This window comes from Mixophyes fleayi, chromosome 7, assembly GCF_038048845.1.
Source record: "Mixophyes fleayi isolate aMixFle1 chromosome 7, aMixFle1.hap1, whole genome shotgun sequence".
In the NCBI taxonomy this organism is placed as follows: Eukaryota; Metazoa; Chordata; class Amphibia; order Anura; family Limnodynastidae; genus Mixophyes; species Mixophyes fleayi.
Genome location: NC_134408.1, coordinates 37,154,756 through 37,298,934, shown reverse-complemented (window position 1 = coordinate 37,298,934; position 144,179 = coordinate 37,154,756). Strand labels below are relative to the sequence as shown.

Below are 144,179 nucleotides of genomic sequence, written 5' to 3'. Positions count from 1 at the left end.
GTGGAGGCTGTCACATGTGGAGAGGGAGGCAGAGGGTGAGGTTGTCACACACAGCAGGGGAAGACACAGGTGGAGGCTGTCACATGTGGAGGCAGAGGGTGAGGTTGTCATACACAGCAGGGGAAGACACAGGTGGAGGCTGTCACATGTGGAGGGAGAGGCAGAGGATGAGGTTGTCACACACAGCAGGGGAAGACACAGGTGGAGGCTGTCACATGTGGAGGGAGGCAGAGGGTGAGGTTGTCATACACAGCAGGGGAAGACACAGGTGGAGGCTGTCACATATGGAGGGAGGCAGAGGATGAGGTTGTCACACACAGCAGGGGAAGACACAGGTGGAGGCTGTCACATGTGGAGGGAGAGGCAGAGGATGAGGTTGTCATACACAGCAGGGGAAGACACAGGTGGAGGTTGTCACATGTGGAGGGAGAGGCAGAGGGTGAGGTTGTCATACACAGCAGGGGAAGACACAGGTGGAGGCTGTCACATGTGGAGGGAGAGGCAGAGGATGAGGTTGTCACACACAGCAGGAGAAGACACAGGTGGAGGGAGAGGGAGGCAGAGGGTGAGGTTGTCATACACAGCAGGGGAAGACACAGGTGGAGGCTGTCACATGTGGAGAGGGAGGCAGAGGGTGAGGTTGTCACACACAGCAGGGGAAGACACAGGTGGAGGCTGTCACATGTGGAGGCAGAGGGTGAGGTTGTCATACACAGCAGGGGAAGACACAGGTGGAGGCTGTCACATGTGGAGAGGGAGGCAGAGGGTGAGGTTGTCACACACAGCAGGGGAAGACACAGGTGGAGGCTGTCACATGTGGAGGCAGAGGGTGAGGTTGTCATACACAGCAGGGGAAGACACAGGTGGAGGCTGTCACATGTGGAGGGAGAGGCAGAGGATGAGGTTGTCACACACAGCAGGGGAAGACACAGGTGGAGGCTGTCACATGTGGAGGGAGGCAGAGGGTGAGGTTGTCATACACAGCAGGGGAAGACACAGGTGGAGGCTGTCACATGTGGAGGGAGAGGCAGAGGATGAGGTTGTCACACACAGCAGGGGAAGACACAGGTGGAGGCTGTCACATGTGGAGGCAGAGGGTGAGGTTGTCATACACAGCAGGGGAAGACACAGGTGGAGGCTGTCACATGTGGAGGGAGAGGCAGAGGATGAGGTTGTCACACACAGCAGGAGAAGACACAGGTGGAGGGAGAGGGAGGCAGAGGGTGAGGTTGTCATACACAGCAGGGGAAGACACAGGTGGAGGCTGTCACATGTGGAGAGGGAGGCAGAGGGTGAGGTTGTCACACACAGCAGGGGAAGACACAGGTGGAGGCTGTCACATGTGGAGGCAGAGGGTGAGGTTGTCATACACAGCAGGGGAAGACACAGGTGGAGGCTGTCACATGTGGAGAGGGAGGCAGAGGGTGAGGTTGTCACACACAGCAGGGGAAGACACAGGTGGAGGCTGTCACATGTGGAGGCAGAGGGTGAGGTTGTCATACACAGCAGGGGAAGACACAGGTGGAGGCTGTCACATGTGGAGGGAGAGGCAGAGGATGAGGTTGTCACACACAGCAGGGGAAGACACAGGTGGAGGCTGTCACATGTGGAGGGAGGCAGAGGGTGAGGTTGTCATACACAGCAGGGGAAGACACAGGTGGAGGCTGTCACATGTGGAGGGAGAGGCAGAGGATGAGGTTGTCACACACAGCAGGGGAAGACACAGGTGGAGGCTGTCACATGTGGAGGGAGAGGCAGAGGATGAGGTTGTCATACACAGCAGGGGAAGACACAGGTGGAGGCTGTCACATGTGGAGGGAGAGGCAGAGGATGAGGTTGTCATACACAGCAGGGGAAGACACAGGTGGAGGCTGTCACATGTGGAGGGAGGCAGAGGATGAGGTTGTCACACACAGCAGGGGAAGACACAGGTGGAGGCTGTCACATATGGAGGGAGGCAGAGGATGAGGTTGTCATACACAGCAGGGGAAGACACAGGTGGAGGCTGTCACATGTGGAGGGAGGCAGAGGATGAGGTTGTCATACACTGCAGGGGAAGACACAGGTGGAGGCTGTCACATGTGGAGGCAGAGGGTGAGGTTGTCATACACAGCAGGGGAAGACACAGGTGGAGGCTGTCACATGTGGAGGGAGAGGCAGAGGATGAGGTTGTCACACACAGCAGGAGAAGACACAGGTGGAGGGAGAGGGAGGCAGAGGGTGAGGTTGTCATACACAGCAGGGGAAGACACAGGTGGAGGCTGTCACATGTGGAGAGGGAGGCAGAGGGTGAGGTTGTCACACACAGCAGGGGAAGACACAGGTGGAGGCTGTCACATGTGGAGGCAGAGGGTGAGGTTGTCATACACAGCAGGGGAAGACACAGGTGGAGGCTGTCACATGTGGAGAGGGAGGCAGAGGGTGAGGTTGTCACACACAGCAGGGGAAGACACAGGTGGAGGCTGTCACATGTGGAGGCAGAGGGTGAGGTTGTCATACACAGCAGGGGAAGACACAGGTGGAGGCTGTCACATGTGGAGGGAGAGGCAGAGGATGAGGTTGTCACACACAGCAGGGGAAGACACAGGTGGAGGCTGTCACATGTGGAGGGAGGCAGAGGGTGAGGTTGTCATACACAGCAGGGGAAGACACAGGTGGAGGCTGTCACATGTGGAGGGAGAGGCAGAGGATGAGGTTGTCACACACAGCAGGGGAAGACACAGGTGGAGGCTGTCACATGTGGAGGGAGAGGCAGAGGATGAGGTTGTCATACACAGCAGGGGAAGACACAGGTGGAGGCTGTCACATGTGGAGGGAGGCAGAGGATGAGGTTGTCACACACAGCAGGAGAAGACACAGGTGGAGGGAGAGGGAGGCAGAGGGTGAGGTTGTCATACACAGCAGGGGAAGACACAGGTGGAGGCTGTCACATGTGGAGAGGGAGGCAGAGGGTGAGGTTGTCACACACAGCAGGGGAAGACACAGGTGGAGGCTGTCACATGTGGAGGCAGAGGGTGAGGTTGTCATACACAGCAGGGGAAGACACAGGTGGAGGCTGTCACATGTGGAGAGGGAGGCAGAGGGTGAGGTTGTCACACACAGCAGGGGAAGACACAGGTGGAGGCTGTCACATGTGGAGGCAGAGGGTGAGGTTGTCATACACAGCAGGGCAAGACACAGGTGGAGGCTGTCACATGTGGAGGGAGAGGCAGAGGATGAGGTTGTCACACACAGCAGGGGAAGACACAGGTGGAGGCTGTCACATGTGGAGGGAGGCAGAGGGTGAGGTTGTCATACACAGCAGGGGAAGACACAGGTGGAGGCTGTCACATGTGGAGGGAGAGGCAGAGGATGAGGTTGTCACACACAGCAGGGGAAGACACAGGTGGAGGCTGTCACATGTGGAGGGAGAGGCAGAGGATGAGGTTGTCATACACAGCAGGGGAAGACACAGGTGGAGGCTGTCACATGTGGAGGGAGGCAGAGGGTGAGGTTGTCATACACAGCAGGGGAAGACAGGTGGAGGCTGTCGCATGCAGAGGACAGGAGGCAGAGATAGGAAGAGACTGTTACAAGTGGAGGCTAGACAAAGTGTGAAGCTGTCACACACTGAGAGGCAGAGGTTATCACCTCAATATATAACTTTGTCAATCGCTCCCTGCATGGCCCTTTTCATACAAATCAGTATTACTACTCAAAAAAGTTATTAGCATCTGAAAACAAGGTGTTCTATTGGACAGCTCAGTTACACCTTAATTACACTGATGGATATAGAACATACTGACCCAGTTAGGGCACCAAGCATTTATTAGTACCTATATAAAATATTGTATGAGCATAAAAGTATTTCTGTCTGTTTGTTGGCTTCTATTCTTCTTCTTCAGTATGTATATATTACATTGTATTCATTTCAGTTAATGTGTAATGGCAACATCAATGAACAAAACCCATTGCCAGTCTCATCCATATAAAATTGTACATCAGCCACAGTCATCTTAGCTAGCCCTGGGCTGCAGATGCTTGGTTTCTAGGGCATACCACCAATCCTCAAGTTGAGTTGTTGTAATTACATACTTGGCCACAAGGGGTACCTTTCATTTCATGTCCTCACAATTGCATGTATAAGTAACCTGATGACCCTTATACAAAAACCCAAGCATAAAACCATTCGGAATCCAAAGGTGTTCCTCAAGCGGATGCTGATTCTCAATGTTTTGACGAGGTGACCAAAGCCACTCTGCTATTCCTTAATAGTAACCAAGGGTTTGCATAGTGCTGTAGCTCTCTCTGACCTGTTTCATTGAAGACTTTTCTGTGCACAAATCTGTACCAGAATTATCTAAATGGTATCACAGGGCTCAGATATTTACACGCTTGTTGGTGGAAACACTCACCTTCGTTTTACTGGGTAGGTAGCATTTTAATAAAGTCCATAATATGTATATATTTTATGCTGCAATAAACACAATGAACCACCATGGTCAACTGTAAACTGCCGTTTTTGTGTGTTCGTTATATCACGTGCACAAATAAATACATCACTGGTGTGTTCTAAGAGCATCACTACACCTTGAGTAATGTCAGTTATTATTCTCTAACTAATTACACTACTATGATCTGCATTATTTACCATAGTTACTTGCCATCTAATGCATAGTCATTGCCACTTTATCACCTGGGGTATAGTGTAAGGATCCAGCCAAACACACAGGGCCTATGTAAACAGTGTAAGTTTTTGTATAATTCCTTACAACATGTTGTACCGGTATGGTAGAAGCCTGGGTACATGATCAACCAAATGCCCACTTTATCCAAAATCTCACTGAAAAGGAGAAAAAGTAAAATTTTACCGTTAAATATATCTATAACAAACTATTGCACTGCCTGCCAGTTTGGTGATTTTAAAGTTATTAACCTAAAACTCTTAAAATGCAAGTTTTAAACATGCCACCTAAGATAAATCAAAATATTACATAGTTTTAGTTGTGCTGTCCTTTCCAGTTTCAGCAAACTATAATTGCCTTATGCAACTTCTGCTTTAAAACAGAAAAAAAAAGCTAAAAGAGGAAGTCTGAAAGATAACGCAAACAGACAGGGTTGATTATTTATATCACCCTGAGTTACTGACCAAGGCTGGCCTCTGGATAAAAGTGTATCCCATGCACAGACCGCAGCAAGGTAGCGTCATGTACCAGGGTGATGAAAATAAACAATACTGTCTGTTGTCATTAATACAAGACTGAAAAATAAAATCAAGTATATAGCAACATCTTAAAGAGGGTAGATGCAAGCTAATAATGCGAATGTGGGAAATCTTACAAGTTTCAGCACCAAAAGGTTTCAGTGGATGTACTCACTCAAAGTCAGGCTGATTTTCAGAAGTTAGTTCTGCATCAGTGTCGCCCAGAATAACTTATTTCCCAAAAAATATTGTTTTGTTGGCAGACTTTTTTTTTTTTTAACCCATGAGCATTGTGTAGGGGTGGAACCAAAATAAATACACTTTTCCATGACTATCCTCTTGGCAACGTCCCACAAAATATATCCTATATTTTATTTTGCAACTTGATTATAGGAATATCAAACTAGTGTTTTCTCCATTGTCTCCTACATGGAAATCACTATTATTTGTATTTACAATAGAGTTAATACGATATACACAGCACTGGGTATCAAAACAGCCAACCTCTGCTGGTTAGTATCATTCTCCAACACTAGGGGAGCTGTGGGAGAGCTGATTTGGGACTTAGAAGGCCTTCCCTATCCTTTCTGCAGGGAACAAAACAGTGATGACATCGGCAGGGTTTCCAGACATCCCTCAGAATTGCTTTCAGCGATAAGTCACTTTGTGAAAAGAAAATTATTTTGCTTCTTGTATCCGAGTCCTCCCAAATCACCACCACAATCACAGAGCGTGCTCCGAGGAGGCTGCAAGGAAGTAAAATCCACTCTTGTGGCTATCTGCAAGCCGAGGGAAATATTACGTTTATGGTGCTCAGAGCATTAGGCATCAGTACAGGTGGCGATTTGCCAGTTTGCATGTAGCCAGAGTGGCAGTGAACCCAGCAGTTTGTAAAAACAGTTGCGGATACAGTAAAACACAGTTCTAGGGTAATCTACAACACACAGAGGCCACAAGTACATATTTTTATCTGCTTTTTCCTGATAACCAAGAAAAATATTGTGCACACAGTGCTTATAGCAGTTCTGTCAAGGTATGGAAATTACTACATGAATCTTTGTAAATACTATTAGATCTTAGGCAACCTGCATTTTAGGATTAATTCTCTTTTCCTGTGGGCAAAACACATTTGAAAAGAGCCTCAACTCAGGCTAACCTTAATATTTGCAGGCTATAGGGAGGGAAAACTGTAAAAATTGGGTTGGGGGCAGTGAAGGATGGGGGTTTAACATATTTTGTGAATTAACACTTTGTTTCCCTCTCCCCTCAGTTTCGTTGCCTACCGCACATTTTTCCACCACAACATTTACCTAGACACTACAATTTGTACTACCCCAATACTGTGACGTCAGTCAACTGGCAGCTCTCTCTGATAACAGTATGTTCCATCCAGAGTACTCCCCCCACCAAGCAAGGTAGGTCATGTAGCCTGATTGGGGAGGAGGGGGTGGTTTGGGAAGCTACAAGTGGAGTGCGAGAACCCACATATTGGCAGAGACCAATTGTAAACCACATGACGTTAGTTTGGAATATACAATATCTCCCTTTGGAAGAGCTGTATGTCAGGACGAGTGAATCTAGCTGGTTGCTTGCCACAGGTATATGCAGTATCTCTAACTTATTGAAATCTTGTGCCACTCCAGCCAATAAGGAGACAAAAAAAAATAGTCACAGGTACAATTAGGTCTTACACCGAATGATTTAGATGCAGATGACACTTTATAGCAAACATAAGCTCAATATTTTTTATTTTCCCTACTGTTACATGTGCAACTATCATTTGACCTGCAAACATCTCAAAAGGATTTGTAATGTGTAAGACTGAGGACATGTGACTTCCGGCTCCTGATCGGACCACAGTAGGTTTCCTGAAGCCGCCATAAACAGAGATGGGCAAAGCCGCACGTGCAACCGGATGTAGTGCAGAGGTGCGAAGTTCTCGGTGTTCCGCAAAAGGCAAAGATTCTGCTGAACAGGTTTGATCATTTTCACACTTCCCTAACTGTAAGGTGTGTTTAATAACACCAAGATATACCCAACCCCTACACACTGTAGAAGCCAATTTGTCAACTGAACCAATTTTATCAACTCAATGGGAACCGAACATATTACATTGTGTGTTTGTCAGCAACAGATACAAGCTTTCATCGGCCCAACTGAAGATAAACCAATGACAACAAAAAGCTCTGACTAGCTGCTATAGTTTACATTGTTTGTTCTGTACTATTAAATTAAGCCTCTAGGTCTTCCGTCGCAGAATGACAACATAAACTTTAGTATTTTCACAGTGCTGTTTTGTTTTTACTATAAAAAATTTCCAAATACATCTTACAGATCTGTGACACAAATGTACATACAAATAAGTGAACACAAGCAACAGGTTCTTACAGGACATGAAGACAGGGCAGAGCTGGGAATATTGTACAGTCTCTGAAGGCACTGCTGTTTGGAAGCTGTACACTTCCATGTGTGTCTATAGCACAGCTCTCCCCTCCCACCCTATACAGAACAAAAAGAGAAACTTATCAAACACCCAGAGAGAAAGGCGCTAGGTCATCGAAGAGAAGGATTGTGTACTTAAAATTAGATTGGGAAGTGGTTTGATAACGTGTTCGATCCTATTAACCAAATGTGGCCCCACAGTTGGGGCATCTCCTTTGCCTCAAAGCGAGACAGAACAGAATTCCAATCGGGAAGAAGAAGATAGCACAGAAGATACCCAGGCAGGTAAAGGCATCCTCCAGAACACCAACTCTGGCAAGACAAAAAGGAAATGAGATCAACATTAGATTGAAGCAGAAAAAGTCCTTCTGTACAAGTATGAATTTACTTTAGGGGTTAATACATATGTTAAGAGATCACTTATACAGAAAGTTAAATTATTGCTTCTGTTTGGCGATTGTCACAAACATAATTACCAAGAGATTCTACCTCCAGTTACTGTGAGGAGCACTGCTAGACAATTTAAATGAGAAGATCAATACCAGTGTGTGGAAAGACTGCGATGATAAACTTGTACTTGCTCTATTTCAGACATACAAATTATGGAGGAAAAAAACAAAAAACAAACACCTTATCGGAAAACTCCAGACATTTTGGATAATGGATCACATCTCTGTAGTAATATTATCTATATAGTATGATCGTATTGATAATAACCATAACTAAACAAACTACAGTGTCTAATAGCAACATAAATAATTAGTATTGTTTTTTTTTGTTGTTTTTTTAAATAATTGTACACAGGATTTAACATTTGAAAACTATCACTATTTTGTTTTAAAACAACCACAGCCCAATAATTCCAATTGCTTTAGTCTGAGACTGGAAAGTGTTGCTGGTAAACAGAGGCACATAGTCTGATCTCAAGCAGCAAGTAATTCGTATTAGAGACAGATTTGAATCTCCTGAATGCTGATTACACACAGCAGCCTGTGCATGTGATATACGTACAGCAATAGTCACATGATCAAGAGGGAACACTGACCACGTCTCATTTTATCAAAGCCACATCCTGATTATTTCTATTTGTTCAACGTCATTTACACAAGGTTGTGACAACAGTACAAGAACTTAAAACTTCATATTACAGAAGATTACAAAGAAAAAAAAAAAAACACCCACCACATATTATAACAAACATATATACACATGCCCCCACCACAAAAACTGGAAAATAAGCCGATAGGGATAGGCACAAGCTTAACTGGCCCTATCCCCCAAAGGATTTTCTTTGGACATCTTATAGTGTGCTAAACAAAAAACTGTAGCTAACAGGGTGTCTCATACATGTAATAATTGGGGACTCCCTACTTGCTATAGTGGCGAGTTACATGTGGTATACAGTTATTAATCATGTTTCCCCAAAAGAGCCACCATATCCATGCCAGGTTGCCAGCCTATTTTGTTTAAATGATTAATGGACATGTAGTCACTTGGAGGACTGTCAACAATTAGTCCACCTTTGTAAACAGAAGTCATAGCCATGTTGAAAAGGCATTTTCACAAACACCCTTCATGTAGGAACAAAGTAGTTTTATACTTTGACATTGCAGTAAGTGTTCCGTATTCCAGAAAAAGTATGTTTCAACTTGCTGAAAGGCTTCCTGCATGATCTGACCTATGAGATCTTCCAATGTCCGAGACATTTTCTTCATGCCACTTAAACAGTAGGCACCGGTGATGTACATTGTGCATTCTACTAACAAGGTATGTTCTGTTGAAACATGCCTTGAGTACGAGCACAATGAGTTTACAATGCCATTGGCAGAATATTGATCTAGGCATGTTTCCCTATATACCACCGTATACCAGTTTAAGTCTATATGGAGAACTGTAAGAGATCCATTTACATTCTACAGGTTGCCCAAATACCACAGACTAATGGTTCTCAAACCTGTCTTTAAGCGTCACCAACAGGGATTGTTTTTAGATCACCAGCCAGGTGCCCATGAACGTACCAAGTTTTAGTGAAATGGTGATTAACCCACCTGTGTTTATGGAAAGAGAACCAACGACTTCAATTACAACCTGTTTGGGCAACGACTAGCTGCAACACTTTCATTTTCTCATTAAAAAAACACCATTGCTGGCAGATATTGTAATCTGAAGTAATAAAAGACAAGTTACCTGCATGCCGGGCACCCTCCGACCACTACCACAGAAGTAACTGTGGCTGGCTGTTGGATAATAGTGTAAGGGTTCGGGTAGGAAGTCTGTGGAGATGAGATGTACCCTGGAGTGGAGGGGAAGTAAATAAATCAAGTTAAAAAATGAACAAACATCTGTTTTTAAAAGACAAACATGTGAATCTGAAGTAACAGGTTCACCTTACAATGTACCCGGCAATACACATCAACCTTCTAATACACATCAACCTTCTAATACACATTCAACCTTCTAATTCACTAGGAGCCAGTGTCTGAGAACGGAGGCACAAAGCTCCTTATGTAGCTGCAAAGCAATGAAGAGAACAGCAGCCTGTCCCAGAAACAACCTCAATATGTACATGGGGATAAGGCTCTCGGGCTAAGGGTACTGTGAGCCCCCGATAGATATATATATATAATAGAACATAATATAAAGCTGCGAGCCCCCCCCCCCCTCCCCCAAGCGCTTACCTACTATTCTTGATCCATCCTTCCTTCACTGTCTGCAGGCGTTCTTCAGTCACTCCCTGTAGTGCTTCCGCAGCGCGCAGTAAGTTCGTTACTGAGGAGATCTCATGAGAGTGAGACTATGACTCAGTCTCACAAGGTTCCCTCAGTAAGGAGATTACTGCGCGCCGCGGAAGCACTAGTGACAGCAGGCAGCCAACAGCATAACATTTGCCGTTAGCTGCCTGCCATTCTCCTTGACCAGCTGACAGTCAGAGCCATGGGCGGGGACGCCCCTGACCCGATGAATGCCGACGGAACCCCCAGATGTCCGAGGCCCCTGGGCTCTAGCCCAGTTAGACCTCAGGTTAATCCGGCTGCGACAGCAACATAAACCAGTTTTGTTTTTCTTTCTAGCAAATAACTAATATTTGAAAACCAAGTACTGTTGTAAATATTTCCATGAGTGAACACAGTTAGGAAGTTAAATATTAACATTACAAACATTTTGCATGCAATATTGTTAAAACAGTAGCATTTTATGCAAGACTACAGTAAATTTTACCATTGGAAAACACCACACTATAAACATTTAGCATTTCTAACTCTGATATGCTGCTGAAAGTACACCACTGTCAGAGAGGAATACATTAGGATCTATATTATCTGATCAGTCTTCTAGAACAGAAAGTGGTATTTATGAAATCCATTTCCTGCTACAAACGCAGATAGGATTTCACAGCCAAGAGACATATTTGTTCCTTGTACAAAAACAAGATTTTCACACTATTGTTTAAACAAACAAAAAAAACTATTTCTAACACCTGGTTCCAAATGTCATTTGTGTGCCCATTTTGCAACTAAACATTTACTTGTATTTGAAAACCAAATACTAAAGGCAAATGTGTACAGATAGGGTAGACAATTATACAATATTGTTCTGAAAAGAATTCTAGTGGTCAATAAACAAAAAATTCTGTGTTAGCTTTATGCAAACTACCGATTATAAAACCTAATTGATGTAGATAAATATATACATCCAATATACAGGATGCCTTCACTAGAAGCTCAGGCACAAAAGACTGCTGTGCAGAAAGTGAAGGGACCGTATTGTAAATGTATGGGGGCAATAAATAAGAATTGTGATTACAAACCACCCTGGTACTTTGTTAAGAGACCCAGTAAAGGAATACTGCCTGAAATGCAGACTTCCTCCAACTGGCTTTTGATGGAATGCACTTGTGTTAGCCAAATGCATGCTAAAAGAATGGCTTGGTTAACTTATCATATGTTCAAAGAGGATCTGTTCAGTTAGCCTCAATAAGTGATAATGACAAAGCAAGCACTATTACAGCATACACTTGTATTCTGCACAAGAAAAGTAAAAATACATACAACACACAATTACACCCCCACACAACTGTCCGGTATCTAGGATTTTTGCCCACCCTCGTCTTGTTTATATTAGTTTGAAAAAAAAAAAAGGTGGTGTTGATTTCTCTTTTGGAAGCAATAAACCTTGTTTATCTGACCGACAGGCAAAATGCTCTCAGGGCAATACACCACTAAACATGTCCTTCCTCAATGATACTACATGATATAATGATCATGTGATGAAAATCAAAGTTCACATTGCATAAAAGCTCATAGTCTGTAAACGAAAGGTTTTAAAAGGCACAAATTATATCTAACAAATGACTCATTGGAGCGCTCAGGCTGGAATACCCCGTAGAGGTAATTTCAGTCCAATTAAAGTCCACTTGTCACCTACACAGCACAGAGGCAGTCATTTTGTAGGATGAATCAATGTTTCAGAGAATAAAAAGCACAAACAGTAACTGTATGGAATACTTCATAATCCAAGTGAATGAAGACAGATACTGTAACAGAATTAACATTTTAGTTACATTAACACAGGGAGCAGTGGAGTATTTAATAGGCAAGTACTTAATTGGTGTTAGGTAATCGTTTAGCTAATAGAATCACATGGGTCTTAAGCCACAGACCACTGAAGTGCAGGAGATACCCACCCTCTCTGGCACCTATAATGGATAATTCTTCAGCCAGGTAACAGGGAAAAAACAAACAGAACTGGTCTGCTGGGTTGTCAGACAAAAGCTGATGGAACAACCTACAGCTGTGTTCAATCAGCATCTACCTGACAACCATTACAGGCACAGAGAGGTCACATGCAGTCTGGATACTCAGAACCTGCGTATATTGGCACCTTAAAACAAACACTGATTGCAGTCCAGTTGCCATGGGTTAAAAAGTTTTATTAATAAAAGTGAATACATTTTAGAACAGAATCAGGGCAAGCTCCACAACCTTGTTATTCAGGCCAGTATAGGAACACAGGGCCAGATTAACAAGCGAGTCAATGTACCTTAAGGTCCCTTGAATACATTAAGCCCACCAAAACATTGCTGTGAACAGGTGTTGTATTTGTTTTTCCTGGTAAGAGTTAAGTGAACACTCAATCTAATATTAAATTAAACATATTCTGCAACTAGCAACATGGACCCAATAAATGATGAGATTAACTGTTCAGGGGGATAAAAAACTAAAGTTAATAAATAATGGCCAGAGAGAGAAGTATATTTACCAGTCACTGTAAATATATTATTTCCTGTTGTATATCTATGTACACATTCAACAATGTGACAAACCTTTCACTGCCATAACCCAACATTTAGAACTGTCAGTGTGTACTGGTTTATGTTTGACAGGCCATGGAATATTTGCCAACAATTCAAATACTTATGTATACAATCTACAACATCAAGACAAACACATAAAAAGTAATATATAATTTCTATATACATACTCTCACTCCTATTATTTGCTTATAACGTGATCTATACAGCAACTAACACAGGTTTCTATTGGTATAGATGGCATAGATACACACCCGTGCCCGTGGGGTAAGGGTATGCAGGAGGTGGGAGAGCTGCAGACTGGGGGGCTCCCGGTATAGTCCCGTAATCCTGCGCTTGTCTGTATTCATACCCCCCCTGAGCCATGGGGGAGTAGGCTGGGGGTCGGTCCTGCAGTAGGGGCTTGTTATCCATGCTGAGTGTCAGTAAGTGGAGAAAGAGCAGGGGGCTTCCTACAACCCCTCCGTATAACAGCCGGGGCAGACGGCAGCAGGGCTCCCGACGGGTGTGCGCACAAGTTTCCAGGAATACACAGCACACTGCCAGGTATTCCCTCCTAATGTGCTCAGTGCTGTGTGCGGCCAGTCACAAGACTCGGGTCATGTGACCGCTCCCAACTGCATGACTCTCCCCCGGCAGGAAGCGCCTCTTAAAGCGACAGCAGCGCGGACAGCGCACGTCCACCTGTTGTGTGGGGGGTGGCGGCGCGCGAGGGGTTAATGCCTGTGAGCTCAGCTGGGCTCATAGTGAAAGTGGAGGGGACATTTGTGTCTATACATAGAGGAAATGGAGGTGACCTCGTCTAAAACACCTCTTGTTGTTGGACTTGTTATAAATAACACTTCCTATTGACAAATAGGTCCTAGGATTGTTGGAGCTGCCATTTAATATTGACTGTGGTGGGTTAGGTTGCATGGAAATCCATTTTCTTCGCGTAAAATAAGCATTTCCATATAAAAAATGTGTAAGCGTACGTCCTTATGCAGGCTTACAGTTACTACTGAGTACGCATAAAGAAGCGTAAGGAGCGGGCTAGTACAGTAATGGTGTGTTGACGCAATTACGGTACATTCAGAGATTGGATCACCCATAGATACGCCTGTCAGGTGGCGTATCTGTAACGGGTGATCGACCCCTAGTGCAAGATACGTGCTGATGATGATCATAAGCATGGATCTTGCTAGTGCTTAAAAATTGTCACTACCAGACTTGGCTATGGGTGCTAGCACGGGTAGTGGCAATTTTGTCGGTACTAACATTGTGGGGTACCCCGAAAAACCCCATCACCAGCATTGGACTAGGACAAGTTGGGCTGCTGACACAACAGGGAACCCCCCCACCCCCCTCATAATGTCATTCAGCCCTGCCCAGCGTGTGTCTGAATTCCCTAAGGTAACTGGGCCCGCAAAAAGACAAAAGTGACCCCCTCCCCAGGAGACAATAGCCCCATGCTGAAAGCACAAGGCTCTTCCCAAACAACACTGGGGTGGGGGGTGTGATGTAATATTAAATAGATAAATCAGTCAGTTTTTTGCTGGTGGACTACATGAAGCCCTGGCATGCCTAAAGTGTTTGGATATGGCGGTGCTTGTAGAACTAAAAGGGTCAGCATGCCAATGGTTACCAGAGCATGTTGGTACTTACAGAACTACAGGTGCCAGCAAGCCCTGCACCCAGGAATCATTAAACTACCATGGAAAAGTACACTGTATTTATAAATATCTCTTGTTGGATCATGACCACTGTCATGGAATTGCAGAGATGGCCACTAACCAGTATTAGCGCAACTGAACAGGGAGGCACCATGGACCCCCACAAGGGAGTTTGGGCTTCGCTGCAGAGCGTACGCAGGTCGCAGTTCTCCAAGACAGTCACCGGTGTAGCGGCAGTAGTAGACAGGCATAGTCAGCTGGTCCAGGTCAATCCAAACGAGTAGTGCGGTACATAGGGAAGATCCCTAGAGAAGTCAGGTCAAGCCAAATAGTCAAGCCAGCTGAGCAATGAAGTACCAAAATGTAACACAGGAGAATAGTAGCAGACAAGTCGAGTCAGGACCTAAGAACACTGGATCAGAAGTTCAGGAAGTCAAACAAGGGTGAGAGAAAATGGCGCCATAGGTAAGTAATACAGATACTAATAAACATATAATCAAATGTCCATATAATTCAAGTCCTTGATAAATTCCATACAATTCAAATACTGGATGTGTTCACTCTTTTCTGTAACATTGAATCCTCTGTATTGGCTCGTCAGATGGATGCACATAAAACAAAATAAAAAACAAACATAGTGCAACCTGTAGGTGATAATGGAGGAACAATACTATCCTCTTAAACCCGTGTGGGAATAATATAATATAAACACCCGTGAGAAGAAAAAATTCCTAAACCCCTTAGGGGTATACACTTACTGGAACTAGCCTTAAATAGAGCATGTAAAAAAGACTCGTTCTCCTTTTGAGCCCATGTGATCAGGGATAAATGTATATATAAACACCTCGTGCAAAGGAAAAGTCTTCTTAACCCCTTAAGGGTATACACTCACTAGAACCATCTGTCAATCAAGCGTGTCACGAAGTATATCTTCTTTTCCAATCTCGATACGGAACACCAGATTCCATTCCACCGTTATAGAAATAGGACGAAAAAACAATGCTCCATGGTGTAAAATCCTTTAACCATTTATTATAAACATAAAAGAAAAAGCCAACATATACAGAAAGCTCCCCGCGTATAATTCTAATATTGAAGAGACTTCTACACCGAGGATGGGTGGCCTCTTACCCCTTTCCGGGAAACAGTTAGCGTGATAGTAAAACTTTAGCACGGAGTGTCCCGGGTAGCACTCCCGCAACAGCCGCCTTCCGAAATCCATGCCTCGAAACGCGTTGGCAGTGAGTGACGTCAGACGCTCCATCGAGGATTCCATTGGTGTGAGGACTCTGCTCTTTCGGAAGGCGGCTGTGCGTGTGTGTGTGTGCGCGCGCAGTATTTTAATATAATATGTGAGGGAAGGGAGGATCTTAGTATAGTGTGGGAGGTAGGCTATTTAATGGTGGAGTGTAGATGGGGGCTAATTATTTAAGGTGAGGTATAAGAACCTTTAATTTAATGCTGGGGCGGTTTAGGGGTATCAATTGAATATGGGGCTGATTTTGGGGAGGAGGGCTATTTATTAAATATGAATATGAATTATTTGTTGTCGGGATGGTTGTGGAAAATGGCTATATTTATTCAACTTTAATGCTATTTAATTTATTGCTGGGACTCTTTGGAGGGAGGGAAATATGTTTTGAGTAAATGGGTATACTGTTAATTTAATGTTGGGGCTGGTTGGAGGGAAATAGGTCTACTTATTAAATGTGAATATTATTATTTTTGTGGGGACTGGAGGGAGGCCTAATTATAAAACGTGAGTGCTATTGTTTTAACACCGGGGCTGGTTGGAGTTTTCTAAATCTCATGTACCCCATTTTTTTCAAAATAGGGCATCCAATATTCCAGGATCAAGACAAGAAAGAACTGAGCTAAAGAAACCAGCTGCTACAAGTGGTGAAAGTGAGCAAGACAGGTAGGAGAGAGCAGGACAGTCTGCCAACTGTCCTGAATCTGGTGGGGAAGTCCTGAATTTGGGTGACTGTCTCACTTAGTCAGGATTTGGTTTGACTGCAAGGACAGTTGGGAGGTATGTCCCGCTTCACAACGTACTGCTTGTGAAGACAAAGCTGTGTGCTTCTAACAGTAGTGCACACAGTATTGCCTGTGTATTTGTCTAAAATGAAAACCATGTTACATAATAGGGGCCCTGCTGTCTTAAATACCCCGGGCCACCTGCGCCTTAATCCAGCTCTGGTTAGGGGAAGGGAACTGATAGCTGCTCTCAGTTCCCGGACAGGACACAGCCTGCAGAGGAAGCCGAGGAGCTTTAAGTATCACAAGATTTGGTAATCTCGTGAGAAAAAGAGCTTCCTTGCTCACTCTGCAGGAAGTTCCCACCCTTATGGATGTCAGCAGCAACAGAAGCATAGATAAGTACAGTGGGCTGGGGATGGCGTGATAAATGTAATGTTTTATTATAATGTATGTATCAATGCCCCATGTTGGCCACACCCACAACACAATGCGGCCACGCCTTTTCGGCACCGCCGCCCAGCGGCGGCACACAGTTTCTTTCATGCTTGAACTGAGGTGGGCCTGTGTATTTTAAATGCCAGGGCTGATTTTTAGTCCCAGTCCGTCCCTGCACTCAGCATTGTACAGTATTTTGCCAGTGCTATACAAATTTTGCTACCCCCCTCCCCAGCAAAAACTTTAAAAGTCAGGATAAGGGTATTTAGGTAGGGGCCCCGTGTCCATGGCACAGATTGCACCCCTTCAAAAGCTTTCTGTTTTTGTGTTGTCTATCAATACAGATTAGCCTCAACAATGATTCTCTGCACCAATTAGATAACTATCATCATCTAAATTAGGAATTAATGCCACTCTGTGTATGAAAAAGAATCAGCCCTAGAAATGTTCAAATATTTTTACCCTGAGATGCTTTACAATATGAAAACATCAACAGCAATTCATATTGATCTAAGCCGCTTGGTGTATGACGTCGGTATATAATTTTTCTGCAGTGTATTACACTGGCTGATTGATGGGAGTGTACCAGTGAGTATAAATACATCCAGTATAAAATCATATAAGGACCACATTATGAAGAGTGCAGCCATTGTTATATTTCACTATAGGAATGCAGGGAAAGAATGATTTTTAACTCATTAATTTTCTAATCATCATCATCATTTATATAGTGCCAGCAAATTCCGTAGCGCTTTACAATTGGGAACAAACATTAATAAAACGATACTGGGTAATACAGAGAGGTAAGAGGGCCCTGCTCGCAAGCTTACAATCTATGGGACAATGGGAGTTTGAAACACAAGGGCACGTGCTACATCATATTGCACATTGGAACAGCTAGAATGCAAAGGCAAAAAGTATTGAGTGGACTGTGTGATCAGTCACACAGCAATGTTGGTGTCAGGTCTAGTTGTAGACTGAGTGTAGAGAGCCACTAACCGGTATTAGCGCTACTGAACTAGCAGGTGCTGAGTCTAATGAACCCCTGGTTCACCAGGGACCCCCGCAAGCAGGTTTGGACTTCGTTGCACAGGGCACGCAGGTTGCGGTCCTACTAGCCAGTTCCCTGTGTAGCGATAATGAGGTCAGACGGTCCGGGTCAGATGCCAATCGGGAAAACACGGTACAAAAGGAGGATCCAAACGGGTAGTCAAAACAGGCCAAGGTCGCAGGAACAATATGGGTCAGGAGACAAGAGAATGGTCAGCAAGCAGGGTCACAACGGTAATACACTATCCAGGAGAATGGTCAGGAGCGCCGGGTCAGTATCCAATAATAGCCACAAGGAATGCTGGAGACAGAACCCTGTTACTCTGGCACCCTAATGGCGCCAGAACCAGGTTTAAATAGGAGCAGGGATTGGAGGAAGCTGGAGGAGGCAGGATCAGGCACGCAACGTACAGATAATAGCATCCCGTTGCCTAGCAATGGGACGGACCAGGGTGCATGCGCCCGATGGAGGAACAGCTGGGGGTGCGACACACCTGTTCCTAGGCAACAGGGCGCCCCGACCGAGGCTCCACAGGCGTCCGTCCCCGCAAAGCGGAAGAACAGCGGGGATGGCACCTGACAGTTGGTCAGAGGGTTGTTGTCTTGTGTTAGCTGTGTAGAGGGTGGTCATAGGGTAACCTAGGGAGATTAAGATGCTGGTTGAGGAATATCAAAAGCTTGTCTGAAGAGGTGGGTTTTCAGAGAACGCTTGAAGGTTTGAAGACTAGAAGAAAGTCTCACTGTGCGAGGGAGGAAATTCCACAAAGTGGGTGCAGCCCGAAAAAAAGTCCTGTAACCGGGAATGGGAGGATGTGATGAGAGTGGAAGAGAGACGCAGATCTTGTGCAGAACGGAGGTGTCGAGTTGAGAGATATTTTGAGACAAGTGAGGAGATGTATGTTGGTGCAATTTTGTTGACGGCCTTGTATGTTAGTAGAAGAATTTTATATTGGATTAGTTGAAAAAAGGCAACCAATGTAAAGACTGACAGTGTGGCTCTGCAGAAGAAGAACGGTTTGCAAGGAAAATCAATCTAGCTGCTGCATGCAAAATAGATTGTAGGGGTTCAAGTCTGATTTTGGGAAGACCAGTAAGGAAGGAATTGCAATAGTCGATGCGGGAGCTGATGAGTGCATGAATTAAGGTTTTTGCAGTGTCTTGTGTGAGATATGTGCATATTCTGGAAATGTTCTTTAGCTGTATGTAACATGATTTAGATATAGAGTTGATGTGAGGAATAAACGGTAGTTGTGAGTCAAGGATTACACCTAGGCAGCGAGCTTGCGGGGTGGGATTTATGGTCATGTTATCAACAGAAATAGAAATGTCAGGCAGGAAACTTCTGTTTTTGGGTGGGAATATTATTAATTCAGTTTTTGAAAGATTGAGTTTGAGTTGGTGAGAAGACATCCAAGATGAAATGGCAGAAAGACAGTCAGTAACGCAAGACAACACAGATGGTGAAAGATCAGGAGAGGATAGATAGATTTCTGTATCATCCGCATAGAGATAATTCTGAAATCCAAAGGAGTTTATTAGTTTTCCAGTTAGAAGTGGTGTAAATAGAGAATAGCAGAGGACCTAGACCTGAGCCTTGCGGTACTCCAACTGATAAAGGAAGAGGAGCAGAGGTGGATCCAGAGAAATTAACACTGAAAGAGCAATTAGATAGGTAGGATGAGAACCAGTATTGGACAGTGCCTTCCAGACTTAGCATTTGTATGAGGAGAGAGTGGTCAACAGTGTCAAATGCAACAGCGAGATCCAGGAGAATTAGAAGAGAGTAGTGGCCTTCAGTTTTTGCTGTGATGAAATCAGTGACAGCCTTGGTCAGTGCAGTCTCTGTGGAGTGTTGAGAGCGAAAGCCAGACTGAAGAGAATCCAATAGGTTAATAAATAAAAAAATCCAGTAGGTTGTTTGCTGTAAGAAAGTGAGTGAGGCAAGTGTAGGCAATTCTCTCGAGAAGCTTGGAGGGGTTGGGAGCTGAGAGAGTTTGGGTCTGAATTTTGTTTTTTCAAAAGAGGAGTAATCATCGAATGCTTGAATAGTGATGGAAAAATATCAGTAGAGGGGAGAACTGGTGTTGAAGAGAGGTGGAAAACTGTTGAAGATCCATAGAGCTGGTATTCCTGCGGTTGTGAGGAGGCTTGGAAGAGTTTGACACTGGGAGGTAAAAGAACTGGGGGTGAGCGAGTAGCTAATAAGGTGATGAGCCAAGAGTGGGAAAGGAGTGTTAAGGAAATCAGAAACTGAGCATAGTCTACAGAAAACAAGATCAGTGGCCATCCTGACGAGTGGTGGATTCAATCCACTGGGAGAGGTCAAGTGAGGATGTTAGAGAGAGTAGTTTGGAAGCAGCATTGGAACGTGGTTGCAACAGGGATGTTGAAATCACCCATGATGATGGTGGGGATGTCAGAGGATAAGAAGTGAGGGAGCCATGCAGAGAAGTGTTCAAGAAATTGTTGGTGTGGTACAGGGGGGGCGATAGATGACAGCAACACACATAGAGAATGGGTTAAAAATCCTAACAGTATGTACTTCAAACGATGTGAACGTGAGTGATGGGTCATTTGGTAGAACTGTGAACTTGCACTGTGGGGAGAGAAGTAGTCCAACCCCACATCCTTGTCTGCCTCCAATGTCTGGGAATGTGGATGAAATGGAGACCACCATGTGAAAGGGCTGCAGGTGAGGCAGTGTCTGATTGCGTGAGCCATGTTTCTGTTATTGTTAGAAGGTTGAGGTAGTTTGAGAGGAAGAGATTGTGTACGGAGGTAAGTTTGTTACAAACAGAGCGTGCATTCCAAAGGGCACATTTAAAGGACTTTGGAAGAGAGAGGAGACAGGTGATGTGTTTGAGGTTTGCTGGATTTCTGTAGCGTTCAGAGGGGGACCTGAATTAGGTGATATATCACCAGCTAATAGAAGCAGGGAGGAAGAAAGGTAGGAAAAATGATTGTAAGATGTGTGTGTTACGAGCCTCGGTGGTGCCCAGCCGCCGCGACTCCCCTACCTCCGTCCCGGCCGTCGCTATGACGACCGGGACATCACTTCCAGGGGCTCGTCTCGGTCGTTGCCTAGGCAAGGGTCGGGACGCTGAGTGAGAAAACGCCGCGTCCCAGCAAGGGGAACTGCTGGGCGCGTGCGCAACTAGGTAGCCTGTGGGCTAATTAATGTAGGGGGCTGTATTCTTGCAGAGCTAGGCTCTGATTGGTTGGGGTCAGTATTTAAGGCAATGAGGTCTGCTACCTCATTGCCGGTTATAGCTTCTGCTTCCCAGTCTGCTGACCTGCTCTGTTCCTATCTATTTGAACTTCTGCTGACCTCCCGTGTATGACCCCTGGCTTGGATTTGGACTTCGCTTGTGTATCCCGTGACCCTGACCTCTGGCCTGTTTACCGTTTCTCCTGTCTGCCTGTGACCCTTGACCCTGGCTTGTTAACTGGAATTGCGACCTGCTGCCGGCCCTAGACCTCTGCGTGGACCTCACTTCGCTTGCCTGGGTTCTCCCCAGTCGGTACACACTTCACGACCCTCTGCCAGTCTGCAGCCCAGTCTGTCCCCACCACCAGGGGCTCCAGTGAACACCTGATTGGCAGAGTAGACTCCGGGTTGTGTTATGCCGGCTGGAGGGGTTCCTAACAGTGTGTCCTTTTAGTTTCTGGCGACACGGTGAGGCTGTTAAAGTTATTGAATTTAAATAGGAAAAGAAGAAGTGCAGAGTGAGGCTGCAGTAAATGTAGTTTAATCCTGGATGTCTGGATAGCATGGAGTAATGATGTGGGGAGCCATGTAGGGGAGTGAGTGGAAGTGTTGAATGGAGAGTGATAAAGAACAGGTGATGGAGTAGCTGAGTTATTGCAGAGAGGAGAGTGGTTCAAACTCAGTTTCATTTCTTCCTACTTGTGATGGCAGAGAAAGCTTCGAGTAAAATTGAAAGTACAATGATGAGATAGGGGACTGAAATAGCTGTAACATGGGTAGGGAGTGGCTGAGCAAGTAGTACAGCAGGCTGATTAGACAGAGGGGATTTTGCAGGGAAAATAAACTGACAGATAAAACAATCTTTCATGAGCTGAGTAGAAAATAAAAGCAGAGTCCAAAACAGTGTTCTTGTGGTGTGAAGCTTGTAGCCAGGGAGAGATGGAAACATCAGGAGTAGAATATGGAGTTTCAGGTGAATACTGACTGTTGTCCTTGTGTAGCTGTGGTAATAGGCAGAATGTTCTTCTCCTGTTTCCTCCTATTTAACTACGGTATAACTCCAAATTATGTTATTTAATTTTTTTACACTTGTAACTATAAACTTAGAACTATACACACTAGCTATGCAGCCATTCATTTTCTAATATATTATTCTAATATTAGAGACTTGCCAGAATGATGTGGAACCTTAGCAAGATTGGTGAGTCGGCTTAAATATGGCACTAATTGTGTTATGTTGGCTTTTTATAACGTGATTAAAAAGCACTACATACCAATGAGTATGTATCTACTTTTACTGTGTAAGCCTTATTGTGCCGGAACTATTTCCAAATCATAAATATACATCTGAATAGTAGATTAATATCAAAACATCTTCCTTTATTCTTTAAAAATGTTAAAAAAATACAAAACAAACATGTATACAATAACCAGTCTTATAAAATTACTGTTCAGTAAATCTTTGTGTCTTCCTACCATTCCTCCACTTGTCATATCAGGAGCTGTGTAAGGCCTCACCACACTGCTGCTTCTCCTAGGTGTGTCAATAACTGTGTCATGTTCCTCTGTGGTAAAACCTGCTTTCTGAGTCATTTTCTGACTCGTTTTGCTATTTTGGCCATTATTTTGTTCATTAACCTCTCTTTACTTGGTTTTCATCTGGAACCTCCTATTCTATATTTATCTCTGTCCTTTAGGTGTTTGCATAACATAGGACTTGGCTGTTTAGCAAGTGCTGTGACCTTAGCTGTAGAACTCCGTTACACCATATTCTCACATTATGCCAACTTTTGAAGGTTTATCTCTGTGGTCAAAGTATTTTTATGTTTCCTGTGCCTTTCCTATTGGACTGGGCTAACAGTTATCTTTGAGTATAATAGCTGTGGTGATGATGTCAATCTTGTTCTCACACAAGTTGCCCAGTAACTGGGCTGGATATGCATCAATATGTTCACTTGGGGTGTTTCTCTAGTTTAACAGACACGTATGGGTCTTTCCTGCCTATTTTGGCTATAAACAAATTAACAGTCTCTGCCCTCTTCATCCTGTTAAACTGAGCATAATGGGTGCTTGATGTGGTATTGCAAAACTCCCATTCCTTAGCAAAAGCTTCACATTCTTTTGAAGTAAGTTGTGGAGTATTGTCTGAAATGAGAAATTCTGAAATTCCATACCTATCAAAATGTGATTGGAAGTGAGTAATTATCATTAAACTTCTAGGGGTATATTTACTAAACTGCGGGTTTGAAAAAGTGAAGATGTTGCCTATAGCAACCAATCTGATTCTAGTTATCATTTTTTTTGTACATTCTACAAAATGACAGCTAGAATCTGATTGGTTGCTATAGACAACATCTCCACTTTTTCAAACTCGCAGTTTAGTGAATATATTCCCTATTGTGCTTTCTTACCCGTAAGATTTCTGTGAATTTTGAATACCTGGCATTTATTTATCATACTCACAATAGAAATAAATAACCAAGTCAAATACAGGCGCTCCACTTAAGAACCGCTGATAGCTACCTCTGGGCAAAACACCTAAATAAGCCCAAAATACATGCAATAAAAAATTTCAATGAGGAACTGACAAGCACTCTTGTAACCACCAAAAAGGGTAATGAAATAGTGAGTCAATATCCACAATAAATCACATAATATACATATATATCTCGAAAGACCTCAACATGCCACTTATAAGGAATTATGTATCAGCCACTTATAATCAGACCCAGAAAGTCTTTGGGCTAGATTTACTAAGCTGCGGGTTTGAAAAAGTGGGGATGTTGCCTATAGCAACCAATCAGATTCTAGCTGTCATTTTGTAGAAAGCACTAAATGAATGAAAGCTAGAAACTGATTGGATGCTATAGGCAACATCCCCACTTTTTCAAACCCGCAGCTTAGTAAATCTAGCCCTCTATCACAATACTTTATGGAAGTAGTTAAGGGCCGATGGGGCTAGTTAAACCTTTATGGAAGTAGTTTATGGATGTTGCAAGATACTCCAAGGATAAATCCCTTGCTGCATTCCTACAGTTTTCGGTTCCTCAGTGACCTGCTTGAAGCCAATCCAGAATATCCTTTCTCATTTTTGAAGGGACATTGATTCTATCCCATTGAAATAATTTACACTTACAAAACAGGTCCAGCAGTTAGCACCTCTTGTGGAATCTGATTCCCTCTCTCTGGCCAGCCATTCTATATGGTAGACGTAAGTTTTTTTTAGAGATTAGTTAACAGCGGTCTCTTTTTAAAGATTGTTAGTTTTTCCCTTGACAGGGTAGATTTGCCGATAACGTGCTGTTCTCGGTTGGAAACTGGATTCGGGGTGCAATGGATTAATAACGTGACACTCAGGTTGTCTAACTGGTATATAGTTTATGTAATGTAAAGAATTAATATAAAAGAGTAATAATAATGCAAAGCGTAACATGATACAAAAGTTAGTATATAATACAAAGAGTAAATAAGTGTTAAGCTTGGTACACACTGAAGAATTTTTCCGACCAACGTGCTATCTCAAACGGTTGTACCTACGACTGAAGGTTCGATCAGTCTGGCGATTCATGCATACACACGGACACAATTTACCTTCAGATCTGTGCTCTTCATCTGGTCCTTTATCTGGTCTTCTAGTCCAGAGAATGACAGCTAGTTCATAATTGCATGGTGCAGAAAGTCCAAATTCAGAGTAACAAGAATAAGATACTGCTGCTGATAGTTCGCGCGGGTGCGCTACGCAATGGATGTCGGGTGTGATGACGTCACCTGCGACATTCACTGCGAGTGCCGCACGGAGGAGGAGACCAGGGAGGGAGCCGGAGCGCGAGCTGACGTGACCGCAAGGTAAGTATTTTTTTAATTTTTTTTGCAGGATTTTTTTTTTCATTAACAGCGCTGCCCCCTTGCCATAACCAAAACTCCTGCTGGGCCACATTTACAGGCCTGCTGGGCCGCATGCGGCCCGCGGGTTGGACAACCCTGCACTACATGATCGTTAGGTGATTGAACGGAAAATATTGAACGGTACGACCAACCAAATGAGACGACAATCGTCTATTTGGGCAGACTTTCGACCATCGTGTCACTACACACACTGACCCGACTTTTGAACGAGCAGTCGTATGTCGGCTGGTTGAGCGGATTATTGGACAAAAACCCTGTAGTGTGTACCCAGCTTGACTTAGCTGCAAATAGATTGTCCAGTAGATATGTTTAATCACAGATTATCCTAGGACCCCACCTTTCTCCATTCAGCAAACGGCACGTAAACTCGAAATCTAGGAAAACAAACTGGAAACAACTGATCTGCTTGTGTGCAGTGACCCAAGCTGAGGCGATGTTATATAGCAGCAAGTTTGCTTTTATTGATGAGGACCCTAAAAATCATTTGCATATAATTTATAAACATGATCTCGGACTTTCTTTTGGTTTAATACTGATAAGAAAGTTTGAGCATGTCCAAAAGGACCAAAGACTACTCTCTAAGAAAATATGTGAAGAAATTTATAGAAAGACTTTGATAACATGGGTTCGTTAAGTTTTTCCTGCTTTCAGAAGTCCAACATAAGTTTAAGTGACGTAAAAAATTGTGAATACTGTAAGAGCGATAAGCTGTAAATACAGACTTACTATATAAGTGACCTCTAACATTCCCCCCATGCTCGAATGGCACCAGTAGTAAAATGCGACTTTCTAAAATGTCTCTGACAACAAATGACGTCACTTACAATGACCACGTGAGATTGCTGGTTTTAAAGGGCGGCCCTGCCTCCTGTATACTGTAATCCAGCCGAATTAATGGCTACCACCGGATTATATAACCATTGCAAAATCACTTGGTTAGGAAAGCCTTAAAGTAATACACACATGAAAGTACAAACAACAAAATGGAGTTTCAGCAGGCATTATGAAGCATCCACATAAATCGTCACTGGTGAATTTACATCACGGTGTTTGAAGACAGCAAACACCATTTTAGGCTTATTTAGTGCTTGATGATTTTGTTCCTCCCATTCTCATATAATCATCTCATTACAGTTTACAAAGTGGTTCAGTAGGTTCTGTACATTTTGAATACTTTTTGCTAAAAATGTGTCCATTCTTAAGAATCTTTCAACATTCAGGAATCGTCATTTTAAAAATAAAAAAAAAAGACATGGCAAGGCAGGGTATAGGAATAATAATAACACATCTTGAGTATATCACATTTCAAGTACAAATTACAGGTTTAAGAAAAGCAGTGTACTCCAGTCTTAGCAGTGTGTTAGCAATATATCTTAGGTTATCCATAATTTTGTTTGTTAGAGAATGTATTAGGGAAGGGGTGAACTTGGTGTGTATATCAGTCGGGAACGGGAGAGGGGAGGTATGGAGAGCCGGTGGTGGAAGCTGCAAGGCCGTGAGCCTCAGGTTATCATTAGGTGCAGAGTTGCTGAAAGCAGAGATTTAAAGGAATATATTTTTTTTATTGCTTCAATTTTGCTGGGATGAGGCTTTAATCCATCCTTATATAAGATAGTGGCCCAGGTATGTTACTTCTTATAAGCCAAATTTTGATTTGCTCGTTTTGAAATTTTTAAGTCTAGCCTTTCACAGGATATCTTCAGTGTGGATTTCTACTCGTTCAGTGCTGTCAAATAACTACGGCACTGTTTTATCAAAAATGGGACTTCAAGAACCTATAGCTGCCAATTTGGTCGTTACAAGTTATTAGAAAAAAACAAAAAAAGAGAGCGCTAAATTTAAAGACAACGGTATGTATTTATTAAAACATTGGGTACACTATCCCCTTAAATAAATATGCAATAAATATGAAGATAATATTCACAATACATAAATAAAAAATAAATCTGAGTTGGTGGAATAAGGTAGATTAGATAGCAATGTAGGTCATATTATTAGAGTCCAGCTCCATACAAATGATGGTAAACAATCAGGAACCACTTGCAAATAATTGGCACAGTTCGTGAGAGTACTGTGATTCCACTATAGTAACAGGGTCAGAAAAAAACAAGGAAATAGAACTGAGGCTGGAACACCCAAACAGCACAGCTGTGTGTGCATCCGATCTTGAATTATAGCATAAAAGCAGGGTGTTAATGAGAAACACTTTCCAATCAAAAGAGATGGTACTTATCCGTTTCTCCAGGCTCCAGATTCAATTATAATGAAGGTCCGTCCCCCGGATAACACAGATTCACTCCAGGGGTTATGCAAGATGTGCTCCTCACCAACAAAGATTGCTGACAACCTGACGCATTTCTCGGCTCTTAACAAGCCGTTTCATCAGAGGTATGGCTGAATTACAAAGCAGAATACTTTAAATAGCAATCTATCGTGGTCATGTGGTCAAAATACACCAATAGTCAGACCAATAGTCATATGATGTCTGACCACCAATCGCATAAATTTCCCATTCATGCTTACTAGAAGCGTGATTACGTTGCAAAAAGAAGAATCCGTCATCACTATTAAAGTAATTCTATCGTTTTCAAATAAGCATTTCCAACGTACAAAGTAATTTATTTTAGCAGATGTAAAATTTAACACTTCAATACATGATTATAATACAGTAAAGCCAATACCAAAAGATAAATACGTTCGCTTGTGCTAGCTGCGCTTCCACGGGTACCAGTGAACAGTATTTCACTCCAGAATACTGTGGTCAGAGAATGACTGAAGCCAGTGGGAGCACAGCTATATTATATACACTCAGTGTTACAGAGACAACAATGCAGATGACGTGGCTTGCTTCTATAGGTCCAGACTTCAGGTGGGTCCAGTGTAAACAGGTCATAGGCTAGTTCAAACAACCCCCTCCAAGGCTGAGGGTCAACATTCCAGATGATTCTCCCGCCCAGAAACCAGTTACAACTAGTCCATTAGCATTTTATAGTCGGTATCACTTTAAGTGTTTTATTCCCTAACATCACTAACTAGAGTATGCAATGTGCAATCTCTTCGGAGAAAGAACCGGACAACTGCTGATGAACAGGGGATTAAAATAATACCAGACATGACACATTTCCTATAACCTGAACCTTAAATAACACTAAAGTGTATATATAATCATAATATATAAACTAATAATAAACTAAATACTATCTGCTCATAAATCACTGTGGAGAATCAATATAAAATATGAAATATTTAAATAACTAAATGTTGTAGTGCGAGTGTGTGCATGCGTATTTTACCGTGTGATCGCGGTATGCCACGTGTAGCGTGGCATACTGAGTTCAATCGCACGACAAAACAATATTAACCAATATACTTTTGTTCATCCAATTATACGACTTCGACAGTTCCACCCTTTGATAGTGTAATAAACTATCACCTTAAAGATCTTATATGCAGGATCTCAGTACCACGTTTCATTGCTCTGTAATGCAAGTCCCCCTTGGTGTCTGACCATGCTGTCTGTAGATCTAAACAAGTTATCATAAGAGAGAGTCTTAATCCTCAAAACAATTTCTTCTTTTACTATAGACCGTATACCTCCGGAGCTTGGAGATAACCCTTTTTTTTTTCTTTTATGCCCTTCAAGAGTACAATAGAACATGTAATACATTATTTGGAATGGTACAGAGTGCAATAGAACATATATCATCAATACAGAATACTCTACTACAGTTGTTTTATGTCTAACAGTTTCGTCCGACCAACGCATGTCTTTAAGCTTAGACAACATTTAAACATTTCATGTTTACCAATAACATCATGAACCTGAGTTACAATATACATTCCAATAATATCAACATTTCCTTTCTTCAACACTTGTGGGCAGGCTATTGTATGCTCGTTCTTTCCAGTCTCCCAATACTCAAGTTTCTTTGTACGTGAAACAGTGGTCGGCTTGCCAAATATTGGGAGACTCCAGACTAAGGGACGTAGGTGTCGTATTTTTCGCCTAGCGACCTCCCACCCATAATTCGAGTACCTCAGGAATATTTAGTGGAAAGAGAACTAGTCCTACTTGGTATGATCACGGAGGCACATGAGAGCACCCCCAGAACTTTTTGGTCTACAACCTTACCCACCCAAGAATCTTCAACTATGGGGTCAACGTACTTACGGACGTAATACTACTCAGACAATAGCCCCTCACACTTTCTCCAAGGTTTCAAAATTTTCCTCTACCCCTGAATTGAATAGAGTAATTGGCTGGACCGATTGTGCTACCAACTTCTCCTTCATCCCCAACTCCTCAATATCATTACCTGAACCAGCCTCTTTAACCTGTCAATAATTAAAAGAATTGACCGTCCTGAAAAGAAAATGAGATGAAAGAAACACAGAACAGGAAAACTACAACTTCATGCTGGACAACTGTCTTAGCCTTTGGCTCAGGTGCTACTAACTGCATTCGAGGCCTTCCAGAACAGATTCATGAGTGCACTTGGACCCTTCTCTTGGTGTTGACTCCTCTGCAGTGGGTGAAATGGGCACCAGTGTGTCTCTGCTACCCTTGAAGTCGTGATGCTGGTAGCCTACACCTGGTACCTGTCTGTCAAATAACCTGAGCCTAGGAAATTACTGTTCCACAACTTACTCTCCCAGTCCAACATCCTGACAGTTAGTGTAACTTTTCAGGAAACAGTGTTTTGAACGTTCTCGGTTGCTGTCTCGCTGTTTACCTTCCCTCTCAATGTCTAAACTAGTCTCTCAGTTACAAACTCACCCCAAGAGAAGTCAAAAACATTTCAAAAGTCAACAGGTTAAGAGGCAGCCTAGGAGTGATCTTGATAGCGGGGAAGGACTAGTGGCCAAAGCTATCAGCCCCTTCAATCAAGTTTCAACCCTCATTCTATACAATTCGTTCTAACTAGTACCGTTACTTTATGTTCACACTGGTTTGTGGCTAATCAAAAAGTATGTAATTTGTTACCATTACTCATACATTATACATTTATTATCAATAACATGACTACCCCTATCACCTATTATAACTCTAGGGCTATCAAATTAAATAACAAAAGCTTTGAGTACGACACAGTAGTACATTAGACACATTTCAATACACCTTTACCTAGACATATTTCATTGGTATACTTGAGAATCCTGCAAGGTGGTAATTGGATGACGTGGATTTGTTTTACCTGGAGAAAAACCCATCTGCAGGAGGGATATGGGATGGCTCTATTGGTATCATCTTCCTGACATTCTCTCAATGAAGACAGGACGTTGCCGTCCTATTAGCTTGAGAAGAAACGTCTGGTACACCCCAATATACTCTTACCAGCATGCACATACCTTCTGTACCCAGCTGAGCCAGACCATGTGCTGCCTCCGCTGGGTCTGGAAGATACACTCTGGGAGCTACTGGTCTACCTTGTCCATCTCTCCAGGGTCCGCCAGACTCCTAGCCACATCTCTTCACCTTCCAGTTTATTCTTCAGTTTATTCTTCAGGTAACACAAATCTTCATATATTAACTAATATGTGTGTGCGTGCATGTGTGGGTGTGTGTGTTCATATTTTAAAACAATACAACGAAAAACCAAACAAACATAGATTTGTCAGCTGTCACATACAACCCTGCTGTCTATTTGACAGCTATGTTCGCCCTGGTGTGACAGCAGTGGCGGGCTGGCCCGGGGGGCAGGGGGGCATCGGCCCCCCAGGCCGCTCGGTCAGGCCGCTATTAGGGCCGGGGGGTAGGCCGACCCACGGCTGCAAAATACAATTCTTTCCCCCGCGGCCGCATCTGATGACATCCCTTGACCCTACTCTGTGTCTCTGTCTGTGTGTGTATTAAGAAATTTAGACTGTAAGCCCCAATTGGGCAGGGACTGATGTGAATGAGTTCTCTGTACAGTGCTGCGGGATTAGTGGCGCTATATAAATAAATAATGATGATGATATGTTGTATGTGTACATAACATTTTTCATTATGTGCATTTCTGTAAAGGTTATTTATGCATATATATGTTTTTGGTTACATTATTTATTTTCATTATTCATAATTTATAATAATAATAATAAAGTACCGCAGATTAAGTAACACTTAAATAGCCTCTTTTTATCTTACGAAATATATATTGTACCGAAAAACACCCTTTAAGGCTGGGCCGCTACTGGGGGGCCAGTGCTGTGTGCTTGCCCCCTTGGCTAAAGTCTGCCAGCCCTCCCCTGACTGGGAACCCACCCCCCCCCCCCATGGGTTTGCCTATGGGTTTATTTTCCTTTATATCTTGTGTTTCTTTTCCGTTTGACGTATGTCTTTATTTTGCTGATGCTTTTGATTATTCTTCAGATCTTTGAATCTTATTCAGTGTGGGTTTCTTGCTGCCGATTTGGATAAGGTCCATTTTGGCCTCTTCTAAATCCCTATGGATTTTATGAGTTTTCTTCATATGATGTCTTTATCTAATATTTCTATTTCGTTATTTGTTAAAGTGAGTAATTTCCTATATTCCTCCATGTGGTTAATGGCTTCAAATTTGGATTCCATCTGTTCAATCAGTGCATTGGTTTCTGAAAACATGGCCTGTTGGTAGCTCTTGAAATTATGTTTGAGCACCTCTGGCCTAAAGGAGAGTCTAAAAAATACAGGTTTCTGTGCACAGACAGCCTTATATGGGTTGCTGTTCATGTATGAACGCTAATTCTTTCCCATTGCACACATGCAGTTTTATTATTAGTTGTTCTGTGTGCATATGTTCCTCTTCCTTGTTTTGCTGCATGCTAGTACTAACAGAGGTACATAATGGCCTGTCCTATGAAGGGCTACTGGGTCTGGCTTATACGCCCGCTCTAACATTTCACTATAGTAGGCAGGGATACAACAAATTCATAGGGCCCCCCTTATAGTTGAGTAAGCAAAAAAATGTTGCAAAATTTTTCAGGGGTGTGGTCACACGATTGGGGGCGTGGCAATGCGCCATGTGGGTCGTGGCTAGCACATCAAAATCACTAGGACCTGATTTTTTTTAATCAGTGATTCTCTGCCCCTTTTTTTTTTTAATTAGTGCTTCTCTCCCCCTTTTTTTAATCAGTGCTTCTCTCCCCCTTTTTTTTAATCAGTGCTTCTCTTCCCCTTTTTTTTAATCAGTGCTTCTCTCCCCCCTTTTTTTTAATCAGTGCTTCTATCCCCCTTTTTTTTTTAATCAGTGCTTCTCTCCCCTTTTTTTTTTTAATCAGTGCTTCCATCCCCGACAGTCAGTGTGAATGGAGCAGAGAGGAAGGAGGGACGAGGCGCCCCGATCACGTGAGTATTAATTTTTTTTTGCTTTGTTTTTTTTTCCAGCTCCCCCCACCAACAATCTAAAAAAAAAATTAAACATGAAAAAACGCAAGATTAAAAAAAAAAAATGTTTTTATTTTATTTTACTTATTCTTATGTCTAAACACATGACAAAGGTTGCCTGTTTCATGTGCTAAATGCAGGACAGTAGCTTGTTTCTGTATTCAACAGAGAGATTCCTGTGTCCTGTGGGGGGTCCAAATATTTTCTACCCTGCAGATGGCACAGAGAGAGTGTGGATCTAATAATAGCTGGCATGTTGGCATCTTGTTGACCCAATTAACATTGAGTCTTTTAGTGCTGTCAATAAGTTATACCCATGAAATTCTTCTCTGAATAATCAGGGTATCCACTAACTAGAAAAAATTTGCAATGAATAAAATGTATAGTATGTAACTGTTGTATGACATGTTACAATTGGGGGGATGGCCACACCTCTGTGGAATACCTATCGCTTTTAAAGTGCAAGGCTGCCCCGTACTGTCCTCACCTCTCCTCCAAACATCTTCATTGCCATGTGCACTAGTGTGTACTACACCAGTTCAGTGCTGCTCTGCCATGTAGAGCAGCCGTGAATGAGACATAATGACCAAGTTTCCCACCCGCGGGACAAAGCTGTCCTGATCGGGATGGTTGGCTGGACAGAATCCTCAAATCGGGACTGTCCTGACTAAATCGGGACTGTGCTGCCTAAATCGGGACAGCTGAGAAGTATTGTGATCTCTACCACCCTTTTCTACAACAATGAAAGGTGTAAAAAGGGGCGGTAGAGACCTCTAATTTTTAATTTTACTGTCAGCAGAATTAGTTTTTTTGAGCGTGCAAATATTGTGCCAATGATAAGTTATGGGTGAAGTATGAGCCATACAAAAAGTACTCCTAGTTGGGCATGGTTATACAAAATAGCGGGTGTGGGTTAGTTTGAGATGTGCTATCTGTGCTATCGTGTCAAAGGACGGGACAGCATAACATAGTACATCATACCTAACAATCATCCTCTGTTTTAAATAATGCAAATGCCTACCAATCTCTTACACAGCAAATCACCACCAATCTCTTACACAGCAAATCACCACCAATCTCTTACACAGCAAATCATCACCGTTCTCCTACACAGCAAATCACCACCAATCTCTTACACAGCAAATCACCACCGTTCTCCTACACAGCAAATCACCACCAATCTCTTACACAGCAAATCACCACCAATCTCTTACACAGCAAATCACCACCGTTCTCCTACGCTGCAAATCACCACCAATCTCTTACACAGCAAATCACCACCGTTCTCCTACACAGCAAATCACCACCAGTCTCTTACACAGCAAATCACCACCAATCTCTTACACAGCAAATCACCACCATTCTCCTACACAGCAAATCACCACCGTTCTCCAACACAGCAAATCACCACCAGTCTCTTACACAGCAAATCACCACCAATCTCTTACACAGCAAATCACCACCAATCTCTTACACAGCAAATCACCACCATTCTCCTACACAGCAAATCACCACCGTTCTCCTACACAGCAAATCACCACCGTTCTCCTACACAGCAAATCACCACCGTTCTCCTACACAGCAAATCACCACCAATCTCTTACACAGCAAATCACCACCAATCTCTTACACAGCAAATCACCACCGTTCTCCAACACAGCAAATCATCACCGTTCTCCTACACAGCAAATCACCACCAGTCTCTTACACAGCAAATCACCACCAATCTCTTACACAGCAAATCACCACCAGTCTCTTACACAGCAAATCACCACCAATCTCTTACACAGCAAATCACCACCAATCTCCTACACAGCAAATCACCACCGTTCTCCTACACAGCAAATCACCACCGTTCTCCAACACAGCAAATCACCACCGTTCTCCAACACAGCAAATCACCACCGTTCTCCTACACAGCAAATCACCACCGTTCTCCTACACAGCAAATCATCACCGTTCTCCTACACAGCAAATCACCACCGTTCTCCTACACAGCAAATCACCACCGTTCTCCTACAGAGCAAATCACCACCGTTCTCCTACACAGCAAATCACCACCGTTCTCCAACACAGCAAATCATCACCGTTCTCCTACACAGCAAATCACCACCGTTCTCCTACACAGCAAATCACCACCGTTCTCCTACACAGCAAATCACCACCGTTCTCCTACACAGCAAATCACCACCGTTCTCCCACAGAGCAAATCACCACCGTTCTCCAACACAGCAAATCACCACCGTTCTCCTACACAGCAAATCATCACCGTTCTCCCACAGAGCAAATCACCACCGTTCTCCAACACAGCAAATCACCACCAGTCTCTTACACAGCAAATCATCACCGTTCTCCTACACAGCAAATCACCACCGTTCTCCAACACAGCAAATCACCACCGTTCTCCTACACAGCAAATCACCACCGTTCTCCTACACAGCAAATCATCACCGTTCTCCTACACAGCAAATCACCACCGTTCTCCAACACAGCAAATCACCACCGTTCTCCTACACAGCAAATCACCACCGTTCTCCTACACAGCAAATCACCACCGTTCTCCTACACAGCAAATCACCACCGTTCTCCTACACAGCAAATCACCACCGTTCTCCTACACAGCAAATCACCATCGTTCTCCAACACAGCAAATCACCACCGTTCTCCTACACAGCAAATCACCATCGTTCTCCTACACAGCAAATCACCACCGTTCTCCTACACAGCAAATCACCACCGTTCTCCTACACAGCAAATCACCACCGTTCTCCTACACAGCAAATCACCACCGTTCTCCTACACAGCAAATCACCACCGTTCTCCTACACAGCAAATCATCACCGTTCTCCTACACAGCAAATCACCACCGTTCTCCTACACAGCAAATCACCACCGTTCTCCTACACAGCAAATCACCACCGTTCTCCTACAGAGCAAATCACCACCAGTCTCCTACACAGCAAATCACCACCGTTCTCCTACACAGCAAATCACCACCGTTCTCCTACACTGCAAATCACCACCGTTCTCCTACACAGCAAATCACCACCGTTCTCCTACAGAGCAAATCACCACCGTTCTCCTACACAGCAAATCACCACCGTTCTCCTACAGAGCAAATCACCACCGTTCTCCTACACAGCAAATCACCACCGTTCTCCTACACTGCAAATCATCACCGTTCTCCTACACAGCAAATCACCACCGTTCTCCAACACAGCAAATCATCACCGTTCTCCTACAGAGCAAATCACCACCAGTCTCCTACACAGCAAATCACCACCGTTCTCCTACACAGCAAATCACCACCGTTCTCCTACACAGCAAATCACCACCGTTCTCCAACACAGCAAATCACCACCGTTCTCCTACACAGCAAATCACCACCGTTCTCCTACACAGCAAATCACCACTGTTCTCCTACACTGCAAATTATCACCGTTCTCCTACACAGCAAATCACCACCGTTCTCCTACACAGCAAATCACCACCGTTCTCCTACAGAGCAAATCACCACCGTTCTCCTACACAGCAAATCACCACCGTTCTCCTACACTGCAAATCATCACCGTTCTCCTACACAGCAAATCACCACCGTTCTCCAACACAGCAAATCACCACCGTTCTCCTACACAGCAAATCACCACCGTTCTCCTACACAGCAAATCACCACCGTTCTCCTACACAGCAAATCACCACCGTTCTCCTACAGAGCAAATCACCACCGTTCTCCTACACAGCAAATCACCACCGTTCTCCTACACTGCAAATCATCACCGTTCTCCTACACAGCAAATCACCACCGTTCTCCAACACAGCAAATCATCACCGTTCTCCTACACAGCAAATCACCACCGTTCCCCTACACAGCAAATCACCACCGTTCTCCCACACAGCAAATCACCACCGTTCTCCCACACAGCAAATCACCACCGTTCTCCTACACAGCAAATCACCACCGTTCTCCTACACAGCAAATCACCACCGTTCTCCTACACTGCAAATCACCACCGTTCTCCTACACAGCAAATCACCACCGTTCTCCTACACAGCAAATCACCACCGTTCTCCTACACAGCAAATCACCACCGTTCTCCAACACAGCAAATCACCACCGTTCTCCTACACAGCAAATCACCACCGTTCTCCAACACAGCAAATCATCACCGTTCTCCTACACAGCAAATCACCACCGTTCTCCTACACAGCAAATCATCACCGTTCTCCTACACAGCAAATCACCACCGTTCTCCAACACAGCAAATCACCACCGTTCTCCTACACAGCAAATCACCACCGTTCTCCTACACAGCAAATCACCACCGTTCTCCTACACAGCAAATCACCACCGTTCTCCTACACAGCAAATCACCACCGTTCTCCTACACAGCAAATCATCACCGTTCTCCTACACAGCAAATCACCACCAGTCTCCTACACAGCAAATCACCACCGTTCTCCTACACAGCAAATCACCACCGTTCTCCTACACAGCAAATCACCACCGTTCTCCTACACAGCAAATCACCACCGTTCTCCTACACTGCAAATCATCACCGTTCTCCTACACTGCAAATCACCACCGTTCTCCTACACAGCAAATCACCACCGTTCTCCTACAGAGCAAATCACCACCGTTCTCCTACACTGCAAATCACCACCAGTCTCCTACACAGCAAATCACCACCGTTCTCCTACACAGCAAATCACCACCGTTCTCCTACACTGCAAATCACCACCGGTCTCCTACACAGCAAATCATCACCGTTCTCCTACACAGCAAATCACCACCAGTCTCCTACACAGCAAATCACCACCGTTCTCCTACACAGCAAATCACCACCGTTCTCCTACACAGCAAATCACCACCGTTCTCCTACACAGCAAATCACCACCGTTCTCCAACACAGCAAATCACCACCGTTCTCCAACACAGCAAATCACCACCGTTCTCCAACACAGCAAATCACCACCGTTCTCCAACACAGCAAATCACCACCGTTCTCCTACACAGCAAATCACCACCGTTCTCCTACACAGCAAATCACCACCGTTCTCCAACACAGCAAATCACCACCGTTCTCCAACACAGCAAATCACCACCGTTCTCCAACACAGCAAATCACCACCGTTCTCCAACACAGCAAATCACCACCGTTCTCCTACACAGCAAATCACCACCGTTCTCCTACACAGCAAATCACCACCAGTCTCCTACACAGCAAATCACCACCGTTCTCCTACACTGCAAATCACCACCGTTCTCCTACACAGCAAATCACCACCGTTCTCCTACACAGCAAATCACCACCGTTCTCCTACACAGCAAATCACCACCGTTCTCCTACACAGCAAATCACCACCGTTCTCCTACACAGCAAATCACCACCGTTCTCCAACACAGCAAATCACCACCGTTCTCCAACACAGCAAATCACCACCGTTCTCCAACACAGCAAATCACCACCGTTCTCCAACACTGCAAATCACCACCGTTCTCCAACACAGCAAATCACCACCGTTCTCCTACACTGCAAATCACCACCGTTCTCCTACACAGCAAATCACCACCGTTCTCCTACACAGCAAATCACCACCGTTCTCCAACACAGCAAATCACCACCGTTCTCCTACACAGCAAATCACCACCGTTCTCCAACACAGCAAATCACCACCGTTCTCCTACACAGCAAATCACCACCGTTCTCCAACACAGCAAATCACCACCGTTCTCCTACACTGCAAATCACCACCAGTCTCCTAGACAGCAAATCACCACCGTTCTCCTACGCTGCAAATCACCACCCGTTCTCCTACACAGCAAATCACCACCAGTCTCCTAGACAGCAAATCACCACCGTTCTCCTACACTGCAAATCACCACCAGTCTCCTAGACAGCAAATCACCACCGTTCTCCTACACAGCAAATCACCACCGTTCTCCTACGCTGCAAATCACCACCGTTCTCCTACACAGCAAATCATCACCGTTCTCCTACGCTGCAAATCACCACCAGTCTCCTACACAGCAAATCATCACCGTTCTCCTACACAGCAAATCACCACCGTTCTCCTAGACAGCAAATCACCACCAGTCTCCTACACAGCAAATCACCACCGTTCTCCTACACAGCAAATCACCACCGTTCTCCTACACAGCAAATCACCACCGTTCTCCTACACTGCAAATCACCACCGTTCTCCTACACAGCAAATCACCACCGTTCTCCTACACAGCAAATCACCACCGTTCTCCTACACAGCAAATCACCACCGTTCTCCTATACAGCAAATCACCACCAGTCTCCTACACAGCAAATCACCACCAGTCTCCTACACAGCAAATCACCACCAGTCTCCTACACAGCAAATCACCACCGTTCTCCTACACAGCAAATCACCACCGTTCTCCTACACAGCAAATCACCACCAGTCTCTTACACAGCAAATCACCACCATTCTCCTACACAGCAAATCACCACCGTTCTCCTACACAGCAAATCACCACCGTTCTCCTACACAGCAAATCACCACCGTTCTCCTACACAGCAAATCACCACCGTTCTCCTACACAGCAAATCACCACCGTTCTCCTACACAGCAAATCACCACCGTTCTCCTACACAGCAAATCATCACCGTTCTCCTACACAGCAAATCACCACCGTTCTCCTACACTGCAAATCACCACCGTTCTCCTACACAGCAAATCACCACCGTTCTCCTACACAGCAAATCACCACCGTTCTCCTACACAGCAAATCACCACCGTTCTCCTACACAGCAAATCACCACCGTTCTCCTACACTGCAAATCACCACCGTTCTCCTAGACAGCAAATCACCACCGTTCTCCTACACAGCAAATCACCACCAGTCTCTTACACAGCAAATCACCACCATTCTCCTACACAGCAAATCACCACCGTTCTCCTACACAGCAAATCACCACCGTTCTCCTACACAGCAAATCACCACCGTTCTCCTACACAGCAAATCACCACCGTTCTCCTACACAGCAAATCATCACCGTTCTCCTACACAGCAAATCACCACCGTTCTCCTACACAGCAAATCACCACCGTTCTCCTACACAGCAAATCACCACACTAATTCTATTTCCTACACAGCAAATCACCACCATTAGGTATGGCATGAGCAGGGCCGGATTAAGGGAAGGGAGGCCCCCGGGCTAAGGGTACTGTAAGGGCCCCCCCATGAGCTTACCTTTTGTTCCACTCCCTGTAGTGCTTAAGTATTACAGTGACAGCAGGCAGGTAACAGCATAACATTTGCTGTTAGCTGCCTGTCATTCTCCTTGAACAGGTGACTGCCGGTGGCCCCCCAGCTGCCTGAGGCCCCTGGGCTGTAGCCCCTTTAGCCCTATTGTTAATCCGGCTCTGGGCATGAGGTCCGCAGTTAAATATGGCTCCACTTTAAATTAGCTTTGTGCCCTACCTAGAGGTGAAAAGTACACCAAAAATAGGGTTGTGTTTAAGATCTGCTGGAATATCATCTCAGGTCAGTTGTTGAACTTTTACTCTCATTGCTGTTGCCATCTCTGATCTTCCTTTGGTTATTCTTGTGGCCTCGGTGGTTACAGTAGCTGTGAACCTGGGACCAAGTGTCCTGGCATGGTGTAAATCAGTGAGCAAGATACCAAACAAATATATAGGGCACACAGCTTCTCAGAGCTAGCGGACAAACACACAAACAAAACGCCTTTTCCAGAACCAGAATAGGAAGGAGGTTTGGTTAATGTAAATGGTAAAGGACAGTCATGGTTGCCAGCAGCAGTTTTAAGATTTCTACATTGATTGATGGTAGTGTATTAAATGTTTAACTTTTATATCTCCCCGACGATGTCACCACTCCCCCTCCTACCCCTTGTCACATGACTTCCGGGGGAGACATTGCACCAACATACATCTCCTCTCTTGTCTCAAAATATCTCCCAACTCGGCAACTCCGTTCTGCAAAAGATCTGCGTCTCTCATCCACCCTCATTACATCCTCCCATTCCCGGTTACAGGACTTTTTTCGGGCTGCACCCACTCTATGGAACTCTCTCCCTCGCACAATAAGACTCTCCTCTGTTCTACAAACTTTCAAGCGTTCTCTGAAAACCTACCTATTCAGACAAGCGTATAATATTCCTCAACCACCATCTTAACCTCACTACCTTTAGCCTGTTACACAATTTCACACAAGACAACTACCCCCGGACCAACATTATTGTGTGACAGGATCATTTAGCTTATGAGTCACCCTACCTTTGCAGTCTGGCTGGGCCAAGATGCAAAATGTATACTTAACCTCATGTGTCAATCTCCCATTGTCCCATAGATTGTAAGCTTGCGAGCAGGGCCTTCTCACCTCTTTGTCTGTTTTACCCAGTTTGTTTATTAGTTTATTACGTTTGTCCCCAATTGTAAAGCGCTACGGAATATGTTGGCGCTATATAAATAACTGATGATGATGATGATGATGTATGCTCTTAATACTGAAAGTTCTATTGGGCAAGTCCATCTTTACCTTCTGTTTCATGTCATTGTGCGGAATTTGTTTGTAAAATGATTAATTCAAAGTACAGCGCTGTGTATTTTGGAGCTTAAAAAATAATAAGAAGAATAAATACAGAAAATGACAATCAATACTATATATACATTGTACATATACCCCCACTGCTAGATCTACATTGTACAGAGGCAACAAACCATTGCAGAGAAATACCCTCACTGCAAACCACAAATTGCTGAGAATATCACAGGCTCCATGCCACATATTCCAGAAACAAATACCCACCTTCTATCACTGCAGATGTTGCAGAGAAATATCCCCCATTACTGCAAACCACATACTGCAGAGAAGTACCCGACATTGCAAGCTATATATTGCAGAGAAGTTGTCCACGGAAAACCATGAACTACTGAGAAATTCCCCCAATTGCCAGCTGTAATTTGCACAGATACTTGCAAATTGCCAGCCATATGCTGTACAGACAGCCACAATTACAAATCAAAATATATACACTTACCTAGCACACAAAAGAATACAACCTGCACACATTCCTAGGCACAGACTGTAATAGACTAGAATACTACACAAAAAATGTTTTTGTGTGGCCTCCAATTACTTGCTGTATGCTGTAAAAATGACCCTTCTTTGCCCATTCCCCAGCAATTTACTGGTTAAGAGATCTTAAAAAAAAAAAAGTAGCATGACATGTTGACAAACTCATCAATCCTTGATAAAGAACATGTATGACCTATGTCAATGCAGTGAGCCACCCTTCTTGTGACATCCTGTATGTAGGTGCCCTTCATGAAATGCTAACTATGCATATTGTGTTACTGTTTTTATTTTTCACATCAGCCACTAAGACCTTTTTTACACTGATGTGAATTATTGATTTGCAGTTAGAACATATAATAACACTGTGGTAGTAGCACTTATACTACCAATAACACATACATATTAGAATGTGTAATAGAGAACTATACTCTAATTTGGGATCCCCTCCATTTACACAGTGATGCCTGGCACTGATAAACCCCAATTCTTTCTACTTCCTACACACTCCAGCAATCTGTCACTTCCAATGTGCAGCCAGACTATGCTGCTGTTTTTGTCACCTAGTCTGACGTGGACGTACGTCGACCAATCATCGCTCATTTACCAGCCATTCACCTGGCGCAGCAGCCAATAGGAGAGCTTGGAGCTTAGTATCGTCCATCCCCTGTGTCTGCCCAAGGGGGGGGGCAGTGTAAAGACATGGCTGCACTGTGTCAACATTACCAATGTGTGTCTGTGTGACCGGGGATCCTGTCCTACGTGTCTCTGTGTCAGGAGTCAGGGGACGGCAAGGTAAGCTGCATTCATATTAATCTGCACTGTCCTTTACCCTTGTCCGCCTGGCACAGTGATGAACCCAAAGTGACCCCATTCAGTGCCTGCTCAGCCTCTCTCTGGTCCAGTTATTTTGTTGACTTGCCAAGAACTGAAGGGGTTAACCAGCATTATTTACTCCAGATGACCCGAATGACCTTAAAGTCCCTTCTCTCTGTACACTGTATGTGTCTGACCACTCCACTCCTTGATGCCTGTGCTTAAATATATATTAATACATCTTGTGGGTTGAAGGGAGGTTGTATATGGGCCCAATGAAAAAATAAATTCTATATTGTGTATAAAATGTGTGTGTGTAAAATCATGGCTTTGCACAGAACAACATGAGAGCCATCTGTTTGGATGCTTTGATCACTTTATAAGAATGCAATAGGCCTTTTTTCATAACATCACATCCCAAAGCCTGTTTTTAGAATTCTTATTTAAAAGAAAAAGGTGTTTATGAGCAATTGTTTTGAATTCTGTTCTGGTGGATGTAGGGTTGTTTTAGGAGTAAATTAGGAGTGTATCTGAAGTCCTTAACATTTATTTACATACTCCCCTCCCACCACACACACACATGTAGAGCTATCAAACATGTTTACTCACTGGCAGATGCAGCTGTGAGGTTCACAAACAATTAAAACATTTTAATTTTTAACCTGTATTTTTTTTTGATCATCTGATGATGCACTGTAATTGCATATGCCGCAGTGGATCGCAAACTTTTTCAGTTCAAGACACCCTTAGACTCTGCATAATTTTTTCAAGACACCCCTAAGCCAAAATAATTACCAAGTAGTCCCCCACCTTGCTTACCACTGGCCCTGGTCGAGACACCCCTGTGAGATCGCTGAGACACCCCAGGGAGCCTAGGTGCACAGTTTGGGAACCACTGGCATATGGGGACAATGCGCCTGCACGTGTAAGGGCTTATTCACACTGGGGGAATAAACACGCTGCAATGTGCACATAGCAATCGACTTGTCTAGATGATGTCTTTCCTTTCCTAAACTGTGATAGAAAGTGACAGCTCTTATCTAATCATCGCTCCATTGTCTGAAAAAATTTAAACCTTCCCTTCCCACCAACAAATTGTACAGCAGCAATCCCTCTATAAGCAGCCCCAGCTTTCCAATAATTCTCACACACACACACACACCATGCTGCTGGTTGTATTCTCCTCCGAGCATGGAAAATAATTAAAATTAGCTGTCTGTCTCTATGTTTCAGATGTGACTGTAGCTAGTCAGCGGAGACCTGATACACACTGACACTATACTTCAGAATGGCTGAGATTTCTCCCCCACAAACCTTGCCATTTGCCGAATTCTGACCCTTGGCTTCCCCTCGGCAAGGTGTGTTCTCTGGGCATCTGAGCCTGGAAAATATGCAAACTGGGGCTGCTTTTATGTCTGATCTTATGCTGACTTGTTCAGTTAGCTGATTCTTGTTATACCCTGATACAATGGGACTGATGCCGAGCATACGCCCATTTGTTTAGTATAAAATGCACTTTTCCTTACAGTGTATGCGCACAAAAGAACTTGTACTCTTATGTGCGTATCCAGATTTGTTCACATCTGACACTTGTGCCTCCATACTTTTGGAGAGGCGGAACAGGAGAGGGAAAGAGCGGTCTAATGTACACCGAGTACAGCAAGACTGTGTTCCCGTAGTCGCGAGTAAGGCAGAAACGCATGTAGACACAGATACGCCTGTCAGCGGCTATATCCTTTGTGGGTGACTGACGGCTGGTACAAATACACACTGATGATCAGCCAGTTCTAGCTATCCGCTTCTGATAGGATGATTGCGAATTCATCTCTGAAGCTGATAGCGCTTTGTTCATTATTAGTGACTATATTACATGATTTTTGTGGGCGTGTTTTAGATTTAATTCTTTTATACTTTCATTCGTACATGAGAATGAATATTATACCTGCTGTATTATATAGGTTTTTTGTTTTTTTAATTTAAATCAAACCTAGTAGCAAAAGTGTTTTTCGCTATCAAAGCAAATGTTTAAAAACTCCTTGTGTTTATGACCTGATTGGGTGTATGCATATGTAGGTGTATCTAAGCCTGCCACATATGCTACAGGCTCAGAGCTGAACTCGCCTTGCGATATGTGCGTCTTAGCATATGGTTGTAACTACACTATTTCTGTTTGGGTTTTTTTGAGCAGTATTTTTAATGCCTATGCCACCAACTCTGCTTCAGGGCCTGTGTCCCATCTGACTCTACAACCGGACAACCTGAGATCCAACACATAGAAGGAACCCCGTTCGCTGAGTATACTCCAGGCTTGTGGGCCAGTAGGACACAAGACTGCAGATACACCAATTATAGTAAACATGTCATTGTTTGAATTTCAGAAGCTTGCAGTTAACATGGTTATTATATACAGTTGTACATATGAAAATTAAAAGTGACCGTGTTCCATCTGATATGCCTTGCATGCAGCTTCCAGCATTATGTCGTCTTTATTCTGTTTTCATATGCTCAGTTAGCATGAAAAAGTTCCCTCAATTACGTATTTTCCACAGAACAACGGTAATTGTGTCAGATGTGTTTTTTGCACTTAGGAGATTACACTTTGTTGATTTTCCTTCTCCCTTTGCTTGTTTTATTTAGTTTACCCTCAATTTAGTTTTTTTTCTTTAAGAACAGTAGCAGGAGAAAATATGTGTTCATGCCTGTGAGCAACAAGACTTTGGGTGCCTTGGTGACCCTGATAGTCCTGGCAGGAGAACAGATTGATGAAGTTTATATGAAGCACCGGCAATAAAGGATACTTAAGATCAGCAGGGTGCCCCAATTTATAAATACACCCTAATGAAATTGGTATCCTGTACTTGATCGTGAAACCACGTCATAGTTGGAAACTACAGCTCTAGGAAATAAGGTCATTTCTAAACAGAAAAATATATACAGTGCATCCGGAAAGTATTCACAGCGCTTCACTTTTTCCACATTTTGTTATGTTACAGCCTTTTTCCAAAATGGAATAAATTCCTTTTTCCCCCCCAAAATTCTACACACAATATTCACAGCCTTTGCTCAATACTTTGTTGATGCACCTTTGGCAGCAATTACAGCCTGAAGTCTTTTTGAATATGATGCCACAAGCTTGGCACACCTATCTTTGGGCAGTTTCGTCCATTCCTCTTTGCAGCACCTCTCAAGCTCCATCAGGTTGGATGGGAAACGTCGTTGCACAGTCATTTTCAGATCTCTCCAGAGATGTTCAATCGGATTCAAGTCTGGGCTCTGGCTGGGCCACTCAAGGACATTCACAGAGTTGTCCTGAAGCCACTCCTTTGAGATCTTGGCTGTGTGCTTAGGGTCGTTGTCCTGCTGAAAGATGAACCGTCACCCCGGTCTAAGGTCAAGCGCTCTGGAGAAGGTTTTCATCCAGGATGTCTCTGTACATTGCTGCATTCATCTTTCCCTCTATCCTGACTAGTCTCCCAGTTCCTACCGCTGAAAAACATCAACACCATATGGTGCTGCTACCACCATGCTTCACTGTAGGGATGGTATTGGCCTGGTGATGAGCAGTGCATGGTTTCCTCCAAACATGAAGCCTGGCATTCACGCCAAAGAGTTCAATCTTTGTCTCATCAGACCAGAGAATATTGTTTCTCATGGTCTGAGAGTCCTTTAGGTGCATTTTGGCGAACTTCAGGTGGCCTGCCATGTCCTTTTTACTAAGAAGTGGTTTCCGTCTGGCCACTCTACCATACAGGCCTGATTAGTAGATTGCTGCAGAGATGGTTGTCCTTCTGGAAGGTTCTCTTCTCTCTACAGAGGAATGCTGTAGCTCTGACAGAGTGACCATTGGGTTCTTGGTCACCTCCCTGACTAGGGCCCTTCTCCCCGATAGCTCAGTTTAGACGGCCGGCCAGCTGCAGGAGGAGTCCTGGTGGTTCCGAACTTCTTCCATTTACAGATGATGGAGGCCACAGTGCTCGTTAGGACCTTCAAAGAAGCAGATATTTTTCTGTACCATTCCCCAGATTTGTGCCTCGAGACAATCCTGTCTCGGAGGTCTACAGATAATTCCTTTGACTTCATGCTTGGTGTGTGCTCTGACATGCACTGTCAAGTGTGGGACCTTATATAGACAGGTGTGTGCCTTTGTAAATCATGTCCAATCAACTGAATTTACCACAGGTGGACTCCAATTAAGCTGTAGGAACGTCTCAAGGATGATCAGTGGAAACAGGATGAACCTGAGTTCAATTTTGAGCTTCATGGCAAAGGCTGTGAATACTTATGTATATGTGATTTCTTAGTTTTTTATTTTTAAGAAATTTGCAAAAATCTCCCAAAAAACTTTTTTTCACCTTGTGTGTAGAATTTTGAGGAAAAAAAAGGAATGTATTCCATTTTGGAATAAGGCTGTAACATAGCAAAATGAGGAAAAAATGAAGCGCTGTGAATACTTTCCGGATGCACTGTATGTTCTCAAATGTCATGCTTACAGGAGTCATGTTTTTTAAGCAAATGAATAGGAACTTATGAGCTGTTGTGTGAAGGTAATATCATCTTTGTAGAACATTCTGGTAGGAAATTAGGCCAGTGTAAATAGACCTGGCTTGAAAGGTTTGAACAGAGGTCATAAACAACTAATTTACATTTACACAAACCTTCTAGTTATAACATCATATGATGGGGGGGCTGTGGATACCTGCAGCATGTTAAAATGTCCTTGTTCACCTTTGGGAGTCAATTTCATGTTGAGAAGTGTCCCCTTCATTCCTGCTTCTCCCAGCAAACGGAAACTATTTCTGTTGTTTTTTTCCTTCTTATTTTAGAAGAAACTATTGTATTATATTGTTGTATGTCCATTTGTTATTTGTTTCTTCATTTTAAGCATTGTGGATTTACTTGATTAAATTACACCTGATAATTTCTTACGAATTCACGTGTCAGACTTTTTTACATAGTTGAAGCAAAGGAGATTATTTGGTTTATGATAGCTCTGATGAAAATAAATTGTGATAGATTAGTTTAAAGGGAGATCCAAAGGCTTCCTGAGCGAGAGGGCCAGCTCTCCACAAAAAACCTTGGTGGTGACATAAGGCAAAGTTATTGCGTGGCATAGATATGGAATGTTTTAGTCATTTTTAAACAGAACAGGTGGTTGTTTTTGATTAACCCTTTGTCACACACAGCACTCAGGCTCAGGTGAGTGCTGGATCGTGACACTCACCTGTTGTTAATAATATAGTCATTAATGACACACCATTAAAATTAAAAAAAAGTTGTTTCTCCTGATTGCAAACACATATTCTAGCTTGCATACGTGACCGTCATCACTAGTAATTGGCACTTACAGCAGACCTGTAGCTGATGCAAGTGTTATGACTGAAGATCACGTACCTTTGAGATGCCCAAAGCTTGAATTTGGTGCTGCAGTGTGCGCTCGAGCTGTGCATGCCTTGACTGTACATTGACTATGTGCATGCTCCTGAAATTATAGGCTTACGTAAGGGTCTTTTGCAGTGAAAGATGAATTGGACAATTTATGTGCCTTAATGAATCAGGCCCATGGTGTTAACTGAATTTATGTAGAATTTTCGTTTGAAAATATTAATCTGGCTCAGATATAATGATAATATTTTTGTTTTTTTATGAGATGAAACTAGAGCAGAATTTGAGGAATTTCTTTTGTTTTCTAATTTGATTCCCATAAATCTAAGACTAACCAGTGACGCACAAGAGATTGAGACTTTTTTTTTTAGGTCTCTAGGCTCAGAAGTCAAAGGAGTTCATTTTATCAGTGTAAGGGAAAGGCCATGAATAATATATTATAATGGCCTATTTACTATTCAGTGCCATTAAAAAGAGGTAATCCCACTGGAAGATATTTAAGATGTAGCAGGAATTGTTTTATCTTGTCTAAGTCTAAAATGAAGGCCAAGGAATTATCTGGTTACTGGCTCTGGGCAGTCGGTAATCACAGGCACTGTGCTAGTTCCTGGCTTCAGGCAGTCGGTAATTACAGGCACTGTTCTGGTTACTGGCTCTGGGCAGTCGGTAATAACAGGCACTGTGCTAGTTCCTGGCTTCAGGCAGTCGGTAATTACAGTCACTGTTCTGGTTACTGGCTCTGGGCAGTCGGTAATAACAGGCACTGTGCTAGTTCCTGGCTTCAGGCAGTCGGTAATTACAGTCACTGTTCTGGTTACTGGCTCTGGGCAGTCGGTAATTACAGGCACTGTGCTAGTTCCTGGCTTCAGGCAGTCGGTAATTACAGGCACTGTTCTGGTTACTGGCTCTGGGCAGTCGGTAATAACAGGCACTGTGCTAGTTCCTGGCTTCAGGCAGTCGGTAATTACAGTCACTGTTCTGGTTACTGGCTCTGGGCAGTCGGTAATTACAGGCACTGTTCTGGCTCCTGACTCTGGGCAGTCAGTGATTACAGGCACTGTTCTGGTTACTGGCTCTGGACAGTCAGTGATTACAGGCACTGTTCTGGTTACTGGATCTGAGCAGGTGGTAATTACAAGCACTGTTCTGGTTCCTGGCTCTGGGCAGTCAGTTATTACAGGCACTGTGCTAGTTCCTGGCTGCAGATATAAGCCTTGGTTTGTACACAGCCTTTTTAAGGAAAAAAAAGCATCCATAGCTTTCTGTAGTTCCATGACTGACACGATTATCGGACTTTATGGGGCGTATTCAATTGTTAGCGTTAACGCTAACAAATGAGCGCTCAAAAAAATATTACCGTTTATATGGTAATATTGCGCGCGAAAACCGTTAATACGGTAGTTTACTTGCGGAATTTCGAGCGGCGAGCTGAAATTCCGCGAGTGATTACCGTATTAACGGTGTCGAAGTCAGCAAATTGGATAAAGTCATTTCAATTAAAGTCTAGCAAACTTGGTTGTCTTTGTCTGAAAAGATGCGTACGGTACGCTATGTCGTACAAGGGCACGCTACGGCGTGAAAGGGCGTACGCATCCACTACACGTGGCAGCAACAGTAATTGGTCTTTTACCATACATTTGCACAAACACGCATACTTATAAAATAGTACACATTATTGGTAGTTGCAACACATAGTCAGTTATGTCGAAATATAGTAGTATTTATATGTTATATCAGAGTTACATGCATATTAGTGAAATACACAGAACGGGTTAAAGGAATAACATCATGAGTGGTATCATAATGAACCTTGTTACATATCCTACTGTTTGGTGCGCTCTGCGAGGGAATCGCAGAGTGCATACGCAAGTTATGAATGATAGGGAATTATGAACTACTTAAGAGTAAGGAATTCTGGCGGGAAGAGCAGAGCATACCCCCTGCAGAGATGACCCCCTCCTTTGGATTCCTTAGGATGAACCAGCCAATGATTGACGACCCCTTGGACATTCCTGAGACCCGGACCAATAGATGCAAGCCATACCATCTTCATTGTATTACTGTACTTGATTGTGTATATAAGCAGCAGCTTGTGATCCAGAGTGCAGACTTCTTGTCCCCAGACTTCAGGATTGAATGACTGCACTGGATCCAGAGCGCCTGCGTTAAGTAACGGCTGTATTTACTATTACATCGCTTGAGCATATTTTTTTCAACTTATTGCGAATAAATCTTTGTGCGTTGGAAACACAAATCGAGGTTCGACAATCGTTATTGGTTAGCGACAATACGCACATTACAATTTGGGGGCTCGTGAGCTTTGGAGGTTTCGTTGCCGATGATACGCAAGACCAACGGATTTCGGTTCCTCAACAAAGGGTGGAGACGCGTCATAAACGGGTAAGAACGCATGGTGTTCAAAACCTGAATTTTACTCTGTGTTGTGAAACCGAATGTCCGTTTTGCATTATCTAGGGCACGCTAACTAGAACCTAGGGACAAAAGAGAAAACTGTTTCTTTTTTCTGTCATTCTGCGTTTTAACTGTATTGCATTGTTTAGCGTATGTGTACTTCCTGCTGTGTGTACGCGAACTTCCGGTAAACTTGCCACGTGGTTAAACAATCGTTTTGATAGTTATTATACATGCATAGTATAATTACTTGTGAAAGCCTCTGAGACATTATTACTATTGTTGGGAACTTTTGATTTTCTGCGCAGAAAAGGTGTATAGTGTGTGATGTTGTAACGTAGATACACTGTTTTATTGTTGAGGTGCTCAGTTGCTGTCTGACGAGGCGGATTGCCCAACTGAAGGACGGTATACAGGGCAGGTATACCGAATGCGAAAACTGGGTTTTCGCAAAGCGCTACCAATAGATCGCAAGGTTTGCTAATAATTAGTATTGGTAGGCAGTGCGATCCGGTCGCACCATTAGTGCGAATTGGTGAAGCAGCTAGGAGGAATTATACTGGAAAGGCAGGTTGATTGTATCGACTTTGCGCTCCCAGCGATAATAAACTCAGCAGATTTTTTGGTTTAGCCAGGGTATCGAGGAGCTGATAGCCCTTGGGGCCCACAGTGATATTTCTGTATTAGGGATCCTCGCCAGGGGCGAGAAAAGCGAGTGAACGCGGCTAAAGGAAATACGTTCACCGAGGATTATAGATCTCTAGCGGTGAGTATAGCAACAGAGTTGAAATTATTAGGTGGAAAGAACAGAGCATTGCGGTGTGTCTGTATTTCACATTTGGCCGGAAGGAACAGAGCATTGCGGTGTGTCTGTGTTCCGGGTAGAAGGTATATTGTTCAACATGGGTGCTAAGCATACGCTAGAGATGGTCAGTGTACTGCCTAAGGAAGGCCCTATTGGTTCAGCGAGGTTTCTCATGTGTAAGAAGTATGGTGCATATGCAACTGTGTATTGTGACACGTGGGTCGGGATGACCAAAGCTTGTGATAGGCCTTTCCCAACAATAGGGAGTTTTAATGCAGAGGTACTGAATACTGTAAAAGATAAAATATGGTTGATCAAGTCAACGAAAAAGAGGAATAGACATAATGATTGTTTAAAATTGTGGCAAATGGAAGGTAACACGTGGCAGAGCAGCGAATACAAACCGGAAATAGGCGTGGCGAAAAGCGCGCGCAAGGCGGATGTAACCATTGAGAAGCGTGGCGAACTCAGCGCAAGCGCGCCCCCGCCACCTTATGTGGCGGGAGGGGTAAGTACAGCCGTTGTTAAAACTGAAAATAGAAAAATTACTAAGTTGTACCCTGTTTTAAATCAGTTTCAATCAAGTGTATCTGAAAACGAAGATGAACCCACTGTGATTTCGGCCATTGCCCATGCTGTTAATGTACTAGAGGCTCAGCGCAAGTATGAGAAAATGGCTGAGATAGGTGAGAGTAGCGTGATCACTAGGAGTGAAAGTGTTCTAAATCTAGGGCCTGTAAATCCTGTAGCGTCCCCTGAAGTTAGTGTACCAGAGGGTGTGTTCCCGGTCCGCACAATATCAGTTCCCAATGGGAAACCAGATAAGGATGGTATAGTTCCTTTAAGAAATGTTACAATGCATTGTCCCTGGACTAGATCAGAATTACGTTCCATTATGACTGAATTCCCAGATCCTAGAAAAGAGTTAGCTAAATGTCAGAAATTTGTTAAAGACTTAGGGAATGCTCATGAACCAACCAGTAAGGATTGGCGGGTAGTGTTGAGGGCGTGTCTTCCTCCCAATACTAACATACAAAAATTTATTGGAGATTGTTTGTTGGAGGAAGATGACACCCTGACTGATGAGATTAACCAACGGAATATAGAACAAATTGTCAAACACTTAGCCATCTGTTTTCCAGTAGTAGTAAATTGGAGTAAGATTTTCACCATTAAACAAAAGGATAGTGAAACTGCCTCAGATTACTTTGCTAGAGCTATAACAGCGATTGCACGATTTACTGGGATATCCAACATAAGTGAGGACCCACATCACAGAGAGGTAGCTGTAGGGGTACTGATGGATGGCCTTAGGGAAAATTTAAAGACGAGAGTACAAACCACATTACCTAATTGGAGAGGCGTCACGGTAGACTTCCTTAGGGAGTCTGCTGTGGAGCATGACAAGAACCTTTTTAGAAAAAGGGAAGAGAAAAGTGATAGGTTAATGACGGTAAGTATACAGGCTCTAGAAGGGGTGCATACACGACCACCAGCATACAACCCATATAACAGGAAACCTAAAGTGATCAGGTGTTTCAACTGTAACGAGGAAGGACATTACGTTAGAGATTGTAATAAAGAAAGACTCAATACACATAAGGGTGGGTCACATAGATATCCTCCAAGAAAGGATTCACATAGACTAGAAGACTCACATCTACCCGCGCATATTACGGCAGCAAATGCTGCGCGGGAAATCACTAGTCAGCGCTAGGGGTCAGGTCATACCTGTAGTCTACAGCCAGTGAGGTTAACTGAGAGTCAGAGTGAAGAACCAACAATGATAGTTGACATAGCTGGCAGGAAACAAACTTTTCTTGTAGATACAGGGGCGGCCCGATCTGTGATAACCTCTCCTTTCAATCTACAGGTGACCAGCAAAACTATTCCAGCTATGGGGGTGACGGGAAAAGTGTTACATTATCCTCTAACTAAACCCGCCGAAGTTACTATCGGGCCTCTGCATACTAAGCATTCGTTTCTCTTGGCTGCAGCGGCTCCTACTAACTTGCTAGGGAGAGACTTGTTATGTAAAATGGGATGTGTCATATACTGTACTTCAGATGGTGTGTTCCTAGATATACCCGAGAAGGTTGCACATGAGGTACAGGACATATTGGACACCCCTCCAAGGTTAATGTTACACTCTCCTGTTATAGAACAAAGTCCATCTCAAGTAAAGGGGATGTTGCTGGAAATACCAGGTTCCCTATGGACCAGAGATGGACAGGACACTGGACTGATGGCAAACGTAGCCCCTGTCATGGTCAATCTAAAAAGTGGTAGGATAGCCCCAAAAATCCCACAGTATCCATTAAAACCGGAGGTGGAACTAGGGGTATATCCTGTTATTGAGAGGCTGTTACAACAAGGGATTTTAATTCGTACAGCCAGTACAGCAAATAGTCCCATTTTCCCTGTGAAGAAGAGTGGGGGGAGGGGCTATAGATTAGTCCAGGACTTAAGGGGAATTAACAAAGTTGTTGAGAGCCAATTCCCCGTAGTGCCGAATCCAGCTGTCATCCTCATGCAGATTCCACCGTCTGCCAGTCATTTTACTGTCATTGATCTATGTTCTGCTTTCTTTTCAGTCCCTCTTCACCCTGACTGCCAATACCTTTTTGCATTCTCCTACAGGGGAGTGCAATACACATGGACCAGACTACCCCAGGGGTTCATTGACAGCCCCAGTATTTTCTCCCAAGCCTTACATGACTGTTTGCAATCCTTTCAACCCCACAATGGGTCTGTTCTAATTCAATATGTGGACGATTTGTTGTTGTGCTCTGATTCTTTTATGTCATGTTTACATGATACTAAATTGTTGTTGCTTCATCTTTCACAAACAGGGCACAAGGTGGCAAAGGATAAATTACAGCCATGTCAGACTAAGGTCAAATACTTAGGACACTGCCTCACTAAGGGGCTAAGACACCTGACAACCGACAGAATTGAGGCCATACAACACATGACCCTGCCGCAGAGCCAGAAGCAGATTCGTACTTTCTTGGGGATGTGTGGATACTGTAGGTCCTGGATCCCAGGTTTTTCTATTCTGGCATTACCATTGCAGGAGCTAGTCTCTTCCTCAAAACCAGAACGTGTCATACACACAGAAGAGTCGGAGCAAGCGTTCTTTAATCTTAAAGATAGTCTGACAAGAGCACCTGCATTGGGAATACCTGATTATGAAAAGCCTTTCGAGCTATTTTGTACAGAAGCTGATGGCTGTGCAGCAGGTGTCCTCACACAGAAACATGGTGACGCTAGCAGACCGGTAGCATACTACAGTGCACAATTAGACAATGTGGCAAGGTCACTCCCAACATGTCTCAGAAGTGTAGCAGCAACGGCCCTTCTAGTAAGTAAGAGCGAGGATGTAGTATTAGGACATAATTCAACCATCTATACACCCCATGCTGTATCAGCTCTGTTAAATTCAGCCCAAACCAGACATGTTTCTTCAGCTAGATTCACAAAGTGGGAACTAGCCCTGATAGCACCCTCAAACATCACCATCAAACGATGTAGCACCCTAAATCCAGCTACATACCTTCCGTATGTGTCTCAAGAGACACAAAGGGTGGGAGGTGAGGAGACCCTGGTTGATGATGAGTTAGGCAAGAATACTGACACGCATGACTGTATGGAACACCTGAATCAGACCTTTACTGCAAGGCCCGACATACGTGACACCCCCTTAGAAAATGTAGATTTTACGTTTTATACAGACGGAAGTTGCCATAGACAGACAGAGACAGGAGAGCTATGTACTGGTTACGCTGTTGTAGACGATCAGGATGTGGTAGAAGCTGAACCCCTTGGTCCACCTCACTCAGCCCAGGTGGCGGAACTAGTAGCACTAAGGAGAGCGTGTGAATTGGCAGAGGGTAAATCAGCCAACATATATACTGACTCTAGGTACGCCTTCGGGGTAGTGCATGATTTTGGGGCCCTTTGGCGTCTTAGAAACTTTACGACAGCAGCAGGTACACCAGTGGCACACTCACAACACATAAAAGGACTTCTGACAGCGATACAGTTACCCAGAACAGTAGCCGTCATAAAGTGCAAAGCCCATACCTTTGAAGAAGACCCAGTGTCATTGGGCAACAACAGGGCAGACGAAGCTGCTAAATGGGCAGCAGGGCAACCTATGACTGTATCGACCGAGACTATGATGGTTTTTCAGACATTAGACACGCAGAAATTAATTGAAATGCAAGATTTGTGTTCCCTGCAGGAGAAGGCGGTCTGGAAGGCGAAGGGATGTGGTCAAGAGTCCTCAGGACTCTGGAGGGATGGACAAGGTAAGCCTGTAGCTCCCCGAACATACTATCCAAGCCTGGCTGAAGCAGCACACGGCCTGACTCACCTGGGTAAAGAAGGTATGTGCAAACTGGTGAGAGCATACTGGTGTGCTCCCGGATTTTCCTCTCAAGCTGGTAAGAAAGCAATGTCATGTCTTACTTGTTTGAGGAAAAATGTTGGGAAAACTATTCCAACTGAGCCATCCCACATCCCTCCTACAGACGGACCTTTTCAGGTAATACAAATTGACTATATCCAACTACCACCGTGCAGAAATCTGAAGTATGTGTTAGTGTGTATTGATGTGTTTTCCGGTTGGGTAGAAGCATATCCGGCAGCCACTAATACTGCTGTGTTCACTGCAAAGAAAATTGTACAAGACTTTGTGTGTAGGTTCGGTATCCCTAGAATCATTGAAAGTGATAGGGGTACCCATTTTACTGGTGATGTCTTCCAAAATATGTGTAAACTCATGGGAATCAGTAGCAGACTTCACACCCCTTACCGACCACAAGCCAGTGGTAAGGTGGAGAGAGTAAACGGTACTATCAAGAACAAACTAGGTAAGATAATGGCTGAAACTGGGTTGGCATGGCCTGAGGCTTTGCCGTTGGTCCTCCACAGCATTCGAACCACTCCTAGACCTCCTCTTAATCTGTCCCCCTTTGAGATACTGTTCGGACGACAACCTCATTTGATCGTGAGTCCACAAGACGACTTAAAGTGTAATAATGAAGTGACTGTACAATATCTTATAAGAATGAGTAGACAGCTGAAACAACAACAACAAAAACTAAAAATGCTGTCACCTGGTATGCCAGAAACAAACTGTCATGATGTTGAACCTGGAGACTATGTTATGATCCGCAATTTCTTACGTTCAGGTTGTTTAACAGACCGTTGGGAAGGCCCGTACCAAGTGCTGCTGACCAGTACTATATCACTGAAGGTTGCAGAGAGAGACACTTGGGTCCATTCCACCCACTGCAGGAGAGTCCATAATCCGGAGAAAGTGCAAGACAAGACTCAGACCGACGACATAGAGCTGTCACTTGTGAGCCTGTTCCGGGAGACCTAAAGCCTGCAGTTAAGACACCTGAACCAGAGACGTTGCCTCAGAACTATCTTTCCAGCGATGGAGTGGCGGTTTTTGTTTTTCTTTTGTTCCAGGATTTTCCTTGTTTTTACTTTTTCTAGGACATTCTATTTTTGTGAAGGAGAATGGAGGATGGAGGAGAGTTCTGGGAGTGATACGGATGAAATGGAGGCCGAAGAAAAGTTAATAGGATATCCTGAGCAGCCCATTATCAAACTTGGTCCAGGGGTTATGAAAAGGTCTGCTAGCTCAGGAACTCGGAGGCAGTGTGAGGGGCTATTGTCTGATGAGTATTGTATCTGCAAGTTCTGCAACTCCCTAGTTGACGAGAGATGCATCCAACGATGCCAGTCCCCCAGTACTCTGAATATAGGCGGGCATCCATTGGAGGATTATCACTCCCTGGTGGGTAAGGTGCTAAACCAAACTGAGTGTTGGGTGTGCTCTCACGTGCCTCAAGGGCAGCATAACATAGGACTAGTGCCATTCCCTCTAAACATATCCGAAGTACTCGAATTAAGGGGTGGGAGGCCCATAGAAGGGAGGTACAATAACACTAGGTCCCCTAGTCTGACGCTTCGACAATACTCCATAGGCAGATCTTTGCTGTGCCTGAACATATCTCATGCAAAGCGCCTGGAGAATTGGGAAGCTGACCCATCAGATCAGACAATGGCCCGCCACACTCATTTTAGAGAGAGACCCACAAGGTCACTACTAGGCAGGAATGCTGATGGAAGTCACAAGTTAGGGCGTATAACCAAACATAAGAAGGTATCTATTGGAAAAGTCTCTACAGATAAATGTGAAAATATCATTAATGCCGACACGTGTCTAGAGCAGATGGAGACACTAGGCATGGGTAGTTTTATCAAAACTCTGTGTGATATAATTCATGGGCATACTGTTCCTTATGTTCTCCCTGATGATGTGTATTTTGTTTGTGGGAGGAAAGCTTATTCCTGGGTGACTCCGAGTTCCAAGGGCTTGTGTTTCTTAGCTAAACTGGTTCCTGAAATCATGACTATTACTCATGAAGAAATGGTAGATATTCACAAGACTACATCACCACCATACATACACACACAGTATGAACACCGTGGCAAGAGAAATATGATTCCTGGTGAGGAACCCATAGCTACAAAATTGATTAGTGAAACTGCTGGTTTCCAAGTTATGGTTGCTCTAGATCTCACCAGGACCGCTCGGGGAACATTAAACTTTAAGTATATCCAAGATCTAGCTAAATTAATAGATAATATCACCGAGATGTATGATGACACTTTCAGGTATACTGGAAGGGAGCTACAAGCGTACAAGAAGGAGTTGGTGCAACATAGACTGGTACTAAATTACTCACCTCTATTACTGGTGGGTACTGTGTGACACTGGCCACCCAGTTCGGTGTCAAATGTTGCACGTACATTACTAATAATACAGAAGACCCTAAAGAGGTTATAGACCGGAAGATGGATGAAATTTTGCAGCTGAAATGGGAATTTCGAAAGAGCCATAATTCTTCGTTATATGAGGTCGGGGAAAAGGTGGCGGGTTGGTTCTCATGGTTGAACCCAGCAAAATGGTTCTCTGGTCTGGGGGAGTGGGTACAGGAAATGATTGCGAGTGTAGGTAAGCTCCTTCTCCTTATACTGGGTGTCATCTTAGCAATTGGTTTAGTTGTCAAATGTGTTCCTACTGTGTTGAAGTGTGGAAAACGGTCTCATAAGAGTAACACTGAGAAAGAGACTGAAAGGGTGGTACCAGATACCGAGATCATGGTCTGTGAAGAAGTATTGTATAATCCTGAACTTGAAACGGTGATTGGGTGATAGTTTATTACACTATCAAAGGGTGGAACTGTCGAAGTCAGCAAATTGGATAAAGTCATTTCAATTAAAGTCTAGCAAACTTGGTTGTCTTTGTCTGAAAAGATGCGTACGGTACGCTATGTCGTACAAGGGCACGCTACGGCGTGAAAGGGCGTACGCATCCACTACACGTGGCAGCAACAGTAATTGGTCTTTTACCATACATTTGCACAAACACGCATACTTATAAAATAGTACACATTATTGGTAGTTGCAACACATAGTCAGTTATGTCGAAATATAGTAGTATTTATATGTTATATCAGAGTTACATGCATATTAGTGAAATACACAGAACGGGTTAAAGGAATAACATCATGAGTGGTATCATAATGAACCTTGTTACATATCCTACTGTTTGGTGCGCTCTGCGAGGGAATCGCAGAGTGCATACGCAAGTTATGAATGATAGGGAATTATGAACTACTTAAGAGTAAGGAATTCTGGCGGGAAGAGCAGAGCATACCCCCTGCAGAGATGACCCCCTCCTTTGGATTCCTTAGGATGAACCAGCCAATGATTGACGACCCCTTGGACATTCCTGAGACCCGGACCAATAGATGCAAGCCATACCATCTTCATTGTATTACTGTACTTGATTGTGTATATAAGCAGCAGCTTGTGATCCAGAGTGCAGACTTCTTGTCCCCAGACTTCAGGATTGAATGACTGCACTGGATCCAGAGCGCCTGCGTTAAGTAACGGCTGTATTTACTATTACATCGCTTGAGCATATTTTTTTCAACTTATTGCGAATAAATCTTTGTGCGTTGGAAACACAAATCGAGGTTCGACAATCGTTATTGGTTAGCGACAATACGCACATTACAACGGTAAGATTTTTTGAGCGCTCGTTTGTTAGCATTAACGCTTTGAATACCCCCCTAAGAATTACCAAACGTCTGGTATAATTTATAGCAGGGGTGTCCAACCTTTTAGCTTCCCTGGTCCACATTGGAAGACGAAGAGTTGGTTTGGGCCGCACATAACATACACTAACAATAACGATAGCTGATCATCCAGTTCAATCGCCCTGTTCAAAAAATCCTCTCTAGTTATTATACTATAATCACTTTTTGTATTGTTTCGATGCAATATCAATAAAGTGCATTTAAGCCAGGCATTGTATATCAGGGTGCCCCGACCAGGCCTGCGGTACCTGACATATACATCACTGTGACCCCAAATTGTGACCTGTTTTGCTAATGACACCACTATGTTAGTTAAGGGATAACAACTTATAATGGGCCAAAGAGAATAATATATAATGCCCCATTAGTATTACAAGTAAAAGTATGTAGCAGGGAGATAAGGTCCATGATGCTCCAGGACCAGGTGACTTTTATTCACTGGTCAGCGTCCCTTGAAATAATAAAAAAAATCGCCCTTAACTTACCTTTTAATCGGCTTGTTCTCCTGTCCTCTTCTCTTCTTATCTCCAATTCTGTGCTGCTGATTGTTCTTCTCGTGCGGGTGACTCCTCTGTGCTGCGCTCCGCAATGGATGTTGGGCGTGATGACATCACACCCGACATTCACTGCGAGCACCGCACAGAGGAAGAGACAAGGGAGGGAGCCGGAATACCAGCTAACGTGACCGCGTGACCGCAAGGTAAGTATTTTCTTTTCTTTGCAGGATTTTTTTTTTCCATTAACAGTGCTGCCCCCTTGCCACAACCAAAACTCCTTCTGGGCCACATTTACAGGCGTGCTGGGCTGCATGCGGCCCACGGGCCGCAGGTTGGATGACTCTGGTTTATAGCATTTTCTGTTTAATGCTACGTACCATGAAACAGTAGATTTTATATGCTCATTGATTTACTTTACTTTACCTTGACAAGTGGACATCACAAAGTGCACAATGTTCGGGGAGGTTCACTAAACATTGTGCAATCACTTTGGGATGTCAACTTGTCCAGTTAAAATAAACTAGATCAGATGAGCATATAAAATATATCTACTGTTTCATGGTATGTAGCCTTAAAAAGAGATAGATTGGGAGTTTGAGTAAACAGATAAGATGAATCCATGTTGTTTCAGCACCATCGTCTCTACTGAGAGAAACGGAGAACTTGAACCATATATATTGTTCTTTGCTACCATTCACTCTCTTTATAAAGGGCAATGATGAATTCATTCAAGTTCAGCAAACGCCCTGATGAAAGCTTAATAACACCTAGCTGAAACTCACATACTTTTGATGCATTTTATCAGTCTTACACTGAGAACTTCAGTGTAGCAATAATTTCTCTTATTGTGTTTATATTTGTACAAGCTACCCGAGTAAAGCTGGGTACACACTACACTGTTTTCGTACAATAATCGGCTCAAGCAGCCGACATACGACCGCTCGTTCAAAAGTCGGGTCAGTGTGTGCAGTGACACCATGGTCGAAAGTCTGCCCAAATGGACGATTGTCGCCTCATTTGGTTGGTCGTACCGTTTAATATTTTCGTTCCAATCTCGTTTCCGCTGTGTAGTGTGTATAAACTTCCGACCGATCCACAACAGTGAGTACGAAATTACAGTCATTGCTCGCGACAACATGGCTGTAAAAAGTCGCTAACGAGACGTCCGCTCTTCCCTTTATCGTCCTAAACAAGGCTAGTGTGTATGCAGTCCATGGACCGAGCGATCGGAACATCGATCGCATGTAAAATCGATCGGCATAAAAAGTTGGTCGAAATTTCTGTAGTGTGTACCCAGCTTTACATTGTTGCAGTTTGGGGTGACATGCACTTATAAATTGTCCCACTCTGCCATTTGAACTTAAGTATTATCTATTACTGTTGTTTCCTATAACGTCTTTATACAGTGTTACATTGTAACAAGAAGGGAATGAATGCTACTTTGAGACTCACTTTGTAGTGTAATAATAACACTTTTATACTAAATAGAATTATACACACATTTATTTAGTTGTATTTATCCTTCTTTTTAAGCAGTACAATGAAAAAAAATATATTTTTGTAGCATAAATCGCTAGTGGGCTATACGAACGAAGCTTGGTAATTACCATTTTTCCTTGGTTTGTTTCCTCAGGCTGCTATTAATGATTCATACTTTTGCTCAGATTCCACAGTGTTGTGAGACTTCTATGGTAAATGATGTAGTGAGCAGAGAGGCTTTGGAATGCCCCTCTGAGCTCCATCTGCACTGTGAATTCTTCTCCCTGCTTCTTCTCCATCACATTGCATGCTGAAAGCTCTGTGTGTGTGTGACTACTCTGTCCTCCAGCAAAAAATTTTAAAGCTAAGAAATGATACATGCTTAAATGGTACTTTAGGTTCTATTTAAAAAATCAATTTTTGTGAGACAGCCGCTTTAAATATTTACAAATACAAATTAAGTGTTATAACATAGAGGCATTCTTAATCCCTAATGATGTGATAGGCTGAATCCCCATCACCATACATAATGGCTGCCTCCATTGTTGTTTATGAAAGGATCCTCTTTAGGACCATGTGATCTACTGAACTTTACTATCCTTAAACTTTATCAACAATCATAAAACATGTTTCTCTAACATTGTTACAGTGGGCCTCATTCATTAAGCAAAAAAAAAAGAGTAACTTTGCACCTGGGCAAAACCATGTTGCAATGAAGGGGGAGGTTAATTTAAAATGTGATGGCAGATTTATAGTTGGGGTAGGGCATGTCCTAGATCAACTTTACATTTCAGTGTGAAAATAAAGCTATTATTTGTATGCTATATGAAAAAACAGCCAGTATTTATAACTTAGGTGCAACATAATAAACTGATTTGCACCCCTTGCATTGTAACATGGTTTGTCCAAGAGAAAACTCATTTTTTTGCCTTACTTTCCTTAATGACACAGGCCCAGTATGTTTATTATTATTTTAAGACTATGTTGGTGTGTAAATGTCAGGCTTTGAAATTGATTGTAGGAACTGAATCCTGGGCACTTCAACAATACATCATATCTAATGCTTTGTATCTGTTTTTGGCAGCAGAATGTTGACTGTGCTGTGGGCAGCAGATACTTGGGGCAAAGTGTACACTCTGTCTACAGAAGGTCAACAGTGGGAACTGTGTAAGGATGAGCATTTGGAGTTCAAACGTATATCTGCTGTACAAGCGTGCTGCTGGGGGATCGCTGGCAACAATGAGATATACATCTACGTACACTCCAGCGACCTTCCAATCCGATATCAAGAAGAGACCTATGAGAACCAGGTGCGCAATCAAAAGGGTCACATGTGTGATCGTTAGATGTACTCCGTGGGATAGAAAACCTATTATTTAAAGTGGATACAAACTTTTTATGGCCTAACCCTAATATTTGTATGGAATGCAGCCTATCAGTTGATTTGGAGCCAATGATATCGCTGAGTCTGAAAGTGCTTAGTTCCAATGACTTGGTTTCCTGTATTCTCTGAGTTATTGGTTCAGGCTTCAAAGTCTGCTTCCACTATGCATCCTTAGAGATATGCACATGGGTATTTGTATAAAAAGTGTTTTACCAGTACCTATATAGAAAAGGAGACGTAGCCAAGCAGATTCCAACTTGCATTTTTCTAGTATAAATTTAGAAATTGAAAGCAAAGATCTGGCTGCTGTGGGCAAAATCACTTTTGTTTTTTTTACCCATGCAATGGTTATAAATGTCACTCTATGGGGCATATTCAATTGTCTGCGGTTTGCGCCGCGGAAAAACTATTACCAGTATTACGGTAATAGTAAGCTGGATTTCAGCTCGCAGCTCTCTGAGTCACGAGCTAAAATCCAGCGAGAAAAGTACCGTAATACTGGTATTTACACGCACTATTACCGTAATGGCGGTAACAGTGCGCACGTGGTGAGAATGTTGGCTATAACGCCAACAATTGAATATGCCCCTATATGTATTAATTTAATGGAATGTTGTAGTGAATTGTTTTTTTTAAAAAATAAAACAAAAAAAACTCCACAATATATGTTTGTTTGAATTCTTACGACTGACTCTCTGAACTCAAAGGAGTTTCTTGCGTAAGCTTTGGCATGTCCATGGCATTACTACTACTTTTATATTTTGCCCAATAGGTAGCACTGTTTTTTTTCCTTTATTGTAATAAACATCATCATCATCATCACCCAGTTCAGGGAAAGAATTTCAGTATAAAACAGCTTCCACTCGTGTTAATGTGGCAATCCCATGAAAACAAAAAGTGTTTTGTTTTGGTTTTTTTAAAACATAAGTCGCTGTGGCAGGCTATAATAAAAATTTGTTATAATTTACCATTTTCTGTTTTGTTTGTTTTTCTTCAGGCTTTTATTAATGAATTATGATTTGGGACTACCATGGCAACAACAGTCAGATGACACATGATGTAGAGAGTTTTTTTCTGCTGGCGCTTACCATTACACAGTTCTAAAAGCTTTTAAAGAGGCAAATCTGCTTGTGTGACATATTATAGGCAAAAACCCTTCAGTTCAGTAGGATAGCCTAATTTTTATTTATTTTTGCTGCTTTTTCCTGGAGGAAGAAACATAAGACATTCTTGTGATACCACACTAACCACAACTGAAACTTGACTTGCACACGTGCATTTTTCCTGACTGATGAAATGGCATTACTCACATAGAGATACATAGAATTGTCATGGATGTTCATTCATTAACAAAATAAGATCATTTTCCTCTTTTGACTGTTGTGTGTTTGCAGCGCTGGAATCCAGTGGACGGATTTTGTGAGAAGCTGCTCCCAAGTGACCGCTGGCAGTGGAGCGATATCACTGGATTGAAACAACAGCAGCTGGACAACTTCGAACTGCCCTCATCGCACTGGGAGTGGGAGTCAGATTGGTACGTTGACGAGAACATTGGAGGCGAACCAACGGAAAAAGGGGTAAGTAATGTCTCTTATCTGCAGACCTGGAATTAGAAGATATTAATGATACATGCAGTGCAGTGAGCAGAACTAACTTATTACATATCAAACACGATTCATGCAACAAATTACCTTTTTATGCTATAGGGATCTACCAGACTCTTGCCATGGAATAATGTAGCCCTGACTAGGGGTGGATTCAGAACACCTACAATATCTAACAAAGAAATGAACATTGACACCATCCCCTCCCCCTCCTTTCTACACCAACATAATACATACAAGACTTCCTTGCTGCACATTATAAATGTCTGTGTGGCTTGAGACAGGGCAAGTAGCAAAGCTTAAAGAAAAAAATCTTTTTGCGTTATACTGGTTTTTGATCCACCAATTGTACCCACTATTACACTAAAGCGGGCCATATGTGTTGTGATCCTGCTGCTCAGAACGAAAGCCGAGTAATAATAATGGTGTTCAGTTTGGCTGCAAATGTAATTGGCAAAATTGGATGAGATCTGGCCGTTTTGTGCTTGGGCTGAGCGCTAGCTTACTTCCAGCATTGTTGTTATCTGTTAGTGTGGTGAGACATATAAGGCCAATTACCCAATATTGGCTTTGATATATCAGTGAGTATGCTGGCAATGATTGGCCTTTGGAAGCAATCACATATAAGTAGTTCACGATGCAGCGATACCACCCCACTTATTTATAATAATATAGACTTGTCTTGGCGAGCATATGGTGAGTAGAGGCTCTCTTAATCAGATGCTTCTTGATAGCCCCTGCCAGGGTGTAACCCATTGGTGTATAGAATACAAGATCTGAATATATAAAGTAAGCTGAGAGTTCTTTATAAGATTTAATAAGACATTTTAATTTCATCCTAACATAGGGCCTGATTCATTAAGGATCTTAACTTGAGAAACTTCTTATTTCAGTCAACTGGACAAAACCATGTTACAATGCAAGGGGTGCAAATTAGTATTCTGTTTTACACAAGTTAAATACTAACTGTTTTTTCATGTAGCATGTTTCATGAGGATATCTTTATACATGCACAGGTGAGTTAAGGTATTTCACTGGGTCCGTAATTATTCTGTCTTTTCCCACAAATGGAAATCCTCAAAATATGAGCTTTTGGGGGTACTGGAGAACTGAAGTTGAGAAACATTGCTCTAGCCAACAATGAACTTCTTGTAACATTCCCAGCCAATCGAGAACCTCTTGTATCATCATCCAGCTAACAGAGAACCTCTTGTATCATCATCCAGCCAACAATGATCCTCTTGTAACATCACCCAGCCAATCGAGAACCTCTTGTATCATCATCCAGCTAACAGAGAACCTCTTGTATCATCATCCAGCCAACAATGAACTTCTTGTATCATCATCCAGCCAACAATGAACTTCTTGTATCATCATCCAGCCAACAGAGAACCTCTTGTATCATCATCCAGCCAACAGAGAACCTCTTGTATCATCATCCATCCAACAGAGAACCTCTTGTATCATCATCCAGCCAATTGAGATCCTCTTGTAACAGCATTCAGCCAATAGAGATCCTCTTGTAACAGCATCCAGCCAATAGAGATCCTCTTGTAACAGCATCCAGCCAATAGAGATCCTCTTGTAACAGCATCCAGCCAATAGAGATCCTCTTGTAACAGCATCCAGCCAACAGAGAACCTCTTGCAACAACATCCAGCCAATAGAGAAACATCATCCAATGAATGATTGCATATTCTCTGTACAGCTCTGCATAATATGATTGTCCCCGTATAAATTAATAATAATAATAATACTTGATTATTTTTTACTTGTAGTTTTCTGGTACAGTTCCTATATCATCGTACTGACGGGAGCTCTGTATGTCTGTTTCACATTCTAATCATCATACTTTTCCTTGTGTATTATACATTTACAGGGATGGACATATGCTATAGATTTCCCAGCAACATACACTAAGGATAAGAAGTGGAATTCTTGTGTGCGTCGCAGGAGGTGGATCCGATACAGAAGATACAAGTCTAGAAGCAGCTGGGCACAGGTACGTTCCTGAACAATGTGCTTAATTGTCCCAGTAGAGTGTAAACTACATATCTAGGCTTTGCAGTACATATGCAACACACACAATTTTAGAGATAACAATTGCCTATTGAATACAGTTTGAATTTAAAGTGAGTAAGCCAGGAGTGAGGCGTGTGTGTTTACATCCACAATGCATTTGATGCATTTCAGGTGGTTATGATTTATCTATTAGGGCAAAAGTGAAATCTTTCTGAAAGAAAGCGATGGCTCCAAAAAGTAAATATTTGCTATGCAGTTCTACTTAATATAGACCCAGTCATTGACTTAATTACAGCTAAGCTCCAAACCTGGAAGAACCATCCACTGTCCATGTCAGGAAGGGTAAATTTAATAAAAATGATTGTACAAACTAATCTTCTCTACTCATTACAACATGCCCCAGTTTACATTCACGGTCAAACCTTCCTCAAGATTAATAGATATCTTTCCCCTCTGGTATTGGGGGAAATGGGCACGGATACAATTTGACACGTTCTAGATCTAGGGCTGCAGGAGGTCTGGCCTCCCTAATTTTAAAGCCTACTATGTGGCTGCACAGTTGACACATCTGCTCGAATGGGTAGCGGATAATGTGGGTGATACCTTATGCTGGTTCCTGCGTGGGCTGGCGAGATCCTCAGTTTCCTGTACAGATTCCTTTGAGAGCCAAGTTCTCAAGGGGTACAGCACCACTTCTTCGAGAAACCATACTTACGTGGAATTTCGTGCTTAAGTCCATAAATGTTACAGGTTGTGATCCTGAGGCATCTATTTGGGGCAATCAAAACTTTGGAGAGGCATTGAAGCTGGGGAATAGTAAACACTAGTATACTCAACGGTATCACATTCTTTCGCCAACTATACTCTGATACCTATCCGAAGTCCTTCGAACAATTGAAAGTGGAATTTTCTGTCCCAATTAAGTTATTCTATAGCAGCTCTCCAAAAACATACTAGTAGGTAAATTGACTGCTATTAGATTGACCCTAGTCTGTGTGTGTGTTAGGGAATTTAGACTGTAAGCCCCAATCGGGCAGGGACTGATGTGAGTGAGTTCTCTGTACAGCGCTGCGGAATTCGTGGCGCTATATAAATAAATGGTAATAATAAGGCATGTTCTTCAGACACAGGTTCCCAATAGTATTCTCCTATTTTGTCACACTCCTATTCTGCATGGGATGGGATCTCACAGAATGATTTTGATCTTCCCAAATATTATTCCTGGGGAGCTTTTGGATCTCAAAACTAAATGATAAAAATGGTCAGGTCAGCTGAGTGAGAAAGAATGGAGCTCCATATGTGGCAGTGCCAAGGAAGCCGCATCGTGCACCCGATTTCGCCAGATTTACACAGAGTTTACTATACTCCTGTAAGATTACAGATATTTGGAAGAAGACATACCTCTAATTGCCCGAAGTGTGGGATGGGGTCCACCTCCTTTTGACACCTACTGTGTTCTCGGCCGGAGATTCACTGCTTTTGGGTAGTTGTGCTGGCAGGTATCCAAACACCAGGTATTTAGATTCTTCTATTGTATCCTAAGACCTGTATTTTTGGAATTTCTCTTGATCGTCTTGTAGATAAACTATCGTCTCAATACTTGATCAACCCGCTGTTTCTGGCCAAGGTAGTAATAGTTAGAACAAGGATGTCTAATGGGAAACCTTCCTTGTGTAACTGGATTGCTTTGGGGAATGATTCAGTTCAGCATGAAAGTTATACCCACGAGTATGAACGCTGTGCAGAAATACTATAACATTTGGTTTCGGTGTACCACTTCTAGATACGCACTGCTCTTCCTGTCGGACAATACAGACGATGACTCATCATAGGCACCTTCTCCTGACCTGACATGTTTTGTTCTATTTTGTTATGCAATCCAATGTAACTATGTAATATTTTTGTACATTTTACACATCATAGTTTGTTGACAATATGCTGCAAATTATGTATCTTCTTTTATATTGCTGTTTTAATATTATCGTGGATATTTGTTAAGTCCTACAATATTTTATTTGGTTGGATCTTCATAACACCTTGCTGTTAATTTCTAATGCTCATTATGTATCTGTTTTGTAACTTCAGTTTTATGTACCGTGGGATAATGTTTTGGGAGGTAAGGGGAGTTGGGCTAATGTTGTTATGTTAAAACAAAGTTGTTCCCCCCAAAAAATTTGTTTTCAATAAAGGTTTTATAAAAATAAAAAACAAATTGTCCAACATGTTATATATGCCACCTTGCAGCCCATTTACACATGATACTAGCCCCGTGCATCATATTGCCACCACTGTCCATTACAAAGGCATCCAAACATGTTGTAACAGTGTTTTGCAATACATTGTGCTGCGGTTATAGCCTAACTTCCCTCCAGCTTTATTCTTTTACCATATAAATTGTGTTTCTGGAGTGGAATTCCCAAGAGCAGGTCTACACACTGTTGCTTTTCCTCTCTAAGCCAGAGATGGGCAATGTGATACACTTCAGTAGCTGCATGGTGCAAAGGGGCCACACATTACCCTTAATATGCGTAATAAGTTAAAACAATACTTTTAACACAAAAAGAGACACCTATCTATAATAACATTAGCAGGCATTTTAAACAAGTATTATAAGCTATAACAAACACATCTGACAATAATGTAGGAAGGAGCTGGAACTCTCACTCTGTAACGATACTGGTGGTATTATCTGGAGCCCAATAGCCGAGTAGATAGCCAGAGAGTAGTCAGACGTTTGCCGGGTCGGTACACAAGAGGGTAGTGACAGATGCAAGGTAGAGTAGCAGGAGCTGAGCAAGCAGAATACTCAAGCATATGTCTGAATCAGGAAGTGCCATTTATAGGCCCAAACAGGATCCAAGATGGTTTCTCTCTGATTCCAAACTGGCCATCTTGGATAAGGGCAAGTTTGCAAATACAGAGACCTCTAGTGGTCAGAGGTGCAAATGTCAAGGTAATTCCTTACACCCTCACTCCTCCTTAGAGATGTCACTCACGTCCCTGGCCCAAGCATCTAAGAGACGGAACGAGGCCACATCCCTTATGGGGTACAACATTTGCACCTCTAGATTGTTATGGTTCCAAAGCGGACATGGGGATATCTGGTTTCCCCCCCAGTGTCCCATTTGGCATTTAACATCTGAGTTGTTAATATCAATAGAACCGCTTGTGAGGTATATCATGTTGCTGATCAAGATCAGAAAAAGAGGGAGGGAAATGTATCCAAATAAAGGTTTCAAAATTACCATTTGAACTTCACATTCCCACCCCTCTAAACATAAAAATGTTCTCATTTTAATATTGCACCATAATGGTGTGTGAGGGGAGACCTGGGGACATTGCGATAATCTTTGGAATTAAGCCCATAGACAAGAGTTACTGAATGTAGCTAATACATTGGGCCCTTACAATGGCATGCTTAAGATCTTTCCAAACTCTGCAGTAAGCCTTATCTGACAATAGGATGAGTTTGACTTATCTCCTGTCCACCATAAGGTAGATGTATTATTGTATTGTAGCTTTACCAGAATTATGTTAAACCCAGTATAATCCTGCCATCTTCTAGTGACTATAAATCCAAGGTATTTGACTGTAGCTGGCCACATTAAGGAGTATTCAGAGACCATATCTCTACACGGCTCCAAATCAATCTGGAATATAAATGTATCCTCAAGCCAAACTCATCTATGACTTTAAATGCTTTAAGAAGAGAGGAATGGAGGTCATCCAGGAGAAGACTATAATAAGCATATAGTGTAACATTTTCAGTGAGACAACCAATCTGTAAATCTTGTATATCAACATTATTATGGATGATAGAAGCCAGTGGTTAAAGCAATAGGGCTGGGGAGAGGGGACATCTTTGTCTCCAAGGCCACGGAGGGAAGTCCACCGGCAAAAATATAGCTAATGGGCAGTTATATAACAGTTTTAACCATTTAATGCATAAAACATGTTTGATCTGTATGAATAATCTTAATAATTATTTAATTAGTGATATGGCTCTATATGATCCATCTCTTGTAGCATCCTTATCCAGCTTGGAGAAAACCGCTATGGGGGCCTCAGTCTTAGGGGTTGGCAGAGATTCCTTTTTAAATGCAGCATGAAAACTCAACTCAAGAGTTGAGCAGTTAGTTCCATCACATACTTCTTCTTGTAGATTTCTATGGGGATCCAGACACCATTATCTGGTATAAAATCAGCCTTAGTAGAAGTGTATAATGTCTCATAAAAGTTCCTTAAATATTAATTTATATCACTTGGCTTAACAGCACAGATTGCCTGCATATCTTCAGTGGTGTGCGTAGGACACTACTGAGTTTTCTATAGCTACCATTGAGAGCTTTGTCTTTGGAGTTTGGGAGGAAACCCACACAAACATGGAGAGAACATACAGATAGTGCGAACTCATGAAGACGGTGCTGTATTGCACCACTGTGCTGTTGACGCTCAGCCTGACGCCAGTCCCTTCTTGTTTTTGGAGTTTTATTGTCCATGGGCATGGCCTCTGCCTTTTCCACAGCTTTTGCAGGGTAATGCCCCATACCTTGTTGTTTTTTGTAGTATGTGAAGAGATTTTTTTTTTTTATTACCAAACCTTTTCGTATAGGCATAAGCTGCATCACAAATCATATGGTGGAGTGTAGTCCTCAATATGGGCAGCACAGTGGCCTAGTGGTTAGCACTTCTGACTCACAGCACTGGGGTCATGAGTTCGATTCCCAATCATGGCCTTATCTGTGTGGAGTTTGTAATCTGTGTTTGCGTGGGTTTCCTCCGGGTGCTCCTGTTTCCTCCCACACTCCAAAAAAAACATACTTGTAGGTTAATTGGCTGCTATCAAAATTGACCCTAGTCTCTCCCTCGCTGTCTGTCTGTCTATCTCCCTCTCTGTCTGTCTTTGTGTGAGTGTGTGTCTATATTAGGGAATTTAGACTGTAAGCTCCAATGGGGCAGGGACTGATGTGAATGAGTTCTCTGTACAGCGCTGCGGAATTAGTGGCGCTATATAAATAAATGGTGATGATGATGATGAATATATTGAAAAATCTCTTGCAGATCCATATGAAATGCTTATCAGTGGATGTAAATTTAAACCAGAATTAATTGATTCAACCTCGGGAAGCTGGAGTAATAGTTCTGAATTTTAAAGTAAACATTAATGGAATGGGATCAGATATACCTCGAGGAAGAGCAACAGGATATACAGACGGTAGCAGACTAAACATACGGGGCCTGATTCAACTAGGCACGTATCTGCCGATGTTGAACGTATCTTACGCACAATCACTGTGCATGCCCAGAAATGGACCATATATTAGTAAACGCAGCCCTGTAGGCTCCATCTTCGAAACGCAAAGGACTACAGCCTACAATTTTGGGGAGTCAACCGGACGGGGAAGGAGCGTATTGCCATAGTCAGGCGCACGCAGCCACGTCCGAATCAAGCTCTGGGCATCACAAAGTTACTTGATTTTCTGCCATATCTCTTGTTCCATGGCTAGTCTAAGTCCTGAGTGCTAGTGATGACAAGCATGCTCTAACATGTGTTTGCAATCGGGAGCAACTGTAAAACTGTATTTTATATGCAGTAGACAAATGTTTGTCATGGGGGGAATAAAATAAAATAAAAAAATCCTTTTTAACTATTTTATCATTAATGCCTTTATTATTAACTGGTGACATTATTTCTATTTTTTGTTTTTCTGTGCGTTCTTTTGTTTTGTTTATATTCCACATAGGTATTGGACATATCCTGCAGTGTCTTGCGTAGTAGAGCACAGCAGACCTACACCTGAATTCATCAGCGCACATATCTTGAGATACGTTCTCTGATGAATTCGGGAGTGTGCAGAGCAAGCGCATGTTGCACTCAGTATGCGTGCCTTGATAAATCAGGCCCACCAAGTGTTAAATCGAGTTTACAGAAGGCATTATTGGTCTACGAGTAACATGAGAAGTTCTTCATCTGATGCCTACTTTGCCAACTAAGTTGGAGACCTGTTATTACTTTCAGGAATCTATTGTTCATATGTTCGGCCCTGAAGGGTGCCACAAAAAGTCAGTCTACTGGAAACAACATTACATTCTTCCGTATTAGGGGGTTTGGAAAGAAGACAGCAAACTTTGAGCATTCCGCTATGTCCTATAGTCATTATGGTGGTGGCACATATATTCCAAGTAACAACATTCTTTTATGTTGGACTATACAGTGTAGATTTATATCACCCCTTGGGATCCATCTGAGTGTGCACATTATGACATTTTAAGGGTTTCTTGCCTAAACTGGATACACTACATATTCAACTCTCAAGATTGGTGGAAATATCACAGAATAATATTCTTATTTGTGATGAGCTCATTTACTTATTGAAATCATTCATGTTCATTGTGTCTAGGGCAAAATCTGCATAGACAAACACAAAGGATGACTGTCACGTTTTATCAGGGCCTTCTTTTGCAAGCCAGATTAAGAAGAGCGTCTCTGTAATTAAGGAACGTCAGTGTGATCGCTCATGGGTGACACTGTTGGGAAGGGGTGGAGGATTTGTTGTGTCACAGCATCGAGATGAAGGCTTAAATACCAGAAGGTATCTACCAACAATTTTTCAGCAAAGGCATCCTGTTTTCCAACTTATCCAGCTTTGGTAGGCATTGCTCTGACTGCTTGTTGATGACATTCAGCTAGGTGGAGACAGCTCTTCAGGTATCTTTCAAGACCACAATCCCATGCTCTGATTCATCTGCTCCATCTAAGAGCTTTGTAGATCAGCGCACTCCATCAGCAGCCCTGAGTTGTGTCACTTTCTTTTCTGCTTAGGACAACTCTTTCCATCTAAAGTGACACGCAGAAGTGTATAGCCATAGAGGGCTCCAAAGTAGACCCAGAATCTCTCAGTTACACATCGATCCACGACTACTCTTTGACTTTTCCCACTATTGGTTTCATGATGGAGATGGGTCCCCACTGCTAGGGAGGTCTCCGGACCCTTTCTCGAATTTGGTAACAGCTAAGGATTTCTGTAGGAGGATAGGGAGAAGTTTTCCTCCAAGGATTAGTAGTTTTTGTTGTCCAACCATGAATAAATTGACCAGATAGCCTGTATGAGAGATCCAGTAATGTGTTAGAACTAAATATACGATATATAGTATAGCACACACATCCAGGTCTCAATGAGTAGCAGATGCCCCTCAGACACATGCAACTTGCGAATATGTACTGAAACCTTTACTTTACATGTTACGTATGCAGTTGTTATGAAGCATCATTTAGGCTTGAATAACCTATCTAATACAGCAGAATTAACTTCCCTACATGCATACAAAAAAAAAAAAGTATCTATGCTACAACACGCTCTGCAATTCCTAATCTATGGTTGAGCGACTACTCAAGTCTAGATATAATTATTTGCAAACCTCTAATTACAAGTGGTTTGCTGGTTCAGGTGTTCCTCGTCATCATCCGCTACTTATACCTGCCTCTGACCCCCGCAAACAAACTTTTTCAGTTGTACCTACTCCTACGTTCCAGTCCGTACGATATTACTCGAACACGCCCTTACTGTACGTTGCATACGTTAGATCACTCCTTCCCTCCCCTGTCATGTCTCTTCAGTTTTCAGTGAATAAAAGCCACAGGTCTGCATAACCGTAGTTATGTACTTTCACTTTCTGAAAGAAGCGCTATGTAAACAGAGGTATATCTCACTCTGAAGCAGGCCCTTAGACTGTAGACACCACTCTGGCAGGAACGGACATTGTCTGTAAAGTGCTGTGTTGTTTGTTGGCACTATATAAAAAAAGGATAATAATAATATTAAGATAAAGCTTTGATTCATAAGTGAAACAATTTTTCTAGACTTGAATATTATTGAAGATAGCAGAGAACCACATTAGAGCCTAATATGGCCAAAAGATGCCTACAAATGAAATCATCTGTCCTTCCAAGTAGAAATCATTGTGTACAGGAACATTGACATGGTACAGAGTACAATAGAACAAACACAAGGCAGTTGAAGCTGGTGAGCCTCATGGAAGAGGACCAAATACAGTAATCTGTTTCTCTCTATGCCCCCCCCCCCCCATGGCATTTCTGTATCATTGTATTTTTTTTATACTTTGTGTATATTTTTGAAACATTTAATGGCTGGCACTATATAGTGTTTGACTGATTTTTTCATCTCTTAGATCCTATCTCACATTAACAACAATCAGTTACCAGACCCTTTTAATGACATCTCAGTTGGAGGATGGGAAATCACAGATGAACCTGTAGGGCGCCTGTCAGTGTGGACGGTTTCATTGCAAGGAAAGGTATGAGCTAATTTCACACATTACACATCTTATTATGGAAGGAGAACTGGATAATGTCATGTGTCAGATTTACAGGAAGCTGGTAAGGGCTTGGGTATATGACCCATTTCATCATGGGTATCCCACTTCTAGCATCATTCAGAGCATGGAGAGGAGACTTCTATTGTTAGGAATGTGTAAGTGAATCTCAGAGTTGATTGGATGTCCACAGCTCCTGTCCAGTCTAGTGTTCATTCATTGCACACACCCAATCCATAGAAGATTTGAATTACCTGCGCAATCAAGTCCTCCAAAGCTGGAAACCATGTTCTCGCTACTCTGAATAATTACAGTCTGGTGGAGAGGATTCCAGGGGAGGGACCCCAACCAAAGTTACACTTCGGGGTATAGTTGTGAAATGGGACGTAGCTCCAAAGTGGTCTATCCATTTTAAAGTAAAAAACAAAAAGTCTTTTTTGTTCTCCTTTAATTATCCATCTTAAGCAAACTAGTAAGCAAAAGTAAACACATTTTGGTTCTCCAAATGTTTTAGAGATTGAAATAGAAGATATATCAGACTTAGGGGCATATTCAATTGTCGGCGGAAACGCCGAAAATCTCGCGCTCCGCGCATTATTACCGTTATTCGGGTAATAGTGTGCAGAAAAAACGTTATTGCGCTAGTTTTCTCGCTGGATTTCAGCTCGCAGCTCCCTGAGCCGCGAGCTGAAATCCAGGTAACTATTACCATAATAACGGTAATAGTTTTAACGTGGCGGGAAAAATAAAGAATTGAATATGCCCCCTATTGTTCATAATTTGTAACAAATTGCCACTTGGGATATATTAGAAAGCATATTAGTCCAATAACCTTTGTTGTTCAGTGAACAGGTTCCTGAAATATTCTGTAATAATCATTGTTGAGTGAGGCATACTTTGGATATACTGTTTTGACCAGTAATATTTATTTTTCCTTTAGGTTTGGTACAGAGAGAATGTTTGTCATGACAATCCTGAGGGATTGTCCTGGTCGGAAATGGAAACCCCCAGTGAGGTCATACAGATCAGCTGCGGCCCCTATGACCTCTTGTGGGCTGCTCTCTGGGAAGGCCAGGCCATTGTAAGAGAAGGGATCAGCAGGAATAACCCTAAAGGTAAAGCTCACTGTATGCAGGCTCTTCTTGGGTCCTTACACTAGGATTCTGCATTTTGATCTGGGAGATGATTTCATTGGCAAGTGTGTGACATGGGTAGATCACAGTTCACTGTTCCTGTGGATGGGTCCTTCCCACACTGAGCCCTGTACATGCTCAGGCATTGCGCAAGACACCTATTATCTGCTGAAATCCTGCGACCTACCGATAAGAGCTCCCACTCTCGTCCATCCCCCAGCTGTCCTGTGTTAAACCCAGTGCTCTGAGTCCTGCTACCTATAAGACCTGATGCTTAGTAAGCAGTCAGCAGTAAAGAGGTGCTGCAGCAGCTACACACTCCACCCAAATGTAAGCAGTTCCAATAAAGGAACCTGGTATTAGCAGCGACTACTCTCCTACAACTGAGGGCACTACAGTGGTGCAAAGTTGACACAGGAGGAGAGCGTCTGGTTGGCAAAAAACATCAGTAGGTGTGTTCATTAACGGCAGTTTCCTTATGCTGTATAGAACGGCCAAGACAAATCTGTAAAACCTGCCCCCCCCCCCCCAGTCCGTGTAAGCCTACCCCATCACTTTGCAGTCTTGTTGTCCACACAATTTCTGAACAACCAGATCTATACAATCACCGAACATACAGATTTGTACTATCTGAGCTTCCGCCTCCGCGTGTGTGTACAAAGTAGCCATGGATTTTTAGTCAGTGGGTGAATGACTTGAATAGTCAGACCACCACTTTGCATGGGGCTATATTTACATTGATGCAGTTTTAGGTTTAGCTGTCAGATGTTGACCAAGATTATTTCATGTTAAAATAATAACAATGTTCTAATTGGTTATAGTAGTTTTCAATGCATGTGTTATTGGTATCATTTCATAACATGTTTAAACCTCTATTTATAAGAACCTGTAATTTGCTACTTGCATTTTGTTCAAATGTGAAAGTTAGTGCAAGCCAATCTGTGTGTAAGAAGAAGCACAGTGCAATGAAAGGGAGATGGGGAGGAAGGATGCTGTGATTCTCATTAGTTACTAAACGGTCTACAGTCGTGGTCAAAAATATTGGAGCCCTTGCAGTTTGTCTAATAATCCACCGCTCCTTCCAGAACTTATTGAAATTTCAAATATTTTGGAATCCACTTATGGATTTCTTTTTTTGTAGTGGAATAAAACACAAAAAGCAGAAAAAACTACTCATTTACTCCACACAGAAATTCTTAAATGGCCTTTAAAAAAAAGATGGCACTATATATATATATATATATATATATATATATATATATATATATATATATATATATAAATAAAATCTGTTTTTATTGAAAACATAACAACGTTTACATATGCATACAACAATATTAATACAATAAAATATTATCTTTTCACCGTTTGTTAAGTGACAAAATGTAAACAGTTTACAACCCCTGTGAGGCGGTCCATTCACCTGGACTAAAACAATTAACAACAGGTTCCGCAGACAGAGCCGTAGAACATACCAAGAGATGTATAATTGCTCATCTACTTTGTTGGATAGGGGATAGAAAAAGAGGGGGCAAAGGAGAGGTAGGGAACTAGAGGGGGAGAATTTGGACTTCAAATATTCCATTGAGCGTACAATGTAGTTTCTTTGAATTCCATCCACTTGATCCATAGCAGATAGAAACTCTGTATTTATCACCCGAGGAGTAGATGATGTCATCCATAGACATATAGAAGTCTAAAAGTTCAAACCATTCTTTAATAGAGGGTGCTGTTGAGGATCTCCAGTGGACCGGTAGCGCAGCCTTTGCTGTGTTGCTGAGATATCTCACAGTAGATGTTTTATATTGAGAAATAGGCAGTTTAGTATCATTAAGTAGCCAGTATTTTGGGCAATTTAGTAGTTCAGTTCCCACTATTGCTTTGGAGATAAGTAAAACTGTGTCCCAGAAGGGGTTGAGAGAGGAGCATTCCCACCAGATATGTAGAGGGGTACCCGACACTATTTGACATCTCCAGCAGAGATTTGGTATTCCCGGGAACATTTTGGCTAGTAGGCTGGGACGCCGCTACCACTGAGACAGCACTGTTTCGACCACTCGCACACTGATTAAGCTGGCTTGGGTGTGTCAGAATATGTCATTCCAATCTTGTTCAGGTATAGCAGATCCCAGCTCACTTTCCCAGTCGCTAGTGAATTTAGGTAATTCCTTAAAGGACTGTTCGATCAGTATTTTATATATGGTGGATGAGGTAAGATGGCACTTTTTTAGTATTTAGAAATAATTACATTTCAGAAAGGTGATTCTCCTTCATTCTGGAACTGAACTCACCTGTCAGGTGTCTGCAATATAAAAACCATTCATTTACCAGTTTGAATAAAGAAAAGGGCTCATTCTTCTGTATCTGCATTCTTCTGTCACTATCTGTAACTGCAGTGAGCATGGAGTAAAGGAAGAAAACCAGATCATTTTTCAAAGGTGGTCAATCAGAATATTATAGCAGGTTCAATGGAAATAATGAACTGTGCTTATTACTTGTGAAATTACTTATAGCGTGTTGTTACCTATAATAAATTAGTGAGGCCTCTGATATATACGACGCATTTCTCATGACAGGCAGTTCCTGGACCATTGTGGAAGCTCCAACGGCCGGGGATGGAATCATGCATGTGGCAGCTGGTGTTAACGTGGTTTGGGCTGTCACTAAGGAACGTAAAGTAAGACTCAGAGCTCTAATGTGCATCATCTCAGAGCAGCGGTTAGTCCGAACTTCTTAAAGGAACTCTAAACCTAAAATAGATGTTGACTTATATGAAAATTTTACTAAGAACTTTCACATATAAATATGTAGATTTCCACATACTGTTTGATACTATTGTTCTTCTGTTATCGGAACTTCTTTTTGTTGTTGTTGCAAAACAACTAAAGGAGGCATTGTTCTTTAGAGTGTTTGCTGCATATAGGAAAATATATGTAATCATGAGGCACTCACAGGATTTTTCCAAATGTTGTAGGCTTTATTTTATCTCCTAGATCATCCAACCTTCCTTTCAGTAGAGTTATCCTACACTTAGTCACCTCCTATTACACAATATTCTGAGTTCTGTATTGTTTCCTATCAGGTGTGGTTTAGAAGAGGGGTAAACTCACACAACCCATGTGGCACTAGTTGGATTGAAATGGTGGGAGAAATGTCGATGCTAAGCGTAGGACTCAATGACCAGGTAATATAAGAAAAATCTACATTTATATCATAATATTGACCTGACAGGTTGTTGTTTTATGTTGTTATTCACTCATTATTCCTTTACAATCCATGTTGCTGGTTCATGTTTGAAGTATTTCACTCTGTGTTAGATAAAATTAAGCCTCAAAGAGAATGATCATAACACTTACACTGTTCTCTTGGTTATTGAACTCATTATATACATTTTGGTACTAATATCATATTCCACAGCGATGTTCATTGGGGGAGTTATCAATAACGTACATTGGCCACATGCAGGAACGTGACGGAGATAAGACCATGATCACTACAATTCACAATGTCATAGGAGAGTGTTGTAAAATGCAAAGTGTATGTTTAGAACAGTGAGCAAGCCACAGATAGAGAGTGTACGATTGTCAAGTCCTCCCCTTGAATCTCTTCCCTTACTTTACAATCAGCACTTGAACAGATGCAGGAGCCATCATCATGGAGAAGTGGAGCTGCTGGGTAAAATTATAAGGGTGACACCTGATGGTATTGATGTGGCAACTGTCCGGTGTCAGTGCACAAGCCCTGTTGACAACTGAATCTTAAGGCCAAAACAGAATGGCTTCCGCGTGAGTAGGGATTGTACGGCGAGGGACTCCTTCCTTCAGACTATCCCTACTTTTATGTAACAAAAAAGGGGGTGTCCCATAGTGCATAAAAGACTTTAATGACAATGCTTATATTATTACATACATATTCATATCAGGTATTAGTGTGAAAACCTCTTTGTATGTTCTGATCGGCATATCTGCACTGTGCTGAAAGGTTCTCAAAACTTCTGCCGCGCATTAAAACAATTCATGTTGAAGCTCCTCTGGACGTGGCTTACCAACCTGTATGTAATCAAATGATTTGCAAAATCACTGTTGGGAACAGCCAGGGAGTAGTATATTTCCATCTCCCAAAGTCAGCTGTTCTAGTTCAAAATGCCGAGCTGCCAAGTTTTTTTTTCTTTTTTTTTTCCTGTATTAATTTTTTTAAAAAAACACATAATATAACAGCAATTTTACTTGTGTGTTGCTTCTTTTGCTGATAATGTGGCTAAATAAAGTTGTGTTTCTGTGACACCAGACATAACATGGCTTTCTAACTGCTGGCAATATGTCTTGAATCATCTCATATAGGTCTGGGGAATAGGATATGAGGACAGAGCTGTTTATTTTCGGCAAGGTGTCACCCCAAGTGAGCTCAGTGGAAAAATGTGGAAAGCCATTGTGGTACCCCAAGAAAATGAAAGGTCAAACTCTGGCAGTGTCTCCAGCATCGCTAGGTAATAACAGCTTCTTTACAGAAGCCAAGAAGGATGTGAATGTGTGTGTCTATGTATATCTGTGTGCGTTTCATTTCAGTTTATTTGATTTTGTTGCATTTTATGCTTTTGTTGCTCTGTAAACATATTAAACTACATCCAAAATGTAAAATTTAGTTTTGGGAAGAGTTCATGAAGTTACAATAAAATGCAAAGTTAGACTTACCTGTTGTGAGTCGATCCTAATCCAGCAGGTGCCTTGAGGACTCCATGGCTATAGCATTGCTCTCCTCTCTGTTTCAGGGGCAGGTCTTTTTAAACAGCAAGAGGTATTTTTTATGTCTCATTCTGAACTTATGTCTGGAAAGTTGACAGGGGACAGGCATTGACAACACCACTCGGTTTATAAAAAGTAAAGCAGGCCTGCATTATACAAGTCAGTGTTAGGCCTGTGGAACCTTGGGGTGTAAGGGGCGGAGATCAGCTGGATCAATGCACCACAGGTAAGTCTATCTGTGCAGTTTATTGTAACTTGGTGAACTCCTAGTAGTACTTAATTTTAAATATTGGATTGAGTTCTCATTTAACTCATCATTAGTAAATTACTTTGAAATGGCTCAAAACAGTATCCAAAATGACACCAGCTGTCCTTGACAAAAGGAATGAATATTTTATGCCTGTGTAGTGTTATGTTACTATCATGGGATTGAGGTATGGGTGCAGGAGCTGGGTACTTATTCTGAAGACTGAACCTACTTCCCTCTACCAACCACACTCATCCTCATTTCGGTGTAAGTGAAGCAGGACACCTGGTTAGAGCCCGCCAGAAGATCATTCCCTGGAAGAACTGGCGCTGAGCATTGGTGTCTTTGGTTGACTTCTCAGCACATCATATCTCATCACTGTCCCTAGAGCTGCGTCTGTCTCTGAGGTGGTGATTGAGAACTTGAACAAGGGCCGCCCATTTTCCATCTTTGACAGGACCATAGCAGCATAGGATGGGGAGCTCTGATGTTGCACCTTTGCTTACACAGTCTTTGGTCCAAGGATGAACTGAAGCTCCCTATCAACCTTCTGGAGCACAGCGCTGTGATGAATTCTCTGACAGGGGCCAAGTATGTACTGAAAGGCAGGCCTGTCCTTATTCCGTTAAACAATGCCATGGCTGCTGAAAACAGGATCTTGAGAGCCAAGCCTTTGTCCAAAGAAGTTATACAGCCTATTTTGAAAGTCAGAAAGCAAGATTCTGTGAGAAACTATCATACGAGGTAGAAGACTTATGTGGTTTGGTGCAAATGCAGGGGATTCCACACTTCTTTATTTAGGCTTTCATGTCTTCTTTCCTTTTCCCAGGACGGACTGGACAGTGGCCTTAAGCTAAGTTCCCTTTAGAGTTCAGGTTTTGTCTCTGTCAGTATACTTTCAGCAGAAGTTGGCCCGGATTCCGGAGGGTCAGACCTTCTTGAGGGTGTTAACGCATCAAGCCTCCCTATGTCTCTCCGACAACGTCATGGGATCTTGACTTGTTTTTATTAACTCTTCAGCTTCTCCATTGAACCTTTTTAGATGATTGAGTTAAAGTATTTGACTTAAGAAAATGACCTTCCTTCTAGCCATTTCTTCAGCTAGATGAGTTTCAGAATTGGGGGCCTTGCTATTGAAGTCTCCCTTTTTGATTTTTCACGAGGGCAAAGCAGTCTTGCGCAGAGCTCCATCATTCCAACTCAAGGTGGTGTCTAGTATTCACCTTAATCAGGAGATCTTTTTCCCTCTTTAATGGGGTCAGTAACAGCTGACTCTCTTGGATATGGGCAGGGCGCTTATAAGTCCTGGTCAACTGTTTCCAGAAAGTGTTTCTGCTTACTCCACTATATTAGTGAGTGCTTCTTAGGCACCGCGTCATGGGGATTCGGCTAAGCAGCTGTGATGGGCGGCCTCATGGTCCTCTGTCCACACGTTTACCAAATTTTACCTTTTTCATATTTTCACCTCACTTGCTAGCTTTGGATGGAAAGTGTTGCATTTAGTTGTGTCTGAGCTTACCCACCCCTTATGTGGTGTGGGTTTGGAATGTTCCTGTGGTAGCTATGTCCTACAGATAGGATAAGGTAGAAAATTGGAATTTTATACTTACAATAAATAAATTTATCTAAATCTATCAGAGGGACACTGCGCTCCCACCCTTTATGGTCAATGTTCAATTATGTTGTTTGTTTGGACTGTGGGTTTGGTTAGTATTCTTGTGTTTACTCTATCCTTTAGGGCTTTGCAATATATGAACTGAAGATGAGCAGGGTTGGGAGAGGGGAAGAGCTTCAGTCTTCAGAAGATAGCTATTAAGTGGCCAGCTCCTGTGTCGTCACCTCAATCCCATGTGAGCAGTGCCCCAGGAGGGTTTGTAGAAATGTATTTAACTGAAGTATAAAAAGGCTCTATTTCTTATACAGTCGCTAATATTAAAGAATCACATGCATATTTTCATATATTAATTTGCGGTGCTTGGCTTTGGTAAAGGACATAACCATAATAGTTTTCAGTAGAACAGTGCTAATAGGTTAAATTACCATGAGACAATAGTAAGATATCTGCTAGACACTGTATTGTCAAACAATAACTTACATGTTAAGCCTCTAACCAGGGCCGGTGCTAGGGTCCTTGGCGCCCTAGGCACACTTTCACATCCGCGTCCCCCTCCCAGGCACACTTTCACATCCGCGTCCCCCTCCCAGGCACACTTTCACATCCGCGTCCCCCTCCCAGGCACACTTTCACATCCGCGGCCCCCTCCCAGGCACACTTTCACATCCGCGTCCCCCTCCCAGGCACACTTTCACATCCGCGGCCCCCTCCCAGGCACACTTTCACATCCGCGGCCCCCTCCCAGGCACACTTTCACATCCGCGTCCCCCTCCCAGGCACACTTTCACATCCGCGCCCCCCTCCCAGGCACACTTTCACATCCGCACCCCCCTCCCCCCAGGCACACTTTCACATCCGCGCCCCCCTCCCAGGCACACTTTCAAAATCCGCGCCCCCCACCCTCAGGCACACTTTCACAATCCGGGCCCCCCCCCCCTTCCCCAGGCACACTTTCACATCCGTGCCCCCCTCCCCCCCAGGCACACTTTCACATCCGCGCCCCCCTCCCAGGCACACTTTCACATCCGCGCCCCCCTCCCAGGCACACTTTCACATCCGCGGCCCCCTCCCAGGCACACTTTCACATCCGCGCCCCCCTCCCAGGCACACTTTCACATCCGCGCCCCCCTCCCAGGCACACTTTCACATCCGCACCCCCCTCCCCCCAGGCACACTTTCACATCCGCGCCCCCCTCCCAGGCACACTTTCAAAATCCGCGCCCCCCACCCTCAGGCACACTTTCACAATCCGCGCCCCCCCCCCCCCCAGGCACACTTTCACATCCGCGCCCCCCTCCCCCCCAGGCACACTTTCACATCCGCGCCCCCCTCCCAGGCACACTTTCACATTTCACATCCGCGCCCCCCTCCCAGGCACACTTTCACATCCGCACCCCCCTCCCCCCAGGCACACTTTCACATCCGCGCCCCCCTCCCAGGCACACTTTCAAAATCCGCGCCCCCCACCCTCAGGCACACTTTCACAATCCGCGCCCCCCCCCCCCCCAGGCACACTTTCACATCCGCGCCCCCCTCCCCCCCAGGCACACTTTCACATCCGCGCCCCCCTCCCAGGCACACTTTCACAATCCGCGTCCCCACCCCCAGGCACACTTTCACAATCCGCGCCCCCCTCCCCCCAGGCACACTTTCACAATCCGCGCCCCCCCACCCCCAGGCACACTTTCACAATCCGCGCCCCCCCACCCCCAGGCACACTTTCACAATCTGCGCCCCCCCCCCCCAGGCACACTTTCACAATCCGCGCCCCACCCTCCCCACGTCTTAACTTGCCGCCATAAAGCTGCTCCTCTCTGCTCCATCTCCGCCCCTCCACTCACTGACACTGTCGGGCCGTGATGATGATGTCACGCCCGACAGTCAGTGAGTGGAGGGGAGGAGACGGAGCAGAGAGGCGGCAGTGGTGATCCATAGCCCCTTCCCCCCTCCCCGTGGATTTATCGGAAGCTGTGCGGAGGCCGTGGAAGGTATGGTCAGCGGTCGTCGCACAGTTTTAAAGTAATTTTTATTCTGTGGCGCCCTCCAGAGCCCGGCGCCCTAGGCAACTGCCTAACCTTGCCTAATGGGAGCACCGGGCCTGCCTCTAACAGATGGGCAATATAATTGTTCTTTGTAAGAAAAGCCTCAAATAAAGTAATTTTATAGTACACAGACATGTCATCGGTTTCTTGTTTATTTTAGTGCTGGCTGCTTCTTCGGTGATGAAGTCAAAGATCGGTCTGATTCCACCCTTCCGTCAGATGTAGACTCAGATGCTGAACAGATACAGGAGCTGTGTCTCCCCACATCAGAAATAAAGGCAGTTACTAGTCCAAAGTCTGATGAGCAAACTGGGGGTCCAAGTGCAGTTCTTCCTCTTGTCTCCCAACAAATAACTAACCTCAACTCCGAGCAGGCCGCTGCTGAGATGCCTACAAACTCTGGGATGACAAGGGCTCCCCAGTGGAGCAGCATTGATCTGGTGGAGGCACGTATTAATTCACTCCAAGCCTCAGAGGACACTACCAGCCTGTCCATACTTGAGACATTCCCAGCGGGTACAGAGGAAACTTTTGGAAGTAATACATATCCCTTATGGAACTGGGTGTCCGGAATGGGCTGCCTTGTTGATTTTCAAAGCCCTCTAAGGTGGTTCACTCGGGAAACCGGTACATATTTATTTTTAAAGGCACTCTAAGTTTATTTTGTTATCTTTCCTTTGCATTTATCTGATGAAAATACTTATGGATGAATATGACCGTGTCATGGAGTCTGCTCACAGAGCTCACAATTCAGTAGACTACCATTCTTTTTCTCTCTGACTGATAATTCTTGTATACCTTACAAACCCCTCCTCAGTCATGTTCATGTATGATAACCACACGCTTCTCTCCAAGCAATTTCAGAAGTGTATTACACTGATTGATATCAATGCAATTAATAGCATTTGGTGGGGGGCAAATCTTGTTGTGACAGGTGTTAAATGATTCAGTAATTGCCACAATAATACACCCAGCAGCAAGCGTGTTTTTCATTACATTAACCTCCAAACAAACAGTGTAATACACTTCTGAAATCTCTGGGAGTGCAATCCTCATCTCACAGTTCAATGGTTTGGGAGTATGACTGAGTGGCAAGGGGAGGTTGTGGAATCATTGTGGGCATTGCCAGAGCTTGGAGGTCTGAAAATGTGACCGGTGGAGAGCCACACATTATACAAAGGAAGGATTCCAGATATCAAATGCATAAAATAAAAAAATATCCTTTAGATCATATTTAACATCCCCTCGGGAGCATCTTCTATACTTGTCCACATAATGCAGCATGTATGGGCCCATATAGACTGCTGATCCTGATCTATCTATGATCAGGATTTTATCAGATGTCGATCGGTTGGACGATGTCTTCCTTACTTTGTTGCGTTTGTGCTATGTTGTAGTAGAGATATATTAGTATTTTCTGTTTTATGAAGGCTATTACTGTCTCTTATTACAGTGAAGGGTTTCTTGGTTCCTTGTAGCCCACGTCACCCGAACCTTAGTGGTTTTTCTGTCTGGCCACAAAATAAATAATTTCTTATACAGACTGTGTAATGCACTTATACACTGGAATGTCATTGAGCCAGTCATACCTGCTTCAATCTCTTGTTCATAATAACGAAGAATGTGAATTGTTGAAAATGCAGTATCTTGCACTTCATTGCATATCTTTCATGCTTTGCTATGTCATTGCTTGTGACAAATACTTAACCTCTAGTATTCCTTCTGCTTTATTATAGAGTTGTTTCATAAAAGGAAAGTATTATAATAGGGTTTATTGCAGGGCTGCACAATGAACAGTCGCCATGGTGACCGTATCATCCCCCCCTTTAGCCATCTGTTAGAGAGGCCACTCTGCATTGTGTTTTATAGGAACTGCTTTAAATGGTTCTTAGTGTTTAAAGTTTGGAGGCACAGATACAACACAATGTGCCCAGTTCTGACATAACGCACTATTACAGCAGTCACAGCTGAGGTCTTTTATTTGCTGGAAAGTCCAGTGACGGCATGACTGGAGCTGCGAGTATATTCTAGTTGCTGGAAACCAGTTGTACTGGCTCCCAACAAATGTATTGCAGATGGGGAAGCCAGATGGCCATTTGGATGTCAAACACTGGTGCAGTATGCTATGGGGACCACAGGCAGGTACAATGTACTAATGGGGGACACAGGACGGTTCAGTGTGCTATGGGGGCCATAAGCGGTTACTGTGTGCTATTGGGGAGCACATGCTGGTGCCGTGTGCCGTTAGGGGCCATAGTATTGTACAGTGTGCTGTGAGAGCCACATGATGTTGCATTATGCTATAGGGGTGCAGTATGCTATAGAGGGCCACAAGTAGGTGCAATGTACTAATGGGGGACACAGGACGGTTCAGTGTGCTATGGAGTTTACTGTGTGCTATTGGGGAGCACAGGCTGGTGCCGTGTGTCGTCAGGGGCCATAGTATTGTACAGTGTGCAGTTAGAGCCACATGGTGTTGCATTATGCTATAGGGGTGCAGTATGCTATAGAGGGCCACAAGTAAGTACAATGTACTAATGGGGGACACAGGACGGTTCAGTGTGCTATGGAGTTTACTGTGTGCTATTGGGGAGCACAGGCTGGTGCCGGGTGTCGTCAGGGGCCATAGTATTGTACAGTGTGCTGTGAGAGCCACATAATGTTGCATTATGCTATAGGGGTGCAGTATGCTATAGAGGGCCACAGGCAGGTACAATGTACTAATGGGGGACACAGGATGGTTCAGTGTGTTATGGGGGCCACGAACGGTTACTGTGTGCTATTGGGGAGCACAGGCTCGTGCGGTGTGCCGTCAGGGGCCATAGTATTGTATAGTGTGCTGTGAGAGCCACGTAATGTTGCAGTATGCCATAGGGGTGCAGTATGCTACAGGGGGCCACAAGTAGGTGCAATGTACTAATGGGGGACACAGGACGGTTCAGTGTGCTATGGGGGCCATAAGCGGTTACTGTGTGCTATATGCCGTCAGGGGCCATAGTGTTATACAGTGTGCTATGAGAGCCACATAATGTTGCATTATGCTATAGGGGTCTACAAGCTGCTGCAGTAATGCTATGGGGGACACATGCTGTTACAATTAAGCAGCATAATGTTTACAGTATTGGGTGATTTTATGCTGGCCCTTATTAGATTGTTTGAAGCCGTTTCCTTTTAATGTACATCTACACACAGATAACAATGTGGCTTGGTGCAGTGGGAGCCGGAGATGAAATAATTAGCTCCTAAATTCTGGCCCTGGCTCCTAGATCTTCACCTGCCTGGTGTACAGTAACTCTTACCTTATATTTGAATTAGTTTTGATCTACAGAGTTACACATAACTTTTCAATCCATTTACCATTTTTGTTCTGGTGATGCTCTAGGATTGTTGGCCAGTGTACAGTCCATGTCGCTGTCTATCACCCCGGCCCATACAGCAGTCTGGAGGAAGCAGATACTCGAGCAGTTTGGTGAACGCACCAAGAGAGAACTGGACAGTTTCCGACACTACGAACAGGCCATAGAGCAGGTACTGGGCAATGCTACATCATCTACAACAGGGAACATTACTTGTGCTGGGAGAAGGAAACATAATACACTAGTATCTCAGTGCCTCCAGCAGCTACATGTTATTACAGTATCTGTTTTGTCTTCCACCTCTTTGTGTTTTTACATTCTGTCCTCTATAATCTAACTGATATCTGTCTGCTCTGCAGTTTTCTGTTCCTCGTTCGTAACCTTTTGTAAATAATTGTGTTTTCTGACTTACTTCTAGTCCGTGTGGGTTAAAACAGGATCTTTGCAGTGGTGGAGAGACTGTAAACCCTACAAGTGGATTGATGTCCGTGTGGCCCTTGAGCAGGTGACAGCTTGTGACGGCTCCAGAGACAGTATCTTCTTTATTTACTACACCCACTATGAGGAAAAAAAGGTAGACTGGCCGACCTAGAAAGATAATAACAATTATGTGAATTGATAAATAATACCCCCAGTGCTTGTCAGTCTATTAAATATTCTAATTCAAATGTTACATGCTTCAAATGTAACCACACATTGTTTTATAAAATAGAAACAAAATACATACAATAAAATCATAAACAATCATAAAAATAGTTGAAAGGACAGCGTGAAATAATAATTGTACATTGAAGCGCACCTTTCACCTACACACAATGAAGGCGGCAATTTTGCGAGCTGAATCAATATTTAGGAGAAGACAACCTGTGATTTCACTAGACCTCGGTGATGTCACTAGTTGCTTGCGATTAGATAAGCTCCATTCTCTTGAATTTTGATTCATTACACAAATTTAAAAACGTATCGGCCTCAATGGATTAAAGGAGATGTACATCTTGGTGGACTTTTTTGTTGTCAATTGCAATAGACATAATAGGCCAATAGGCCATCTACAGATGCAAGTTCTGCCTGTCTTTAGCTGTTGGTTAGATACGCTCTCTAACAGGGGTATGTTATGTTATCTATCCTAGATACTCCACACTGCGTCGTCTGCAGAGCTGGATTAAGGCTCGGGGAGCCCGGGGCACTTAAGACAATGGAGGTCCTATGATGTAACATGGTTATAATTTTAGATAAGCACACGGGCAATACTGTGTGCAGTACTGTTAGGTACATGCAGCTCTGCCTTCACAAGCAGTACAGTGTGAAGTGGGACATACCTCCTAACTGTCCTTGTAGTCGGACCAAATGCTGACTAAGAGAGACAGTCACCCAAATGTGGGACTGCCCCACCAGATTCAGGACAGGTGGCAGACTGTCCTGCTCTCTTCTACCTGTTCTTGTCACTTTCACAACCTGTGGCTGCGTGTTTTTTTTTAGATCAGTTGTTTCTTGTCTGGATCCTGGCATGTTGGAGGCCCTAATTGGAAAATAAAATGGGTACATGAAATTTAGAAAACTCCAACCAGCCCCGGCATTAAATCAATAGCACCCACATTTAATAATGAGGCCTCCCTACAGCCCGAACATTAAAATAATAGTACTCACATTTGACAAATAGATCTATTTCCCTCCAACCAGCCCTAAAATTTAATTAATAGTATTCCAATTTAATAAAGAAACCTATTTCCCACCTTCAAATAAATGAATAGCATTTACGTTCAATAAATATAATTCTTTCCCACAGCCATCCCTGGCATTACATAATTGATATTCACATTTAATAAATAGTCCTCCTCCCCAAACGTATAATGTGTATGAAATAAAGGTTTATTTTATTTGTATGTGTTTGTTTTACGTGTTGCATTTATCATGCTTATACTTAAACTATTTTGTATCTATTATTTGTAGCATCTTGGTTCATTGTCTATTTCTTACTAAGGAACTCCTGTGTTTTTTTTTTTTTCAGTATATACATTTATTCCTTAATGAAGTCACTATATTGGTGCCAGTTTTAAACGATTGTAAACACACATTTGCTATTTATACCGCGGAGAAGACAAAGCAGAGGTGGCCGATTCGCCTGGCTGCTGCTACTGAACAGGAGATGCATGACTGGGTAAGGAAATGATCATCAGTCGCATCAAGACAGCATGTCGGCTTGTATTAAACCCAGTGATTATTTGTAGTTGTATAGAAATTATGATGAGCAGTATAGGTCTAGAATACTTACTGTCTAGGTCTAGAATACTTACAGTCTAGTTTGTGGTAAGACAAGGGGTTGACCTACATAGCCCACACTTATAGCAGCAGAAATAACTGAATTTTATTAAATAATAATTTTGGACAAATAGTCTGTTTAAAGCTTAGTAATTATATTCTTGTATATATTTTCCAAGACAGTCAATTAGACATTACTGCACCAGACGTACAAAACTTATATATGTACACTTTTGCAATTTTGCCAGTGGCTGAAGAACGCCACCGTAGAGACATAATTTTTCAATGGTCCTCCATCTTCCCCAGTAGTTGAATTTGCAGCCCACCCTACTCAGATGACACCCCCCCCCCCAATGGCACCAGTAGTGATCATATCTCCGTTTGTATTTGTGTGTGGATATCCAGCTGCTCAATTGTAAGCTAGTCTTGAAAAGTCTATGGAAGGATAATCCCACAAGTGGCATTTGAGGACATTTATGAAAACGACATGAAAAGGTGGAACTGCTGCTCATAGCAACCAATCAGAGGTTTAATTTCATTTTCTAACTTGTACTAGAAAACTTACAGCTATTGGTTGCTATAAGCAACACCACCTTTTTTAATTTGCACCACTTTTCATAAACATACTCTATTGTTGCTGTTACAATGTGAAATTCCCCCAAAAAACACATGCCTCTTATTGTAAAATAAAATGCGATCAGGCCGTTGCAGTCAATTAGGAAAGTTAGTTACATTTAGCACCATAAAGCTTTACCCGCATCCATTTATCCAGATGGAATATTTTAAATGTCTTCTTAAGAACACTGTCAGCTTAACCTCTTCCTCTACCCTCATATGTGTTCCAATGAGCGCTCCAGACATGAATTCTTTCTTGTTTTTGTTATAGCTCACTCTTCTGAGTACGTCCTGCTGTGAAAATAGAAAAGTACATGGTCCCCCATCCCACCAGGCAATCTGGTCAGTTACCTGTAAAGGAGACATATTTGTGAGTGAACCATCCCCAGATCTGGAGCTCATGAATAACACACAATCATGTGACCAAATGTAAGTGTTACAATGGGATCATAGAGCTGCTGGTAACTGTAGTTATCTAATATCAGTGTCCTCTTACAAATCACTACAGCATGTTGCCACTGATTGCAGGAGTAGCCATATGGTTGATGGCAAAGGATGGCATTGGGTGATAAGCAGGAGAAACAGAGACAGATATTGATCACTATGTCCCTGAGCAGCTCCAGGGTAGGGCTTCCACCACTATGTTGAAGACTTTTTGCTTCCCTGCCACACACCCCTACGGACACCAGAGGGACATGTAGGCCACCCATCACTAGGCTGGAGGCTATTCTACTATATCCATGGATCAGGCTTTCGTGTTTATTTGTTCTGCCTCTGTAGCACCATACTGCTGCGTTTTAGACCATACATTGGTGATTCCAGCAATGCTACTGTTTCCAGGTTCTTCACATTGCTCATCGCATGACTCACAGCTGAGTATAAACATCTAACGTGCTTTCAGATTTGTGTCTCCATTAAACTCCTGTGGCTTCTCAGCACAATGTGTTGTGCTGGTTTGGATGGTATATTATAGTGCTTAAGTCTGATATTATGTGCTGCCACATATCGGAAAGCCAAAGTTCCATGGAATCGCTCAATTGAGAAGCCCATCGGATATCTCCACTCTGCTGGGACCTGAGCAATCATCATCATCAGCTATTTATATAACACCACTAAATCCGCAGCACTGTACAAAGAACTCACTCACATCAGTCCCTGCGCCATTGGATTTTAAACTCTAAATTCCCTAACATACACACACACTGAGAGAGACTAAGGTCAATTTAATAGCAGTCAATTAACCTACCAGTATGTTTTTGAAGTGTGGGAGGAAACCGGAGCACCCGAAAGGAAACCTAAGCAAACACGGGGATAACATACAAACTCCACACAACCAAACTAATGACACCAGTGCTCTGAGGCTATAGCGCTAACCACTAAGCCACCTTGCTGAGTCCACAGACAGTGCTGTCATTACTGGAATAGCCAGGAAGTAATTATTCTTCTTTATTCTTATTTTGCAAAGCGTGCAAAATGGGGAAGTCACAAAATGATTTCTGGCTGGAGAATCCATTTTTTTTTTTTTCATTCGTTTATATATATATATATACAGTAGTGCATCAGTCATCATCACCACATAAAACATTGTACCTTTGACATATGAAATAAGGATTGGTTTAGATCCCTGTGAAAGAAGAAAAGAAACTTTAAAATGACCTGCTGTATGTTCCCTGCAAGCTTCAGTGTCAGTGTACATTTTTTTTTTAGGGATTATGTCTTCTAGCACTATTTCTTTTAGAGACACATCCTGCATTGTGTGGAGTCTCAAAGTCCTGTATAATTCCATTGCTTAGTAATAATGGTAAATAGTACCGTGTATGGTAGTAATGGAGAGACCCTTCTGTTTAAACATAGGTTTTGGCGTCAAATAGGGGGACACCTGAGGCTGGTGGAAAGCAGCAGTTGTGGTGTGGTTTGGGGCATCGGCTATGATCACACGGCATGGGTTTATACCGGAGGCTACGGTGAAGGGTACATACAAGGTAATAAACATCAATTATATTAATCAATGTTCCCTACATATCTATAGATCAGGGATAGGTAACCTGTTGCTCTCTTGTAGTTCCACAACAACTTAAGAACAACAGGTTGCTTAACTTTGCTGTAGATGTAGCCACTCTCTTAAATAGGCAAGTCTGCATTAACCAAGCTTCTCCAGCACATGAATACTTCTTGATTTAGTGATTTTTTTTCTTTACCTTTAGCACTGTTTTAGCAATTGCAGTATTAGCTTACTTGGGGAAAAAAAAACTTTATTATGCTCTATTAAACATCCAGAGTCTTTTTCAAATACGTGTGCTTTATTCAAGGTATGACATAGTCATAGGACTGAAAACCTAAAGTGACAATTGAATTTTTTGATTATAAACTTTATTTTATGACTAAGGAATTTACAAGTCATGCTTCAGACAACAATATGCAGTCATGCATTCAGAAGTAGTGCTGGTTACATTGTTTATAGCCTATATTTAAAGTCAAACCTCCAAACAGAACACGTTTTACACCTTTCGTTTTCCCCCTGAAGGTCCGCAAAAAAAAGCATTGTAGGGTATGCAGCAATCTTTAGAATAGGAGTAAGGGTAGAAAGGCTCTGTGAAATGTCCACATTACTGACACCCATGCAAAATGCCTCCATGTGTCCAGCCATGTGCTGAATAGTTTAAATGCAATTCCATTGATGTGTGTGAATGTGTATGTGTGTGTATGTATGTATGTATGTATGTATATATATATATATATATATATATATATATATATATATATTCCATGGAATTGCATTTAAACTATTCTATGTAAGAGCATTAACACATTTGAATGATTGTCTTTCTATGACAGTATTCAGCACCAGTCCTGCATGCTTGGCCCTTCCCTGGTCCTAGTGTTGTGTGACGTGTAGCATCATACATCATTTTGTCACTACCGATAAAGAAATCATTTATATTCACTGTTCCTCAGGGTTAAACAGCAGCACCAATAACCTATTTCAGCAGACGGACACAAAATGTGTGTATATCTATGAAAATCAGAGGTGGAATCCCATCACAGGATACAGCAGTATGTACGTATTTCATTATAGAAGAAGCTATATGCATCTGATTTGTGTGAATATCCTGTTTAATAATTTAGTTAGTTAATCTTGGCATACAAAGCTTATTTTATATATTTTTTACATGTGTTATTGGACTGAAATATTTGCTTTTTATTTTATATTTAAAGGACATATAAAATTAAAGTACAGGGTTTTTTTTTCTGTTAATAAAAGATCTACTAGCAACATTATCAGAATATAGTGTAATGGAGATAAAGCTTTTTAAACTAACGTAAATTCCAGTTTTGAAGAATGGCAATCCATATTATAAGTCCTTTATGGTGGACAGCTGCACGCTCTAGATGGGGCACTTGGAGTATCCGATTTCTTACCTTTCTGCATGGTATGATCAGTTTTACTTATGTACTTATAATATAACACAATGCTGTATAATGCTGGTTTTCGGCTTGTTGCACAAAATATTTTGAGAGCTAGGTGGCAGCAGGGACAATAAAATATGTCATAAATGTACATATTTGTATTTTATAAATGTACTAAACCTTAACGTTGTTACTGTTGTGGTTTTAAATGTAAGCACCCCGTGATTTATAAGACACATAATCCCATCATAGCCACAGTATATAGACTATCCATGGGAATATCATATCATATTAAGGTTAATGGTGTATTCCACATCTTGCATGCTGCCTTTTCTGGCTCTGATTTAGGTATGTGTGTATATTGGGATGGGTCAGGATTTTCTTAAATGGATCCACCATCCTTAGACAAATCCATTAGGAAGGGTAAGATGTAACTTGTATATCTCTCCTCATAGCTATACTGAACCTTAATGATGTGGGGATTACTGTGAACTGAACTGAACTGAATTGGTGGTTTTCCCATTGGTGGCTTTGAGGGACCTGCAACTCCTTTCCTTTGTTTGGAGTCATCTAATCTAAATATTCAGGAGTGCTCGTTCCAACGGATGTCTCCACGTTTATTTCTTTATTATCCAGGTACAAGTGCAATTTTGCGTCTTGCATTTTAGGTGCAGGTTCAGGGCAGTGTTAGTGAGGCACATAGACTGGCCTGGTAAGGTACTGCAGATTGGGGAGGTCGGTCATTTAAAGTATGTTGCTTCTGCACAGCAGGTTCAGAAGCAACGCAGTCCAAATGTTAGGTTACAACAAGGTTAATAGAAGTAAATGAAGAGATATCTGTTGGAACTAGTACCCCCAAAACTTTAAGTTAGTTGACTCCAATTTGGTTTGGTTTTATTTTTCATCAGAACATATTTTTACACCAGGGGTTGAGTCCCTGCAACATATATCCTTGTTAACAGGTGTATCTGGCTATGACTTGCATCCAACTCTAAATCAGCATTAACTTTCCTTAATGAAGCAGGCCCTGGATTTCTAGTGCACGTAGGAATAAATAACTCTTCTTTCACCAACCACAGCCTTACTTCAAGAGTATGAATTAATTTGGTCTTTTCTGTAAGGTTTATTTTACTTTAATTAGTGGTCTCTTGATGCCATCCGTCCACAGTGCGCTCATCATACTTTTTCCTTGCAGTGGGCTGCTAACAGACAGGTATATGTGGAGTGATTCATCTGGCCTCCAGGAGTGTACAAAAACCAGCACGAAGCCTCTCTCCCCTCAGTGGTCCTGGGTAAGTCGCCCTGCACTGACACCTGTATTTAGTTGTGAGAACCAGAGACTCTGTGCCACACAGGTTAACCAGTGTTTGTTTTGAAGGGTATAACTGCTGCCGTGGTATATCTGCTATAAAACAGGTGAATGTTTACTATTCTGAAGCCATTTATCCAAGCACATAAGAGTGAGTAAATATGAACACCATTTTGGCAGCATTTCACACACTGTTAATTATGAAACAAGGAGGCTCAGTACTGAGGACATTTGTGTGTTTGTTTTACTCTCGTGTTACTAAGTACTGCACGTTATTATATTTTAAATGCCACTGGTGTCTTTAGTTTGAGTCTGACCTGTGTACGACTGTGAAATACTTCAATAATCCCATGAAACGTATTCCTATGAATTACACTCTATTATGTACAGTATGAGGGTCTGTAGATACTAATTCTCGGCTCATTAGAGAGTGTTCCCCTGCAGGTTCAAGCAAACCTGGGCATCTTATTGTGGACTAGAGTGACTTGATCATTGCCCAGTGTACAAGCAATGTCACGTGAGTGTGTAAGAATGCTGCAGTTTGCCAACAGCAATCCTGGTGTTATGAAGATAAAACGTTCTTGCTCTGCTACATTAAAGTGAATGATGAATGCTAAGGGCTCCCACAATGTTGAAATGAAAAAAATCTGGACACCCACTGACCTGAAGATCACCCAGGACATAAAATCCACCACAAACTTAATTTTTGGTCCAAAATTAAATAAAGCAATTGTAGGAGTTTTATTCTAACATATGTTGTTAGTTTGGTGCATTAGTCTGAATTATGGAAAAAGAAGCCTTATAAGTTATACATTTAATGTCGAACAAACAGCACATATAAGAATCCTAGCAATAAAGTTCCCATGTAAATTAATTGGTTAAAATTCTGCATGCAGCAACTGAGCGCCAACACACTCTGGTATTACAGTGGGAGCAGCGCCCTTCAGTCACTGTAATGTAACAATGTGGGAGTGTTGGATCATGTCTGCAGCGTTCCGAAGTTTCCATTTGGCCTCCTACAGATAAAAGGCAAAAAGTAAATCTTTAAACCTGTTCATCTCAAAAGGTTTACCTCATTCATCCTATTTGGGAGACACTGCTTAACTATGGGATATAGAGGGCCCTGTGCTAGGAGTGAGGTACTAAACTACACTAAAAATTGTCTGCACTTCTCCCCCTCTATGCCCCTTACGCTGTCCTCCGTTTTTAAACTTAGGGCCCATAGAAGCAGGGCAATCCTTGTTTGGGCAGCACGCCTAACGCCTGTATTCACTCTGAGCCGTAAGAGCTGTTTAAATAAGGAGTTAACCAAGCTCCACTTTAGTCTGTAGAAAAGAGTAGGTTTATTCAGCACTCGGAACACGGTAAAACTGTGGTATGTATAGCTATATTTGTTATGTGTAGGGACAACTTATTGAACCTGTGTGGAACAGTCTTAAGAGTAGGGATATATAATAAGTTTTTCCATATAAATTTCCCAGTCCATTCCAAAACTGTATTCTTAATTTTTTTCTGGAATGTTTCACTCCTGCACTGAAGATTAACTAGGTGTTTGCAATGATAGCAAAGTAGTCCAGAATAGATGAAGAATATATCCGTTTATTGAAGCACAGAAACTCAGTTGCAGAGCATGACGGAACAAAGCAATAAACAAACACAATCCAGGAATAGCAGGTAATTATCAGAACACAGTCCATGTATCATGGAATCCGGGTGTGGCTGGATAGAAAGCAACAGTCTCTGAACATAAACTGGATAACAGGTAATTTGCAGAAACAAAGAAAGAAAGAAACTTACAATGCAATAGATTACTAGACAGAAACAAACGCTGTGAACAAGGTGCTGAAGGAATCCAAGTAAACTGTGAGTTAGGAATGATGGGTAGAAGGTAGCGCTAAAGTTACACAGGAACAAACAATGGTGACCAGAATGTCCAGGGCACAGGATAAGGCAAACAACAAACAATGACCAGCACGGTGGGAAGCAGGTGATCCATCAGGGGAATGAGGTTAACTCCTGCAGGCGAGCACCTCTGGTAACAAAGAGGTACTGTAGGCCTGGTAAAGAATATGGTCATAGTTCTAACAGTGGCTGATTACCATAGTCAGACATTTTCCTAGGCCCTTGTAATTTCCAGGCATCTGATTTATGCTGCTTTAACCATCACTGTTTCTATGATTCTTCAGGAGAACCATACTCGATAGTGGAGATTAGAAGGAAGAAACTTAACAGTGGGTTAAAAACATACTTGCCTACTCTCCGGGAATTTCCGGGAGGCTCCATAATTTCTAACCTTGGAAGAGTAGGCATCCTCCTGGACTATGGTGGAGGCGGGGCCCAGCATGGGTCTCATACCCCTGTCACATGACCTTCCATCCAGGAGATCCTGGAGGGAAGGTTATAAAAGTTGGCAAGTATGGTTAAAAAGCTTATCATTTGGAAATGACAGATTCCCAGGTTGCGTATCTTTGTCCTCTGTCAGCTGCAGAGTTTGTATCGTACTCCGGTGAAGGTATCTGTTGGAATTTTCCTCTCCAGGAATTTGTGAATTGAGCCTGTAATACAGGATGTCTAACTCCATTTCGTCCGTTACTCTTGACTTTCTCAGGAGAGACCAATTGTTGTTGCTGCTGGGCAGTGATTTATTTTCAATTTCTGCTGCTTCCCATCTATCTCAGCATGGCACCTGGAGGGGTCACCTGGTCAGCTATAGAGAAACGGTGGCTACAGCGTAGCACAGCTCAGTCACCAGACCGCACTCCAGGAGCTGCAGCACTCTCCGCCATTCTCCAGGCTGAGGCAGGGCTGACAGCGATCTGTCCAAGCTGTGCTCTCGGGTAAAGCATGGAGTGACAAGGTCTGTGGCAGGGTTAAGTTGGGGGCGGCACAAGGATGCCTTTCTAAATTGGAGAACTCCTGTAATACCGCAGTAACCAGGCAGTGGAGACAAGTCTGTTGGCTTCAAGTACCTGCTCAATACAACTTTTGTCTTCAGTTATGTTTTTTTCCTCTGTGAAAGATGCAGGTCTTTCTAGGCTAATTACTGTTTGTTTGAACTGCTGATTCTACAACAACCGAGAATGCCGTGAGAAAGTTGTTGCAACCCAATTGTGGAGGTGAATGCTGGCAGATTAGTCAGGCAATGCAGAATGGGAGTACCAGACACCCTGCTCAGGAAAGCCACATAATACAGCCTTCAGAAGACTTTTGGTAATTGGTTCTGTCCCTAATAACAGCACCATGGTTGACTGGACCCAGAGGGGAAGGTGCTTTTTCCCAGTAGTAGCAATCCCCGCTCGGCATGCTTTTGCTGAGGAAAAACCGCCATAACTGACAAACTGCTCACTTCTGCCATGTCAGACTCCCTGTCTAGGCTGCTGCTCTGAATGTGGGAATTTTTTTTCCTTTCAGTATTAAGACTGTGTGGCCTGAGTGTGTGCAGTCCTGTCACTGTACTCTTATTGCTTTATGTTATTGAGTACTGACTTTATTAGCCACTCTGTTTTGCCACTTTTCTTTTTACTGTTTTATGTAATACCGCTTTCATACTGCCGCAATATCCCGGGATATTACCGGGGGACAGAGGGGGTCAGAGGCTCCCCCGGAGTCAAAATCCCGTGTAGACCGCGGTCATACTGAACACGGGTCTGCCCGGGGTCTCCATGGCAACATCACAAGAGGAGCTCTGATTGGCTCCTCCTCTGATTATATTTTTTTTTTATTTTTATTTTTTTTCACTTTAACATTGTGTCTGGTGAGACCCGGGTTGAAAAATCCGGGTCGCACCATACATAGTGCAGGCTTCCCGGGGCAGACTCTGGAATTACCCCACCAAAAGGCCCGGGTCTGATGACCCAGTAATTAGACCTGGGACCATTCATACTGCACCTCGATCCGCTTCGTTTGTTTAGCACTCTCTTCTGTCACAGTACTCTGCATGTTATTTTCACATTAAGTACTGACTATATTTTGATCTGCATTAATGTTTTTGTGCTATTTAACCTGCTGGTTCACTCTCTTGGCCTTGATTGCGTTCTACGGTTCTTTTTTCTCTTGTTTTCTCTTGTCACCATGTCGGAAAAAGGGATCACTTCCGGATCCAAGGCTGCTATGGGAAGATCTGTTCTGCACCTCTCATGATCCAGATGCCTAGCAAAATTACCAAATGGTCTTTCAGAACCAAATGCCTAATGCGCGGCTTGTGAGACTGAGGACTAAGGTCTACGTCTGGGGAGGACGCAACTGAGATGGCAGCATGGGCTAAGGCGCTAGCTCAATCCATTGCGGAGCTGGCAAAGAATGCAGCGCGTCCTGTGGAGGTATGTGAACGTATCCCTCCTAGTCTTCCCTTAGGGACTCCAGCAGTGGACCTCCCTTCTCAGGAATGGGCTATAACTGCAATCCAGGAACCCACCTGGGACCAAAATTGTGAGACATTGGTACAGGGATTCGCATGAGTGTCTTCCTTGCTGGAAAGGTTGTTGGAGACTTCATCATCCACCAAGCCTTTTAAGGATTAGGCTCACTCCCAAGTTCATTTCTTAGGAGGAATGGGTACTCTCCTCTCAGGAGGGTAAGATTCAGGGGTATTGCTGAGGAACTGATTTTAGTGGTTAGGCAGACCCTTAACATTTAGAAATCTATATTCGTCGCAGTAGGCACATCACTCAGAACCATTTTAGTGGCCGCTTGGGTCATCAAAGCTCTAACAAATAGTGGGCTGTACAGTATGCCCTCACTGATCTGTACAGATCGGGGAGGGCATACAATTTGAGATGCCCAGATCAGAATTGTTGTTCTTGGTAGACCATGTAAAGGAAGCGTCATGCACTGCGTATTTAAGAGACGCAGTGCATGACGCTGGTCTAAGTCTCCACAGAACCTCGGCCTTAGCAATAGCAGCCAGGCACACTCTCTGACTGAGGTTATGGGAGGCAGATGCAGCATCCAAAGGGACTCTGGGAGCATTCCCCTTTGTTCCTGAATTGGACAGCATCATCTCTCAGGCCAAAGGCGGAAAGAGCTGTTACCTCCCATTTAATGCTCCTTAGCCAAAGATTTTGGTCCCTTGATTACTCTGGGAAAACAAGAGGAACTTCAAAGGGCCAGTCATGTGCCCCACATGGTGGTTACCAAAGGGGTAAACAGTCTTGGCCAGGCAGGAGTCTTAGTTTCAAGCCAGTGGTACCAGTGGATCATGTTTTCCTCAGATTCGTGTGTCGGAGGCATCGTAACAAGAGATTACATCTTGAACCTCTTGGAGCCTCCACTCAAGCAGTTCCTCTCCATGACCCTCCTGAGAGAAAGAGCCAGGAGGTTAGCTTTCAAGAAGCCTTCCAGTCCCTATTGTCCTCAGGATGATTGGGTTATTTCTCAAACCTATTCATACAGAAACCAGACTTGACTTTCTGGCAGGTGGACAAATTCAAGTTGGAGTCCATTCAGACAGTCAGCAATGTCATGTAGCAAGATGAATTTCTCATCACCATGGACATAAAAGATGCGTATCTCCATATCCCAATCTGGAACATGCAGTGGAAAAATCCAATACCAGTTCAGAGCACTATCCTTTGCTGTGGCCACAGTCCCAGGGGCTATTCACAAAAGTTATAGCAGACATTGAAGCTCTCTTATAGTCAAAAGGGCAACGTGTCCTTACTGACTATTGCTTCAGCAAGATGGGTGTCTGAATTGGCTGCTCTGTTTTGCATGACACCATATGTTGTTGTGCAGAACAGCTGTGAACAACAGGGCTTCTTTTGAGCCCAAGGTGGTGTCTAAATTTCATCTAAACTAAGATATTGTTATCGCTACTTTGGACCAGGATCTTCTCTAGAAGAGAGGAATCTCTCCACCTGCTGGATGTAGTTAGAGACTTAATGGGTTTATGTAGACAGCTCGTCATCATTACGTTGAACAGATAGCTTCCTTGTTTTTTAGAACTCGCACAATACAGAATGGTCGGCCACAAAGCAAAAAGTGGCAAGTTAGATTTAAGCTACCATCTGTCTGGCTTATTTCTTAGAGGGAACTACAGTTCCAAGTGATTTTACAGATCACTCTACCAGATCAGTGAACACCTCCTGGGTAGTGTGGCATAGAGCCTCGGTTTAACCGTTATGTTCTGCAGCAACCTGGGGCCTGATTCATTAAGGATCTTAACTTAAGAAACTTCTTATTTCAGTCTCCTGGACAAAACCATATTACAATGCAAGGGGTGCAAATTAGTATTCTGTTTTGCACATAAGTTAAATACTGACTGTTTTTTCATGTAGCACACAAATACTTGATAGCTTATTTGTACACTGAAATTTAAAGTTGATATTTGTGTGCTACATGAAAAAACAGTCACTATTTAACTGATGTGCAAAACAGAATACTAATTTGCACCCCTTGCATTGTAATATGGTTTTGTCCAGAAAACTTAAGTAAGAAAACTTACTCAATTTCTTGCCTAAGTTCCTTAATGAATCAGGCCCTGTGTGGCTAGGTTCAATGTCAAAGGCAACAGCTTTAGAAACAAAAGATTTGCGCTAGCAGTGTCTGAGTGTTCTCTGCCTTAGGGGCAGCCTTGGAACATTGCCATGGTTAAGCTAGTGTCCCCCAAAATATGATAATGAAAGAGGATTTATTTTTTTACTCGCAGTAAAATCCATTTCTCATAATCAGTTTGGGTCCCAGTGCATTCCCACCCCATTTTTGTAGTTAGTTAACAAACTGAGGACTTCTGTTGGAAGGGGCATAGACAGGTTGTAGTCTAAAAAATTGCTTTGGTCCCAGCACAGTGACTTCTATAGTCCATGGTTAAGCAGTACTCACCAAAAGGAGTTTACGTTGAGTACAAAGATTCCTCCTTTCACCCATTCATAACCACAGAAATTTTTGCACAACAATAACTTGTTATGGTGTATATGACTATGGTATGACACCTTATTGCTTTCAATCATCACCTATTCCGTGTGTACCCTGGCTGATAGCCAATCAGATTAGTTGCCGGAGATGAGTGAGCTGATCTTGTTAGAGGCAGTGATCTGTTCAGTAATGTAAGTTCAGTTATGTAAGTGAGGATAGAGCTGCATGTGACCAGGGCAGTGTTATGATGAGTGTTATCACTAAATGTAGTCTGCAGATTCTAATATCTATAACAGTACTACTCTTTGTGTGGCTTGTTAAGGGCTTGGTCTACTTAGGAAGGACATGAGTGTACTTATAAATACGCTACAGTTTATTTTGTATTTATTATATTTTTATTTTGTCTGCAATTTTCTACAAATCGTTTATGATGAGAGTATGTGTTAAGATGCAGGAATTTATGGTTAGAAGTCATGACATGATCACTCCTTTACTGATCAGTTACAGTTAAGATATATGGAAACTTGCTTAGACTACATTTATTAACTGACACTTTTATATACTACTTAAAGGATAACTCCTCCCAAAACTAAGAATGTGGTTTTAGGTGGAGTACAAAGAGTTGAAGCGAAAAATAAAAAGAACTGCTTACTTACCTGTTAGCCTCCGTTCATCCACTGCGGTCCCCAATGGCTCTATTGGACTCCGCTGCACTCCACACTCTTCTCTGTGTTTAAGACACGCTGAGCGGTTGTTGAGACTCTACCTCTTGAGCTAATGAGATGTTTATGTTGGAGGAGCAGCAACAACAACTGGGACATTTACAACAGGGTTCCGGGACCTAGGAGCTTCACTTACCACATTTTGGGGATAGATGACAGACTTACTGTACAGTAACTGCAAGGGCTTAGTGCAGTCTATTTTAACTATATGACTTAAATTCAGTAAAGCGCTTAGTTAGACAAAGCACACAGCCTGCTGCACACATCAGCCTGGGGTCCAACACCTACTTATCTCAGGACATCTAAACCTCACGTCTCTCCACTGGCCGGCCACCCTCTCTGTTGGTTGAAGACTGCAACAACATTAATCTTTCTACGTACAATGCATAGGAATTAGTAAGCAGGGGGTTCAGGAAGTGATGCGCTCAGTTGCCCAATAACTGAAACTTGATGTGACTGCGGTGATTAAATTACTGCCAGTCTTTTCAGTAGCAGGTCCGTGCTGAAGACCAGAGGGAGGAATCTAGGGTTGGACAACTACTGGTGTCTACTATTATGTTCCGGAGCTCCACCAATTTATTTATTTTTTAAATCTAAGCTGCAGGTAAAGGTGTACTCCACCTATACTTATTATTTGTACATAATCCCTCACCCCCAACTCATAGACTCAGAGGAACAGCCCATTGTCACAACCAGGAGAAGAAACTATGAGCTGAAAGATTGTCAACATAACTGAATTGATAACCAGCAATAAGCAGCAACCAACATTGATGTCTCCAGAACTGCCAGGATCTGGGGCATGAAAACCCCACATTTATACTAATTGTTGTGGGGGAGGGGTTATTGTGTAAATATTTAATCCAAGTGGAGTTCCTCTATAACGTTTCAAGATCAGAGATAGCTAGTAGACTCCATGGTCTGTTTGCAAATGATGTACAGTTCCATTCCCAAACATATCTGGTGCTCCAAAAAGTAAACTTATTTAGTAATACCTATCTCCTGTGTGCTGTAACCAACAGCAACTTATCAGACATATGCTTTTATAATTTTTTGCGGTTCAGTAATCTTTAGCAACCAATCAGACATTTGCTCTCATCGTTGGAACTGGAAATTGGCATCTTATCTTGTTTCTTTGCTACTGATTACAGCACATTTATGCTTTTTGCAGTGCTTGTAGTGCTGTATCTTGTGCATAAAACAATTTTTGTGCTCTTGAACATGATGATTTAACATTGCACGTGACAAATGCAGCTGTCTTATCCATTTCCATTCTTTGCAGGCCTCCGAATGGTATGTAGACTTCAAAGTTCCTGGTGAAACTGATCGAGAAGGATGGCAGTACGCAGCAGACTTCCCAGGGTGAGTAAGTCCGCTCCCAGTTTCTGCATAAATTACACAGTAATGGATATTTTATGCTGTGAATTAAATATTGTCAAGGAGATGCACAAATAGGCTAATATGTAAGAATTAATATTAGTACACATTTACTCAACACTAAAGCTTCTTCAAAACATATTCCGCAAAATTATTGTGGTTGACGAGTTGACGGAATACTGTAGTTTCTCTAACAATATCTGCCTTTAGTTTACTCAAACAAATAATTCCAGGTTCAAGGTAATAGCTCAAAAAGGTTATTTGGTCATGAAGTGTCTCGTGCCTCAGTGATGTCACTGGTTCCTAGTGAAATTGATAGGCTAAATTCTCATGGTTATTGATTGAGTCCAGAAAATTGTTCCTTCCACCGTGTGTAGATGATGGATGCACTTTAAAGCGGACTTCTCACAACAAATCAATTTATTGTACTAGTAATACTTGAGCAACTACCTATAAATTGGGCTTGATATTTGTTCCCGAAATGCCTAATTATTCTCTCTTATTCCTGGCTAATGCCTTGTTGCATTCTATGCAAATGAGAATAAGTAGACGAATCCACAAGCACCTTAGAAGTTCACACAGAAAGAGTCAGCATATAGTGATGATCGTTACATCAGCCAATGATAATAAACATACCTTGGGTTGTCGAATCCCTGACAAACCTATGTGTTACCCTTAAGTTCCAGAATAGAAAAGTATTCAGTTTTAAATAAAGTTTTGAAAACAACACAGCCAATATTTGCTGAATTAAGCTATGGCCACCATTATTTATTTAAATACCTCTATGTTTTAAACTCTCTCCTGGGCAGCTTACCCTTTGTTTTCAGGTCTGTATATATTTATCTATCTTATGCGTCTTTTATATATGGCCTGTTTCTCTACTGTCCGGCACTGTGGAAGACTGTGGCGCCTTGAAAATAAACGACAACTATAATATGTTCAGAATTATATCAACTTTTTGTTCATACATCTACAGCAATAAAAGGAAGAACCTATTGCAGTTATTTAGGCCCTTTGGGGGTTTCCTATGGAGCAAGAGGTAAAATGTCCTGAAGATGAGAATAAGCCACTTGGCCGCTGTGTACTAAACTCGTTCCGCTCCTAACATGACGCTCCACTGTCCGTCAAGAAACAAATCGATGTCAGCAGTAATATAATCACTGTATGTCTACTAACCAGCCAATAGCTTATGATGATTGCTGTCATTATGTGTATATGATTCTCTAGCTCTGATGGGCAAACATGATCATTTATTTACAGTATGTTTATTAATTTGCCATTTTCAAGGTTGGCATCATACATTAAAATAGTTCCACCGCTAAACATGGCAGAGTTTAGATGAATTAATATAGTCATATAGCCGTGTAAATACTTTCCATTACAGATGTTATGTGTCTATAGTGAAACAGTGATTGCCTCACTAGTAATAAACATGTGCCTATATGCAATGGGATCAGTGAAGCTTCAAATAACTCCTAAGCGTTAATGGATTCCATCTACTTTACTATATAGAAGCTAATGTTAATATAAGTGGTGATTTTGACAGTAACCAGCAGCAGCTGAATTCCTGGTTTTAATTTATGTTTTGATAATTGATGGAAAGAGGTGCAGAGAAGGCTTTAGAGAATCATTGCTTGTGGTGTCAGGTCTCTAAGTCCACCTGTCATTTACTCTCACTGTAGACACCTATTTTGTAGGTTGGACCAATAATTATTGCATCCCTCCCGGGATTGGTTCCTGGTAAATTGATAGGTTATCTTCTCATGAAGGCGGACTGAAAATAGCTGTGTCCATGTGCAAATGCTTCCGGTGTTCTGTAGCATTTCTATCCAGATGCTGAGAGGAGAAAGATTGCAGCTCTGGCTTTGAACGGCCCTAATGCAGAACTGCGACAGCATTGATGTCCCTTGAATGTTGTATCATCCAGAAAGAATGTCATTGTAGAAAGAATGTCATTTCAGAATGAATTCACCTTTAAAGCAATTCTGTAAACCAGTCTTGAAGATTTTTTTGAAAGATTTGGGGAAGAAAAAATAAGAATCAATAACTAGAAACCACAGTGTAATAAATTAGCAGATAAGAGATTAACCTGTTGGTCTAGAAATAGTCATATAAAACTAAGGCCTGCAGTGCATTGTATTCCCTGCTAGAAACAAAGAGGTTAACCTGAAGTCTGCTTCTAAGAACTAAATGTTATTTGAGAGAACAGGGCGTTTGTTGAAATTGGCATAGAGGAGATTAAAGAAACAATGAGCCTGGTCTGCATGAAACACATTATAGCATGTGGGATATACTGGAGAGGTCATCTTATAAATACATGTTCTGTATACATCTCTGTACAGGTCTTATCATGGCTACAAGACCATTAAAGATTTTGTCAGACGAAGACGATGGGCAAGGTAAATATGACATCACCAGGCCATATTAGGACAGGAGAGACTTGATATATGTCTCTTGTCTCTCATTATCAATATATTAAGAGTGATCAAATTTTACTACTGATACTTTGGACTTGTGGTATATGACGATGCATGCTAGGTCACAGTGCTGATCGCTTTGTGAATTTCCTGAACTAAACTAAAGTCTAAATAAAATATTTTTGCCGAAAATATAAAATAAACAGGCTAATCTTACCCACACATCCTGCGGTCCAATATCGCAGCATGTATAGCCCAAATTGAACATTGATCCTGTTGCCCGGGACAACCTGTAAGATTGGCTTATGTATGGCTAGCTTGTGACTGGCACCAGCTTGCTGAGCATGTTGGGAGTAATGTACTCGTACAAGCAGACACAGGTTGCGTAAGCTTGCTCTCTTGGGCACTATTTCAAATCCTAATCTAAAAAGGCAAAAGCTATCCCACCCATTCCAAAGCAGTCTCCAGTAGAGCTAATCCGAAATACTGTATGTATTATCTTTGTTTGAAACTGAAACTCACCTACTCCTCTCATCATTAGAGGGTAGGTGCATTATGTCAGACATCATGTAAAAACCCCATACTGACTATTTTTGGATTTTGGAACAGGCCCTCTGTAACCAATTGTTCTTTTGTATGTTCTTCTCTACTTAGGCTAGGTACACACTTGAGAATTTTCCAACCAATCTGTTATCTACAACGATTGTACCTACGACCGATGGTCCGACCAGTCGGATGATTCATTCATACACACTACACACTATTTACCTTCAGATCTGTGCTCTTCATCTGGTCCATTAGTGGTTTAGAGAATGACAGCACAATATACATTCATTCATTCCAGTCACACTAGCTATCCACATGTCATAACGAAGTTTGTTAGCTTCTGTGACTCTGAAGCAAAATATTCAGTCTCAGAACATATTAATTATTCCATCTACAGCACCCTCTACATTTAGTCACCGGCATCAGCTGAAAAGACCATGGGCTAGATTTACTAAGCTGCGGGTTTGAAAAAGTGGGGATGTTGCCTATAGCAACCAATCAGATTCTAGCTTTCATTTTGTAGAAAGCACTAAATAAATGAAAGCTAGAATCTGATTGGTTGCTATAGGCAACATCCCCACTTTTTCAAACCCGCAGCTTAGTAAATCTAGCCCCATGACTGTAAACTCTATGGAGATCGTGATGGTGAGTGCATACACACTGCATGATTGGAACAAGATTATTAAAACAGTATATCCAACCAAATGAAACGACAATCGACACTTTGAAATGACTGTCGTTTGTCATGTAAGTATACACACTAACGCGATATGTGGTCAAGCGGTAGTTTATCGGGTGATTGGCCTGATAATTGGCTGAAAAGCCTCCAGTGTGTACCGAGCCTTATTTCTAGATAAAACATACAAAAGGCCAAAATCCTACACACTCGGCCACATACAAATCTGGCAGAATATTTGAAATATATTTAATTAGAAATGAAAAGATTCAGCGATTCCTGACTTGATTGTATAAGTGTACTAATAATCAGCCTTGATTGTGGTTTTCCGTTATTACAATATGTAATGTTTGGTGTGTCATGAAGGTGTATCACAATATCTAAAGGTTGGGAACTACTGTGTTAGAACTGTAGCTTTGCCTTTATGCGTTTCACTGAAACCTGTTTCCTTTGTAGAAAATGCAGAATAGTGACAATTGGACCGTGGCTGGAAGTCCCTCCAATCTCTTTGCTGGATGTGTCCATATCTCCAGGAAGAAGGAGCCAGAACGATGACTCCATAGCTGTCTGGGCCATCAGCAACAAAGGAGATGTCCTGTGCCGACTGGATGTCACTAAGCAGACTCCAGCTGTAAGATCAGTGCGCAATGGCTGTGTTCTCCTTACATTGATGAAGTTTTTATTCATAGGGATGGTTAGACCTGACAGGGGTCTCCTGAACTTAAAATGTGTGTTCATGCTTCTCGCCTCATTCACAAATGTATATTTAAAGTCCCCATCATTTTACAAAACATACAGGGTTTGAAATTGTATTTACTTTTCTACATAGATGAGTTCAAACTAGTGTGCAACGCTCTCAGACTGTGCTTTACATCAGTGGCGAATCTAGACTTTATTTTTAGGGGAGGGGGGGGGCAATTTTGCATAGTCACTCCCCTACTTCTTTCTGATTAGCTGGTACCAGTTGGCCCTTCCCCTCCTCTGTTTTGATTGGCGTCTTGGCTCCAATTTAAAGGTATGCTTGTGCTGCAGCGTGTTACCGAAAAACCCCTGTAGATATTCTCAATGTGGGTAGGTCCTGCGCTAGAGTATTCCTCTTCACACTACTGCTCTTGTTACTGATATAGACCGTAACACTACCTATGACCACAACAACACATTAGAAATTACCTTAGTTTACAACCTATCTTGAATGTATCCACATGCGAGTTTAGGTGGTTTGGTGTTGAAGTCAGTTTATATTGAACTCAGTGTTAATAACAGTACTACACAGTTGCATTCCCTATTTATTTAATTTTGTGGTGGATTTAATCCTGCCCATTGACTGCAGTCGGTTTGCTGCGTTTCTGTAGAAGCAAAAGTTGCTGAATGAACTCTGCACTCTATACCTAAGTCTATCCTTCATTATTTTATCCGGTACTTTATTGTTTGCTTATTTTGTAACCTTTGATACTATCGCTTTTACTTTATGCTAAAAATCATGTCACCTCCCCATTGATTTTAGAATGCTCTATGTTATATTTTAGAGTCAGATATTCATACATAATTTTTGGTATGGTCACGTTCTATAGGAAAACAGTGTATATCAGCATTGCTGTCATTGTAAAGCTCATTGGTTGAACCAAAGTCTTACTTGCTGTAGCAGACATGGAAAATGTAATGGGTTTTGTATTATACGGTCACATAGATATCTTGAGATGTTCAGAAAAAGTTTTCTCCTTATGGGTCTTCTCTACCTAGGCCTCTCTTAGTCCATTTATGTGTTTTATTGTTTACATGTCTTGTAGGGTTCCTCTTGGCTCCATGTCGGAACAGACCAGCCATTCGTTTCTGTGTCAGTAGGAGGATGCCTCCAAGTGTGGGCTATAGCACGGGACGGATCTGCTTTCTATCGGGGTTCAGTGTCCTCCAGTCAACCAGCAGGTATATGCTCCGAGTGTGCTGGAATTTGTTTATTGATTTAATTGTATTGATCATGGGTTGCTCATCATTGTACAAGTCTCATACCTAGACATTTAAGCACAAGAGATAAGTACCTGTAGACGGAGGATAGACACATGGCACAAGGACAGGCACCCAGACAGAGGAGACGCTGACAAAGAGGACACTACATGTAACCTATAAAAGTACACAGGTACACAAAAGGCAGCAGAAAACAAAGCTACATAAAGAGGCACATCGAAGAAGAATAAACCATCTTTGTATCACTGCAATCAAACATTTTTTTTTTTAACATAGTGCACATTAAGAGTAAATGTCAGGTACACAAGAACATTGTTTTCTGCTTCCTATTGGGGATGGCCTGGGGCTGTTTTGACAGGCACGTGACAGAGCAGGTACTGCGCGCTATGAATGGTAGGTAAATAGCAGCCCCATATCAGAGGTGACCTTCTACCAGCCTTAATAGAAAGGTAAATATGTATCTATGTCAGTGGCAAACAATTAATCTGGGATATTCAAGCAACACTTTGAAACTGATAATCTTAATGTAAAAATAGCTTGGGACAAATGCTTTGTTTCCAGTAGTCAGTGTTTGTACCAATTTACTTATCTAGATGAATCCAAACATTGACCCCTCTAGAAAGTACAATGATAATCCTATTTGGAAAGATTACAGGTGGTGCTATGTAGTGTAAAGCCAGCTGGTTGGATCTCGTCCAACACCTCTACCTATATGTGTGGCCCAATTGAATATTGAGGAATGCTCTGGTCATGTTGCTGGATCAGTCAATGTGTGACCAGCATAACTGTATCTAGTAGAGTCTGCTCACTCAATAGTGGGTTACCTATAGACTTGTCCTATTCTGTAAACTGCAATAGAGAAAAAGGTCTGCAGTGTACATTTATTCATCGGTGCACAGTGAAAATGTTTTGTTTCTGTGTCGTTACAGAAATAAACATAAAACACTGTATATGTATTAGTTTATGTATTATTAGTTGCATTAAATTATTCGTTATTCCTTGCATATTTGTTGCACCAAAACAGCCCGCACTCTGGAGAATGATCCTATTTCAGGCACACACTATCCTGTAGGCAATATGTCTGCTATCTGCTGACCACAACAACAGCCAGTGAGATACCACATCAGAACACTCGCATGTGTTGCCGACTTGTTAACTCCACTCAAGCTCGGCATCAAGACCCTGTGTTGCCAAACAATGGACTCGTAAAACATCTTCTGCAAGAAATTGTAGTTCTCATTTCATTTCTAATGTGCATGTTTCAGATGCTGCTGTATGTTTTACAATAGTAACATAAATTGATGATATTGTCCCTGTAGATTAGACAAAAACACAGAGAACTTGATTAGCACATAGTGAATCTAGCTGCTTGTTGATTGCGTTAATATTATGTATTTCATTCTTGCTTCGGTGTAGGTGATTGCTGGTATCACATTCCCTCTCCACCGAAACAGAAGCTGCAGCAGGTCTCCGTAGGACAGACATCCGTATTAGCGGTGGATGGAAACAGTAAGTGCTGGTCAAAAGCCTTGTGTTTAACTTACCTGTACAGCAGTATATATATGTAAGTTTGAACATGAAAATAATCAAACATTTTTGTAAATGTCCATTTCTGACTATAATTTGTGGACAGTGGAAAAAAAAAAAGTCGCTTAAAATAGAGACATCTAAACCTGTTTAAAATACTGCAAAATTGTGAAGGCGTGTGTGTGTATATATATATATATATATATATATATATATATATATATATATATATATATATATATATATATATATATATATATATATATATATTCTCGTTTTCCTTTCAGGTAATTTATGGTTTCGGCAAGGCACTACACCAAGCTACCCTCAGGGATCCAGCTGGGAACATGTGTCAAACAACATCCGCAAAGTGTCTGTGGGTCCCCTTGATCAGGTAAGTTCTGTATGAGTGGCTGTAACGTGTTATCGGTTATAATTTACTACAATGCAGTGGTTCTCATTACTGTGCAGACCATATTTAACAGAGAAGTTGCAATTACTGTATAAAATAAATACATAATACATCTATGGGGAGAGTGTGGTTATTTAGTCGGAAACTAATCAAAACGTTTACTAGTTCTAGGTCAGTTATGAAAGTGAAAAACGTGCGGGCTCGCTGAGCTTTACTATTTGCACACATTTTGGTTTTGGGAACTGCACCTACTTCTGCAGGATTGCCGATCTGACCGGAAATGCGCATATTGGAAAGACTGAAAATGTCACATCAAAGTCCAGCCAACTAGCAGTTTAAGAGCACACCCTTTTTTTCATTTAAACTCTCTGTTTTTCCCCTAAAATACTGCTCAGTTCATCTTTGTTTACTTCTTTATAACATGTGTCACTTTTGTGTCATTCGCTGTTTTTATTACTTTAGCCGAAATGCATATAGAACAGTGCTTTCCGTACATAACGCGTCTCAGTGAAAATACAGGATTACTGGCGCCTCCTGAGTATTTGTAAACCTCATGTTCCTTTGTGAATAAGTTGTGCAAACCCCATTTGTACACCTCCTTTACCCCTTGGATCTCACAGTCACAGACCTATCCTGCACTCAGCACCCTCCACAGACACCACTTTCTTGGCCTACAAATCTATTCTCTTCCATGTAAAAACAGGTACATTTGGAAACGGCACAAAAGTCATAAGCACCAATCGTGTTGCATGTTTTGTACTCTCGTAAATGACTGTTACTGTGTAACTTGCTGTAGAATGATGAAAGCTACTGGCTGATTGGTTTCTGCTTTACACTTATTAAATATATATAACCCACTTTCCAGATACGTTGCTGTGAACACATTAATATCCTGAGACAAGTTCATAAGTATTTTTATGGTCTTGCGTGACCATTTCCTTAGTAACATAATTTATGTAGAGATCTATTGTGGCTGAATAAATCTTAAAACATTTTACTTTTAAACAGCCTATTCTTTAATGCAATCTGGGACATTTCCGAAAACTGGTGCGTATATAACTGTACAGAAGAGGTGCTTTAACCCATAGCAACCTGCACATATTACCGTTGTTGTTATTGCATTGCACAGTTTAGACCAGTGTTGGCTAGCCAATGACACTCCAGGTGTTGTGAAACTACACGTCCCAGCATACCCTTCCAGCAATAAGCTGCTACATATTGGCAAAGCATGCTGGGACTTGTAGTTTCACAAGCACCTGGAGTGTCACGGGTTAGCAAACACTGGTTTAGACTATAAAAACAGATATCTGATTGGTTGATATGGATTGCAGAACCTTTCTGCATAGCTGCCTGCACACCAGTTTTCAATAGTATCTCTAAATATATTTAGAAAAATGAAGTGTTGAATATGACAACCTATTTCACTCCATTTAAGAAAAAGCAAATGCTTGTTTTAATGCTCCAGACTTCAAGCACATTTTCGCATGTAAAATGTGTTCTCTATATTGAATGACATCATTTTCGCATTCTTAGCCTTTGATTAAGTAGATTGTCACCTACACACCACTCTGCATTAAACAGACAACAATGAATTGTCATGGCTATCAATGTGAGTGTGAATATCCCATGTACTGGCGGGAGCACGCTCACTGTGATCCTGAGAAACACCCTGTGACATCATCAGGCTGACCAGCTTTCAGCACATTGGTTCTGAATGGTCACATGAGCTCAGTTTTACAGGAACTAATATAAATAAAGCCAGAGGTAGTGTGACAAAGAGGGAGGGTTACAGTTTTGTAGCTTTTTCTTAACAATGGTATTTATTACAGATGAACAATTTATTCTCTAGATAGCAGTAGCAAAAGAACTACTATTGTGTTTTGGTTGTGAGCCGTACAAAGGCAAATTACAGTGCGCAAACAGAATATGTATTCGAGTTTGTGTTGTTTATGGAGCAACGTATTGTCTATACTGCTCCATAAGGGCATATTTTGTGTAAAAATGGGGCCTCCCTTTAACAGTCCAAAAATTAATAGAAACCTGTGAATCTAGCCGTGGGCTCTCATTATCAGCAAATATAGGTTGCTGTGCTGTTGGTTACAGGAGAAATAGTCTATCGAGCATAAGGAACTAAAGATCATGGTGCGAAAGGCAGCACAGAAACGGCGAATACGTTTATTATGCGAGCTACACAACGTGAAGGCAAATACTGAATATGAGAGAGTCCCACTCACTAGAGCTTTCAGTGAAAAAAAATATCTCACAGTATGAGGATATCTCCTAGTGCAAAAGATATCTCCTAGTGCAAAAGATGTCTCCCAGTGCAATAGATGTCTCCCAGATCAAAAGATATCTCACCGCAATTACAGAGCAAATATCAGAAGTCAATTTCATAAATTGTGTCTTTATATTATTGAAATGCAAAGTCACACCAACTGTGAACATGAATTCATTTAGATTTGTACATTCTGTTAAACAGTAGCGTATTAGTTGATGCTTATAATAATTATAATACACTTGAGAGGCTCTATCTAGGGGTGTTTGAGATCTTACATAGCGGACAGTGTTTATTTACTGTAATGTGTAGATTGAAATGTGCTGTCTCCAACAATGACTCAGATTTGACTCTTTCTTACAAGGTGGGAACATATCGATTAATGAATATAAATGTGCTTCTTCTAGTTACTATTTTACAGAAGATCTGCCCTGTTCCAGCATGTTGGTATATTCCATATATAAGAACCAGCAGTAGCCCCATAATTGAATTTATGTTGACTCCTTATTTCCTGAGGTTCTTCTAATGATCTGACACCTGATCTGTAGTATGACCTTTGCTTCTTGCCCTTTCCACTCCATTAATATGCAAATTACACCATTATTAGTGCATGTTTTGTGACAAGTGATCTCTGCTCGTACTACTCACAATACATGGAGACTTTAACTAGTCTGAGTAATCTCATGTTACTCCCAGAGCCAATTGGTGGCTTGTATAGCAGGTCTTAGTGCCTGTGAAAGAGACGTTGGATAAAAGTCTGAGATTTAAAAACATTATAATTTTTTTCTATGTGAAATGCACACGCACAATGGACCTAACAAGGCAAAATAACCTGCGTCCACACCCTGTAATCTTCATGCTCTGTAATCTGCTTTCTCTGGACCTCGGAGCATCCCGCCATTGTGCTAGTCGGCAGAGGGAGAGTTGTTTCCTAAAAATCTCCTTTTCAGAGTAACATTTATTCTATTGTTGTTTATCCAACTAATCTGTCCTGTTTTTATCTTCTGTCATTTTCAGATTTGGGTGATTGCAGACAAAGTACAGGGCAGCCATAGTCTGAGCGTCGGAACCGTCTGCCATCGCTTGGGGGTTCAGCCAATGGCACTGAAGGGAAATTCGTGGGATTACGGCATAGGGGTGAGTGTGGTTACAGAAATGCTGCTTCTCGTCTCCACGTTACATCCTTTCCTGCATTACAATCCTGTTCTTAATCATCATCATCACCATATAGCGCCACTAATTCCGTAGCACTGTTCAGAGAACTCATTCACATCAGTCCCTGCCCCATTGGAGCTTACAGTCTAAATTCCCTAACACACACACACACACACACACACACACACACACACACACACACACACACACACAGAGACTAGGGTCAATTTTGATAGTTCTTCATAGAAACCATCAATCACCGCAAACAGGGACACTTTTTACATCTTTATTACAAAGTTGTGCTGTTTTATTTCCATTCACAGACACACAGAGAAATGTCTGTGACATTCATAAAGCACAACTACTTACACAGGCCACAAACCTCCCTGCTAGAACGTCTACAATATACAGGGCAGGGTGTTGTTATACATTCTGCAGGGGGTTTATCCATAAACATATATTCACGAGACCCAAAAGAGTGTAGTTTTGGATGGAAAGAGGGACAGAGGCATTTGGGCCTAGAAGAGAGAGAGTGCCTCCCCCCTCAACATATATTCTCTTACAGTCCTTCATTTTCCACCTCCATTCCTCAGTCCTCCATACTCACAGGAGAGTTTTCTCTCTTCAACGAATCCTTCCCAGACTCATACCTACCCCTTAACCCTAAACGTGTCAAGCCCACGACAGTCACACGCTTAAAACATCAAGCCAGAAATGCTGGGCTTGTGTATGGGAGTGTAGAATCACCTAGGTTTTAAAATGCAAATCGTAATGCAAAAACAATCGCCCCTCTAATACCTTGGAAATCATGGGGATGCGTCCCAAGTGACACCTAATGATACCTGATTATTACCATTCATCTGCGGCACTTTGTACTCTGGGATAAATCCAGATTTTAATGCTATTTGTTGTGTTAAAAGCAGCTTGGACCAGCAGCTGCTATCAGTAACAGCACCAATGACACCAGCAACCAATGCCATTCCACCTAACCACCTAATCAAAACCCATTTCCACCTGTGTCTGTTTCCTAGTCTAACTCCCTCCACCATGTCCCCACTTCACAGTGTCTCATCAAAATCAAAAACAATTGTCACCTGAGAGAGTTTTCTTTCCCTGCATTCATCTCGTTCTGTGTTCCAGCAAAATACGCTTTCTGCCATCTCTGCCAGTGTTGATGATTACGTTATGTCTCAGGGCACACACTGATGATGTCACTGTGTGTCTGTTTCAGGGAGGCTGGGAACATGTGACTGTCAGAGGAAATGCAGGTTGTAGCAGCGTGCAGCCTAAACTAAACTCCACTCAGTCCCTGGACACCCATAAAGAAGACAAGAAGGAAAATCCGCCATCATCTACTGAATCTGAAAATCTAAGCGCACAGTGCAGTTAGTTGTTAGAATGAAGAGGCATACTCCCTAGTTACCACCTAACCATGCAAATACTGGCTAAGTCAATTGATTATATAGTATATATATACTATACTATATATATATATACTATACTATAGGTGTTTTTAGTTTTATATGTTGCATTCTGTGAATTGTCATGTTTCATTTAACAGCTTTGCTTTTCTCTAAAATATAAAGGAGATGTTCTAGACTTATTTATGTATGCAATCAGTTGCAGAGTATTTAAATTATTCTCTCGTTAAACCCTGTAATTGTGCTAACTGTGACACGCATGATGATCCATTCCTGGTGTAATGCCAAGAACTACATGCTAGAAATATTAAAATGAGCGGAGACTGATTGGAAATATACCCTATTTATTTATAGGGTTTAATTTTACTTTATTTTTCTATAGATGTTTATTAAATAATATGGGCACTATTTCACCTAAGAATCCCACTTTGTACCTGTACAATGAGTGGAAGCAGCCAGTCTGTTTCCTTGGCCGCTATCAAATGAATGATCAGCCTTCGAATACAGGGAGACAGCGTCCCCAGTGGCCAAAGTATACAATTGCTTACCTGCAAGGCTTTACTGGGAAATATCTTGAACAAAATGATATTTAAAAAAAAAATGTTCCTTTAAGCCAATGTTTCTACATCTAACTTTAAAGCACTTTAACCCATTCTGTGACACTCCTCTACATAACACTTTCTACATGGGCATACAAGATATTATACACATGATAAATATATTGGTAAAATCTAGCAATTTCATATTGGGGCTGATGCAGAATGGGACACATGCCCAGCATGAAATGGCTTTGCTGATGCAGATTTAGGCCAACACACATGCTTCTATGCAAACTGGATGGGGGTGAGAAGTGGGGTGCAAACGCAGGACAAGTACAGTACAGGCGTGCAGACCTGCAGAAACATGGATATACACTTGTTAGGCGGCATATCATTTGTACCTGCTGCAGGGCATGTGCAAATACTTACTGATGATGAGTTTCTGTAACTCAGGCCCTTATGCTGTTCATGTCATTTATTCCCATTTTGTGACAACTCTGCATCAGCCACATTGTGTGTATAGAGCACATGGTTTAGTTCAGGCCTGTCCAACCTGCGGCCCTCCAGATGTTGTGAAACTACAAGTCCCAGCATGCCCTTCCAGCTATCAACAGGTTGTCTACTGGCAAAGCATGCTGGGGCTTGTAGTTTCACAACACCTGGAGGGCCGCAGGTTGGACAGGCCTGGTTTAGTTAGTTGGGTATTTAATTAGGCATTGAAGTCTATAGAGCTATTAGTGAACAATGAACCAGACTGTTATACTGTATATTATATTCTACCTAAACACAATGCTGAGAAATGATGATCAGCTTATAAAGTAGTTATTACATAAATACATTAAAGACATAATTCTCTAGGTTGGGAAAAAAATTGGAGCCATATTCATCAGAATGTGCCCCAGTGTTGTCATTAGCTCCGTAACCAATGCATCCAGGTATTCTCATGACATAGGTCACATGGCAGTGACAAAAGTATGGCGTTAAGAAGAGCGCTGGGATGTTTATCTCATAACCAGCACTCTCTGTTTTGTTCCTAATCCACTGTAAGATCCATATTATTATAACTGTTTTTATCATTTGTAATTATTATTAGTTATGTTGTTTTATTGTGAACTGGTGTCTTAATAAACATGTCTCACCTGTCACCTGATTATAATGCCAGATTACATGTTTACAGGTATAATTTAATTGTTTTTAACATTTATAATTCTAGTATGGAGGGACCTTTTGTAAACTGCACATTGCTATAAGAAGCAGTGATATTTAAAGCTGGGTACACACTACACTGTTTTCGTCCAATAATCGGCTCAAACAGCCGACATACGACAAAGTCGGGTCAGTGTGTGCAGTGACACGATGGTCGAAAGTCTGCCCAAATGGACGATTATAGCCTCATTTGGTTGGTCGTACCGTTTTAATATTTTCGTTCCAATCTCGTTTCCGTTGTGTAGTGTGTATAAACTTCCGACCGATCCACAACAGTGAGTACGAAATTACAGTCATTGCTCACGCAACATGGCTGTAAAAAGTCGCTAAAGGGACGTCCGCTCTTCCCTTTATCGTCCTAAACAAGGCTAGTGTGTATGCAGTCCATGGACCGAGCGATCGGAACATCAATCGCATGTAAAATCAATCGGCATAAAAAGTTGGTCGAAATTTCTGTAGTGTGTACCCAGCTTAAAGTGAACCTGTCATGTTGTTTTGAAAAAGCTGCCATCCATAATACAGTCTGAATAAAAACCTAAAGTTACTAATGCACGTACCATTTGTTAATTAAAAAATAGCTATATATCTGTACCCCTTCCTTTCTGCCTTCTACATCCTGCAATACTGCCGTAGACCAGGCCTGGCCAACCTGTGGCTCTCCAGTTGTGAAACTACAAGTCCCAGCTAACCCTGCTAGCTTTTGGTTGGCAAAGCATTCTGGAGCTTGTAGTTCCACATCACCTGGAGACCCACAGGTTTACCAGGCCTACCAAAGATATTCTTTAAATTAGCCCTTGTAGTTGCTGAACATTTTGCAGCATCTTGTCTTGGAAGATTCTCCACTTCCGGGAGTTTGATGTCACCGGATGTTTCTCGGAGCACACTGGGCACGCTCCTGCCAGCACATGGGCTGTTCTCCACCATTAACTCTGCAGCTGAGGCTTCTCTCCCTCCTGTGTAGAGCCTGCTTTGGCAATTTTTAGCCTGTTCACCTTCCAACATCAATATAAGTATTTTGTTTATGCATTACCCACACAAATTATACTTTTTTTTTTTTTTCCAGAAGACTGAATGTATCATTAGCTTGCTTATACCTCCTCACACAGCACAAGCATGCTACCCAAAATAGCCAAAAAAAGTTGTTGTTTTTTTATTTTATTTGAAACTTCAAGGAAATGACTAAAAGCAAATCTGTGTATTTTTTTTTTGAGCACCACCAAGAAATACTCTGTGGTTACTGCTTTGGCATCAATCCACCTTTCCAAAACGATAACGGTACAGTAAATGTAATACAGGTTTGTTTATATGTTGTCTGGTCACTATATGCTTAAGTTATGTGTAGTTGACTGGTCCAGTTGTGTTGCAGTATTGGGCCCCATAGCAGATTTTGGGGTGGGGGCAGTGATACAAGGCTGTCCTCTCAGGAGGCCTCCACTCTGCTCTTTTTCAGGAACTGTAGTGGATAGGCCATCATCAGTAGGGCCCCCCTAACCGCCGAGCCCCAGACCTATCGCACCCCCTGCAACCACTATAAATCTGCCTCAGAGTGGAGGTGTTTCACAGAGGGTGGAAGAGATGGAGGTTCTGTTGGTTGCTCCACATTAATATATTTATTAAAGCTGCTGACTTGTTGATCCTGTTGTGTTATTACTAGTCGTCTTCTCTGCCTAGCACTGTAAAGATCCCCCCCAACGTTACCACCCTCAGGACAGTTTGTCCCGCTGACACTTGGGAGGTATGTGTAGGCCACAGGTGCTTTTTTTTATGAACCAAGTTCCTACTTTTAATGGACAGGAAATGGATGTATTACCCAGGATGCTTGGGATGTGAAGTCTTCCAGATAAGGGGTATTTCTATAATTTAGAGCACCATGTTTAAAATATGCATTACAATACATTTTTAAATGACCACTTTCTTTTTCAGCACCGCCCTCTGAATACACTGACGTGCAACGTTCTAGAAGTGACTGCATTTTGATTTTACTTATTATAAGGGTTGTACATAGCCAGCGATAGCTGCTGAAATGTAAGCTATGTAGAGATTACCATAAACATGTATGTAGGAGCTGTGTGCACGCAAGTATTTTTACATCTACCATCAGGCAAATTAAACTAATTTAGACTGTTGTAAAAAAATTCCGTTACTAATGCCCCTTACACATTGTTTGTACACATGTTGTAGTATCAGCAATAGGATCTTATCTTTATGCATTATTGATTCTCACCATTCAGAGGCCTCTAACGCTTCAATTCGCTATTTCAGGAAACACTGAAATATTTTAAAGGTGATGAATTGAAGCATGAGGACAGTAAAGGTCATTCCTGCATAAATGCATTCATAGGTACACAGCCACATCCTGGTGGTGGGAATTACTCCCTGAATATCAATCTGAATCTGCTTCTGCAGGATACTGATGGCTTCAAATGCACATGGGGGTAATAGTAGCCTGGACTGATGTGACATTTTTACTATCACTGTAGGACCAGATCCGTTATTCATTTCCTCCGAAAATACTGCTTGGTTTAGTCTCACTTATGTCTTAAATGAATCATGAGAGGGCACCCCTAGCAACCAATCAGACTCTAGCTGTCATTTTGTAGAATGTACTAAATAAATAACAGCTATAATCGTCATATCCACTTTTTTAAACATGCAGCTTGATAAATTTACTCCCAGGACTGTCCTTACGTGGCACTATTATGTGGCTGAATCATTTTCTTACATTGGTCAAAGTGCAATATTAGTTCCTAGTATTGTTCTTTTCTGTGAGAGTGGAGCTGAAAGGTATAAAATGTGTCCCACTGAAAGTATAGGACAACTTTGATTACCAGGACCTACTGAGTACCTGTATAAGTCTTTTGCTGTACATCCTCTCATAGTGCCGTCTTGTCCGGCAAAACCTTGATTTTTGCATGTTAGTGCATTAGTAGGCAGACTCGCAAGTCTAATCTGCCCAGCTACTCTATTTATAAGATACAAACTTTTTCACCGCTGCTATCTTGGCCTTCAGTTCCTAGCAGAACTTCCCCATAAAAACGTAGTGATTTGTCAACAAATAGTCATGTGATGTTAAAACAGAATGTGTGCTACCCTTTTGCATGTTCGTAAGTTACTTTTTGTGTGGTTACTTAGAATACAGCATAGCAACTGTTGTTGAAGTTCATGCTCCTTACCGGTTGTAAGTTGTCCGGAATATCAGATCAATGTTCGGTACTAACGCGTTTCTCTGCCTTGTTGATGTCATCAGAGATTAAAAAGCAAGTCAGACTAACAGTCATTTGAAATAATAATTATTAATTAACCTGTGGATTTTTATTTATTTATACTTGGATAAGAGGAATGTCATAGGTTAACCCCTTGATTATGACTGAAAATTCTAGTGTTCAGCATTTTAACCCTTCAGAGTTTTCTATCACAAGGTGCATTCTCATATCTAGTTTACAGCAATCGGCATTATCTGACAGAACCAGAGAGAATGATTAAACCTCACCCAAGGATTTCAAGGTAGGGATATGTTAACCCAGTGGTTCCCAAACTTTCTCAGCTCGAGGCACCCTTTTAGACCCTTTCACCATCATATTGTGCCCCTTAATCATATCACTCTGTATCCCCTTTGCCATCTCACACCCTGTGTCCCCCTCTTCGCCATCTCACACCCTGTGTCCCCCTCTTTGCCATCTCACACCCTGTGTCCCCCTCTTCGCCATCTCACACCCTGTGTCCCCCTCTTCGCCATCTCACACCCTGTGTCCCCCTCTTCGCCATCTCACACCCTGTGTCCCCCTTCATCAGCTCACACTCTGACCCCCCTTCAGCATCTCTCTCTATCCCCCTCCTTCAGTGTCTCTCTATCCCCCTCCTTCAGTATCTCTCTCTTCCCTCCTCCTTCAGTGTCTCTCTCTGTCCCCCTCCTTTTCAGCCTGTCGCACTGTGTCCCCCTTCAGCCTCTGTGTCCCCCTTCAGCCTCTGTGTCCCCCTTCAGCGTCTCTGTGTCCCCCTTCAGCCTCTCTGTGTCCCCCTTCAGCGTCTCTGTGTCCCCCTTCAGCGTCTCTCTGTGTCCCCCTTCAGCGACTGTGTCCCCCTTCAGCGTCTCTGTGTCCCCCTTCAGCCTCTCTGTGTCCCCCCTCAGCCTCTTTGTGCCCCCCCTTTCACTTCCTTTACTTACCTTCTTCCCTGACGTCTTCTCTGCTGCTCCTCACTGAGGCTGCCGGACATGACGTCACGCCCGGCAGTCAGTGAGGAGGAGGATCTGGCGCTGGATGATGGGTAAGTTTTCTAGGGCGATCGCGGCAGCCCAGGGAGGCGTAGCGCACAGTTTGGGAACCGCCGCGTTAACCACTGCTTACGTGCCCATTTAGACCAACAATGGATGTGGGACTGCTGGAATTTCTAACATGAATACAGAAATGCAAAACCATCAATACAACTGTTAATATCTCATCAGAGCAAAATATGGACCAATGACTCCTCCAGTGCAGCCATAAGGATCATAGTGAGGTGAGATAGGAACTGGCAGTAGAAAGTGGTTTGTTGTATTTAGCAAAGCAGCCAATCAACATTTAGCCCACAAGTTGGCCAAATACTAAGGGTAAGTGACCTCCACTGTAATCAGTCCGTTTCATCAGTACGTAATGAATTAGTGATGAGTTTCGAACTTGTCCGCAGTAGTGAACGCCATCTGAAGATGGCAGTAGTGATTGAATCCTCTGGGGAGACCATTGCGTTAGAAGGATCTTTGGATCCGTCACCTCAGCCTTCCTGCTCTCCTCTCCAGCCACTATCGCAAACATGTCTATAAGGTCACTGTCACACGCAGGTCCCCCGTGGCTGCCGCCCGGTAACCGGCGCATCTTCCAGTCTTCGGATTCTCCGCTTTCTCTGGCTGTCTTGTCATTGGCAGTTTTGCGCAAGAGACCGTCTCACCTTTCTTACCTACCCCGCTCTTCCATTGGCTGCCTCTCATTGGCACTCGTTTATAAGGCTCCTCCTCTCACCTCTCAGTGCTGGTTCTTCTCGTCAGTCTCCTGGCCTGGAAGCAGCTCCTGTGTCTCCGGTTGGATCTCTCCAAGTGTACTGTCACAGATCATCGTTTACCTGATCCACTCATTAGTGGTAACTCGCAGATCATCTCTCCCTATCTATGAACTATTTCAGAGCATCGCTCACTATATCCACTCCTTAGTGGTGACTGCTGGAAATCTCCACTTGATGGCTCTTCTAGTGTAATGCTTCTGATCATCGCTCACCATATCCTCTCCTTAGTGGCTATCAGGTGGCTACCTTTACCTCTAGTGCCCGGTTCTCGATTACCGCTCACTGGGAACTCCCCTAGAGGGCTGCGACCTGCAAGGTGGAAGCTGCAAAGTCCAAATTCCCCTTGCGGGAATCCCTGGTGAAAACCTCCCGCCTTGACTCCGCGCCCACTCATCCTAGCAGATCCATGACAGTCACACATGTACAAAGCGACATTGCCATAGTGACCGGAGAGACAGACAATGGGAGTTTTAAGGTAAGTGAAATCATCGATAAGACAGACTCCTATCGGATGAGCTGTCCCAGGATAATTTCTTATTAAATGGGGCGGAAAAATCATCTGTCATTGTTGTGATGACAGATGCTCATTAACGGGGCAAAACCCAATAATTAATATGCCCCAAAAACCCCTATCCAGAAAACTTAGCAATTTTAGATAATAGATCCCATAACGTTTTTTTGCATCCGACAATCCTATTCCACTCCTCACAGTTTTCTGCATAGTGATACGTAATAAAGAAACAAATCATCATGGTAACAAAAGATACTTTATTTGGGTATTTTGCACTTTAGCCTGACAAAGACTCCAAATTGTTTACAAAGAAACCAATTGAATGATCGTGTGCATCAGGGTCTTATCTGCTGAAATGCAGAAACAATGTTTTTTCCAATAAAATTGGCTTCTCAAAAGTGTACAGTGACAAATATAAAAAATAAAAGGTATTTTAGGTCATGAGTACTGTGCTGGACACAGGGCATCTTGGTGATTCAAATATGTATATAAAGTGCGTGTGTCTAAGCAGTGTACTGAAACAGAGGTAACTGCCATAGCGGAGACAGATATTACTGACACTTAAGCTAGGTACACACTACAGGGTTTTTGTCCAATAATCGGCTCAACCAACCGACATACGACCGCTCGTTCAAAAGTCGGGTCACTGTGTGTAGTGACACAATGGTCGAAAGTCTGCCCAAATGGACGATTGTGGCCTCATTTGGTTGGTCGTACCGTTAAATATTTTTCGTTCCAATCTCCTTTCCGTCGTGTAGTGAGTATAAACTTCCGACCGATGTGTACGAAATTGCAATCATTACTTACGACAACATGGCTGCAAAACGTCGCTAACGGGACGTCCGCTCTTTCCTTTACCTTCTAAAACAAGGCTAGTGTGTATGCAGTCCATGGACCGAGCGATCGGACCATCGATCGCATGTAAAATCGATCGGCATAAAAAGTTGGTGGAAAATTCTGTAGTGTGCACCCAGCTTTATTCTATTCTACAAAAGTTTAGGCACCCTGTTCCAGCTGTGTATCTCACTGAATCTCTAGGTGAAAAGAAGATAATGTATTCTGGGCAGGGTACAAACTTAAGCATGACATTTTAATGCAAAATATTTATTTGCTGTATTTAACAGCTTACCAACTGACAGTAAGCCGGCTAAGCGTCTTTCTATTCTTGCTTAAAAGATTTTATTTTTTTTCTTACTCGCAGGAATATCCTTCAGTCTTTGTGCATGCACTGTACATTTTAAGAACTCCCCACAGATTTTGAACAACATTCAAATGTGGGGACTTTGAGGACATTGCAAAATGATAATCTTTTGTTCCTGTAAGATGGTGATGGGTGACAGGTGGCTTCAGCTCTGTTCCCTCTACTTTAAGCCCCATCAGCCCCAGTTCTTATTCTTTGGTGGATTCCCCAGCGCGCTGGGGAATCCATTGTTGTTGTATCCCATAGGGGTTTGAGACCACCCCTTCTGTTTGTTCCTCTGGCTGCCTATTTCTTCCCACACGTGGATAGCGCGGATCCCCCACAATCTATTTTCTGCTTATTCTTTGGTGTTTGCTGCGCTAAACTTAATCTGTGACCTCAGCTTTTTTTTGGCAAGGGCTAGGGCTGGGGCAGAGGGTGAATCTCGGGAATCATAAAAAAAAACAAAAATAAGACTGGACTTGATCTTATTTTTCGCGCAGAACAGCCGACTTCCACATCACGTGACCGCCTCCGCGCAATGCTGATAGGTCACCGAGTGGTAGAAGCAGCACCTGTGAGACACAAAGCCCGGGGCCCATGCAGTCTGCATCACATGGTCTCCCGCCTTCCTCCCTGCCACAGAGTGCATGATTCCTCCTTACTTCATTATTAGACAGGCCCTGTTGTGCACCAGTTGTCTCATTGTGGTTCTACCTTCACATGTAAACAGATATTTACTTTAATAGGGCACATTAAAAGCAAGCACAACATGAACTCTTGTTTTCTATCGCCAGTTGGTTCAGTTGAAGTCTTGTCTGATACAAATCTTCTAATATTCATATATACCTTTTATTATAAAATGTTTTGTATCCAAATTTTTTTTTTAAAAATAAAGTCTATAGTAAAAAAAAAACAAAAAACGAGCCCAACATGTTGACAGATGAAAACCTCTCTGCAGAGTTAGATGAAAGGCTGTAAGGGGTACAACATAATGCTCAGAAGCTGGTGGGAAAGTTTGTCACTCAGGTCACATTGAATTGTCAGATTTATTTTTAGTTTAAGCTTGTAGCACTTGTTTATCATACATTATAATGCCTGCTGATAAGTTGATAAATATCGGTCTCTTTCTATATTTAACTGTATTGTTTTAACATACTGCTGAGACTGAGTTATGTATGGTCTGTTTGAAGGTTGAAGACCGCATGTAGCCCATAACTATTGTGAGTACTTCAAGTTTGATTTGGTTTGTATCACTGGGAACGGTCCAACCTCTTTTCAGCTTCACTTTATTCATGGACTCATTATCTTCTTGGATTTATTGATATTTAGTTGAATCCATCCATACACCTGGACAATTCTGACTGTACAACTGGCTGCCACACATCCCCAAAACATTATACATCTATCCCCAATATCAACGGTTAAGGTAGTGTTCTTTTCTTCAAATGCGTCACCTTTTTTTTCCCACCAAATACATCTCTTTGGTTGTGACTAAAAAGTAACTTTTTATCATCAGACCACAGCACTTTCTTCCAAAAAGTTTTTTTGTTTTTTTTTATACGTCGGACATTGACTTGGTGGAATCTCCAATCTCTCTGCTTCCGAGAAGGGACAGTATAACCAGATCCTCAGCGGAACCTGAAACCGGTGATGAGGTCACAGGAGATGTTTCCTTTGGACAACTGTTCTATGCTGATCACTTTTGTACAAGCAACATTTTACCGTGGAGAGCTAATCCTGTGTCAACAAAACCTTTCTGTCGGCCCGTTCTTTGTATGTCGTCATCGTCATCATCATTTATTTATATAGTGCCAACATATTCCGTAGCGCTTTACAATTGGAGACAAACATAATAAACTAATAAACAAACTGGGTAAAACAGACAAAGAGGTTAGAAGGCCCTACTGTGTCAACTAAACCTTTCTGTCGGCCCGTTCTTTGCATGTAGAGTTTATCAGCTGTTCTATCACTGATTTATACTGGATTTTCCCTTGACTTCAACAGATCCATTAACTTCAATTTCTTAATGATGTTTCTGACAAGGAAAGTCCAAGGAAGAGTCTCTATATCTTTTTCAGCCTTACACTAATTTGTGTACTTGAAAATACAAATAATTCACTGTAACAATCTGTTGCTTAGCAGAGCCTATAATTATTGAGAGTAGGCCCAACAACTTAATTTGTTTTTTTTTTTAGTTTTACTTGGTGTTTTCCTCAAAATTTCCTTAACATGGACATGCAATGTAGTGGAGGCTGTGCGAATATTCATGGGAAGGCAGCCTCTCTATTAACTAGGAACCGATACCTCTATATATATATATATATATATATATATATATTAGTCAGGCAGCCTCAGCAATGTCACTGAAGTGTACTGATAGGCTGTAAACAAAATGGATATCGCCAACACATTAAATCAGTGCTATACTAAGCATGGATGTGAAAATACTTAATTCAATTGTCGTGAGGTTAAAAAGTTATTTATAACGTCAATTGTAACCTAAGTTTTACTCAATTGTAACACGCTCCAGTTCTGTTGTGGTGTAAAACTGAAGATAAAAATAGTTTTATATTTTAAAGCACACCCGAAAAAAAACAGGCAATGAATATGAACTTTTAATATTTAACCGATACAAGTTTGTACTCCTCATAGAACCTAAAACAATTAAGAACGTGTCATATCTTCCTCATCTCACCACCTGAGGTGGTATCTGCACTGTTCCACCTGTGGAAAGAACAGTACCACGGCTATAATCGTGGAAGGAAGACAGAACACGTAGAATGCATAGAACAACTATTTATTAAATATATACATACAAAAACAATACTTAATAGAGTTTGTGCTGAAGGACGTTTACATATAGATAGCTGTGGAGCCATCAGTATGTGACTTGAGATCTTACCAGGACATTTGACATTCCATCACTTATATTTTGCAGAGATTTCTTTTTTTTTTGTTACATTTGAACAATGTTCTATATATATATCTAAGTGCATCACATTCATGTTCACTCTCTTAACCAATTTTTGTTCTTGTCCACTGGGAGGTAATGTCTTGAAAAACAATGTACTACTGTACTCCCCAACTTGTGCTATTCAATTAAAAGCTTTTCTCTTATTTTATTGTATTCTATTATTGATCACGTATCACGTATCACGAAGGAGGTGACCTGATTTGAGACTTTTACATATTTGATATTGAATTGTACTCCTGTTAGCTAGCTGGCTATGTGCGATTGTCTTTTGTATTTTTCTGTAACTGGTTCTCTGTGCAATAGACGTACATTCATGTGTGTACAGTAACATTATGCTTCCTACACAAAAATTGCAGACTTATTTTTGAACATATTTAATTATGACAAGTTCTGGGAAATTAACTGCATATATATTTGTGAATATAGCTGTATACTGTATACATTCAAAGGGGGAAGACCGTTGTTTAAATGGAATCCTTTCAAAGTTGAAATACTATACAAGATATTTCACTTGTAGAATTAAACCAGTTTACTAGGTTGTGAAATCTTCTCTGGTGCACGTTTTTCAATAACTGGATCTATGGTCACATCATACAGCCAATGCACTGATATATTAGTGGTTCCATTGTCCCATAAAGCACAACAAAATGTGGGGACGTCTGCTGTTAATTGAAGGGAAGGTGTCGCATAACCTGATTAAATTAAACCTTAGCTGAAGGCTTTACTGTACTGTATTTGGTCCAATTTGTTTTACATTATAGATCCCAAACCCAGTGCTCATGGACCCCTAACAGTGCAGGTTTTCCAGGTCACAGGGGAAATAATTATACCACCTGTGGATCTGTTACAATGTGTCAGTCAGTAATGATTACACCTGTGCTCCAGCAAGGAGATATGAAAACATGGACTGTTAGTGCTCCCTAAGGACAGGGTTTGGGGAACACTGTTATAAATGATACAAAGAATTGTAAAAAAATAAGTGACATTTGTTATACGGAGATTCTACTGTGGCAGTACCATGAATTCACAATTACAAATGACATTTCCGTATCTATACAGCAGATTGCTTAAAAAAAATAATTGACATTTAAAACATTGTACACATTTATTACAATTTAATTTAAGTTCAGAGACCTGTTATGGGGGCACACACTGGAAAACATGTCTGAGCTCTGTGCGAGAACTTTAAAACATCAGCAAATGTTTAACTTTTCCTGTGATGTCATTAATACCCTTTTCCCTGCCAACTGGCTAATGCTATGAGGAGGAAATTCAGATTGATCAAACAAGATTTGTCCTAAATAGCAAGCCAGAAGATAAACAGTGATTTAATTTAACTGCACCAAGCACGCACGCTAAGGAGGTGCCTACACATCCTGATATTACAGGAGACTGACACTTGGCAGGGAACACAATCCGTTGTGAGCCCCTCTGGCAAGAGGAAACTTAGATCCTCCTCATCCTCCTGACATTTCTTTGAACATTCAGCGTAACCCGTTTGGTTAATATTTGCATTTATTTGGTTTGAAATGAAATCCTCTACAGATCCTGTTCACAAGAGCTGTGTCCACATTCAGCGCCAATAAAAAGAAAAAAACAAAACAAAACTCTATTGCTACTGTTACAATCAGACACCAGCACTGAGCTTAACATTACACCCGATTTAATAAGAATCCCTGCACCCAGGTTATTCATCATTTTTCTGACTATTTTCTTCTTTAGGCAAAACAGGATGTTGATAGAGAAAGATATTGTACTTCATTGATGGACTACTTCCACTGTTTAGATCATTTGTATTGTAGCTTATATGCCGGAAGTTTGCTCCATTAAATACTTTCAGTTAATCATTATTTTTTAATATTCCTAAACTTTTTTTTTTACATATTAATCTCCAGGGGCTTTATTCACAAATAGGAACTGAATATTTTTGTTGCAAAACAAAAGTTAGAAATCAATGTTCTGGTCAAATTCACAAAACATATAAAAAAGAATGAAAACTTATTTGTAATTTGCCAATTCTTAAAAGACGACAACTAAAATGTAGTTTGTTATCATTTTTACCTAGAGTAATCATCGTGAATTTGTTGTTCAAGAAGCTGTTTATTATTAAAACAAAAAATAGTTACTTTCTCATATTAAAAATAAACTTCTAAAAATAAAATTCCCTAGGAAAACTAATAATTAATCTGTCAAACCTTTTCACAATTTTTTGTTTTTAAAACGGCTACTTTTGTGAATTCGGGCAATAATGAGTCTGTCTCACTTGTTGCGCACTCTCCTGGAAATTCCGGGAGACTCACCAATTATTGGTTGTCCTCTTGCAGGTGCTGCCACTTCTCCCTGAAGATCTGTCATTAGCCAGGGAAGTGGGCGGGAGCATGTTGTAATTATGCAAATCATGTGATCAAGCCCCGCCCACCTGAACCCTGTACGTGCAGGGTGATTTGTTGCATCGCGCACCATACCCAATCCACTTGATTCTGTAAACCACGTCATGAAGCCCCTCCCACGTCTTCTTTTTTATATCAGAGGTGTTCAGTTCTCAAGGGCTACCAACAGTTCATGTTTTCAGGATTTCTATAATCATGCACAGGTGAGTTAATCTATTCGGCTGTGTCAGTGATTATCTCACCTGTTTCTACAGATAGAAATCCTGAAAACATGACCCCTTGAGGACTGAACTTGGACACCTCTGCTTTATACGCTCTGGAATGAAGATATGAAAAGATGGTGTTGTAGGGGCATAATCTACTGTTATCTACACACGGCAGCCATTCTGAGGACTGAACAAATATTCACGTGTAAGTCATGTGACCATTTATCAGCGGTTAGTATTCCTATTCTAATGTGTGTCTCTAGCATAGTGACATAAACCTGCAGCTTACGGTAGTTGTATACAGGAGTTCAGGATCACTGATTTACCCAGAACAGCTGGCCGCAGTTTCAATATAGGAACACACACTACGCATTCAATATTGTAGCAGCTACCTACTGCACAAGTAGTAGAGACACAGAGGAAGCACCCTGTGATATGAAACCCTGTGGCGCTGAATCATAAAAACATTTGAAACCATTGTTCTCTTTGTTTGCAATATGTCTAATGTTGCTGGTAAAATATGCAGGATCTGACCATGCTACATTCTAGGGCGCAAGGTTTGTCTTTTGGTGGGGTGGGGGGGGGGGGGGGGGCGAAAAGATTGTGACATGGAGGGGCATAAACTGAAATTAATTTGACAAGAGAATAGTTGTAAGGTTTTAATCTGGACTTATTCCTGTGGTAAAGGATGAAGTCAATGAGTCATCACAGGTTAGTAGGAGAGAGAGCCCCTCCACATTCCCGCCTTCACCACCATTTGTTCACGCTTCCGTTCTGCTGTACAGTTCGGATTTTAATAAAAATTAAAGGAGTAACAAGGATTGCAGTCATCCATTTACAATGCCAAGGGGTGCTGAACGAACATAAACATTGGGTGAAAAAAGTTTAATTTAAATTAAGAACAAGCCTACTGCTTATAGTGCTGCATGCACGGCAAGGGGGGCACAACAAGAGTATTCGCCTAAGACAGCCTGAACCCTTAATCAGACTATGTGATGGTTACACATTACATTAGTGCTTCTCCCATATTCTTATTACCTGATCTGGTGCATACAGCACATTAAAGTCGACCAATCACCAACAAACAGTGGAGCCCATTTGTGAGTTGAAGTAATATGATCTCACTAAGAACTAGTGACATTACTGATTCTTGCCCCTCTACAGGCATCTGCTGGCGTTAACGAATGGGAGAAGTTAATTTAATTCCTGGTTACTTAGTGCACTTTAGCATACAATAAGGTGCCCCAGGCTCTTGCCTGGCCAGACCACAGTTCTTGGCAGCACTTGTCTTCCTCCTCAGTTATAGCAACATGTTCTAGCCATAGGAAATATGATTAACCATCTCCTCTCCAAGGACACAAGCTATACAAGCATATTTCCATTCAATAAGAGGAGATGTGTGGGAGTAGAGAGAGCCCAATGACTGCAACATTGTCCGCAAATATCAACTTGGCTTTTCCCACAAAAACCATATTTAGATGTGATTTAACATTTACAGTTCCTATTAAATGACAATTATTTCACAAACAGTTAATTGCTTTTGTTAACAGTTTTCCCTCAAGAATATGACAGAATCTTCAATTAGTCTCAAGAAGAAACAAATAAAATTATTACCAGAAACTTTGATTTCTAACATGCATAAATCTCTTGACTTTTGTTTTGATATAATAGTAACTAAATGGCAAAAATGTATTTTTCTTTGTTTTTTGATGTGATGGTTTCCACACAACCACTGTGTAGTGCGGAGAACTAACAGGATGCACAAATCTGCTCTTCACCTGGTGCTGCTTCTCTACAGCAGAAGACTAAGGCTGGGTACACACTACAGGGTGTTCAGCTAATGATCAGGCCAATCACACGATAAAGGACCGTTCAGCCAGATATGGCATCAGTGTGTGTTTGATTTTTAAACCAGACTAAAAATGTAGTTCAAAGATGGAACGATGTTGTTTCTAATTCTGCGGTCTGTACGTACTCAGGACCGGCAGTGTCCATAGATCTCTAGGGAGTGGGCAGAGTCACAATCTTTTCAGCTGATTGCTATGACAGATGGAGAACAGATCTGAAGGTAAATTATGTAAAATGTGTTTAGTGTGTATATGCTGATCAGGACTTTTTTTCCCCCCATTCCTAAAATTGAACAACCGCAGCATCTATTCCTGATGGTCCAAATACATTACTTACAATAATACAACAATGAGTTGAGTAACGTGTGTGCGTGCGTGTGTGTATATATATATATATATATATATATATATATATATATATATATATATATATATATATATATATATATACACACACAAATACATATATACACAAATATGTAAAAATCCCCACCACTCTTCCCTTACATTGATACTACTAGAAATTTATATAAAAGTCAATGAGGATCACATTCGCACCCTTTGCAGTACCTTACTTCCACAATAACCCACATAACATTTATCTCAAATTATTTTAGCCCCCAAATTTTAGCCAACTTGAACTATCTACAATTAATCACCATTGTTATCAGAACAGCCAAGTAAAGTGCACATGATTGGCGATACAAGCAATATTTCTGTTCCCCAGTACATTGGTCTATGTATTCATCAAAAACTAGAGTCTTACATCTTCTCTGGAATGTGCCTAATATTAAACTAAAAACAAAGATCCCTGGTTTGTGACATCAACTACCTTGTCTGAAGCTGTGGATTTGTGTAGAGTACTTTTGTAAGTGTTCATCATTGTCCTCCTCTCCGTGCTGTTGCTGGTAATGTTGATAAAACTTCCCAACACCCCCCGTGTCGGTATCCTGGGCCCCAGGAGACATGTTCAGTATGGTAGCAGTTAAAGTATTTATATAATTTTTGGCTAAGGTGAGAGTCTCAATTTTGGACAATTTCTTCTCTGCTCTTACGTGGGGGATGACTTCTCGGAGAGCTTGGAAGGCATTGTTCAGCTTGTGCATCCTTTGTCTCTCACGTTCATTGCTCTCTAGCCTACGGACACTGTGTTCCTTATCCGGGGGTGTTTGTCTTCTCCTCCTGCTTTTAGCAGACTCCTGACTCTTGCCTTTATTCTTCTCTTTATAGACATAACACTTATCATTATCATCCTCGCTTGAGGTCTGCTGTGCCGGGCTTTCTTCATCTTCCAGATCAATTTCCAGCTTTCGTCTGGTTGACCTGGCCTTCGTCTTCATCTTTTAGCACAAATAGGAATGATATACTGATGTTCTTCCCAGAAGCCTTCCTCTGGCTAAATACATTAAATTCTGTGAAAACACATGAGTGAATTAGAAACCATCTTGAGACCTGGTACTGCACCTGTTTAATACTGAAAATCACATTTCACAACTTACCGCACAAAATCTTTTGTAGCCACATGTGTACATTGTGGCTTTATTACAATACCTAAAATTATTCCTTAAAGTGACACGGTCATCATACTTGTTTAGAATGTACATGTGAACACAACTTTCAGTAGGGTTTAGCTAGTGTATAATTTGGGTAGATCACATTTTGCAAAAACTAAATTCTTTTATTCTACGACTTTATTGACGGAATTAATATTCTTATATTGTTATCTCCAGATGTTCTGATTGTCTTGTCACTTTTCACTCTCCTGCAAAATGACAACAACAGCTACTCGGGTGGTTGGACCCAAAATTGCTCATTTAATGTCAGTCAGGTAACAAGGCATCTGCCGATAGTCTATAGGATCGCCAATACTCGTTGTTATGCCCTGACATAGCTGTAAGCTGTAGGAAACCCAGGGAAAGATGGCTCTTTCTCTGTAGATATAAATGTGGGTTTGCCAAGATGCAGAAATGTAAAATTAACAGGTGGGGAAGATATATACCCGAGGAACAGGAATTTAACTGAAGAGGGGGGAAATATAAGGGGGAAAGGCGGCAATACATTCTCTGTCACATGACCAGAATGGCTGCATAATGCTCTAAGTTGTTGCTCAGTGCACCCAAGTGCCTATGAACAGTGGTCAAAGTGGTGGTCCGGGGAGGGCTGGGAAATTTTAGCCCGGGGCGGGGGCAAGACTTGACTCAGCAGCCTATTTTAATGGGAAAAAATGCAGGTGGCCCAGTGGCCTAGCCAAAGGTAGCCCACTATGGGACCGGCCTGCGAGGATGATGCCCCCCTGCCCCTGGTAGTATTAAAAATGCAATGGGAATGTAAGTGAATGGAATTTGATAGTGTTACAATGCAGGCAGTAGGTGAAGTGGCGGTATAGCATACCACCTTATACACCCTTACTTCCACCACTGCCTATAATGTATAGTAATATAAATACAGCACTCATATTACTGGGTGAGAATGACCGTTTTAAGACACTTCGGCACTCACACATTCACTGAAACCGAAAAATTATCAGCTTGAGACTGCAGGTCCCTTACTTAAAAATACAGAGTACAAAAAGAAAAGTCACAATAGCGTTCCTTTAAACAGTATAAAATAATATAATTAAATTAATGAAAAAAATCTAACAGTTTGATTTTTTAAGTGAAATTACAGCTGGTAAACAGAAATAAACTGAAACGATCCGTGATGATAATGGTCACTTAAGTTGTGACTTTTCTACATGTAAATCAGGATGTGCTTAGTTTAACTTGTCTGCTGCATCAGCCACTCTTACCAGGTCTCTGGTGTGATGTACATTATGGGATTCTGTAATGTATGAATCTGTCTGCACTGAGCTGTGTCAGTAAGATAAGGACGGAAGGACAATGTGTTCTGCGTAAGGAAACTGCTGTAAAACAAGAAAGGTGAGAAGTTATGATTTAAATGTGATGTTTCTCCTCTTGCGTGGAAAGTGAATAGGTTTAAGTGCATGTTTAGGGTTTCTAAAGCTTTCAGTGTGTTGATCCTTAATCTGTAGACTGTGTTTGCCGCTCTGGAGCCTCATGATTACAGATAAGAAACATGAGCTTCAACGTGACAAATAAAAGGGAACACACACATCAAGCCAGTCCCGGGAACTTGTCAGCGCGTTGTTTGTTCAGAAGAGGAAGATGGAAGACAGAGTGTAGACCGAGCCAAACCATCGCCTACATAGAAAGATGAGGTGTCTTTATAGGCTATAACCAGATCATATCCGTCATATCCAGAAACACGGAGCTACCGTAACTATTCATTTCACTAAACTGATTTTTCCAAATCTCGGTACAATTACAAGACAGGCAAAGTGGAGAAAAATTTTCAGCAGGAAATTTGAATGGTAGAGCTATAAAATAAAAAAAGTAAAGCAACAATAGAGCAAGGCCGGCGATATTTATATAAAGCAAATCGTAAAAAAAATAAATTAAATAAAAATAATTTGGTCACAACTTAGAGCAATTGGACCTAAACTGCATTATTTCAGAAAGTGAACAAAATGCCCAATACTTTTGTGATTGAAACTGATTGGATCATTATTGGGCATGTTCGTAAAACGTGTCACCTTCAGACTGCAGAGACAGGCCCCAGAGTTGCTGGAAGTGATCCCGCTGCTCAACTAGAGGAGCTGAACAGCCAGATTTTGTTCCATTGAGCCACCTATGTGTGTTTTGCCAAATTTGCGGTTGCAGATGTGTTGTAACGCTGTGAAGTCAGATTGAAAGTCTAGCAGTGGTTCCCAAACTGTGTGCCTAGGCTCCCTGGGGTGCCTCGGCCAGGGCCAGTGGTAAGCAAGGCGGGGGGCTACTTGGTCATTATATTGGCTTAGGGATGCCTTGAAAAAATTATGGAGGCCCTAACGGTGCCTTGAACTGAAAAAGTTTGGAATCCACTGGTCTAGAGGCTGAACAGAATCCCAGGTAGGTTCACAAAGAGAACATGGTGACAAAATGGGAGATGCGACATTGTCAGACGTAAGAGGAATGCAGTAATAGATAAATAAGTACAAAAGGATGAGACGGAAACAAAGCCAGTAACAATCTGGACCCAGTGCAAAGGCAAACAGCCAAAACTTTGCAGGAAGGAATCACTATAATCCGACAAAGAGGAAGCAGAGGAGACGGGCCTAAATAGAAAGTCAATAGGAGACAAAATCATCATCATCATTTATTTATATAGCGCCACTAATTCCGCAGCGCTGTACAGAGAACTCACTCACATCAGTCCCTGCCCTATTGGAGCTTACAGTCTAAATTCCCTAATATAGACACACACACAGACTAGGGTTAATTTTGATCGCAGCCAATTAACCTACCAGTATGTTTTTGGAGTGTGGGAGGAAACCGGAGCACCCGGAGGAAACCCACGCAAACACAGGGAGAACATACAAACTCCACACAGGTAAGGCCATGGTCGGGAATCAAACTCATGACCCCAGTGCTGTGAGGCAGAAGTGCTAACCACTAGGCCACCGTGCTGCCCTAAAGACAAAAGAGCCAAAACAGCTGAATATCAGTCATAATGGGCTGGACCCAAGGTCGGAAGAAGGAGCTGCCCGGCAGCTAAAATATCTCAGTGGGTAGAGCTGCAGACTCCGCTTACTACACCTCCCCAGTACAATGGGTCATTCTATTCCTATGGTTCACACACACAATGGATGATTTCCTCCCTACACATCACTCTCCAGAGTTACCACCATATTAATGATAATCCACCATTCTACTAAGTAATAACAAATGAGAAGGTAAAAGACAAAAGTGTGCTCACCTGTGTACATACCTTTTACAACAGAAATATCAGGTACTCACATAGAGCTCCCACATGTCAGTTTTCCCAGGACAATCCTAATATGTTGCACATAATATTGTACCTGGAAGGTCTGTGAAGCTCAGAGACCTCCTGAATGAGGGAGACTATCTATGTGGGCTCCCAGCTACAGGTGAGACAATGCTCCTCAGGTTATCTAAATACAGCCAGGAGGTGACAGTCTCAGAGATATGGTCCGATTTGTTCTCAGAAGGCTACTGACCCAGGGAACTACACTGTAACAGGCATGTCCTGAGGAGGACCAGAGCAAGCTTCACCCACATGACCCCCGAGCCTAACTTAGAAATCTCAGTCACTCAGTCTTACATTGGCTTAGCTTGATCCCCTCTAGGCTGAGTGTAAGGTCCTTCAGGCTGTCAGGAGGACCACACAATCCTAGACATCTGAAGAGGCAAGGATCTGCCTCCACATTTTATAAAGATCCATCCCACCTCTAGAACCACATTGTATAAAGATCCATCTCTAGGACCACATTGTCTAAAGATCCATCCCACCTCTAGGACCACATTGTGTAAAGATCCATCCCACCTCTAGGACCACATTGTATCAAGATCCATCCCTCCTCTAGGACCACATTGTATAAAGATCCATCCCTCCTCTAGGACCACATTGTGTAAAGATCCATCCCTCCTCTAGGACCACATTGTGTAAAGATCCATCCCTCCTCTAGGACCACATTGTGTAAAGATCCATCCCACCTCTAGGACCACATTGTATCAAGATCCATCCCACCTCTAGGACCACATTGTATCAAGATCCATCCCACCTCTAGGACCACATTGTATCAAGATCCATCCCTCCTCTAGGACCACATTGTGTAAAGATCCATCCCACCTCTAGGACCACATTGTATCAAGATCCATCCCTCCTCTAGGACCACATTGTATCAAGATCCATCCATCCTCTAGGACCACATTGTATCAAGATCCATCCATCCTCTAGGACCACATTGTATAAAGATCCATCCCCCCTCTAGAACCACATTGTATAAAGATCCATCCCACCTCTAGGACCACATTGTATCAAGATCCATCCCATCCTCTAGGACCACATTGTATCAAGATCCATCCATCCTCTAGAACCACATTGTATCAAGATCCATCCATCCTCTAGGATCACATTGTATCAAGATCCATCCATCCTCTAGAACCACATTGTATCAAGATCCATCCATCCTCTAGGACCACATTGTATAAAGATACATCCCACCTCTAGGACTAGTAAATGACTCCCACCCAAACAGGTTGTTTTTCTGGTTTCTGATTGAGTCTCTGATCCATTACTGGACACTCAGGAGCGCAAACACTGTGTTAGGGCTCAAATTCCAAGAGATACACTTACATAATATATATCTCAGAACTGCACAGTTACGCGCTATGATCACATAATGCTGTATGTATAATGCAGTATGAAGCAAACTTCTGGTTGGGCCTTTCCGAGCTCAAGACCTAACATCAGCATCTCCTTATCTTTGCCCACAGCCAGTCGCCCGTCAGACCGCCATGCTGCGGTCTAGTCAGTGTACAGCCAGTCACCCGTCAGACCGCCATACTGCGGTCTAGTCAGTGCACAGCCAGTCACCCGTCAGACCGCCATGCTGCGGTCTAGTCAGTGCACAGCCAGTCACTAGTCAGACCGCCATGCTGCGGTCTAGTCAGTGCACAGCCAGTCACCCGTCAGACCACCATGCTGCGGTCTAGTCAGTGTACAGCCAGTCACCCGTCAGACCGCCATGCTGCGGTCTAGTCAGTGTACAGCCAGTCACCCGTCAGACCGCCATGCTGCGGTCTAGTCAGTGTACAGCCAGTCACCCGTCAGACCGCCATGCTGCGGTCTAGTCAGTGTACAGCCAGTCACCCGTCAGACCGCCATGCTGCGGTCTAGTCAGTGTACAGCCAGTCACCCGTCAGACCGCCATGCTGCGGTCTAGTCAGTGTACAGCCAGTCACCCGTCAGACCGCCATGCTGCGGTCTAGTCAGTGTACAGCCAGTCACCCGTCAGACCGCCATGCTGCGGTCTAGTCAGTGTACAGCCAGTCACCCGTCAGACCGCCATGCTGCGGTCTAGTCAGTGTACAGCCAGTCACCCGTCAGACCGCCATGCTGCGGTCTAGTCAGTGTACAGCCAGTCACCCGTCAGACCGCCATGCTGCGGTCTAGTCAGTGTACAGCCAGTCACCCGTCAGACCGCCATGCTGCGGTCTAGTCAGTGTACAGCCAGTCACCCGTCAGACCGCCATGCTGCGGTCTAGTCAGTGTACAGCCAGTCACCCGTCAGATCGCCATGCTGCGGTCTAGTCAGTGTACAGCCAGTCACCCGTCAGACCGCCATGCTGCGGTCTAGTCAGTGTACAGCCAGTCACTAGTCAGACCGCCATGCTGCGGTCTAGTCAGTGTACAGCCAGTCACCCCTCAGACCGCCATGCTGCGGTCTAGTCAGTGTACAGCCAGTCACTAGTCAGACCGCCATGCTGCGGTGTAGTCAGTGTACAGCCAGTCACCCGTCAGATCGCCATACTGCGGTGTAGTCAGTGTACAGCCAGTCACTAGTCAGACCGCCATGCTGCGGTCTAGTCAGTGTACAGCCAGTCACTAGTCAGACCGCCATGCTGCGGTGTAGTCAGTGTACAGCCAGTCACTAGTCAGACCGCCATGCTGCGGTCTAGTCAGTGTACAGCCAGTCACTAGTCAGACCGCCATGCTGCGGTCTAGTCAGTGTACAGCCAGTCACTAGTCAGACCGCCATGCTGCGGTCTAGTCAGTGTACAGCCAGTCACTAGTCAGACCGCCATGCTGCGGTGTAGTCAGTGTACAGCCAGTCACTAGTCAGACCGCCATGCTGCGGTCTAGTCAGTGTACAGCCAGTCACTAGTCAGACCGCCATGCTGCGGTCTAGTCAGTGTACAGCCAGTCACTAGTCAGACCGCCATGCTGCGGTCTAGTCAGTGTACAGCCAGTCACTAGTCAGACCGCCATGCTGCGGTCTAGTCAGTGTACAGCCAGTCACTAGTCAGACCGCCATGCTGAGGTCTGGGGTCTAGTCAGTGCACAACCAGTCACCCATCAGACCACCATACTGCGGTGTAGTCAGTGCACAGCCAGTCACCCATCAGACCACCATACTGCGGTGTAGTCAGTGCACAGCCAGTCTCACCCGTCAGATCACCATACTGCGGTCTAGTCAGTGCACAACCAGTCACCCATCAGACCACCATACTGCGGTGTAGTCAGTGCACAGCCAGTCACCCATCAGACCACCATACTGCGGTGTAGTCAGTGCACAGCCAGTCTCACCCATCAGACCACCATACTGCGGTGTAGTCAGTGCACAGCCAGTCACCCATCAGACCACCATACTGCGGTCTAGTCAGTGCACAGCCAGTCACCCGTCAGACCACCATACTGCGGTCTAGTCAGTGCACAGCAGTAACACAATAAAAACAAAGTTGTATATTATATATTTCTTATGATATAGCAAACAATTTACCTTATATTATTGGGTGTTTATTAAAGATACATCAAAGGAAATCTCTGCTGTGTAGGTATTTTGTGTCCAAGCAGGGAGCATGCAAATTAACTGTCCCTAAATTGTCACATTTTTGTCTACCAATCAGTAAAAGTACAGAACCCTTCTGATGCTACTTATATAACACATAACAGCCACTACATGTATACGTGGATATGACCAAGATCTTCCAATATTCAGTCAATGGGCCTCTGTGCTCTATATAATATTCTGCTAAAATGGTTTTATAGTTTATTTGCTAGATAATGTGAAGGCTGACAGTATATTACAGTTGTACTACAGCCAGAATTTCCTATGTCTGCTACAGCAGATACACATGTAAAAAAAATATCAATTGCATTATAAAGTAGTGCTTGTAAGGTAAATGGAATAACACACGACTAAGTATGGCCAGGATTAGTACTTGTTCTTTAAAATCATACAAAAAAATATTTCAGACATTTTTGGAGTTGTTTGTGTTATTTGTTCTATCCAGACAGTCGTACTAAGTGCTTCATATAATAGGAGTCCCACATCGCCCCCTAGTGTCAGATACAATACAGTATGTTGCCATGTGCCTACCCTGCTCTGATAAAAGGAACCATCATTATATAGTACTTTAAATGCCCCTTATTCATGTAAATAATGACATTGATATAGATTGTAAGCCTGTAAGCAGGACCATCTTACCTAGTTGTCTTACTATTAATAGCTACTCGTTTTAGTACTGCGGTTTCTCCCAATTGTACAGTATTGTGCACTATGCTAAATAAATGTTACTAAATAATAATAATAATAAACTATGCAATGAGAAACCTGTGAATTGTTGTTTACATAATAAATGCAAAAAAAAACCTATTAAATAACATTTCTCTGGGTGATTGAGAAACATGCTAGAAAAAAAAGAGTTCAGTTAACAAGCTTTACATTGAGAACTACAGAGCATCTTTGTGCAATGATCCTTTCAGGAAATATGAGTCATTAAGACTCTGATAACAGCTGCACAATACACAGATATCTTTTAGTCCCTGATAAACTCAACTGCTTTCATTCAAACGCCTGTGAAGCAACACAATGCCGGGGAGATTTACGAACACTGCTGGCTGTGTGTTACAGCAACGTTCTCAATCATACGCTTCCTCTGACTTTCTAACATCCTACAGGAGAAATGACAGTTGGCACTTATTAAAATGCAAAAATGTGCTGTAACCAATGTCTTTTCCGTGCACTTTGTTTTGTGTTGTGCGATTGTACTGCTAGTGCATGAAGTGCAGCGTAATAAAATTGCATGTGGGGCGTTAACATTATAAAGACAGTGGTGGAAATGGCATCATTGACTCATATACTACTAGACTGATGTGAATGAGTTCTCTGTACAGCGCTGCGGAATTAGTGGCGCTATATAAATAAATGGTGATGATGATACACTGCACGTCCTAGTACTACTAATGTACTTTTAATGCATTTATTAACATGTGCAAGTTGAAAATAAAGTGGATAGGTGTCAATGAGCTTTAAATCAATCCATTTGTACTTAATAAAACAAGCCATGTCCAGATGTGATCTAGTACTAATTTTGAATGTGTTTTTTATTGGAATGAATGGACAAAGGGTGGCACTGTGGTCAGCACTGCTGCCTCATATAGGGGTCATTAGTTTGATTCCAAACAGAGCCCTATCTGTGTGGAGCGTGTATGTCCTTCTAGTGTTTGGTTCAGTTTTCTCCATGTACTCTAGTTTCCCCTACAGTCCAAAAACATATTGATAGGCAGGGGCAGGCTGGGCGGCAGGGGGCATCTGCCCCCCATAGTGGGCTACCCTAGGCTGGGTCATCTGCATTTTTTTTTTTTTTCTTTTAAAATGTTCCTAATAGGCTGAGTCGAGTCTTGCCCCCCCCCCCCCGGTTAAAATTTGGCAGCCCTCCCCTGTTCATAGGTTAATTGGCTGCTGACTAAAAAGGACGTGTGTCTGTGTGTTAGGGAATTTAGACTGTAAGCTCCAATGGGGCAGGACTTATGTGAATGAGTTCTCTGTACAGCGCTGCGGAATTAGTAGTGCTATATAAACAAACAGTAATAAGTAAATAATGGACACCACAACCAGATCTGAGAATCGAAGCCTACAAGCACATTTTTATAGCATATATATGTTTTCGAATGCAATATACTGTGCAGTACAACAGATGTTACTGGTTCTTCCTTGTGTTCCTACAGATGTTTGAAACCAATCTACAGTTACACATCTGCTATAATTACATGGAATCTGAAAGTTATGACAGGTTTGAGAAACATAACATTTGCATAGAACTGCAGGTTTCATGTAGACATAAAATCATATGCTTTGCAGAACTCAGGAGCAGCGAGTGTCAAACAGGTTGACATGACTATTTTTCTGTACAGCATTAATGACAACTCAGTAAAAGTTGGTTGGGTGTGAGAGTCAAGCTGACCCTTACTATACAATCCCAGCTAGTGTTTGGTTTTGCTAAAATTGTTTTTGGAAGCCTGACACAGTGTTCTGATGAAACAACATTACAAATAAATCTCAGATCAACCTGCCCTCCTGACATAAAATGAACATGGGCCAACAGGTTAGAAAACAATGTCACATGACTAAGTATACACTTACAGCATACATATACATACTAGATGGGCTCTATGTGCATGGATTAGCGCTGTATTAATAGTGTTCTCTCAGGAGCTCATGGTGCAGGATTCAGAGACTGTCTAAATGCACCATCAGAGGGAAGAGGTAACGGCACCCAGTCTTTCCAAAAGGCTTAAACAAGGAGAGAGAGGTGGTGTTCAGACAACTGTGCATAACAAGGCATATGTCCTTGAACCATATCACTCCTCCAGAAATAGAGTGACAACTAATCCAGTGCAGAAAAGGAATATTTGCAAACATCTGCAAATAATTTCCAGGCACAGTACTTGTTGGGCAGGTGAGATTGTTATGTATGGAACACACTATGCAGATATAGGACCTTGCACCTACCTAACATGACTTGACTAACGGACGTATTGATAATTCTTTTATACTCATATACAGACAGAGCACACTACATTCCAAGTATGTTACACATGACCGCTGGTTACAATAATACAATTCTGTTACACGTGACATGACTATAGGTCGTGATTCTATTACACGCACCCAATTTGGCCTGATCACTGGGCATGATCAGAATACAAGTCTATTAAGTTCTACACAGACAACAGTAGGATACACCTGACAACATGGCCATTGGACATCTTACTAGAATTCTGTTGCCATCTATATATACATAGTGCATTACATCTACTCAACATGACCTGACCTGGGTTTGTTTTTGTTTGAACACAGATTATAACATTCTCT

At 42.4% G+C, this 144,179-nt stretch overlaps 3 protein-coding genes across 6 annotated transcripts in view; 1 reads left to right on the top strand and 2 right to left on the bottom strand.

Annotated features, from left to right (window-relative positions):
* Positions 1-6,913: 6,913 nt before the first annotated feature.
* On the bottom strand, positions 6,914-13,545 carry BRI3 (brain protein I3). Its single transcript, XM_075179677.1, has 3 exons — positions 13,190-13,545; positions 9,812-9,917; positions 6,914-7,936 (listed from the first exon to the last, which is right to left on the bottom strand). The coding sequence occupies exons 1-3, from the start codon at positions 13,347-13,349 to the stop codon at positions 7,804-7,806; spliced, it is 399 nt and encodes a 132-aa protein (XP_075035778.1). The 5' UTR covers positions 13,350-13,545; the 3' UTR covers positions 6,914-7,803.
* A 28,722-nt stretch (positions 13,546-42,267) lies between these two features.
* TECPR1 (tectonin beta-propeller repeat containing 1) lies at positions 42,268-116,621 on the top strand. Of its 3 annotated transcripts, none has more exons than XM_075179675.1 (26): positions 42,268-42,376; positions 62,249-62,471; positions 63,940-64,122; positions 66,029-66,151; positions 74,362-74,487; positions 75,446-75,620; positions 78,215-78,315; positions 78,721-78,822; positions 79,979-80,124; positions 84,445-84,911; positions 87,667-87,812; positions 88,059-88,214; positions 89,649-89,798; positions 90,786-90,943; positions 92,369-92,496; positions 93,470-93,572; positions 95,118-95,214; positions 104,085-104,164; positions 105,156-105,218; positions 106,522-106,578; positions 108,275-108,449; positions 109,606-109,741; positions 111,197-111,289; positions 111,595-111,701; positions 115,012-115,131; positions 116,381-116,621. In XM_075179675.1, exons 2-26 carry the CDS (start codon positions 62,250-62,252, stop codon positions 116,537-116,539), a joined length of 3,573 nt encoding a protein of 1,190 aa, XP_075035776.1. In that variant the 5' UTR covers positions 42,268-42,376; position 62,249; the 3' UTR covers positions 116,540-116,621. The 3 variants fall into 3 exon arrangements, with proteins under 3 accessions (XP_075035776.1, XP_075035775.1, XP_075035777.1); XM_075179674.1 differs by having other exon boundaries at positions 62,246-62,471; XM_075179676.1 differs by lacking the exon at positions 105,156-105,218 and having other exon boundaries at positions 62,246-62,471.
* A 16,308-nt stretch (positions 116,622-132,929) lies between these two features.
* The window catches only part of BHLHA15 (basic helix-loop-helix family member a15), a 14,346-nt gene continuing 3,096 nt past the window's right edge, over positions 132,930-144,179 (bottom strand). The window contains exons 1-2 of one of the 2 annotated variants that reach the window (XM_075181494.1): positions 135,249-135,837; positions 132,930-133,872 (exon numbers count right to left, since the gene is read on the bottom strand). In XM_075181494.1, the coding sequence (XP_075037595.1) occupies positions 133,285-133,800 (516 nt within the window). In that variant the 5' untranslated portion in view covers positions 133,801-133,872; positions 135,249-135,837 and the 3' untranslated portion in view covers positions 132,930-133,284. Of the gene's footprint in view, positions 133,873-135,248; positions 135,838-144,179 lie in introns of those variants that run through there. The other variant, XM_075181493.1, reaches the window with a different exon arrangement.

Bases quoted from the DNA above. Each gene is read 5' to 3' on its own strand.
- BRI3 (XM_075179677.1), bottom strand. From the start codon at position 13,349: ATGGATAACAAGCCCCTACTGCAGGACCGACCCCCAGCCTACTCCCCC. The intron at 9,918-13,189 runs GTGTGTATCTAT...CCTCCACTCCAG, and splicing joins CCCTTACCCCACGGGCACGG to GGTACATCTCATCTCCACAG. The intron at 7,937-9,811 runs GTAACTTGTCTT...TTGTCTTGCCAG, and splicing joins GGAGGGTGCCCGGCATGCAG to AGTTGGTGTTCTGGAGGATG.
- TECPR1 (XM_075179675.1), top strand. From the start codon at position 62,250: ATGTTGACTGTGCTGTGGGCAGCAGATACTTGGGGCAAAGTGTACACT. The intron at 62,472-63,939 runs GTGCGCAATCAA...GTGTGTTTGCAG, and splicing joins AAGAGACCTATGAGAACCAG to CGCTGGAATCCAGTGGACGG. The intron at 95,215-104,084 runs GTAAGTCGCCCT...CATTCTTTGCAG, and splicing joins TCTCCCCTCAGTGGTCCTGG to GCCTCCGAATGGTATGTAGA.